Source organism: Zootoca vivipara, chromosome 6 (assembly GCF_965207765.1).
Source record: "Zootoca vivipara chromosome 6, rZooViv2.hap1.1, whole genome shotgun sequence".
Classification (NCBI taxonomy): domain Eukaryota; kingdom Metazoa; phylum Chordata; class Lepidosauria; order Squamata; family Lacertidae; genus Zootoca; species Zootoca vivipara.
The window spans coordinates 80,575,865-80,715,359 of NC_142589.1; the positions used below are offsets into that span (position 1 = coordinate 80,575,865).

Consider the following 139,495-nt stretch of genomic DNA (forward strand, 5'->3'; position numbering starts at 1 on the left):
AAACACACAAAAAATTCCAACTTTCTATATCTTAGTTCAAATCTAACACTGTTGACTTCCTCATTCCTCCTCCAACTGTGTTACATTGTAAATCATCTTTAGTAATTTCTACATCTTGACCTTAAACTTATTTTCCATTTTAACTAAGCCTTTTTTATATTATATTATTGTAACTTAACATATATTTCAAATCCTTTTCCAAACTTATATCTACATCCAAATATATTTACTCCTCTACAGCGGGGGGCGGGGTATTAATGCCACTTTTCATTCAAAGGATTCCCAAAGCAGCTTGCAAATGATCAATAATAAGAACATGACAGAACATAACAGAATACCACAAACACAGCACAAGTCATATAGAATAATTGACAAGTCATCGGTGAAACAAATGCAATCTATAAAACACTGTTAAAGCAACAGCGGGGAAAAATTAAGCTAAGTGTCACAATTAAAGCAAAAGTCCTATTATATGATTAACAAATCAATACAGCATTTATAATCTATAAATCAGTTTTAACAACATTAACAAAACAGCAACCAGAATCTAAACCAAGCGCTGAGATGTCCAGTGGAGCTCAAGTCTTTCAGAACCTTGGTTTTTGTTTTGTTTTGTTTTGTTTTGTGAGCACTGCCAGCATTTGCACATATATTATGTTTATTTATTATTACTTAGCCACCTTTCACCCTAGGGCAGCTTATAGCATTAAGGTAAAGGGACCCCTGACCATTAGGTCCAGTCACAGATGACTCTGGGGTTGCGGCACTCATCTTGCTTTACTGGCCGAGGGAGCCGGCTTACAGCTTCATGGGTCATGTGGCCAGCATGACTAAGCCGCTTCTGGTGAAACCAGAGCAGCACATGGAAACGCCGTTTACCTTCCCGCCGGAGCGGTACCTATTGATCTACTTGCACTTTGACGTGCTTTTGAACCGATAGGTTGGCAGGAGTATAGCATTAAGACAAAATGCTTAAAAAATCGCTTAAAACAGCTTCAGTCACATAAATAAAGGTAGGGCCTATATAGCCAATTCCCTGCAGAATGTGAACAACCAACAGTTGAACTGTATGCATTATTTAGACAATATTCTTGGGTGCAAACATATGCATCCTGAACCCTCTGCACAGCCCCCACCCCACCCCTTTTCGCCTGAGTATTTGAAGTGCCTAGCAGTGCCTTTGCCTACCATGAGGCCAGGACGGGTGGTTGAAGGCAGCAAGCGGCCATGGGCTTGTAATTTTTAGAGAAAAGGCAGGCAAGTGGAGATATTAGAGAAGTTCAATAAAATGATGCCTGGCATGGAGAAAGTGGAGAGAGGAAAGTTCCCCCCCCCAACACTTGACATCCTGTGAAGCTGAATGCTGGAAGATTCGGGGCACGTAAAAGGAAGTACTTCTTTATGCAGTGCATGGTTAAACTATGGAACTCCCTGCCACAGGAAGCAGCGATGGCCACCCACTTGGATGGCTTTAGAAGAGAATGGGGCAAATTCACGGAGGAGGAGAGGGTTCTTGATGGGTGTTAGCCAGGATGGCTGTGCTCTGCCTCCATCGATGGTTCTGAATCCCAGTTGCTGGAAGCCACAGGAGGGGAGTATGCTCTCGTGCTCGGATCCTGCGTGCGAGGTCCCCATAGCCAGTGCCGGATTTACATATAAGCTAAACAAGCTCTAGCTTAGGACCCCACTCTCTTGCCCCCCCCCCCAAAAAAAGAAAGGGAAAAATAACCAGGATGTTCATTTCCAAAATATAAGATAAAAAATAAAATAAAACCTACGTACAGCAACAGTGTTTTGTGTTGTGTAGGCTCCAATGATGTAAGTCATGGGCCCCGCCTGCTAGCCTGCTCCCTGAAATATCACTGATTTGCTCATTTCTATATATAGGGTACCTACATTCTGCATGGACTGGTTGCATGGCAACATGGGCAAATGGCTTGAGATAACTATTAGGTCCTTAAATTACCATATAGCATATATCCAACACACACAAAACAGCTGCCATTTGTTGTTGGCAAAGGACAGCTGGACATTTAAAGGGCCCCATTACCTTCAGTAGCTTATTAGGGCTTCATCAGACCTAAATCTGGTGCTGCCCATAGCTGTGGCTGTCCGCAGTCAGAAAACAGGATGCTCTAGATGAGCCATTGGCCTGATTCTGCACCTGCAGGCTCTTCTAATGTGATTGGGCTGAATCAGATCTTTGGCAGGATCTGCTGCCACCTTTTTTGCATCCACTGAGCCCCCCCCCCCAAATTAAGGCTCTTTCACACCTCTTGTTCATGCCAAGGAGGCCCAGGCAAGCGGGATAACTGCCCCCCTCACGGGAACCAGTGTGCTGGAATAGGTTTACCCTTTGGAATTTTCCATCCCAGCCTTGTTTGTGGGCAGGCGAACCTGCCCTTGGAACTTTGTGCTTCCATTGCTACTTCAGTTGCATCTACACGCAAGCTCATCTAAGCCAAGTCTAGCCCTCTCCTGCCACCCTGTGGACACTCCTTTTGGAAAGAAAGAACAAATGCAGAAAGTGGGTGCCATTTAAATAACATAATAGCAGCAGCAGCAGCAGCAGCAGCAGCAGCAGAACAAATAAACCAGTAAGGACACAGCCGGCCCATACATTTGAAGAGAGACAGTGTGGTGCAGTGGTTAGAGCAGAGCTTTCCAAACTGTGCATTGCGACACATTGGTGTGCCGGCTTGCAGTGTGAAGGTGCGTCGTGCAAATGCTCCCTGCCCTCCCCCCAGGGCTGGAAAGAGGTTAGTTGAAGCTCCGGTTTGCTAGTAAAATTGAATTACTGTGTCGTGAAATGAATGAGGCATGTCTAAAAGGGGTGTCACCAACAGGAAAAGTTTGGAAAGCTCTGGGTTAGTGTGATGGACTCGGACCTGGGAAGGAGCAGGGCTCGGATTCTCCCCCTCATTGGCCATGAAGCTCCCCGGGCGACCTTGGGGGCCAGTCACTGCCTCTCTAAGAGTGACCTACCTTGCAGGATCGTCATGGGGATTAAAGGAGTAAGAGGAGGACCATGTCGGCCACTTTGAGCTCCTTGGAGGAAAAATGGGATGCAAATAAAATAGACAAATAATGCAGCCCTGGACCTTTGGCACCAGGTTGGCACCCTGCCAGGATGGCTGTGCTCCGCCTCCACGGTCAGAGGCAGTCATGCTTCTGAATCCAAGTTGCTGGAAACCGCAGGAGGGGAGCGTTTTGCTCTTGCGTTTGAATCCTGCTTCTGGTTTTCCATTGGGACATCTGGTTGGCCACGGTGAGAACAGGAGGCTGGACTTGATGGGCCACTGGTCTGATTCAGCAGCCAGGTTTTTTTCTTTTGTTCTCATGGAACCTCCAGGCCCAGAAGTAGTCTATCTGGATTCCTGGGTTCTTAGGGGCATTGGTCCAGGAGGCTGTTTTAGATGGGCCTCCTCTGGCTCTTCTTATGCCACTGTAAGAGCCCCAAGATTCGGCTGCGCAGGCTGCTGCTGCGACTCAGAAAGGCTTCTCCCGCGGCCCTTTGTTTTGTTGCCAATGAAAACCAGCCAGAAAGAGACAATTGGCCTGTGTTGCCTCCCCAACCTCCCGTCCCAGGAACCCTTGGTCCTTCCCCAGCTGCATTATTGCCTCCAGGAGTCCAATTTCAAGACGGGAACCATCCGTGGGGACTTCATATATCGCTGGTCACGTGCGGAGAGAGGAGTCTGGCTGGCCGCTGGCCAAGCCCAGACAAAGGCCTAGTGAGAGAGGCACACATAGTCAGCCCTGAGGGACGCCTTGCTGCTCAGCAGCCTTCCACAACTGGGTGCCCTCCAGATGTTTTATTGTTATTATTTGCATTTGTGCCTCACCTTTTCCTCCAAGGAGTTCAATGGGGCATACAAGGTCTCCCCACAACAACCCTGTGAGGTAGATTGGGCTGAGAAGCAGGGACCAGCCCAAGGTGAGACCCAGTGAGTTTCACGGCCTATGGGTGGGGATTCGAACCCTGGTCTCCCAGGTCCTAGTCCCACACTCTAACCACTATGCCACACTGCCTCCAGTCCAGAGTCATATTCAAAAAATCCCTCCTGCAAGCTTCAGCTCTGGTTCATGTGTGTGTGTTTGTGTGTGTGGTTATGGTCAAGTTTAATGGTCAAGCACAGATTTCATCTTAACTCCCTCAAGACCAGGCATCCGCAAACTGTGGCCCTCCAGATGTTTTGGCCTACAACTCCCATCATCCCTAGCTAACAGGGACCAGTGGTCAGGGATGATGGGAATTGTATTCAAAAACATCTGGAGGGCCAAAGTTTGGGGATGCCTACTCAAGACTGAGAAAGACCGTGCTCTGCCTGAGAACCCACAGAACTCCTGGAGGTCACTGCAGGCCTGCCTTTTCCCGAACTGGATGTCTTCCAGATGTTTTGGAGTACAATCACCATCAGCCCCAGCACCATGCAGCTGTTCTCGCTGGGGCTGATGGGAATTGTAGTCCAAAACACCAGGCATACACAGCTCTTAGCTAGATAGTCTTAGCTGGCATAATGGCAACTTTTGATGTTCTTCCTGTGTGTACATCCAGAGAGTCGTGGAACTGTAGAGTTGGAGGGGCCTCCCAAGGGTCATCCAGTCCAACCCCCTACAATGCAGAAATCCCAGCTGAGGAATCCCTGAGGGGTGGCCATCCAATCTCTGCTTAAAAACCTCCAATGTGGGCGAGCCCACCATCTTTTGAGGTAGTCACCTCCACTGTCGAACAGCTTTTACCAACAGAATGTTTAGTTGGAAATTCCTTTCTTGCAATTTAAATCCATCCGTTAGAGTCCTCTCCTCTGAAGCATCAGAAAACAAGCTTGCTCCATCTTCCACTTGGCAACCCCTTTATGCATTTGAAAGTGGCTATTTCCATCTTCTTCAGTGGCCTTTGTTTTGTTTTGTTTTGTCTCCAGCTCCTTCAACCGCTCCTCATAAGGCTTGGTTCCCCCAGACTCTCCATCGTCTTGGTCGCCCTCCTTGGCACACCTTCCCACTCGTCAATGTCCTCCTTAAACTGTGGTGCCCAGAAGTGCCATCTTCCCACTTGAACCACCAACATGGATGGCTTTAAAAGAGGATTAAACAGATTCATGGAGGAGGAGAGGACTAACAATGGCTCCTAGCCCTCTGCTCTGAACACCAGTTGCTGGAAGCCACAGGAGTGGAGACGCCTCTTGTGCCCAGATCCTGCTTGCTGGTTTCCAGTTAGGGTACCTGATTGGCTCCTGCAAGAACTAGGTGGGCACTTGGCCTCATCCTGCAGGCTCTTCCGATATTCTGATGTTATGTTCTTATGAAGTTCCTTCAGTAGAGATGCCAAATCCTAATGTGGTTGATTTTTCTGGCTGAACACCAGATGGCACCTGAGTCCTGTCTCTTCCCTCCCTCCCTCGGCTCCCAATAAGACGTTTTCCTTTGGGGTCATCTCCGGGGAGCAAAAGGGTTGGCGGCACTTCTACAGTTCACCACCCACCCAGTCCACCTCCTCCTCCTCCTCCTCCTCCTCCTCCTCCTCCTCCTCCTCCTCCTCCTCCTCCTCCTCCTCCTCCTCCTCCTCCTCCTCCTCCCCATAACTATATCGGTGCCCCAGATATTACCAGTGGAATCGACCACGGGGGCCAGTGAGAAAACCCTCACCCTATGGGTTGATGCTAGTAGAGAAGAACCATTTGCAAGCTGCTTTGTCTGCCAGAACCGCTTTACAACCCCCGCCGAGCTTGCCAACTTGCGGTCTATCCATGCGCAAAGGCGCATCTGCCTGCAACACCACGGTGGCGCGCAAGGGTTAATGCCCAGCTGGTTGGGGGGACGGGGATTGGCTGCGGCCGGAAGCCAATGGGGAGTGAGCATGGAGGCTGAAAGTCACCCTCGGCAAGGATTTGGGTGGGGAGGGAGACGGGAGGGTGACAGGCAGGCAGGCCTTGTCTCCATGCCACCTCGCAGCCAATCGCAGCCCGGCGGGTCTGGCTCCCCACCACTGCGGTGGCTGAGTATTGGCTGCCGTGCTTGGCAGGGTGGGCACCGGCAGCCCTGTGCAGCCACCCCGAGGTCCAGGCTGGGTCATGCTGCCCCTTTGGTGCACTCTAGCCTGCAAGAGGCGGCGGCGGGGGGCGCGCACCATCGCAGAGAGAAGGCTTAGATAACCCCCTCGCCAGATCCCCTGCTTGCATTGCTCCAAAATGTCAACGGTCCGGCTGCAAACCCTTTGTTGCAATGGAACACAATTGATGCGTGTGCAAGAGGCTTAACTTCAGGCGGAACCTTTCATTTAGATTAAAACCTTTCAGGCTGGGAGGGAAACGCAAACAGGGAGCGGCCTGTTCCAAAGATGAACGCATGGCAGGCACCTGGCAAATGTCAGACCTGGGCCTGAGCGGTGGTAAGGCAGCAGCAGCTGAAACCGCCACCGTGGGCCGTTGTGAGCTGAGAGATGCAACCTCCGATCTCTCCTCGGGCTCAAATTTAGAGAATCATAGAATCATAGAGTTGGAAGAGACCACAAGGGCCATCCAGTCCAACCCCCTGCCAAGCAGGAAACACCATCAAAGCATTCTTGACATATGCCTGTCAAGCCTCTGCTTAAAGACCTCCAAAGAAGGAGACTCCACCACACTCCTTGGTAGCAAATTCCACTGCTGAACAGCTCTTACTGTCAGGAAGTTCTTCCTAATGTTTAGGTGGAATCTTCTTTCTTGTAGTTTGAATCCATTGCTCCATGTCCGCTTCTCTGGAGCAGCAGAAAACAACCTTTCTCCCTCCTCTATAGGCCATCCTTTCATAACATGGCTATCATATCACCCCTTAACCTTCTCTTCTCCAGGCTAAACATACCCAGCTCCCTAAGCCGTTCCTCATAAGGCATCGTTTCCAGGCCTTTGACCATTTTGGTTGCCCTCTTCTGGACACGTTCCAGCTTGTCAGTATCCTTCTTGAAGAACCTCAGCCTCGGCACACTGGCCCTGCCCTGTGTGCAATAGGATAGCAACGATCTACTTCGCAGGGTTGTTGTAAAGGTGACTGAGAGGATGCAGCGGGATGCTGAACATTTGAAATGAAGAACCCCAGGTTCTGGTTATGAGAAGAAAGGGAGGGGAACTTCTCTCTATCCACTTTCTCCACACTGTACATAACTGTATATGCCCCTGTCATGCTCCCTTATCCCTTTACTACCTTTCTTTCTAAGCTAATCCTAGAACTGCAGAGTTGTCATTCCAAAGGTCATCCAGCCCAACCCCCTGCAATGTGGAAAGCCCAGATGTTGCCTTCCTTCAGGGGGCCTCGCTTAAACCCCATTTCTTTGCTATCATGGAACCAGAGGTAGCCTCAGCGGGGGTTCCTAGTAATTTCCCTCCAACTAGCCCCCCATCCTGCTTAACTTCAGAAAGGCCCTCAGACCCCATTCCCTGGGACCCCCTGGTAGCACCTTTGGATTTCAAAGGAAGGCCCAACTCTTGAATCCCTAAATTAGGAGAGTGTTAAAAAAAAGAAAAAGAAAAGAGGCACCCAAACTCTCCCTTAGGACTTTTCTGTTTTGAAACCATTCCAGGGTTTGCCACTGCACACAGACAGACGCTGTGTCAGCAGAAATGCCCTTAACTGGGCCAGTTCTGCCATGCCCCTTTCAAAGAGGCATGAGAGCCCAGCTGGCAACGGCTTTTGCCAGGCCAGCACAGCTTTACGCGTCTAATTATTAGGGAAACGGGGGAAATGAGCCTGCCCAGGAAAATGGATTGCCCATCTGCGTCCTCTAAATGTCAGCAGAGGCTCAGCGATAAGGGCCCACTTCACCCAAGCCGGCGCATTGACGCAAACTGGAGTGCAGGTCGAGGGCCGAGATAAAGCCAGATTTATCTTGCAAGTTCTCCTGATTTTGCAGCAAAGAATTCTGCTTTCCCTAAGGTGGCTTTGTAAACATTTCCAGCTATGAGTGTTTTATTCTTTTACTACAACTCCCACTATTTGTGACCATTTGGCTATGCTGCCCAGGGGGGCTGATGGGAGTTGTAGTCCAAAACAGCTTTAGGGCACCAGGTTGGGAAAGACTGTTTAATTGATCTTTTATTCCATAGCTGGAGGCAGTAAACATCACTACTACTACTACTACTACTACTACAACTACTATTCATTTATTTCATTTATATCCCACCTTTTTTCAAGGTGACCTATATGGGCATCCTGAGCAAGTTTGCAGATGACACCAAATTGGGAGGGGTGGCTAATACCCCAGAAGACAGGGTCACACTTCAAAATGACCTTAACAGATTAGACAACTGGGCCAAAGCAAACAAGATGAATTTTAACAGAGAGAAATGTAAAGTACTACACTTGGGCAAAAAAATGAAAGGCACAAATACAGGATGGGCGACACCTGGCTTGAGAGCAGTACATGTGAAAAGGATCTAGGAGTCTTGGTAGACCACAAACTTGACATGAGTCAACAGTGTGATGCAGCAGCTAAAAAAGCCAATGCAATTCTGGGCTGCATCAATAGGAGTATAGCGTCTAGATCAAGGGAAGTAATAGTACCACTGTATTCTGCTCTGGTCAGACCTCACCTGGAGTACTGTGTCCAGTTCTGGGCACCACAGTTCAAGAAGGATACTGACAAGCTGGAACGTGTCCAGAGGAGACCAACCAAAATGGTCAAAGGGGTGGAAACAATGCCTTATGAGGAACGGCTTAGGGAGCTGGGCATGTTTAGCCTGGAGAAGAGAAGGTTAAGGGGTGATATGATAGCCATGTTCAAATATATAAAAGGATGTCACATAGAAGAGGGTGAAAGGTTGTTTTCTGCTGCTCCAGAGAAGCGGACATGGAGTAATGGATTCAAGCTACAAGAAAGATTCCACCTAAACATTAGGAAGAACTTCCTGACAGTAAGAGCTGTTCGACAGTGGAACTTGCTGCCAAGCAGTGTGGCGGAGTCTCCTTCTTTGGAGGTCTTTAAGCGGAGGCTTGACAGCCATCTGTCAGGAATGCTTTGATGATGTTTCTTGCTTGGCACAGGGGGTTGGACTGGGTGGCCCTTGTGGTCTCTTCCAACTCTATGATTCTATGGTTCTCCCCATCCTCATTTAATCCTCACGACATCCCTGTGAGGTAGGTTAGGCAACAACTAGCCCCCAAGTTCACACCCAGTGAGCATCACAGCCAAGTGGTGATTTGAACCCTGGTCTCCTGGGTCCTAGTCTGAAACTCTAACCACTACACCACACTGCCTCTCACACATGTTCCTCTCCCTTCCTTCCTTTGTATCCTCACAACAAACTTGTGTGTGTGTGTGTGTGTGTGTGTGTGTGTGTGAGAGAGAGAGAGAGAGAGAGAGAGAGAGAGAGAGAGAATGAGTGGCTTAAAGTCACCCTGTGAGTTTTCATGGCAACGTGAGAATTTGAAACAAGGATTAACTTATCAGTTGTTACCAGCCGAACACTAACCAACAAATTTAGCTTCCCATTGTCCAAAGCGTTTCTCAGAATTAAAATTCTGGAAAGTCTGCATTCAAATACCAATAAATTTAAATGTTGGTGCGATTTCACCGCAGTTCTATTTGCCAGTCAAGTCCTGTTTGATCATTCAACCTGCTTTTCATAAGCTTTGCCACAAGCAGAAAGGATCTCTTGATCTTCTGAGCTCTCAGCCAGCTGGCAAGATCACTTCTGGGGCAGTTGGGCGAGGCTGCTTTTTTTTTTGGATAAAAATATTTATATACTGCTGTATCATGGAAACATATCACAGCGGTTTACAACAATATAAAAAAAAGTAGAACAAGTTAGGTCTCAGAATTTCAGGTCCACCAATCTCTGGTCAGCTTCCCACATGCAGGGACAATGGGGGAAAGCCCAAGTCTTATTATGGGAATCTATTTTAAGAGCGTTAAGAATAGCCTGAGGCTGGATCAGGCCAAAAGGCTCATCTAGCCCAGAATACTCTTCTCTCAATGGCCAACCAGACCTCTCTGGGAAGACTGCAAAAAGGACTTGTGCGCAACAGCACACTAAGCACTTGCGATTCCCAGCAACTGGCTTTCAGAGGCTTGTTCGGTTTTAGGATTCGGCTGTGGCATGTCACAGAACACATGCAGGAGCGCTACTGACTGAGCAACCCCAGCCCACTACCTCAGGAATCTGGGTTCAAGGGGTGAGATTTCCAGCTCAGAAAAAAAAGGTTTGTTGCAAGGCAGGTTTAATTTCAGTGGGGCTTCTGCAGGAATTGGGGCGAGCAAGCTGGCACACGACTCCCGGGAACCACCTTTGTACACACTTCTTCAAGTGCTGAACCAAATATTCCTGTGCTAACAAGTTCCTTCCTGAGCTGTTTGCCTGCTACGCCACCCCTTTCAGAAACCAGGCAGCTAGGCTGCAGAGTTCTGCATGCTTCCCTGGGCGCAAGCGCCACTGAATTGAGCGGCCTGTTCTGCCGGGAACCTGCACAGGAAACAGATGTATGTCTTCCTGTTCATTGCTGATGGAGAAGCAGTGAGTAGAGTCACCCTAGCCAGGAATTTCTGTCCTGGAGGACTAAAGCTTTGACCCTCAAAATACAGATGATGATGATGATGATAATAATAATAATAATTTTTTATTTATATGCCCCCCCATCTAACTGGGTTGCCCCGCCCACTCTGGGTGGCTTCCAACAATTAAACACTCTCCCTCTCTCTCTCTCTCTCTCTCTCTCTCTCTCTCTCTATATATATATATATATATATATTTAGGGTACACTGTATTTTCTGGACTGTAATTTGTTTTAATGGATTTTAATACTATATTCAGGCATGTCCAACTCCCAAGAGACTGCGATCTACTCCCACTATAAAAAAAACTGGCAGTGATCACGCGATCGACCAGGGACGTCCCGCGATCAACCGGTATATCACGATGGACCAGTTGGATATGCCTGTTGTTGTTGTTTAGTCGTTTAGTCGTGTCCGACTCTTCGTGACCCCATGGACCATAGCACGCCAGGCACTCCTGTCTTGCACTGCCTCCCGCAGTTTGGTCAAACTCTCTTTTTAAAAAATATATATATATTTTTATTAATTTTCCAATTAAAACCAATTATATCACATTCATTATTTCAAATTATACACATATATATCAATCAAACCGAATGTTATGCCAAATCATCTAGAAATTTTTTTTGGGTTCCTATGCTTCAAGAAATTGGGGATTCCTCGCAACCGTCCACTGCCGTCTTTTTTCTAAAGTTCAAATCGTCTCTCCGAGTTCATAATAATCCAGATCTTTCCCCAGGGGTGTCAAACTCAAATTCATCGGGGGCCGCATCAGCAGTTTGGTCACCCTCAAAGGGCCGGTTGTATCTATAGGACTATGTGTCCACTCTTTATTATCATAAATTATTGTCACTGCATTCAATTATTACTGTTTTTTTGTAATAATGTAAGTAATAACTAGCTCTGAAAGCAGAAACATAGTCAGAATAATGGCAAGTAGATATTCAAATGTACAATTATTGTACAATTTATTGAAAAATGATTTTTGGTAACTGCACTGGGTGGTGGAGGCTCGCTAGGGTTTCATGCAGGACCTTTGCAGAGCTACTAGTACTTGGAGATGCTGGGGTCCTTCTGCATGCAGGACAGATGTTCTGCCAGTGAGCCACCACCCTTCACCAAAGGGACTGGCTGAGGTTGACTCAGTGGAGCTGCTCTCCTGGTTCCAGGGTTTAAGGGCCAGAAGTATAAAGCAGCATCCTATGTTTCTGAGGAGAGGGAGAGGGAGGGGAGGGGAGGGGAGGGGAGGAAGGAAGGAAGGAAGGAAGAAAAGAGGGAGTGGGAGGGAGAGAGGAAGGAAGGAAGGAAAGAGGGGAGAGAAAGAAGAGTAGGAAATAAGGAAGAGAATAAAGAAGGAAAGAAAAAGAAAGAGGGAGAGAAGACTGAAAGGGAGAAAGAAGGAAGGAAGTAGAGGGAAAGAAAGAATAAGAATGAGGGAGAGGAAGAAAGTTGAGAAGGGCGGAAGGAAGAAAGGAAGGAAGTAAGGAAGAAAGAAAGAAAGAAAAGAGGGAGCAGGAGGGAGAGAGGAAGGAAAGAGGTGAGAGAAAGAAGAGGAGGAAAGAAAGAATAAAGAAGGAAAGAAAAAGAAAGAGGGAGAGAAGACAGAGATAAAGAAGGAAGGAAGGAGAGGGAAAGAAAGAATAAGAACGAGAGAGAGGAAGAAAGAAAGAAAGAAAGAAAGAAAGGGAAGGGGGGGTCGCCGCCTTGATTCAGCGCCAGAAAAGAGCACGAAGGGACCCAGGGGCAAAAAGCATTTCCCCGGCCCCAGCTGTTTGTCGGCGCTTTGTTGGCAGGGCGCTTCAGCAGCAAGGTCCCACTGCTGGGTCCCGCTGGCTGGGGCGCTCGGCGGGCCACATGACGAGGTCTGGCGGGCCGGATTTGGCCCCCGGGCCTTGTGTTTGACACCCGTGCCTTACAGTCACATAGATGTTTTCCTCTTTCAACCGATTATTTCCCAGCTGCTGAGATAAATGTCAAACAAAGTTTCACAAATGTTCTTTCTCCTGTGTGAGTTAATCAGTCCAGCCTCCCCATAAATCTTCTTGGTCTGGAGCGTCCCTATTGCGTCGACTCTCAACACGAAGCAGCGCCATCTTAAAAAAACTCAAATCACTTTCGTTTTCTCTCATAGATTAACAATCTTTATAAAATTTACAGCTTTTCCAGGCAGAAGAACCAGACCTCACACCTGGTCAAACTTGGTCAAACTCATGTTCGTAGCTTCGAGAACACTGTCCAACCATCTTGTCCTTGTCGTCCCCTTCTCCTTGTGCCCTCAATCTTTCCCAACATCAGGGTCTTTTCCAAGGATTCTTCTCTTCTCATGAGGTGGCCAAAGTATTGGAGCCTCAGCTTCACAATCTGTCCTTCCAGGGAGCACTCAGGGCTGATTTCCTTAAGAATGGATAGGTTTGATCTTCTTGCAGTCCATGGGACTCTCAAGAGTCTCCTCCAGCACCATAATTCAAAAGCATCAATTCTGGTGCTGGAGGAGACTCTTGAGAGTCCCTACTATACTGTATATCAGGCATAGGCAAACTCCGGCCCTCCAGATTTTGGGACTACAATTCCCATCATCCCTAGCTGACAGGACCAGTGGTCAGGGGTGATGGGAATTGTAGTCCCAAACATCTGGAGGGCCGGAGTTTGCCTATGCCTGCTGTATATTAAAAATGTTGTGTTCCACCTTGCAACCCCATGGTGAAAGGTGGGCAATAGCCTAAATAGCAATAGAAGTAATGATGTAATAAGAATAATATCGCCTCCCCTGACTTAGTACTGGGGGGAAGTTGGTATTAAACTTGTGTTTCATCTTTTTTGCCAAAGCTGTTGTAAGCTGTTCCTGGAGTGTTTTTTTAAGGGGCGAAGAGCAGAGCAGCCTTCTCCAGCCTGGATACTGCCAGACTTTTGAACTACAGTACAACTCCCATCAGCCCCCCCTGACAGTGGGGCTGATGAGAGTTGTAGTCCCAAACATCTGGCGGCCCCCAGGCTGAGGAAGCCTGCTTTAAGCAAACCAGAAAACCTTGAGGAATAGCTGCATTCCCAGTTCTAATTACAAAATATGTTAATTTCCAAAAGGTGCTCGGGAGGCCGAGAAGGCCTGCTTAGACTTCCCCTCAGATTTCAGATACTGGTATGTGGTGGCTGGCGGAGGGGGGCTTCTTGCTCAAGAGTGCAAAGGCAAGGCACTCTGCAGATGCTCAGAGGCAGTCAGAGGTGGGTGGCCAGAGCTCCGGGACGGAGTCTCGCCGCAGCGCGTCCCCACCGGACTCCAAATGACCCAGAGGAAACGCTCCTAAAAACAATGTCGTGTTTAAAAAACCCCACGTCTAAACGATCAATTAACCCCCGTTCCTCCAGCCGTTGGAGGGTTAAAAAAGAGGCACCACCCCCCTGGCCACATGATCAGCGGGTGCCTGGATCCCAGTGACCAATTGCTGGCGAGCTCTTCCGCAACTCGGATGTCACACCTTTCTCGCAGTCCAGCGGCAGGGAGTTCCGCAGGTTTTCCCCCAAGGCAAGGAAAAAAAAATAATTACTGTAAAAAATCCCAGCCCGCTTTGCTTTTTCGGTCTGTTCTGGTACAGGCACCCGGTTTGCAGCCGCGTCACTTTAAGAAAATGCTGATGAGCGTTTTTGCCTTTGAGGATCTTCGCGTGCAGAGGCTGAACAAAGCAGGCCAGAGAAACTGATTGTTACCTGACGCTGAGCAGCTCAGGTGACGTGCAGAGCCTCGCACACTTTTAATTACGTGCAGAGCCTCGCACACTTTTAATTACGTTTCCAAAACAACAACAACAACAACAACAACAACAAAAAGGCCCGGGGAAGCTTCCTTTCCTTTCTCATTCCAGCAGCCGAGTGAAAGCTAAGTGCGGTTTCTCAAAGAAAAGCACTCTGCACACGCTCAGCAGCACGCTCTTCACTACGCCTTCTCGAGGTTCGGCATCCTTGCTTCCCGTTTTCCTCTTAGCCCGGTCTTGGATTAAGCGGGGCGCTCTGCCCATGCTCAGAGGCGCCCTCCCCATTGACTATGTGGTGTGGGGGGAGAGGAGAGAAAGCTTCTTTTTCTGCTGGTACTCCAGGGCTGCGTCCCTTTCCAATAATCATCATAATTTCCGTGCGCGTTTTTACGCAGGCTGCGGCGGCGCCTTTAAGCGGCACCCGCCTCCTTCGCTTGGCGTGTGTGAGTTGTCCGGCCCAGCCCAGCCTCCTCCTCCTCGGCGTCCTTTTTCCTTCCCCTTTCCCTCCCTCTGCTCCTCCTCCTCCCTCCTCGCGGTCTCCCGTTGGCGTTGGCAGGCTCCTGCGGGGGGCGCTCTCTTTCGGCTTCCTCCCGTCGAAGCCCCCCTCCCCGCCCCGACCGCCTCCAGCCTGCCTGCCGATGGCGGGGAGCTTCGATGGCTCCCTCTCCGCCCGCCCGGAGCCCCGGCAGCCTTAGGTGAACCCCGCCTCGGCCGGCGCAGGAGCAGCGGCGGCGGCAGAGCCACCGAGCTTTGTGCTGGCGGCGGCGGCGGCAACGACGGGAGGGGGCCTGCCGGTGGCTCGGATTGCGCCCGACCGCCTTGGACGCCCGCATCCCGGGCGGACCTCTCTCCCTCCGCAGCCCTCCTCCCCGCTTGGGAGCCTTATGGGGGGTGGCAGGAAGCGCCTCTGCCCTTTCCTGCCTGCGGGGAGAACGCGGCGGCCGGGCTGGGCGCGCAGGCTCTGAGAGGCAGCCCCGGCACGAGCAACTGACCAGTGGCCTTTGCAGCAGCAGCGGCAGTACCAGCGGCGGCAGTCTGCCCCCCACCCCACTCCAAACATGAGCCCCCTCTTGGGAAAATAAGCCCCCTTTCCTCGGGGGCGCACGGAACGCCTTTCGCCCGCTCCCCCACCCATCGCATCTCCCTTTCCAGCGCCCTCCGTCCGTCCCTCCCTCCGCCGGCCCTGTGCTTGGAGGCTTCTATGAGTGTCCGCTTGGGGGGAGGCCAGCAGGAAGGTAGCCCCCCTCGCCCCCGCGGCGTCCCGGCTCCGGGAGAAGGAAGAGGAGGAGAACGATGTCTTTGCGCACCGCGCTGGCGACGGGCAATGAGCGCAATGCCGAGACGGTGAGTCCCGTTTGTTTACCGGGCGCTGTGTGTGTTTGTGTTTGTGTGTGCGGGCGCGCGTGCAAGAGAAAGTGGGGGGTGGGTGGGTGGACGGGGTGGGGTCGGGGTGCGCCGGTGGCCCCTCGTTTGGCCGGTGCGCGCGCCCGCCGGCTAGTCAAATGGGGGGGTCGCTTTTGCGCCCCCAGCCACGGAGCTGGGCACTGCGGAATGACTGGCAAAGGCAGGAACCTTCCCCCCCCCGCCCCATCCCCCAATCACTAAGGCGGACAGGGAAAAATCACCACAGGCTTTTTTTCTCCCATCGATCCGTTCCGGGACGGCTGAGCCAAGCCCGGCGTTGTTTTCCGGAGGCGGCTCTCCAGGTGACCCACCGGGCCCGGCTTCTTGGATCTCTCTCCGGGGGATGGAGCGCGCGACCCCGAGACCTCCTTCACGCTATTCTGATGCGGCCTGAAAACACGGGTGGATAAGCCGCAGGGGGGGAGGGGGGACACCCCACGCTCCTAACCTTCTCCCTCCATTTGGCAAAGGATCCGCCCGCGAGGAAGGCCTGATGCCATCGGGATGGGCATTGTGCCCAGCCCTGAATGCCCGTTTTGCTTCCTCTGGCCTGCTGTTGTTAGGTAACATTTGGGTTTGGGAGCCAGGAGGTTTGGCGGCTGTGGGTTGTGGTGGTGCCTGCCGGTCAGTCTGGCAGGGTGAGCTCTCTCCCATGCACACACACCCCAGATGGGGAGTCAGTAGGGATATTCACGCTGCTGGTTGGCAGAGCCCCAGACAGATGCACCTGTGTGTGGAGGGGGGGTCTCTCTGAGAAGGCAAGGGGGTGCTGCTGATCTCCGCAGAGCTCCATGCGGTGGCTGCTCATTTTGATGTGATGCAAAGGGTCTTGGGCTGCTGTCGTGGGGGCCTGGAGGGCAATCCTTTGTCAGTCATGGAGGGTTTTAGTGGGGGCTGTGGAGGCAAAGTGCAAACACTCAGGCTGGGGCCTGTGTTCCGGATCCAGGTTTTCCTCCCTGTCATGCCAGAAGGCCCTTACACAGTGGCAGGCCTACACAGAGAGAAAGAGAGAGGGAGCAAGCTGTGAAGTCGAGGGGTTCTCAGCCTTCATTCATCTGCATGTTGTGAACCCCCAAAAACAGCACACCAAAGGCACCCCGGAGGTTACGAGATGATCGTTTTCCAAGCCAATTTGTTCAGAGTGCTTGGTCTCTCTGCTCTGGGGAAACGCTCTGTTCCAAAATATTATTCCTCAAGGCTGCAAGATGGATGGCTACTTGGTGGACATTGTGTGGAGCTCTGAATGGCCATATACTGACCCACAAGGCCCACGCCTCCTGCACATAGCTGGCGGTAGTCCCTCCCTCTGCCAAAGTATGCCCAGTGGCACTTATAGAATCCTTCATGGCCAGCTCTACATCTTACTCTGAATATTAGGCATTTGGCATTCTGGAAATTTTATACACACATGCACACACAAGTACCTAGCCCTTTTGATGGCTTAGATAAGCCAGGAAACGGAATACGTACCGTAGCTTGAGATCTCAGGCTCTGCAGTGTGTTTGGGTGAGGCAGAGCTCAGGGTGGCAGCGGCAGTTCAGGGGGTGTGAGTTTCTCCTTCCCCTCCACCTGTGTGGAGCAGAGGGTCCTGGGACGGGCGTCTAGAGGCACCTTCCTTTAGCGCAGGGGGCGAGAGAGGGCTGCCCCAGGTTATAAGAACATACGAAGAGCCGGCTGCTGGATTAGGCCAGTGACTCACCCCGTCCAGCTTCCTGTTCTCACTGTGGCCAGCCAGGCGCCTCCTCTGGAAAACTCAAGCACAACTACAACTTTGGAGGTGTTTTAAAGCAGAGGTTAGATGGCCACCTGTCGTGTGTGATCTAGCTGAGATCCCTGCATTTCAGGGGGTTGGACTAGATGACCCCTGGCGTCCCTTCCAATGCCACAGTTCTATGATTCCATGGCATAACTTTCACTGATCCTGGAATAAATTGCTTTGGGGTTAGGGGCTGGGAGGGGTCACATGGATAGAATTCTCATGGATAGAGGGATGAGAGAAGAAACCGCCGACAATTTCTGCTCTTTTAATACAATAACCCCAGTCTTAAAACATACACTTTTGTTTTTACCCAGAAGTAAGTCCACTGGGTCTTACGACCAAAAAAAGTATACAATAGGTTCTGGTTTTCGACTTTAAAAATCTCAGGTGAGCCACGGGCTTCCAAGGTTGGCAGAGCACGTCTCCTTCGGCCTCCAGCGTGCAAAAATTGTAACGAGAGCAGCCTACCTCGCAGGCTTGTTGCAGGAAGGGACTAGAAGGGCCATAGTTCAGCACTTGGCATACCCTGGCAGCATCTCTGGGTAGGGGTAGGAGAGAGAGCCCTTCTCTGAGACCCTGGAGAGCCCATCTAATCAATCCAGAGACGCAGAGATGAACCAGTGGTCCGATTCAGCCTGAGGCGGCTTCCTCTGTTCCTCGAGAAGGAAGTGTCTTTGGCCAGGCAAGCTGCAAATGTACATGGTGATGATAATGAAGATAGCAGTAATAGAAGAAATCTGTTATCCAGTCTGATAGGCGTGTGATTCCAGTTGCATCTGGCATGCATGTGGGGGGGGGGGGAGGCATGTCTTCCTTCTCCCTCAGACTGTTCATTGTGAAATCCAGGTCTTCAGCCGTCATGGCCCACGTGGCTTTGAACACGCAGGTGAGACCGGCTTCCAACCCAAACAACGCTAGTTCACACCTTTGCTGTTGTCATCGGAGGCATTTCAGGATCTCGGGCCCCACCCTGTGCTGCTGCTGCTGCTGCTGCGGCTGCTGTTAACTGTTCTCGCCAACAACAAGAGCTCCTCTCTGTTGCAACCACCACCACTGCTGTGTTTCCATGGAAGCGAAATCCTTGCCACGGCAGCCACGTGGGCCTCACCCCACAGCCTGTCCTCGGGTGGCAGCCACGCTCAAACTCGCAGGGCGGTGGCGAGGAGAAGGGTGCCTCTGAGCATGCGCCAAGCCGTGCCAAGCGCGTCTCCGCTCACCTGAGGTTATGAGTTGGGGGCTTGGGGCCCTCGTGAGCTGTCTCTGCAGAAACAATCCCTGTGGGTCAAGGGACACACCCAAAGGACAGCGATGGCCACCACCTTTGAAAGAGGATTGGGCAAGTTAACTGAGGAGAGGGCTATGGTTTTCACAGGTTTTGGGGTGGCACTGAAGAGAAGGTGCTGTCCTGGTCCTTGCGGTTGGCAGGTATTGGGAAGCCCAGACGAGGCCTTCTCCTCCGCCGGAATCAAGGGAGTGGGAACTTCCTCCTCCTCCATTTCAACAGCTCTGAGGCTCAAACCCTGAGATGTAGCCATTGACCTCAAGGACCCTCAGCTGGAGAATATTTCTCTCCCCGCTGACCCCTAGACCTCGGCATGGCTGCCCATGGCTAGCGCTGACCCGCTCCTGACGCATTTGGATTACCCTCCTGGCCTACTTCGCATGGTTGTTGTAAGCATTCCGGAGGTGGTTATGTGAAGTCTTTTACACACGCAGAAACTACGTGTGAGGAAGATTATGACAATGGATCAGCGTAGGGTGCATGTGTAAGGGCCTCCCCAGAATTTATTTTACTTCCCAGCCAACAGGGAGTTGTAGCCTGTGCACATCTAGAGGGTGCAGGGTTGGGGAAATCTGACGTCGGGCCACATTCACAACATACATCTAAAGTACTCTGATGCCACTTCAAAGAGTCATGGCTTCTTCCCCCCAAAAGAATTCTGGGAACTGTAGTTTAAGGATGCTGAGAATTGTTAGGAGACACACACACCCCATTCCCTTCCCAGAGCCACCATGCCCAGGGTTTGTTTGTTTATCGCACTGATAGTCCACCTTCTTCTCAAGTGACTTACGTGTTCCTCCTCCTCGTTGTTTAATGCCCACAACAACCCTGTGAGGTAGGTTAGGCTGAGAGAGGCGGCGACTGGCTCAAGGTCACCCAGTGAGCTTCATGGCTGAGTGGGGATTCGAACCCTAGTCTCCCAGGTCCTAGTCCGGCACACTAACCACAACACCACAGTGTTAGAAATTCCCCAGGCGCCAGGTGCGTGTTGCTATTGACACGGGTCCAGTTGCAAGTACGAGGAGATTTCTCGGTGCCAGGTTTGGTGTCGTGGTGCTTTAAAAGGCATGGTGTGAATGTGGCCATAGACTGAGGGCAACCCACAGCTGCTCAGAGCTGCTGCCTGCCAGTGCGCTGGGTCCTTAGCCTTGCTCCCCTGGTGGTGCATTTATATGCCGCTTCGTGCCGAAATCGACTTATTTGCCTCCCTTCTCCAACGAGGCGGTCGCTGTGTTGCGCTGAGTGTCGGCAGCCTCCCCGCAGCATGGAGTGACCCAAGTGCCATACCGGTTTCTCTTGAAATTGCAGCTGGTTTTGTGGCCTCTGCGCGCAGATTTCTTTCGGGGTGAGGTGTCAGGGCAGGGCCCTGCTTCCTGGCCGGCCTCCCTGCTCTGTTGCTCTTCCTGAATGAAGAAGCCGATAGCATTTCATCAGTTCGGCAGAAAGCGCAGCTCTCCTCCTCCTGCAACCTCGGCCAGACGCTTTGGCCGACTACCCCCCCAAATCCGCTGGGCTCCTGTTGCTGCTTGAGGGCTCCCTCTGCACGGAAGTATCCCTGGCTGTCTGGGTGGGAGCAAGCCAGATCCTGCCCCCAGGAAGCTGGAATCCTGCACTCAGCAGAAATCGCGTGAGTCAAGGGAACTTAATGGGGCCTGTTTGTTTGCTCCAGGCTTTCTCCTCTTAATAACTGCAATGGCTTCGTAAGGAAAGCAAACCTGTACTTTTAGTTATTTATTTATATTTTAAAAAGTGTCTAGAAGTGGGGGCCGTTTTGCTCCCTAAGGAAAGCCCCAGGGTACCATTTTACTGGGCCAGCTTAGATTGGCGTGAGAACATCTGAGCCCTTGAGTTGTGTGGAAGTTTTTGTTGGGAAGGATGCCAATGTTTATATCTCCAAAGCTATACAAATATATATATATATATATTTCAGTCTTGTCTTTGCGTCTCCGAAAAAGCCAGGAGCTTTTGAAACTTGAGTGTCGGCTGGAATGTCTCATCTAAGTCTTGGGATTTGCTAGGTGATCTTTGAGTATCACGCTGCCTCTTGAACCTCGGTCTGGAGCAGGCACCCCCAAACTTTGGCCTTCCAGATGTTTTGGACTACAATTCCCATCTTCCCCGACCACTGGCCCTGTTAGCTAGGGATCATGGGAGTTGTAGGCCAAAACATCTGGAGGGCCGCAGTTTGGGGGTGCCTGGTCTGGAGCGTTGGCAAGGCTCCTGGCCTACCCTGCAGGGCTCTACAGATACCATGGCGGTGTTTGTGAAGTATGTTGAATGCTGTGGAGTGCTCGATCAACGCTGAATGTGCTTGTATTTGGCCTGATCTGTGCTTCGTGCTCCAGTCCCAACCTGTTTATTGAGTTTGGGGTGGGTTTAAAAACTCAGCAGCAACTATGGCAGTGGAGCAGTGTTAGAAACTCAGATGTATAAGCTGGCGACTACTCTTGCTCAGGCCGCAAAGAAAAAGCAACTTGGTTCCAGAAATTCATTCCAGTTGTGCAGATAATATGTAAGTGATACAATTCTACAGGATGGGGTATTAGTGTGTGAAAACAGTCCAGATCCAATGATCCCCAGATGGTGGAGATGTTAGGCACTATCCTGGCGCTCAGGCACCTTCACTTGGTCCCAAGTGATCGAAAGCCAGGTGCAAAATGCGCCTGGCACCTGGCTAATTTCGAACACTGCAGTGAAGTAAGAATGGGGGGCTGAGTACGTCACTGGGCATGGCAGTTTGGGGAGGGGGCTTTGAGGACAAAGTTTGCGACAGGGGAATAATCAGGAAACTGTGCGGTGGTTTGGCTTGGCGAAGGGCAGGTGTGGCCTGTCAATTTCTGAGCATCCCCTCTTGTGTCCAGAGCAGAGACAGATTTTGTGGAGCTTAACCTATTTGCCCACACTGGGTGCTAAGCTGAAAGGGCACTGCGACAATGAGGTAGAATGGGAGGCGAGATTCCAGGAAGTGCCGAATTTTGGCGTCTCCCAGGGCGTTGCTGAAATTTGAAAGCCCAAAGTCCGGCACTGTCCAAAGCTGTGTTCTAGTTAAAGTATCACTGAGATTAGGGTAAGAAGCACCAGTCTGAAACTGAAGAGGGGTAGGTGTCACGCAGACTGTGTGTGTATTGCCAACACGTATTTAATCTGTGGAACTCCCTCCCACTGGAGGCAGGGATGGCCCCCAACTTGGATGGATTTAAAAGAGGAAGAGAGTGGAATTGGTGGCTACCAGCCATGATGGGCTCTGCTCTGTCTCCACGGTCAGAGGCAGCGATGCTTTTGAATCCCTGTTGCTGGAAAGCACAGGAGGGGAGTGTTCCTCCTGTGCTCAGATCCTGCTTGCTGGTTTCCCACAGGCATCCGGTTGGCCGCTGTGAGAGCTGAATGCTAGGCTAGATGGCCCACGGGCAGGATCTTGTTATGTTCTTAATGCTCAGTTCAAGTTCAGCTCCAGATCCCCCTGCCTGGAAGATGCCAGGACTGTGGAGAAGGAGAGACCCTTCTGCGTTGTGTGAGGACCAAAAAGCTTCCTGAGCCAGATGTCCCCTTTTCTGGGGTCCTTGCCCATCCCCTTGGCTGCCAGGGGAAGATCCATCAGAGTCCTGCAATCCCCGCCTGCTTTCTCCCTGCCTGGATTGCCCAACCTGTATATCTTTCAGTCAAGTGAGTTGTGATATGGCTTGGTCTAGATGAGCCTCAGCGAGCCCTTTCCCATTCTGCCGCTCCAAGATTCTATGTTAATGGAAGCGGTTTGGGTTTCAATTTTTTGTGCAACGTTTAATATGTATTTGGTTGTGTGTTTTTTTCTTGCAGCGCCTTTAATCCTTCTCCACCTCGCCTTGAGCAGATTCTAAATGAATAAATCCCCTCTCTCTTGCATGCAACATAAAAGCAGCCTCCTCTTTGCACACCTGTGTGTGTGTGTTTGTTCATTCGTCCATCCCCTGCTGGCATCCAGCACATCCCCTCGCCCTGCCCTCCATTCCTTGTGGCGCATGGCGTGTTGTGTTCTAGTGCATTATTGATGGGCTTTGAGGTGGAGGTTGCAGAGGAAAGGGGGGTGGGTGGGCTGTGTGTGGTGCTAGGCCCTCCCCACCCCCAGCTAGCCTGACAGGCGTCCTTCCTCGGCGTCCCACAATGCATTGAGGCATTCCTGAATAGCCTCCCATGGGAATGCAGAGCGAGCTTTTCAGAAAGGCCAGGCTGTGACAGCGAGCATGTTACCAACACCCACCAACACCCCCCCCAAAAAAATCTTTCCCAGGCGGCACAAAAATCCACAAATGCCAGGATGTTTTTTCCCCCCAGGGCTTGTGCGCAAGATACGGTAAGCTTGCAAGCAGGTTTTCCCACCCCCTCCCCGTCACCTGCCCCTGTCTCCGGAACCATCTTTGCCCTTTCCTTGCTGGGGAGCGAGCCAGATTCCTGGTCTCTGCACCCCCTGGAGACCCGCCTGTTGCATCCCAGAATGCATTGCTGCCGGCCAGCGCCGTCTCCTTTGGTTCACGTTGGGACCTGTTGCCCAGGGCGCTTAAGTTGGGGAGATCTCTAATCCTCCTTCCCAGTGAGTCTCTCTCCCCTTTATTTTGCAAAAGTAAAAACAAAAGACACACGATCCACCAAAATAAGTAATTGGGAGTCTGGAACCAGGAGCTTTGATTTGGGCTGAGTTTGGCCTCTTTAGGGACGCGGGTGGCGCTATGGGAGGGACGCGGGTGGCGCTGTGGTCGAAACCACTGAGCCTAGGGCTTGCCAATCAGAAGGTCGGCGGTTCGAATCCCTGTGACGGGGTGAGCTCCTGTTGCTCGGTCCCAGCTCCTGCCAACCTAGCAGTTCGAAAGCACGTCAAAGTGCAAGTAGATAAATAGGTACCGCTCCGGCAGGGAGGTAAACGGCATTTCCGTGCGCTGCTCTGGTTCGCCAGAAGTGGCTTAGTCATGGTGGCCACGTGACCCGGAAGCTGTATGCCGGCTCCCTCGGCCAGTAAAGCGGGATGAGCGGCTCAACCCCAGAGTCGTCCGCAACCGGACCTAACGGTCAGAGGTCCCTTTGAGTAAGCCAAGGCAATGGAGCACTCCCAGAAAGAAAGAAAGAATGCCTGCCTTGGGAAAGGGGGCTTTTGGCTGAATGTTAGCACTGAGTCTCCTTTCGGGAATCGCACCTGTTTTGCTGGGGAGGGATTCTGGTTCGAGATGGCAAGAGACATGGATGGTGTCAGTTGGTTTGTTTGCTTTGCTCTTGTTTCCCACTTTCTTCTCCAAGGAGCTCAAGATTGGCGTACCTGGTTCTTCCCCCCCTTCCTCATATAATCCCCACAAGAACCCTGGGAGGTGGGCTGGGCTGAGAGAGGCAGTGATTGGCCCAAGATCACCACCTAGCCAGCTTCATGGCCAGGCAAGTGGGGATTTGAACCCTGGTCTCTCCCAGGCCCATGTCCAACACTTATATATATATATATATATATATATATATATATATATATATATATTATTGAGATAAGTAAATAAAGAAAAATGGGAAAAGAGTAAAAGAAAGATCATAGAATCATAGAGTTGGAAGAGACCACAAGGGCCATCCAGTCCAACCCCCTGCCAAGCAGGAAACACCATCAAAGCATTCTTGACATATCACATATGCCTGTCAAGCCTCTGCTTAAAGACCTCCAAAGAAGGAGACTCTACCACACTTCTTGGCAGCAAATTCCACTGTTGAACAGCTCTTACTGTCAGGAAGTTCTTCCTAATGTTTAGGAGGAATCTTCTTTCTTGAAGTTTGAATCCATTGCTCCGTGTCCACTTCTCTGGAGCAGCAGAAAACAACCTTTCACCCTCCTCTATATGACATCCTTTTATATATTTGAACATGGCTATCATATCACCCCTTAACCTTCTCTTCTCCAGGCTAAACATACCCAGCTCCCTAAGCCGTTCCTCGTAAGGCATCGTTTCCAAGCCTTTGACCATTTTGGTTGCCCTCTTCTGGACACGTTCCAGCTTATCAGTATCCTTCTTGAACTGTGGTGCCCAGAACTGGACACAGTACTCCAGGTGAGGTCTGACCAGAGCAGAATACAGTGGTACTATTACTTCCCTTGATCTAGATGCTATACTCCTATTGATGCAGCCCATAATTGCATTGGCTTTTTTAGCTGCTGCATCACACTGTTGACTCATGTCAAGTTTGTGGTCTACCAAGACTCCTAGATCCTTTTCACATGTACTGCTCTCAAGCCAGGTATCTCCCATCCTGAATGATATATAAGAGTTTGGCACTATTAACTGCTACACCACCCTTTGGAAGAAGAGGATGTACAAGAAAACACATTAACTAGCTCTGTCGAAAGCAGATGAACCTAGGAACATAGGAATCTGCCTTGTACTGTAGGGTTACCCGACGTCCCCGGTTCCCGGGGACAGTCCCTGTATTTGCAAATCTGTCCCCGGACAACTTCCGTCCCTGGAATGTCCCCAGATTTGCAAATCTGTCCCCAGGAAACGTGGCAGCGGCAGCCTCAGCAGCCCGGAGCCAGCCTGGTAGCACAGTTGGCTCTGGCTGGTTTCAGGAGCTGCTCGCTACCTGCTTCCCCACTGCCAAAGGGGAACCAGGAACGTCCGGTGGTGCAGATCTCCTGCCCCCTTCCCTCTTTGTTTTGACAGATCGGGGGAGGCTCGGGAGTCATGGGGAGGCAGGCGTTGCCCAGGAGGGGTCCAAGGCTCATGGTTTCTCTGCCAGGCAAGGTGCAAATCCCTTCTTTTGCACCTTGTGAAACATAAATGCGCATAGATGCCAACGGGGATTGAACCTGGACCTTCTGCTTGCAAGGGAGGTTCTACGTCACTTGGCCGTGTACCTTCCCCTTGAAAACCAGGTGGATTTAAAATCTACGAGTCATCTGCACTGCCTATGGTTTCTGCTGAGATTTAGGTACCAGTATGTGTCCTGTTTGTTGTCGCTGGACAGATAGCCTGTAAATGTTGGCATAGCCCAAATACTATATATATACTACACACACACACACACACACACACACACACACACACACACACACACATATACATATTGCATTTATTCCTCTGAGACGATCAGTGTGGCACACATGGTTCTTCTTGGTCCTTCCTGTTTTATTCTCACAGCAACAATTTGAGGAAGTTTATGTTGAGAGAGAGAGACTGAAGCAGGGATTCGAACTCAGGCCTCTCCAGTCCTTGACCAGCACTCCAACCACTGCTACGGTGTTCTTAGCTAAGTCCTCCTATCAGCTTGTGTAGCCAGAGCTCTGTGATCCAGGGAATAACTGCTTGTTGCCCAATGGAGTATGCAGAGATACCAAAAGGCTTTGTTCATAAGGGCTTCGGCAGGGGTACAAAAACATTTGCAAACTTCAGGGCTTGAGCAGAGATTAAAGAGCAGCAGCAGGAGGCACTGCTAACTTTGGGGGCTTTTTTTACACACGCCCCACAAACCTTTATGCACTTCCTACTCTCTTTACACCCCCCCTTTTTTAGGTACCACGAGTCAGAGACATTTCCTGCCTGCCTCCCACCAGCACCCCTCGTGCCTGAACTTCTGTAATTCTAGTTCACAGCCTAATTCAGCGCCGAAATTATCAGCGCATAGTTAAACCGTGGAACTCCCTCCCACAGGAGTCAGCAACGGCTACCCACTTGGATGGCTTTTAAAGAGGACCGGACAAATTCGCAGAGGAGGAAAGAGCTATCCAGTGTCTACTAGCCAGGATGGCTCTGCTCTGACTCGGCGGTCGGAGGCAGCAGTTGCTGGAAACCGCAGGAGGGGAGACTTGTGTTCAAACCCTGCTTGAGGGTTCCCCATGATGGGCATCTGGTTGGCCACTGTGAGAACAGGATGCCCTTTGGCCTGATCCAGCAGGAGAGGAGATGGAGGTGTGGAGGGCAGGGTTATCAATAGCTCCTGGTCACGATGGCTGCCAGGATCAGAGCAGTGTTAGAAACTCCGATATCAAACCTAGGTTATGATCACCACAACAGAATATCTATTTGCCGGGGGTTGGACTAGATGACCCTCGGGTCCCTTCCAGCACTCTAACCACTGCACCAAACTGACTAGTTAGCCCTTTGGTCTAATCCACCTTCTGGATTTTTGTTGAAGTCCCATTGGGGTTTGGAGAGCATCTTAGGCACCTGCAGCCCTCGGCTCCCCTTCCGAGTTGCTTTCTCCCAATGTAGGTTTTTTTTTTTACTCGAAAGAACTGAAAAGTAATTGACAGGTGCTACTTGCAATGAGAAAGTAACGTGGGGTGTTGTGTGAGCCCTGGGTGCACGTCTCTGCAAGTTAAGGAGTTCACTGTGCAGGCTGGAGGCTGGAGCGGGCTTTTGGTGGTTCTAAGTTGCGCCACTTAATTTCTGGCTTTGGGGAGTCCTGCCATGAGCTCCGAAGGCCCCCAGACAAGTTGCCATCTTATCGGCCGCTTCCTCCCAAAGCTATCTCTGCTGCCCCAGAGGACAGCGCGTAATGGGTCACAAAAAGGCGCTTTGTTCTAATTGGAAACAAGGAAACCGAACAGTTGCGCATCGTTGGGGCTGCTTCTTCCCAGAAGGTTCAGGGCCCATCGACCGAGCAAAATGCAAAGCGTAGTGTGGCCTTCTGCATCATCTCTTACGCTCCCACCCCCCCCACCCCCGAAATCCCAGGCAGGCAGAAAAAAAGACAAGAGGTCATTTATTTATTTACTTATTTCTGTATCACATTTATATTCCACTCCCCCCCCCTCCGAGGAGCTCAAGGTGGGCGCACATAGCTCTCCTCCTCCTCATGTCATCCTCACAACAGCCCTGTGAGGTAGGTTAGGCTGAGAGATGCACTGACTGGCATCACCTAGGCCACCCAGTGAGTTTCATGGCCTAAAATGTGGCGTGGGGGATTTGAACTCTGCTCTCTCCCAAGGCTTAGTCTGACTCTAACCACTGCCCCACACTGGCTCTCAGTGGGTGGGAGGCTGTGCCCAGCTTGGTGGGCACCACCTTGGGCAGGCCTGGGTAAAGGGGCAGGTGTCTCAGGCCGTGCATAGAGGTAATAGAATCATCAAATTGGACAGTTGGAAGGGTCCCCAAGGGGCATCTAGTCCAGCCCTCTGCAGTGCAGGAATCTCACTACCTCTGCTTAAAAACTTTCCCAGGAATTCCATTCCCCGGTCCAACAGACTCCCTCGGAAGGGGGTCCTCTCCCTCCCAAGGGAGCCACCAAGGACAGTCTCCATAGCACCAGATAGATTAGATGTAGCTGAAGTTTCGGAAGGCCCCGGTACCTCTCTCTGGAAACTGAGTCCCCAAACTGGGGAGGGGACTCGGTGGCTGAGCAGCTGCTTGGCATGCAGAAAGCCGCAAATTCGATCTTTGGCATTCGTAGTGACGCAACCTCACTTTGCAAGTCTGGCAAAGACCCCCCCCCCATCTGCAAGAGACTCCGGGGAGCCTGTGGGAGCAAGCAGTTCTGGACTTGATGGACCAGTGGTCTGAGTCAGTATGACAACAGCAACACAGCTATCCCTGCTCTGTTTAACTGGTAGGATCATAGTCTTCTTCTTCTTCCTCCTCCTCTTCTTCCTCTTCTCCCTCTTCTTCCTCTTATTATAATAATGAGGACACTAATGGAACCTCCAGGTCCAGAAGAAGTCTATCTAGAGTTCTATGGTCTTAGGGGTATTTGGCCACTGTGAGAAAGGGATGCTGGACCAGCAGCCAGGCTCTTCGTGGGTTCTTAGGCCAAGGAGGTTTGAAAGGGCTGTTCTCTCTCAGGTGCATCAGCGCCTGCCGTCCCGGCTCCCGAGAGCCCCATGGCAAGAGGGGCGCACGCCCTGAGCTCAGGATGAGCCCTGTGAACCATCAGCGGAAGGAGATGCTGCTGTTCCTTCCTCAGGAAGGAGTTGCCAGCTGCAGAGTTTTACACTGGGTGTGTGTGTGTGTTCCCCAGGAGACTGCAGCGAGTTCGCGGGGAGCTCAGAGAGGTCGTGGCAGCAGCTGCCACAACCAATGGAGCCGACCTGGCAGTGGTCATAAGAACCACCTTGTGCAATTAAGATGCTGCCGGCCGGGTGCACAGCTAGGTGACCTGTGTGACGGGGAGGCTGCCTGCCTTAGTGCTTCCTTCCTTGTTCCTTTGTGTGACGTTACTGACCTCTGAATGCTCCCCAGTCCCCACCCTATTTCTCTGCCACCTGCAAAAGTGGCAACACCAGCCTGCTGCGGCTGTCACGGTGGCTTGATTCTGGCAAGCCCTACCTTAAGCTGCCCTTGCAAGAGCTGAGGTGCCGAACTGCTCAGGATTAGCAAAGTTGCTTTGCAAGCGAGCCAAGCAGGAGCTGCTTTGTACTGGCTGTTAGGTATATGCAGAGAGAGAGAGAGAGGGTGACTTAAAACACAAGGGAATAAAAAGCAGTCACTCCCCCAGTGGATCTGCCAGTTGGCGGTTTATCCAGCTCAATTTACTTCGAGGTCGGTACACAAATATGTCTCGTTTCCTCACTGTGACTTAATACACAACAATTACCTTTTTAGAAAGGGGGATTTTGGAATCTCTGGTTTTAAATGTTGCTTTATGTTTAAATGTTGCTTTGGTTTTAAATGTTGCTTTTTAATGATGATGTAACAGAAGCTGAATGTGGAAGATTCCAGACAGATAAAATAAAGCGCACACACCGTTAAACTGCGGAACTCCCTGCCACAGTGATGGCCATCAGTGTAGATGGCTTTAAAAAGGATGAGACAAATTCATGGAAGAGGAGAGGGCTATTGATGGCTACTAGCTAGGATGGTTCTGCTCTGCCCTCCACAGTCAGAGGCAGCAATGCTTCTGAATACCAGTTGCTGGAAAGCCCAGTTCTCAGATCCTGCTTGCCAGGTTCCCACTGGGGCCCAGAGTGGTGGGGGAAACCCAGCCAGATGGGTGGGGTATAAATAATAAATAATTAATAAAAATAATAATAATCTGGTTAGCCACTGTGAGTGCAGGGAGCTGGATTCGATGGGCCCTTCGTCTGATCCAGCAGACTGTTTTTATGTTCTCCTTTCCCTCCTTTTCCAAACACATTTAGGAACAGGATGGGAGCAAGTTGCCTTGGGACCCGGGCTCATCTGCCTCAGGCCATGAGCCTCGGAGCAGAGCCCCAATTGAGACGGCTTGCTTTGAGAATTGCAAGGATGGTTAACTCTCCCTTTGTCTGCCCAGCCCATAACTTCTTGCTACTACTGACGTCTTGCAGGCTGGAGGTGGCCTCGCGGAGGGCAGCAACAGGCTCGGGGCTCAAAGCCCAGGCCCTGGTCCTTCACACAAATGCTCTTGTGGGATTTACTGTCCTCCGCTGTGCTGTGAGCAGAGCGACTGGTGGCTGCAACAGAGCTTGCCTCCCTGCGCCGGGTCTGCCTTCTCCGCCACACTCAGAGAAAGCGCCTTCTGAGGCAGAAAAATGCGCCTCCCGGCTCTCTCGTTCGGTCCACTCAAGGAAGAAATGGGGCAGAAAAGGGTCCCTTTGTGTGTGCGGGGAAGGGAAGGCCCAGTGGGGGTGGGGTTGCCATGTGTGCGCAGGGGGATGTCAAGGCAGGCTGCCTTTGGTGTGTCCTTTTGAGACTAAAATTTGCTTGCACAGATTCCTCTGGTCTTCACGGGGACATTGACAACATTTCCAATTACGGTTCCTGCTGGAATAATAGCAGTTTTGGAAGGGGCGAGTCTTGTCCGATTCATGCTTGTCTGTTTTGAAACTTGGCAGCAAGTTTCATAGAGTTGTAGATTTGTAAGATACCCAAAGGACATCTAGTCCAACCCCTTGCAATGCAGGAAATGTTGCCAGCCTCTCATTCCCTTGGGACCATAAGGAGTATCGAAAGGGCGCCTGCTACCACTCAGCCTTTGAGGTCATTCCTTCAGGGGGGGCTCCCCACCTGCTGAGGGGTTCCAGCCGAGGGCTGACGCTTGTGAGATTTTGGGGCCAACCTGAAAAAAAATATTTCATGTTCCCCAGCCATTTAGCCCAACAATGATGTGGCTTTATCTGCCTCCTGTGTTTACAGCTTTTAATAGAGGGCTCTCTATCACTGGAGATTTGTAATCAGAGGTTGGGTGGCCACCTGTCATGGATTATTTGTGATTCTTGCATTGCAGGGGTTGGAGTAGATGATCCTTGGGGGTCCCTTCCAACGATCCTGTGAATATGATTTTTAATGCTGCGTTGACCACTGATATTCCTTTTGCTTTTCAATTGTCGTACCAGTGCCTTGTTAGCCGCTTGGAAACCCTGTTTTAGAAAACCAGGTATAAATACGTAAGTGGTTTTAAAATGGGATTAGACTGATTAATTCGGGATAAGGCTATCAATGGCTGCTCACCACAATGGCTATGTTCTGCCTACTTGGCCGGTCGGAGGGAGCAATGCTTCTGAAAACCGGTTGCTAGAAGCCACAGGAGGGGAGCAGTCATAGTTGTGCTTGTGTTCTGCTTTGAGGCTTCTCGGAGGCATCTGTTAGCCACTGGTGAGAACAGAATGCTGGACTAGATGGTTGGGCCATTGGCCAGATGTTTTGGACTACAATTCCCATCTTCCCTCACCACTGGTCTGGTTAGCTAGGGATCATGGGAGTTGTAGGCCAAAACATCTGGAGGGCTGAAGTTTGGGGATGCCTGGCTTGATCCATCCAGCAGGCTCCTCTTAGCTTCTCATGTCAATCAATCAAAGAAACATTTTATTATACGGGTCACAGACCTGCTAACAAATTCTTACGTCCCTAAAATCAGGTTTTAAGAATCCGAACTGGTACTTTGCCCCCTTAGTGCCATGGGGTGTTTGGGGGGATTTGTCTAGGCAAGGCACGCCCAAACGCAGCCCTCCAGCTGTTTTGGGACTACAATTCCCATCATCCCTGACCACTGGTTCTGTTAGCTAGGGATGATGGGAGTTGTAGTCCCAAAACAGCTGGAGAGCCGAGTTTGGGGATGCCCGGTCTAGGCCTTTGGAAGCATCAACATGAGCAGGTTCTGGGCTCAGCAAAGGGTGATGGGGATGGCTGCCGTTTAATTTGATTAGGTGGCAGGGACAGAGTGTGCATTTGGACATATCTAGCGGCCATAATGCAGTTTTGGGTGGGAATACTCCGCAGCGATTCAGCAGTGGCAGCGATGACATTTTGGGGGTCATTTATCTGCCCGGAGCCACAGAATGGAGAGCAACTGCTGGCAAGTACTGGGGGGTTCATCTGATCAGACTCCTGGGTCTGACCCCCCCCCTCAGATAGCAGCTGCTGGAGGGTGGGGGTGGACCTGTTGACAACCCCCCCCCCCCGGCCGTTCCTCCTAAGCTTCACTGTCAATTGTGCATGGTTAGGGGTCAGAGTAAAGCTACCTCACCACCAGGGCTGAAAGAAGATGCAACTGCTAGTCCAGTTGGCTTCTTGCTCCACATTTTCAGCAACTTGGGGTTGCTTTTAAAGCCACGCTTGTTTTAAGGATGTGTGCTCATATGGCAAGAGAGGCGCCTGCCCCAAGTTTATTGTGGAGTCAGAAGGGCCCTTGGAGGTCCCCTTGTCCAGCCAGCCAATGCAGGATTCAACTCCAGCATAGAATCAGAGTTAGGAGGGGCCCGGGGGGGCATCCAGTCCAGCCCCCTGCAATGCAGGAATTTTCGCTCAAACCACAACCCTGAGATTAAGAGTCTTGCACTCTATGAACTGAACTACATGTCTACCATCCCAGGCCAGGTGGGGCCACCCACAAGAACATCCAAAGAGGCTGCTGGATGAGGCCAGAGGGCCATTTAGTCCAGCATCCTGTTCCCTCAAGGTCCAGCCAGATGCCCTAGTAGGATCCAAGCCCAAGAGCTCTCTCCTTTCCTGTGATTTCCAGAAACTGGGATTCAGAAGCATTTCTGCCTCCAGCCATGGAGACAGCGAAGAGCCGTCCTGGCTAGGAGCCATCGACAGCCCTCTCCTTCTCCAAGAATTTGCCCTTTCCTCTCTTAAAGCTGTCTAGGTTGGTGGCCATCACCGTCTCTTGTGGCAGGGAGTTCCAGAGTTTAGCGTTTAGCCAAAATACTATTGTTTAGCTGAAATCTGGTTCCCTGCCGCATTCACCCTCTGTTGGTTCTCCTTCTGCCCCCGGAGAGCAACCCAGAGGGGCAAGTCTGCTCTGTCCTGTGCTATAGGGCGGAGGGGAAGGGGCTCCTTGTGTCGTGGCAGCATATTCAAGACTGACTAAAAGAAATCCAGATGCCACGAAACAAAGTCATCTCTCACAGGACGCCGTGGCGGCCGCTTCCTTTGGTGGCTCTCTCTCTCTCTCTCCCTCTTGAAAAAATGTAGACAAAGTCATAAGGGACAATGTCTGTCGATGCCTATTAGTCATGATAGCTAAGAATAGAACCTCTGTATCCAGAAGCAGTATACCTCCCACATCGAGTGGGCTTGCGTTTTGCTGCTTTTATTTCCTGCTGTTGTTTCAGCGTTAAATTCCAAGGGATGTTTTTAACTGTTAATTGATGGTTTCGTCTTCGTTAGCCACTTTGAGCTCTTGGAGGAAAGGCAGGGGATAAATGTGTTAAATATCCCCCCCCCCCCCCGATCTTAATCGTCTGTTTCCTAGCCCAAACATAGCCCAACGTTTTCAGCTATTCCTCTGAGGACTTCAAGGCTCCTCTATTCTGGTCTCCCTCCTTCTCCTCACAAGTGTTGACAGGCTCTGCCAGGGTTTCCCCTCCCCCCAAAATACATGTAGGGTTGCCAACATTTTTGCCCGCTGTGCTCCTGTTCTGAGATGCAGATAGCTTAGCAGGCGAAGCTTTTCTTGCCCCCTTTTCCCTGTGCATGGAAAAGTTTCACCTGCTGATATGTCAACATCTAAGGCTGCTTTTAAAGCCAGATGAGCAGGACCCACTAAATCGAATGAAATAAAATCAACTTCGCAACTATGTGGTCCTGCGGCAAACCAACCAGGAGAGGACTGCGTTGCAGGGGGGTGGTCTAGATGACTCTTGGGGGTGCCTTACAACTCTGTGGTTTTGTGACTGCCCTGGGTTATTATAGGCACAAAGACGAGCTCTCGGTTTATCTGCCAGGCGCCTCCTTTCGCTTGTTCAAACACATTTGAAAGTGGGATGAAACGTAGATGTGGATCTATGCCTTGGTTCTAGCCTAACCCTAACTTACCGTACCCTCACCAGATGTTTGGAACTACAACTCCCATCAGCCCTAATCGGCATGCCCAGAGGCATGATGGGAATTGTAGTCCAACATCAGCTGAAGGGATTGGGAACCAGGATGGAGAAGATTCCCCTGCTGCCAACGGGCGTAATAGAATAATAGAATTGTAGGGTTGGAAGGGACAAGGAGGGTCATCTAGTCCAACCCCTTGCAATGCAGGTTTTTGTTTTTTTTTTGCCCAACATGGGGCTCGAACCCACAACCCAGAGATTAAGAACTTCATGCTCTGCCAGCTGAGCTATAATCAAGAGGCAGCTGTGAAGTGGAGGCCTCAAGGCCTTTGGGGATGTTCGTGTGACTTGTGGTTTTGTATGCTAAAGGCCGTAGGTTCAAAAAAAGTCCTGAAACCCTGGGAAGCAGCTGCCAGTCTGGGTAAGCATCACTGGGTTCGAGAGGCAGTGTGGTGCAGTGGTGAGAGTGTCGACCCGGGAGACACTAGGGTTCAAATCTCTGCTTGGCCCAGAAGCTCCCTGGGTGACCTTGCCTCTCAGCCCAACCTACCTCGCAGGGCTGTTGTGGGGATTCAATGAAGAGAGGGGGAGAGCAACGTCGACCCACCATGATCTCCTTGGGAGAAGAGGATGGGATATAAATACAATTAATAAAGGAATAATAGCAGGTGGATGTGATAGATGGCAGCTTCCTTGCGCAGAAAAAAGAGAAAGCAGCGCAGAGTTGAACTGTGGAACTCACTTCCCCAGGAGTGGGCAGGGAAGGCCGCCAACCTAGATGGCTTTAAAAGAGGATTAGGCAGAGTCTTGGGGAGCGCGACCAATGGCTACCTGCCATGATGGCAGTGCTTTACACCTGCAGTTGGAGGCAGCCATGCTTCCGAATCCCAGTTGCTGGAATCCACAAGAGGGAGGAGAGTGATCCTGTGTTCGAGTCCTGGTTTCTGGTTTCCCCCAGGCATTTGGCTCGCCACTGTGAGAACAGGAGGCTGGACCAGTTGGGCTATTGGCCTGATCCTTCAGGATCTTCGCTTGCATCTCCTGGGGAAAACCTGAGTGCTGGGCCCCAGCGCCCTGCTCCATCCATCAGGGTAAGCGAGTGGGGCATTGCTGAACCTGGCCGGGATCCAGCTCCTAATAAGCACCTTTCCACCTCTCGACAAGCTTCCCTCGGATGGGACAAAAGGGGACCCGCCTTTTCTCTTTCCTGTGAACCGGCTGGGCTTTGTTGCTGCGCCCTGCCTTTCAGGTTGGTTTTCATACCAACCCACTCTTTCTGCTCGCCAATTTTAGGAAGAGCCAGGCTTGCCTTCCGCAGGCCTGGATTCATAACTGGTTTGTGGAGATTTTTCTTCCCCCCTTTCTGCAGACAAGCGGAGTTAAAAGGAACGAAGCAGTCTGTTGGCAAACCCACTGGGGATCGTGTGTGTGTGTGTGTGTGTGTGTGTGTGTGTGTGTGTGTCCCTGTCCCTGTCCCTTTCTCAGCTGCCACTCCAGAAAGAGCAAACCTCTCCAGCCCCAAAACTTCATTCAAGCAATTCAGCAGTCTGGCACTATGAAGCTGTCATTGTCTCTATCTGCCATGGGTAGGCAAACTAAGGCCCAGGGGCCGGATCCGGCCCAATTGCCTTCTCAATCCGGCCCCTGGATGGTCCGGGAATCAGCGTGTTTTTGCATGAGTAGAATGTGTGCTTTTATTTAAAAAGCATCTCTGGGTTATTTGTGGGGCATAGGAATTCGTTCATTCCCCCACCTCCAATATAGTCCAGCCCCACACAAGGTCTGAGGGACTGGCCCCCTGCTGAAAAAGTCTGCTGACCCCTGGTCTCTATGATAGATGGCTTTTGCCGTGGCTTAGAAAGCAAGCCCAGCCGCCATGCGCTGCTGCTAGTGTGGCCAAGGCAGTGCACTCCAGTTGTTGCTGAACTGCATGTCCCTTCACCCCTGACCATTGAGCATGTGCTGGCTGAGGCTTATGGGAGTCGGAGTCACATGGAAGAGGGAACGTGCTTGTTTTCTGCTGCCCCAGAGGGTAAGACTTGAACCCATGGCTTCAAGTTGCAAGAAAGGAGATTCCAGCTAAACAAGAGGAAAGAACTTTATGACAGTAAGTAAGAGCTGTTTGACCGTGGGATGGAAGGTGGTGGACTTTCCTTCCTGGGAGGTTTTTAAGCATTCGTTGGATGACCATCTGTCATGGATGCTTTAGCTGAGATTCCTGCATTGCAGGGGGTGGGACTAGATGACTCTTGGGGTCCCTCCCAACTACAGTTTGGTGGTTCAATGATTTTAGCTACCCATGAATGAATGGAGCTGCATGTCGGGAGATTTGGGACAGATAAAAGAAAACCCTTCTTCGCACAATGTGTAGTTAAACTGTGGAACTCCCTGCCACAGGAGGCAGTGATGGTCACCAGCCGGATGGCTTTAAAAGGGGACAAGACAAATTCATGGAGGAAAGGGCTGTCAGTGGCTACTAGCCACAATGACTATGCTGCGGTCAGAGGCAGCAATGCTTCTCAATATCTGTTGCTGGAAACCAAAGGAGGGGAGTGTTGGTCTTGTGTTCAGGTCCTGCCTGCGGGGTTCCTTTTGGGGCATCTGATCGGCCACTGTGAGAACAGGATGCTGAACTAGATGGGCCATTGGCCCAATCCAGCAGCCTCTTTTGTTGCTCCTAAGCTTATTTTCCCCATCTGAGGTTTAACCCAAAGTGCCCGCGAGAAAAAGTCCATTAAATTCGAGTCGGATTTCAGAACCACAGTTAAAACCATCTCATGGTTGTGGGTGTCCATTGAAATTTGTTTTTTGAAAATACACTGTCTGTTTCGTGTGTGTGTGTGATTTGCAGATTCAAATCCAGGTTTTCTTGATTCCTAAAAAGACATTATGTGCTGAGATTCCTCCAGCTTGCCAAGGAGAAGGTCTCTGGGATGGGGCACCCCTTGGCAGAAGCTGGGGGGCACCAGGCAGCCTCCTCTCCCAGCCTGTGCAGGGCTGCCCTTGAAGCTGACCCAGAAACTCCAGCAGGTGCAGAATGCCGCGGCAAGGTTCCTTACGGGGTCCTTGCCGCAGGATCACATTCATCCAGTGTCTTACCAGCTGCACTGGCTCCCAGTGGAGTACAGGGTCAGGTTTAAGGTGCTGGTTTTGATCTTTAAAGCCCTATGCAGCCTAGGACCGTCGTACCTACAGGACCACCTCTCCTGGCATGCCCCACGGAGGACCTTAAGGTCTGCAAATAATAACACTTTGGAGGTCCCGAGCCTCAAGGAGGTTAGATTGGTTTCCAACTAGGGCCAGGTCCTTTTCAGCACTGGCCCCGACATGGTGGAACGCTCTGTCACAAGAGACCCAGGGCCCTGCGAGGTTTGACATCTTTCTGCAGGGCCTGCAAGACGGAGCTGTTCCGCCTGGCCTTCGGCTTAGACTCACTCTGACCCCTTTTATGGGATTTGGTATATAAATTTCCCCTTGGCTTTTTTGCTGGCCCATATAGGATCAGCATGGATAGATGGCTCAGGTGAATATCTGATGTTTCCCTCCCTTTATGGTCTTGATTTATGGGCTACTACTAAAATGAGGCTGCATTTTAAGCTGTATTTTAAGCCGTAATTTAATTGTTTGTTTGTTTGTTTGTTTGTTTGTTGTTGTTGTTTTCCTATTATGTTTTATTGTAATTCATATCTGGTGTTAGCTGCCCTGGCCGGGGAGGGTGGGGCATAAATAAAAATGTATTTATTTATTTGGGCCTCGGACGCATCGCGGCGGCTCTTGATCTCCATAATCTCCTCGGACTTAAAGATCTTTTGCTGTCTAAGCTTGTTAAGGCGACCGGCCTCCCAGGGGGAGTTTTCTGGGACGTGGGCTTGCCAGGCCTCGAGGCTTCCGTGAACCCGGGCCGGGTGCAATCCAGGCCCCGCCAACGGTGCTCAGCGCTGAGGTCGCCTTCAGATCACAAGCGGGCACAAACAACACCTTTTAACCTTGCCTTGCAGTTTCTTATCAATTGGAGGTGTGGGGAGGGGGTCGGGCCCTTCCATGGATATCCATCATTCATCATGGGACCCAAGGCCTTGGACAGGTAGTTTTGAGGGCGTCACCTGCTAGTAGATTGACCGAAGCCATATCTGCTTCTTTCGGTGAGCAGGTCGCCACATGGACCTGCAAGCCAGTGGTTCAAAGGTGATGAGACCTGAGGACCAGGCAACATCTGGGCCGGGGTAATTTATTTATTTATAAAAGATATTGGTGCACCGCTGTGCCAAAGAATATGAAGATATCAAAGCAGTTTGCAGCAGCCAAACACGAAAACCATCTAATAAAATCCGTAAAGAAGTTTAAGAGTTCAGACTGGCCCTGCTCTCAATCCTCTGCCCCTTTGTTTTGTTTTGTAAAATTTTTTTTATTCAATTTTACATTATACATTTAAATTCAAACATTGATCATAATCATCAACATTTAGCATTCCCTGAATCCTTAGACTCCACCCCCCCGGGGTTTCCATTATCAAACATTTTCTACTGTGTCATATATTTTCTCTATTTTTCATAAAACAATCCATTATTGCCTTAGTTTTTAATACATTACAAGCATTACTCTAATCCTGCCAAAGTTTTTAGTTCTTTACAGTGTTCTCTTAAGTAAATTGTAATCCCCCCCATTCCTTCTTAAAGTTTCTATCTTCCTGGTTTCTCATTTTCCCGGTCATTTTCGCCATTTCAGCATAGTCCATCATCTTCCTCAGCCATTCTTCTCTGGTCGGGACTTTATCTTCTTTCCATCTCTGGGCCAGCAGTATCCACACTGCTTTCGTCGCATGCACGAATAATCATTTATGCTCCTTTGGTATCTCTGCATCAGAATTCCTAGTAAAAAAAGCTTCTGTTCCCCCCCCCCCCAATGTTATTTTAAGCCATTTTTTCAACTCGTTATATATCACTCATTATATATTCTATCACATGTGGTGGTGGACGTGCAAGATAACAAAAGCATTCTGGGAAATGATATATCCTTTGCCCCTTTGTATGTAACAGCGCCATCTTCTTTTTCTCCCCCCCCCCCCAGCACCAGCGCTGCCCGGTGGTCACCCTCGACCCGCCCGCTGCCCCGGCGACACCGCCGCTGTCCCCTCAGCCCTCCACCCTGGCCAGCAGCCGCTCGGAAAAGGGCTCGTCATGGTCCAGCCGCTCACTGGGCGCCCGCTGCCGCAACTCCATCGCCTCCTGCGCCGACGAGCAGCCCCACGTTGGCAACTACCGCCTCCTCAAGACCATCGGGAAGGGCAACTTCGCCAAGGTCAAGCTGGCCAGGCACATCCTGACAGGCAGGGAGGTAAGCGGGGGCCGGAAGGGGCGGGCATAAGGGTGGGCGAGAAGGGTTGGTGGCTGGGTGGATGAGTTAGGCTCGCTTGCATGCCGCTTCCCACCAGCTTACAGCAAGCATTCGGAACATCGAAATGCAAGCAGGTGAAGCACGGAGCACGTCAGCAAATTCAAAAATCAACAACTTTAACCGGCACAGGATATATTGAATTGCACGCGCACAAACATTTTCTAGGTTTAAATACAACATACAGTGGCACCTCCGGTTGTGGACGGGATCCATTCCGAAGCTCCGGACGGATCCCGAGGAATTTGCAGCATGCGCATGCGCGTGGCACGATTGAGTGCTTCTGCGCATGCGCACGGCATGATTTAGCGCTTCTGCGCATGTGGCGGAACCCGGAAAAACACTTCTGGGTTTGCCGCGGACGTATCCCGAAGGATATGTAACCGGAGGCGACCGTAAGTAGAGATACCACTGTAATTACAAAGCAAAACAAGAGGCAACTGTCAATACATTTTCTGGCACTGGTCTTCCTGTACTCCAAGAAGCCTGGCTCAGATGCAGTTCAGAGGGGAGGGGTCCTCACATCAGGGTAGAGGGCACACTGCTGTCTCCCATGTTGGTTTGGTATCTGGGGCACTTGTGGGGCAATGCATCCTGTTCAAGCTGCCTGGTAATTTGAGTTGTCGATGAAGTTTTCCTCCCTCTTCCAGAAGACCGTCTGATCCCTCAATTTGAATAAAGATTCAATAGATTCAAAACAGATGCAGGGAGGGGGGAGCCCTCCTTTGTACAAGGCAGAATGGACTTTCATCAAAGGAGGTTAGATAAATTACTGGGTGACTCTGTGGAACCTCCATGGCCAAAGGCAGTGTATCAGCTGCTGGGAGGGGCAACTGCTCTCTTTTTGTCCGCTCTGTTTTTCGGCTTCCTGTTGGGGCATCCGGTTGGCAGCTAGGCAAGAAAGACCAAGTTTGGGTCTGATTCAGCTGTGGGGCACTTTTGATGCTGTTGTTATATGGGTGAGGAAGAAGAGGTCTCTGGAGGAAAAAGAAGGGGGAAGGTTTTCTTTGGCAGGAGCCTAAAAACACTCATTGCAGCAGGAAATCTTGTTTGGTGGGCTGCCGCAAGGCTGGGTCATAGTGTCCCCCTCTCAGGGGACCCCAAAGCACCGGACTCTGGTTGCCGGTTTTTAAACCAGCTCATAGCCTACTGAAGCAGTGCAGAGCAAGCCATGATAAACTGCGAAAGGTTACTAACTCGGTGAACTAAGAGCAATAAAACCCTTTCTGCAATTGTAGCAGTTAATATTCCATAAAATGACTCCGGTCACACTCCAGGGGAAGCCTTCTTGTACAAAATGTCTTGGGCAGACACCTAAGATAGCAAGGCGCTTGTTGAATCTCGGTTCCCGGACTGATGCCGAAAGTCCAGCCGTTGCCGCAATTCTCACGCTGCCAAATTTGGGAGGGGGCGGCGATGCTTCTGAATCCCAGTGGCTGGAAACCGCAGGAGGGGAGAGTTGCTCTTGTGCTCAAATCCTGCTTGGCGGCTTCCCTGGTTGGCCACTGCGAGAACAGGATGCCAGGCTAGGCAGGCCTCTGGGATGTTGGGCTGCTTCTTTTTTGGTTCAGAACTCAACGCCCTGCCTTCTGTCGCAAGGGCCCCAATTACCACAAATCAGTGCATAGAACAAGTTATCGGAAATACCAAATACTTTCAAGGTCTTTCAATTTCCCACATAGACCAATATTGTCCGAGCCTTTCTGAAAGCCAGTCTTTGCCTGGTCCCTGCTGCAGTACAGGGTGGGTGCCAGTCTGACCTCTGTGTATGTGTGTGTGTTCCACATCTGGGGTGCCAATCCTGAGGAGAGTCTCAGACTTCACTTAAGGCCAGAAATCAGCTTCAATTTATTGTCCCGCACAAGAAGAGCTTACCGGACCAGGCCAAAGCATCTCGCAGTGGCCAAATGTCCCAAAGAACCTGGAAATCCAGGTAGACTGCGCCTGAATCTGGAGGCTCCATAACAGCATCAGAAGAGCTTCCCTGGATACGGCCAATCCTGTTCTCGCAGCCTGAATGCGAAGTCTGCAAGGCACAGATTCAAGCACCTAGCCCGCTTACGCTTCTGCCAGGGAGAGTTAGAGCAGTTAACGTTTTTAGTGCATGTGTGAATGGCATTCTGGGTGGGGAAGATGGAGGGTCCTCTGCTATCGAGGCACCCCAGAGCCACTTTCAGCCCTGTAATCTGAGGGGTTGTGCCCCAGGACCAATCGGACACCGTCCCGGCACCCTCCTTGGGGTGGAGCCAGCCTCAGTTGCATCCCCGTTTGCCTTGAGCAGGTGGGATGCAGGTGTGACTTATAGGTGGGGGGGGCAGGGTTATAGGGCTCCACTCTTGGCCACTGGCTATTTCTGGTGCCAAGGGCAGTCTAGATGGGGGTGGGGAGGGAGAATGAGGAAAGGCAGAAAGGAAGGGGCAGGTGGAAATCACAGGGGGGCTGGATTTGGAAAGGAGGATTTAGTGGATTATTGCTGGCAGGAACCAGCTTATTGCATGGCCTTTCTTTTCTTTTAAAAAAGTTTTTATTTATACTTTTCAAGTTTATACATTTCAGTAGTTTTACAATCAATTTAACATTTCAGAGTTTGACTTCCTTCCCCTCTTTCTGCAGTTCCTTAAATTTATTTTTTAATAGCTTCTGCATATCCAAGTTCATTTAATTTGCTCATTTAATTATCTGCTTTAAATATATACTCTTATGAAACTGCAGGTTATTACAATAATCCTGCCAGTGTTTTTATCTGTTTGTAATTTATCTGTAAATATCCAATAAACCCTTTCCATTCTTATATAAAAAGTTTGCTATCTTGATTTCTTATTCTTCCTGGTAAGTTTTGCCATTTCTGCATATTCCATAAGTTTTTTTTTAACCACTTCTTCCTTTGCTGGGACATCTGCTTCTTTTCACTTTTGGGCAAGTAGCATAAGTAAATTTCTATACAATTCAGGTAGTTCTGTCCCTATAATTCCCTAAATTACATGGCCTTTCTCTCCCCCCCCCGGGCCACCCCCACTTTTTCAATAGACTGATTTTCTGCATTTCTTTTCTTCCAGGTGGCTATAAAAATAATCGACAAGACGCAGCTGAATCCAACGAGCCTCCAGAAGGTGTGTGTGCTTGTTGTTGTTCAAATCCCCCACCCCTTTGAACAGAATCGTAGAACTGTAGAGTGGGAAGGGACCCCTAGAGTCATCTAGTCCAACCCCTTGCAGTGCACAAATACCCCAAAGGGTGGGGCGACATCAGAGGGGGGGTCATCAGGGGCTGCAGGGGTCAGCTGCTGGGGAACCCCATTCCCCAGAGGGGATTCCCCAGGAGGGCACTAGGAGGCAAAAGGTGAGTGGGGGACTGGAGGTGTAAGAAAACCTGCTGTCACAGGAGCAAGTTCCACCTGTTTTGTTGCATTAATTACACCAAATAGTTGTAATTGGGTTTGGCATAGATGTGCAATTAATTGTTCCCCGTTTGGAAATTTTATGGTGTCGCCATCTTGCTTAGTGGGTTGTGCAAACCACTATTCTGAGTGTGGCTTTATATAATATTATTAAGTTTTCCAAATAAACAACACCAAACAACGATAAAAGCAACAACTAACAACAGCAACAAAAAACTAAGATTTTTGCATTTTATCTTCTATTCACCTATTTTAGTTCATTTTGCTCTGCCGAGCTTTGACTTCCTTCCCTCCCATCCTTTGGTTTTCTTCCCCACTCTTATCTCGCAGTTCCTTTTAGTCCTATTTAAAACCAATTCGTAGGATTTATTTTGGTCCTGCAAGTGTCTTTAAACTTCTACAGTTCTTCTCCATATAGTCCACAAATTTACTCCATTCTTTTTGGAACTTTGTCTCTTCCTGGTTTCGGATCCCGCAGGTCAACTTTGGTAACTCTGCATAGTCAATCGTTTTCGTCTGCCAATCCTCAATCGTCGGTAACTCTTGTAATTTCCATTTTTGGGCTAATAAAGTCCTAGCCGCGGTTGTAGCATACATGAATAATTTTTGATCTCCTTTTGCAATCTCCTCTCCTATTAGTCTCAATAGAAAGGCCTCAGGTTTTTTGGGAAAGCTATACTTAAAAATCTTTTTCAGCTCATTATATATCATTTCCCAAAATCTTTTTACTTTTCCGCATGTCCACCACATATGATAAAATTCACCATCTTTATTCTTACATTTCCAGCATGACTTACTAGAGTGTTGCTTTATATAGGGTAGGAGGGCCTGGGGGTGAGTTTGTGGAACCGCGAGGGCGTGGGGGCCCGAAAAAGTTTGGGAACCACTGGCCTGAAGGGTGTGCCGGGGGGCGGGCAGGGTGTAGGCAAGGGGGCTTTTCAGGCGTGATGAGAGTTGAAGCACTCCTAGTTGGTGGGGGAAGGGGGTGTTTGCTTTCCCGGGTTGCTCTATATCCTGTGTCTCAGTGGCAGAATAGCCACTTTGCAGACCCAGTGTTTCCTCCAAGGGCTGAGGAAAAAAACCCCTTCCTGCCTGAAACCCTGGGAAGTTGCTGCCAGTCAGGGCAGGCACACCTGAGCTAAATAGACTATGAGGGTCTGGCCTTGTCTAAGGCAACTTCCTATTTTGGGGACTCTCCACTCGGTGCCCCTTGGCGCCAAATCATTGGAAGGGACCGTGAGGGTCATCAAGTCCAAGGCGGAAATCTGTCCCAAAAGTGGGACTCGAACCCACTGGAGATTCTTACGCTTGACCGACTGAGCTATCCCTCTTCCGGTCGCTCCAGAATGAAGCTGGGGACCAAGACTTAAGATGAAGGGTTGATGGTGTTGCGGGTGTCTACTCTGGAGAAGGAAAGATCGGGAGGTGGCATGAGAGTTGCCCCCAAATCTCTGGAGGGCTGTTGTGTGGCAGATGGAGGCCACGGTTGTTCCGGGGATCCAGTGGGGTCAAATGGCAAGAAAGGAGATTCCAACTGAATATCAAGAACTTTCTGAGGGTCAGAGCTGCCCGGCAGTGGAGCAGACTCTCTCAGAAAGCGGGGCGCTGTCCTTCCTTGGAGGTTTTAAGCAGAGGTTGGATGGCCGCCTGCCATGGGTGTTTCAGCTGAGATTCCTGCATTGCAGGGGTTTGGACTAGATGGCCCCTGGGTGTCCCTCCCAACTCTGCAGTTCCGCAATTCTATGCCACCACGAGGTGGAAAGGAATGGATTTGGGCCCCTCTTGCGTTCTGCCATTTTTCTTGCCTGGTTCAACGCAAGTGCTTCCCCCCCCCAAAAAAAATATGTTTAGGGGTACTCTCCATTTGACTCAAGACAATCACCATTTTATAGTTCAAATCGGGGAAAATAAATACAGTAAATGGACAAAAGTACGAAGATTCACAAAATGTTTAGGGGTATGTGTACCCCTGCGCCCCCCCCCCCCAGAAAAAAGCACTGGCTGACCCCCCCCACCTTTCCCTCCGCTGGTGTGCTCATTGCCAAAGACACCCATCGCTCTTCATCCCCCCCACTTTCTGCCCCTCCCTTCCCTAATTAGCGCCTGGAGTCCAAGTTGGTCGCTGTGGTAACGCCACCTCCTGCCAGCATCTCGCTGTGGGGGAGGTTGTGGGGGGTGGAGCTGTTAATTAGCGGATGGATTTTCCAGGCCAAATGAGCTAGGGGAAGATTGGGGGGGTGGGTTTGGAGATGGATATTGAAGGCTTTTCCTCGCCGCCGCCCCCCCCCCCGTTCAAATTAGTCATTTGCTCTGGCAAGGGGGTGGGGGAAGCTCCCTGTTCAACCCAATCTTCCGAGTTGCAGCCAGACCGACACTCCCAGCATCCTTTTGGCCGGGGGGGGGGGGAAGGCCCTTGAAAGCCTCTTTCCTTCTCTCCCCCCCCCCGAAAGTCATCTGCCATCCATCTCACAGCTCTTTTTAAGGGGGAACCCCCCCATGAAATGGGTGCTCCCCACCTCCCACTGACTGCCCCCATTGATGGGTTTCATAAACAGATCGTATTCCTAATCCTGACATTTAATTAATAGAATCATAGGACTGAGCTGTGCTAAAGAGGCAGTGTGGGGCAGTGGTTAGAGTGCATGACCTGAGAGATCAGGGTTCAGATTCCCCCACTCAGCCACCTTGAAGCTCACTGGGAACAAGCTTGTTTTCTGCTGCTCTAGAGGTATGAAGTGACTCAAACACTTAATATGATACCAAAGGCAAGAGGGCCTGTGAGCATGTGCAGATGTGAGCATGTGCAGAATGTGCCAAATTGTCCGGGTTTTGCCAGGATTATGGGGTGAGGCATCCATGTTCAAGGTCTCTCGCCTTGGCACCTCTCCTCTTTAGAAATTAACCCCTCCTGCCAGCCACCTTTGGAATACCTGAGAGCAAAGTATCTGTGGGGAGGAAACAACTGCCTCCAAAGCAATTTGGGGAACAGACTTTGCTCGGGGAGGAACCAACAGGAAGCTTTCCTCTTTCTGATGATTCATGCAGCCCACTTCCATTCCGAAAAAAATCGTTTTCCCAAATACGTTCCTGCAACGGGAGCCCATCCAAAATTGTGCTTGTGTGTGAAAACATGCTGCGACCAGCCCTTGGGGAGGATGGCTTGGCTGCTTAACCCACCTCCCTTCTCCCGTTTTTTTTTTTTTTTTTTTGCAGCTCTTCCGAGAAGTGAGGATCATGAAGGGTCTGAATCACCCCAACATCGGTAAGAGAGCCAGGAGCCTGGGAAGAGGTCCGCCTCCTTTCACATTGTCACCTGCCTTTCTCTTAAGGATGTGGGAGCACGAGGGCAGGACCAGGAGGGAGGGAGAGGGTCGTGTTTGAGAAATCCAGGAAGGTCTTGCTCTGTGGAATCCGGGGGCTGAAATCTCTCTCACTGTTGCAGTGAAACTCTTTGAGGTGATAGAGACGGAGAAGACGCTCTACCTCGTGATGGAGTATGCCAGTGCAGGTGAGTCCGTACCAGCCCTTACCCAGCACACTGCCTGCCAGATTCCCCCACAGCTCCTTAGGCATTTTATCCATTTTTTTAATTTGCTTCGACTCAGACCAACACGGCTACCTACCTGTAACTATCCATTTTATGACCTTGTTGCTCAATTCGACATTTTCCCATGTTTTTTAAAAAATGTTTTGCAGCACTGCTGTTGCTTTGATTTATTTTTTATATTTATAATTTTACTGAGATTATTATAGTATATTAAAATAAATAAGAAAACAGAAAAAAGAGGGCAGGGAAGAGAATACATTAAAAAACCACATTTTTGTCCTTCCAATGTGTCGACATCAATCTTTTTGCAGAAATGAGGGCACGGAGAATCCATTTACGCTGACCAATGATTACTTTTATTTATGATTATATTTATGATTTATACTATAGTAACTGTTGAGTGAACTTCTGTCCTCATTTGCTGATATTTTAAGAATTAATTTCATTGCATGCCATAATATTCTAATGGATTATAGAATATTACCTTATTCAGTTCTAGTTACAGGTAGGTAGCCGTGTTGGTCTGAGTCGAAGCAAAATAGAAAAAAAATCCTTCAGTAGCACCATAAAGACCAACTAAGTTTTTATTTTGGTATGAGCTTTCGTGTGCATGGTATCTGTGCATCTGATATTTCAGTGCATCTGAAGAAGTGTGCATGCACACGAAAGCTCATACCAAAATAAAAACTTAGTTGGTCTTTAAGGTGCTACTGAAGGATTTTTTTTTTACCTTATTCAGTGTAAGTTGTTTATTTTAAGTCATATTTTTAGACATTGTGACTTAGTTGCAGTGGATCGGATTGTTGGAGAGCATGGGGGTCTTTGTTCTATATTTTCTTTCTTTCTACGGCTCGCAAGACGCCTCGTGTGCAGCAAGGGATTATTAGGAGAGGAATGGAAAATAGGACTGCCGATATTATAATGCTGCTGTGCTAAAACTGTGAAGCAAGGTGTGCAGTACTGATCACCTTGCCTCAAAAAGCATATTGTAGAACTGGGAAAGGTTCAGAAAAGGCCACCCGAAGGATGGAGGGGATGCATCGAATCCCCTGCGAGGAAAGGTGGGGACTTTTTAGCTTAAAAGAAACGGTGAGTAAGAGGCGAAATGATGGAAGGTTATGAAAATAAGCATGGCCTGGGGAAAAGTGGAGAGGGGGAAGTTTTTCTTCTTTTCTCATAATACCCACATTTACAGGTAAAACTCGGAAAATTAGAATATCGTCGAAAAGTGCATTTATTTCAGTAATGCAACTTAATTGTTTTTTGTTTTTTACAAATGCTTTCTTTTGGAAATTCCACAGTAATAAAACAAACCGTTAACAATAATACAAAAATAAACATCGCTATTACGTTTCATTAATTACATCCCATTTATAATTGACCCGCCTAACCACAAATAATTACAATTACAACAAATTAAGGCTTGACATATCTTGCTTTGCAGGTCATGCATCTATTTCATATATTGGTTTCACCTTCTAAGTTGCATTACTGAAATAAATGCACTTTTCGATGATATTCTAATTTTCCGAGTTTCACCTGTAATTAAGCTGAATCTTGGAAGATGCAGGGCAGATAAAAGGATTCCCCCCCCCCCATGCAGCACATAGTTAACCTGTGGAACTCCCTCCCACAGGAGGCAGTGATGGGCACCCACTTGGATGGCTTTAAAAGAGGAATAGACAAATTCCTGGAGGAGGAGGAGAGGGCTCTTGGTGGCTACCACCCATGATGGCTCTGCTCTGCCTCCATAGTCGGTTCTGAGTCCCAGCTGCTGAAAGCCGCAGGAGAAGAGAGTTGCTCTTACACTCAGATCCTGCTTGTGGGTTTACCTAAGGCACCTGGTTGGCCGCTGTGAGAACAGGATGCTGGACTGGATGGGCCACTGGCCTGATCCTGCAGGCCCTTCTAATGTTAGCCTTATGTCCTTTTCTCTCTGCCTGTAGGAGAAGTCTTTGACTACCTGGTTTCCCATGGGCGCATGAAGGAGAAGGAAGCTCGGGCCAAGTTCAGACAGGTGAGGAGAGGCCAGTTGCTCTTTGGGTGCCAGAAAAGGGGTGAGGGATGATTGGCAGGAACATGGGTTGGCTGATGTTCTGGGGCAGAGAGGATATCAGACACTCTCTTCTCCGGATCCATCCCCCATGGCTTTCTCACGTGGCCAAGGATTGATTTTCTTTCTCATTCCAGCCTCGGGGGGTGGGGTAAGGATTGATCCTGGCAGCCTGGCCTGTTTTGCTTTAAAGGGGGTGGGGCACTCACGACTCTGGATGTGGGGGGGGGGGGGAGACCGAGGGAGTGTCATCTCCGCAGGAAGTGGGAAAGCCTTGCATGGACATTTTCACCCACCCCATTTCTTCTTCTTCCCGCTCCTAGATTGTCTCGGCCGTGCACTACTGTCACCAGAAGAACATTGTCCACAGGGACCTGAAGGTGAGGGGACCCTGGGCTTCTCCCCTCCACCCCCTCCCAGTAACACCGATGCTATGACCACCACGACACTCAGCAGAACAGCTGGGCTGGCAAAATTTGGGGTGCAAGCCTCTGCCCTGGGCTTCAGAGCATGGTCTTGGGCAAATCGCTCTATGCCTCCATTCCTCCATCCGTAAAATGGGATGTGTCAGATGAGCAGGGCTGGGGGGGGGGACAATGACAGAGGGGGCCTTCAGCAGTTTCTCTGCTTTGTGCTGGCTCTTAAGAACCCAAATCCTGGTGCCCTAAAGCTGATTCAGATTCCTGGAATTTTTCTGTGCCCCTCGCCTTGCCGGGGGTTGGTCTAGTTGACCCTTTGGGGCCCCTTCCAACTTTCCAGCTCTGTCGTTCTGTGACTTCAGCGTTCATTCTGTGACACTTCCCCCTTCGCCACCAAAAACAGGCCGAGAACCTTTTGCTGGACGCCGACGCCAACATAAAGATCGCCGACTTTGGGTTCAGCAACGAGTTCACGCTGGGCTCCAAGCTGGACACGTTTTGCGGGAGCCCCCCCTACGCCGCCCCAGAGCTCTTCCAGGGCAAGAAATACGACGGCCCCGAGGTGGACATCTGGAGCCTGGGGGTCATCCTTTATACGCTGGTCAGCGGCTCCCTGCCTTTCGACGGGCAGAACCTCAAGGTGGGGCAGAGTGGGGGTTGCGAGGGAGCCTTGGAGAGGGGGAAGTGGGGGGGTTAGGGGGCCGGAGCCAGGCAGAAGCAGGGGTAGGGTGGGGGCAAGGAGGGGCTCCATTTTTGCCCCTTGAACTTTTCTCTTTTTGCAGACAGCTTTGTTGGAATAGCATAAGGGGTTCCTCTCCCCAAAAGCTTAACCCGCCTCCCCAAACTACACTTCTCCCCTGAATTGTACAAAATTCTGCCTTTTGTGGTTTATGTAATGGAAATGCTTCCCAAATGGATCTTTTAGAGGGGCAGACTTCGGAACTCCTCGCCTGTTGACATCAGGCGGGTCACCTTCACTGTACTCCTTCCTGCTAAAAACATATTTTTTTAGGCAAAGTCTATCCAGACATAATAATAATAGTAACAGCAGCAGCAGCAGCAGCAGCAGCAGTATATTCCTATAATTTGTTGTTGTTGTTTAGTTGTTTAGTTGTGTCTGATTCTTCGTGACCCCATTGACCAGAGCACGCCAGGCACTCCTGTCTTCCACTGTCTCCTGCAGTTTGGTCAGACTCATGTTGGTAGCTTCGAGAACACTGTCCAACCATCTCGTCGTCTATCGTCCCCTTCTCCTTGTGCCCTCCATCTTTCCCAACATCAGGGTCTTTTCCAGGGAGTCTTTTCTTCTCATGAGGTGGCCAAAGTCTTGGAGCCTCAGCTTCAGGATCTGTCCTTCCAGTGAGCACTCAGGGCTGATTTCCTTCAGAATGGATTATAATAGATTATAAATAATATTACATTTATTATCACATCATCACTGGTCATTTCATTGTTTTATCCATTGTGTGAACCCCTTCGAAGTTCATTTCTTTATTAACGATCACGCACTATGTAACTTTTATGAAATAAACTGGTAAAAAAGACCTGAAACGAAAAGTTGAGGAACCAGAGAAAAGAATCACTCTACATGACAAAATGTGAAAGCCACAGACATTATGCATGTCCCACCCAGATAATGCCAATTCCTCTGCCCAGCAACTCTTTATTTTATTTTTATTTAATCAAATTTGCACACCACTTGATTATAACAACCCTCAGAGCAGCTTACAAAAGAGATATTGGAAAGAAAGCTATCACCAAGAAAGATGAACAGTAAAACTTTCAAAAACTCACACCACCATTCTAAACATCCGAGCAGATTTGTCTAAATAGAAATGCCTGATGTCAATAGGCAGGGAGTTCCACAGTGCAGATCCCTGAGCGCCGAGGTGTTACAGGCTGGCAAGGCCTTGCTCCTGTCAGCAATCATGCTGCAGCATTCCTTAACCACCGACGACCCCAGGCTGTGGCTTATGGGTCTGGAAACCAGTGGCGGTGACGCCCACAGGGACTGGAAGCAACATTAGCTCCTTGCGGGTGCCCTTCCCCACCCCAAACCTCCCATTCGTCTGCCGGTATAGGGCCAGGCTGACCCAAAAAAGGAGGGGAAAGGGTGAGGTTGAGGCAGGCCACTCTCGGGGGGGGGGGCGGGGGAACCTGGTTTGGATATTACTGACACTTCTACCTGCTCCCTTCAGGAGCTGCGGGAACGAGTCCTCCGTGGCAAATACCGCGTGCCCTTCTACATGTCCACGGACTGCGAGAACATCCTGCGGCGCTTCTTGGTCCTGAACCCTTCCAAACGCTGCACCCTGGAGGTAGGGGCACCTAAGGTAGCTGGGCGGCGGGGGGGGGGGGAGAGAGGGGCTTGGTGAATGGGCCTGGTGAAGATGGCCCGGGGGGGGGAGGGTGAGCCACGTCCCAAGGACCAGGGCTTTACTCTGTGTGTGGGGGGGGGGAGAGAGAGATTCCTGCACTGGAGGGGTTTGGACTAGATGGCCACTGGGGTGTCCCTTCCAATCCTACGATTCTTTGATTCCATAAGAGCCTGCTGGATCAGCCCAACGGCCCATCTAGTCCTGCAGCATCCTGTTCTCACAGTGGCCAAGCGCCCCCTAAGAACCTAGGGATCTGGAGAAGATTGGGAAAACATTTATTGCAAATATGGGAAATAACTGTGTACAGCTGAAAACGCTGGCAGCCTTGAGATAAATTCAACAGTGTAAATAAGTTACGATGGGCGTCATAACGGAATACCGAATGGGATAGTTTCTGTAAAAGACACAGGGATTTAGGATATGTAAAATGGACAATGAAAAGTCGTTGATGTTTTAAGCAGGTAAACATGAGTGTTTTAAATGGTAAAAGAGGAAATTTAATAAAAATTAGATACAATAAATTATTATTGTATGGATTATTAAAAAAATAAGAAAAGCATCCTCTTCCCACATTGGCCAACTGGATACCCATTATGAAAAACCCGCAATCAGGATCCGGGTGCAAGAGCAACTCTCCCCTCCTGCAATTTCCGGCAACTGGCATTCGGAAGCATTGACTGCCTCCGACCGTAGAGGCAAAGCACACAGGGCCATTTCTCCCCACCCTGGAACTGCTGCTTGCTTTTTCTTCCGCCGTTCTCCAAGCCATTCCTTGAGACATTGCTTGTTCCCTTTCTTAGTCCCGGGGGGGGGGGGAGAACGAGGGAGCGCAGCTGGTGCCCCCGCCTCCTCCGAACCGAGATGCCATCCCCCAGACCCATTCTCCAGCCCCAGCTCCTGCCCTCCAACCCGTTTCTCCTTACAGGAAGCTACTGCTGCTGCTGCAGGAGGAGGAGACCTTTAATTAGCTAATGTCTCCGTGGGATCTGGCCCTGCCCACCCGCCTCCCTCTCCCCCCTCCCCCCACGGATGGCTGTAATTAGCCTAATCGACTCAGGGATAATTATACTGTGTGCCAGGGAGGCAGAGAGCAGCTTCTGCAACCCCACACGGCTCCATCCCTGCCTGCCTTTCCCCCCAGCGTAGTTCGCAGGCTTCTTGGGGGCGGGGGTTTCTTTGCTTGGGGGGGGGGGGCGTCTCTTCTGGCTAAAGATGAGCTCAGAGCCTCTGCTCTCCTGAATCCAGTTGCTGTTGTTTTTTTAGGAAGCTGCCTTACGCAGTCAGGGCATTGATCCATTTAGTGCAATACTGTCTTCACTGACCGGCAGCAGCTCTTGAGGATTTTAGGCAGAGAGCCTCTCCCAGCCTTACCTGGGTGTGAACCCGAGACCTTCTGCTTGCAAATCAGATGCTCTGAATCAGAGCTGCAGCCCTGTTGTTATTGTTGTTGTTGTTGTTAAGGGAGCTTGTGCCTGGAGCTATTTTGTGACAACCAAGGGTGCCATTGAGCAGGTGCAGAGTGCCACTCCCTCACTACTGAGCTTGCAGGAATTTGAATCGCGGTTCGCAAAACACAAGCAATACATGGGGTGACCTAGCGGGATGCTAAAATGCATGTTGGGGGGGTGCGCTTGAGGTGCAAACGGTTTTGTAAAGCTGCTAGCGCTGGATCGAGTCCAACTGAGTTAATTACTTCAACTGAATAGTTTTAATTGGGCTTTGAATAAGTGCGCAATTAATTGTGACTGTTCTGGATTTTATGGTGCTGTTGTCTTCCTTGGTGTGTCATGCAAACGACTATTCCGAAAAATGCCTTCTTTTATAGGTTAGGGTAGAGCCCACTGGGAGTTGAGTCTCTGGAACCCCCCCAAAAAAGTTGGGGAGCCACTGGGGTTAGAAAGGAAGGAGCTTCCAGCCACGGACGGAGGGTGGAGGGTGTGCGTGTCCCCTTCTCCCCCCCTTCACGAACGCACTTCCTCTCCGCAGCAAATCATGAAGGACAAGTGGATCAATATTGGCTACGAGGGGGACGAGCTAAAGCCCTATAAAGAGCCAGAAGAGGACTTTGCAGACGCCAAGCGCATCGGTAAGGGAGTGTGGTGTGTTTTCGCTGGGTATGAAACAGCAGGGTGCTGCCACACTCAAAGACGGAGTTCTTGCAAATGTGGACCCTGCAACAGGGTCTCGGTTCCACACTTTGAAGCAGTCGGGGGACGGGGGCTGGGCAGGTGTGGAGGACTCCCTGGTCCTGGATGGGGCAACTGTGCCCCTGAAGGACCAGGTGCACAGCCTGGGAGTCATTTTCGACTCACAGCTGTCCATGGAGGCGCAGGTCAATTCTGTGTCCAGGGCAGCTGTCTACCAGCTCCATCTGGTACGCAGGTTGAGACCCTACCTGCCTGCAGACTGTCTTGCCAGAGTGGTGCATGCTTGGTGGTTTCCCCAGCCCCTCTGGGCGGCTTCCAACAGAATATTAAAATACAATAATCTATTAAACTCTAAAAGCTTCCCTAAACAGGGCTGCCTTCAGATGTCTTCTAAAAGTCTGGTAGTTTTTTTCTCTCTTTGACATCTGGTGGGAGGGCGTTCCACAGGGCGGGTGCCACTACCGAGAAGGCCCTCTGCCTGGTTCCCTGCAGCTTTGCTTTTCACAGTGCGGGAACCACCAACGACCCTCGGAACTGGACCTCAATGTCCGGGCAGAACAATGGGGGTGGAGATGCTCCTTCAGGTATACTAGGCCGAGGCCGTTTAGGGCTTTAAAGGCCAGCACCAACACTTTGAATTGTGCTCGGAAACATACTGGGAGCCAGTGTAGATCTCTTGGGACCGGTGTTATGTGGTCCCGGCGGCTGCTCCCAGTCACCAGTCTAGCTGCCGCATTCTGGATTAGTTGCAGTTTCTTGGTCACCTTCAAAGGTAGCCCCACATGGAGCGCATTGCAGTAGTCCAAGTGGGTGATAACTAGAGCATGCACCACTCTGGCGAGACAGACTGCGAGCAGGGAGGGTGGCTCTAACCCAGGCATCCCCAAACTGTGGCCCTCCAGATGTTTTGGCCTACAACTCCCATGATCCCTAGCTAACAGGACCAGTGGTCGGGGAAGATGGGAATTGTAGTCCAAAACATCTGGAGGGCCGAAGTTTGGGGATGCCTGCTCTAACCCTCAGAAAAAGCCTTCCTAACGTTCAGTCAGACTGTCCTTTCTGGCTGTTTGAATCCGTTGGTTCAGATCCTGCCCTCTGGAGCAGCAGAAGGCGCCTTCCAGCTTGCTCCATCTGAGCCACCTTCCCTTGTGTCCACAGTCGATGTAAATTGGTGACTAGAGCCTAACCTTCTTCGCCGTCTCTTTCCATTCCCTGCCCAGAAGTGATGGTCGGCATGGGCTACACCCGAGAAGAGATCAAGGAAGCCCTGACCAGCCAGAAGTACAACGAGGTGACGGCCACCTACCTCCTGCTGGGCAGGAAGAACGAGGTGAGGCCTGGAGTTACAGGCAGGGTGGGGCGGGAGCGCCCTTCTCTCCAGGGACACGCATGCAAGGGGGAATCCTGCACAGCTGCAGAATGAGACCCCCGAAGCCACAGCAGAGGAGCAGCCCCTTTGTCAGGACTGGGCCAGAAAGGAGCCCCACCCATATCCCTCTCCTCCTCCATGAACCTGCCTATGCCCCTTGAGAAGCCACCTCCGTCGATGGCCATTGCTGCTTCCTGCGGGAGGGAGTTCCGTAGTTCAACTCACAAAAAAGACTTCCTTTTCTCTGTCCTAAATCCTCCAGCATTCTGCTTTTTCCAAATGTCTGTGAGTTCCAGTGTCAGGAGAGAAAAGCTTTCCTCTCTCATTTCCCCCATGCCGTGTGTTGGTTTTTCTTTTTCGAAAATTAGCTTTTATTAAATATTTTCTTGCGTAACAAACAAAGAAAATTGCATGTAGCTCCTCCGCGTTATTTGATGGGGGGGGGGGGACAAGAGGAGAGAGAGCTAACAGGAATAATGATGTTTCATGCTATCGTGTGGCATTCATGCAGGGCTTTTTTGTCAGCGTGATGTGGGTAGGTCCTTGATACACACACACACACACACACACACACACACAGAGAGAGAGAGAGAGAGAGAGAGAGAGATTGGGGGGTCCAGAGTTTCGTTGGTTGTCATGCGCTTTGTTGGGTCAGATTAGCCTTACCGATTCATATGCTGTTTGGGGTGGGATTAGATCATTGTCTTTTATATATATACTAGTGTTGTTCAGCCCGTTAAATAACGGGCGCTAGAACATATGTGAGCGCTGCGCGGAGCACCGGATCGAGGAGCCGGTCTGCAGAGTCAGCGCCCAGCAACGCCGTGCTGGATTGAGGAGGCGATGCTCTGTGCGGTGTTGCTGGGCGCTGACTCTGCAGACTGGCTCCTCGATCTGGTGCTCCGCGCAGCGCTGCTGGGTGCCGACCCGGCAGGCCGCTTCCTTGATCCAGCGGCCTGCCGGGTCAGCGCTGATCAGCGCTGTGCGGAGCACCGGATTGAGGAGCCGGTCTGCACTCAGCGCCCAGCAGCGCCGCACAGAGCATTGCCTCCTCAATCCAGCACGGCGTTGCTGGGCGCTGACTTTGGAGCACCGGCTCCTCGACCCGGTGCTCCCGGGACCTCTCCTTCCTGTCGGCGGCAGGGGGACAGGAACGCAGGAGGAAAAAGCAGCCCTTTCTCCTCCTTCCTTCCTCTCCCCCAGCCGCCGACAGGAAGGAGACAACCCCAGGACCTGTCCTTGCTGGACGCACACACACGCGCGCTCTCCCCCCCCCCGCCGCCGCCAACGCTCAGTCCAGCCGGGAGCGGCGGTTGGCGGCCGCAGGGAAACGGTAGGTGGGGGGGTGGGGAGAGCGCGCGCATGTGTGCGTCCAGTCTCTGCATCCAATCCCTGTGTCCGTGGGGCACATGCGCAGTAGCACGGACACAGGGACTGGACGCAGAGACACTTGCACTTTATTATATATATATATATATTATTTATGATTTTCAGTTTTATACATTTAAATCATTTTTCAATCATTTCAGCATTTCAGAACTCGGCTTCCATCCCCCTCTTCCTGCGGTTCCTTAAATTTATTTTTAATATTTTCCACGTATTCCAAATTAACTTAATTTGCTCATTTATTCATCTGCTTTAAATATGTACTCTTATAAAACTTCAGGTTATTACAATAACCCTGCCAATGTTCTTATCTGTTTGCAGTTTGTTTGTAAATATTCCATCAACCATTTCCATTCTTTTATATAAAAAGTTTGTTATATGGTGGTACCTTGGTTTAAGAACACTTTAGTTTATGAACAACTTGGATGAAGAACGCTGCAAACCCGGAAGTAGGTGTTTTGGTTTGTGAACTTTGCCTTGTTCCATTTGTAAATTGAGTCCCCCGCTGCTATGGGAAAGCACACCTTGGTTTAAGAACACTTTGGTTTAAGAACAGACTTCCGGAATGGATTAAGTTCGTAAACCAAGGTACCACTGTATAGATTTCTTATTTTTCCAGTAAAGTTTTGCCATTCCTGCACATTCCATAAGTTTTTGTACCCATTCTTCTTTTGCTAGGACTTCTTCCCCTTTCCGTTTTTGGGGTAGGTTGTTGTTTCGTTGTGCTGTGCGTAATCTTATAAGCATTTGCTGTGTCGCCTCCCTGTCTCCCAGCAGGTGGAAGGGGGTGAGTCCCGCACGGGCAGCAGCCTCTCGCTGGCCCGGGTGCGAGCGCCCAGTGAGGTTTCCAACGGCACCAGTAAGTCCTCCTCGTCTCACTCCAAGAGCCAGCGGAGCTCCTCCACTTACCACCGGCAGCGGCGGCACAGTGATTTCTGTGAGTGACGTGGGCTCCCTTCCCTCCCTGCGCCCCCCCCAAACCGCTCCGTCCCAGTCTTGTACTACCACGCTAACTGATCAATGCAGGGCTGAAACGGCTCCTTGCTCCATTTCCCGTGGGAGTCCCTAGGAGATTATTCCAGTCCATGGGCGTTTCGTGGCACCTTGGTTGCCTACAAGGAAAAGGGAACCACCTTCTTCTTCATCATCTTCTGCGATCTCTCGTAGCCGAGTAAGATTGTCTTCCATAAACACGGTTTTAACAATGAGTCCATAAGTGACTGTGGAGGCCAATTCTGGATCCACACGTCCTTCCACAGTGGGAACATTGGTTTCCAGGCGGGAGTTGATCACAGTGTGAATTTGCCAAGCATGCCTTCCTCTTAGCACGTTTCTCCCTTGCGTCCTGAGTTCGAGTGACTTCAAAGCCCATGACACCTTTGGTAAAGGCTGTTCTCCAACTGGAGCGCTCACAGGCCAGTGTTTCCCAGTTGTCAGTGTTTATACTACATTTTTTTAGATTTGCCTTGAGAGAGTCTTTAAACCTCTTTTTGTTGACCACCAGCATTACGCTTTCCATTTTTAAAGTTCGGAATAGAGTAGTTGCTTTGGAAGACAAGAATCAGGCATCCTCACAACATGACCAGTCCAACGAAGTTGATGTTGAAGAATAATTGCTTCAACGCTGCTATTAGTTTGCCTGCCTTCCCAAGTGATGTGTGAAATTTTTTGGAAACATCGTTGACAAGTTGATGATCCAGTGAGTGAGAAAAAGGAACCTAAGAAAGGCCAGGCTGGTGGATCAGGCCAAGGGGCCCCCTAGTCCAGCATCCTCTTCTCACAGTGGCCAAATACCCCTGAGAATCTAGAATTCTCGATAGACTGCCTCTGGGCCTGGAGGTTCAGTAGGAAATTATGCAGAGCTCAGCGGCTGGATCTGGCCAAAGGGGACCCATCTGGTCCAGCCTCCTGTTCTCACAGTGGCCACCCAGATGCCCATTGTGCAAAAGCCACAACCAGGATCCGAGCACAAGAGCACTTTCTCATCCCCTGAAGTTTCTAGGAACTGGCATTAAAGAAGCATTGATGCCTCTGTCCGTGAAGGCAGAGCAAAATCATCTTGGCTAGAAACTATCAATAGCCCCTTCCATGAATATATGTTGCATCTTTTTTTGAAGCCATCCAGGTTGGTGGCCGTCGTTGCCTCCTGTGGGAGGGAGTTCCACAGTTTGTGAATAAGTCCTTATCTTTCCTAAGTTTCCCAAAATTCAGCTTCATTGGATAGCCACGAGTTCTAGTGTTACAAAAAGGGAGAAAAAACCTTCCCCTGTCCACTTTCCCTATGCCGCGCGTAATTTTATAAACTCCTCTATCATGTCACCTCTTTTTAAAAGAAAATTCCACTGAGATCCCACCTTTTTCTCTAAGGAGCTCAGGGTGGCGTATATACTGTACTTCACCATCTCCCCATCTTAGCCACACAACAACCCTGCAGGTTAGCTAACGTGAGAGGCAGTGACTGGCCCAAAGCCCACCCAGTGAGAGCTGCTTTAAAAAAGAAAGAAAGAAAGAAAGAAACCACATTTTTTTTATTGATTTTCCAATTATTTTTTAACATTCTCAATCAAATATAATTAACAAAAGAAAAAAGCAGATACAAGATTCTCTTGCACCCTTAGACTTCCCTCCATCCTTCCATGGGTTCCATAGTTAACATTTCTTGCTGCATATTTTATGTCCTCCATTCATACCATTTAACAGTTATATCTTAAGTCTCTGTCAGCTCCCTAGTGTTAAGTCCTGTTAGAAGAGCTCAGCTGTTTACAGTGATCTTCCAAATACAACATAAATTTCTTCCAATCTTTTATTAAAATCTTGGTCTTCCTGGTTTCTGATTTTCTCGGTCAGATTCATGGTTGAGTGGAGATTTGAACCCTGGTCTCCTGGGTCCTAGTCCATGGGTAGGCAAACTAAGGCCCGGGGGGCTGGATCTGGCCCAATCACCTTCTAAATCCGGCCCGCGGACGGTCCAGGAATCACCCTGTTTTTATATGAGTCGAATGTGTCCTTTTATTTAAAATGCATCTCTGGGTTATTTGTGGGGCATAGGAATTCGTTCATTATAAAATGTTTTCAAAATATATTCCGGTCCCCCCACAAGGTCTGAGGGGCAATGGACCAGCCTCCTGCTGAAAAAGTTTGCTGACCCCTGTGGACCTAGTGCAACCACAGTGGCTGTCGCCTTGCTTTTGTTTTCTGTGAGCTAAAACTTTCACAGAGACCTGCATTTGAATCCCTGCTCAGCCAAGGAGCACTCCTTTGGACCAGCCGCAGGTTCTCTCCTCTCCTCCCTGTCTCTGACGGGCTCTCTCTCCTGCTGCCCTCTCTCTGCTTCCAGGCGGCCCATCCCCAGTGCCCATGCACCCCAAACGCAGCCCCACCAGCACGGGGGACGGGGAGCTGAAAGAGGACCGCATGCCTTCTCGCAAGGCCAGCTGCAGCGTCGTCAGCAACAGCGGCAGGGGAATCCCGCCCTCCAGTCCCATGGTGAGCAGTGCCAATAACCCCAACAAATCTGAGATCCCCGACCGCCGCAAGGACAGTGCCGTGAACACGGTGAGCAGGAGGGGGCTCCGGGGTCCCCCCGGGCTTGGGCAGAAGGAGCGCCCCCACCCGTGGGGAGGTGGGGGTAGGGGCCTGCAGCTCTGGCGTGGCTGGACCCCCATCCGCTTCCGAGCTGAGTGGCAGAGAAAATGAAACTTTCCTCCCCTAAACGCACATTGCTTTTTGTGCCCCAGAAGCCCTTGCGGAAGCTGTGGGTCCTTCTGGCCGCTGGTCTGGCCTGGCCACCCTGGGTGCCCCCCTGTGAGTTATTTCCAGGCAGCGGCTCAAGGTGGGGGGAGGCATGGCTGGGTACGGGCAAGAGGCCAAAGCCTCAAACTACCCTGGGACCAGATTCGCAGCGCCCTGCAGAGTCTTGTCTCCAGCTGGCAGGTCTGGTTATCTACCCTGGGAAGAAAAATCTGTGTCTTGTAATGTGTGGCGACCCCACGTATAGCCGCACATGCACATTCAGGCATGCCCAAAGCCAGAATCTGTCTCAGCAACTGCAAAAATCCCTCTTGGACACGCAATCTTGGCTTGCATCCAAAATCCCCATTCTGAGACACCTGGGCGTTCGGCTGCCTGCTACCTGTTTGGAGAGTTCTGAGCTGAGCCGGCGACAAAGCCGGTTTGCCGAAACGAGTCTGGCTTCTCAAAAGCTCCGTCTTGGGATTTCCCCCCGCTGTTTCTCTCCTGCCTCCGCCTCTTCAGCTGGGCTCTTCCTCTCTTGTTGCAGAATAACATTCCTTCGAGTATGATGACCCGGAGGAATACCTACGTCTGTACGGATCGGCCTGGCGGAGAGCGACACTCCCTGCTCCAGAACGGGAAGGAGAACAGGTATTGCTCCCCTTAAATCCCCTAAGGTCCTAGCACAGGCTGCAGCAATCAAAACACGACACGTGGAAGAAGTTTTAAAACAACTTGCAAAGGCAAAGTAAGGGGGCTCCTACAAATGTACAAATGTACGCCTTAGCTACCGCGTTCGAAATTTGCCAGGCGCATTTTTGCACCAGGCTGTCGGCCATTTGCGACCGAGCGAAGATGCCCAGGTGCCAGGAATGACAGTGGACATCTCCATCATCTGGAGGTGCATGCTGGGAGCCCTTGGATCTTGACTATTTTCACATACTACGGTAGCAACACGTCCTGTAGAATTTTATCTACACAATCAGAAGGAATTTCAGAAACCAAAATGCTGTAATGAGAAATATGACTTTCCAGCCATCTGGCTCAAAAATGGCAACTAGGCATTCTGTTTCAGCGGCTGTAATCCTGCTTTCAGGAGCCATCTGGCTTATATATCTGAATTTCTAACACTGCTTAGCTGTGATTTCTGCATTGCAGGGGGTAGGACTAGATGCCTCCCAGTTCTGTAATTCCATTGCTATGCAAATATCATTTATAGGAAGGCTAGCCTCTCTTGGTTTCCCTGCTCTTCCCGGGTTCTTCTGGCCCGGGAGCAGAGCTCTGGCCTCATCCCCCTCACCTCTCCATCCCTGTCCCTTCCCACAGACTTCAGCTTGCCGCTGGACGCCTGCCCAGTTTCCACTGGTCTCTTTCTGGCTCAATGCTGCCCTGGCCCCAGGGAGTCTCCAGGCCCTGGTCGGTCACCCGTGTGACTGGCTGTGGGAGAATCCAGGACAGTCTCCAGAGACACGGGAGGAGGGGAGAGAGGCCCTGTCTGTCTCAACTTCTAGGAGGGTCCATCTGGGCCTCCTCCTCCTCAGCCCAGAGTATGGACCAGAAGAACTCTGAAAACAGATCTTTGGGAAGAGCAGAAGGACATTTCTATGTCTCTTTGGGGAGGGCAGGCTGGAGGGAGTCATTTTATCACTTTCCATTCCTAGTATATCTGAAGCAGCGTCTCCAACCCCATCGTTCTGCCCGGATACTGAGGTCCAGTACCAAGGGCCTTTTGGCGGTTCCCTCCATGCGAGAAGCCAAGTTAAAGGGAACCAGCCAGAGGACCTTCTCGGTAGTGGCACCTGCCCTATGGAACGCCCTCCTACCAGATGTAAAATAGAACAACAACTACCAGACTTTTAGAAGACTTCTGAAGGCAGCCCTGTTTAGGGAAGCTTTTAATGTTTGATGGATTACTGTATTTTAATATTTTGTTGGAAGCTGCCCAGAGTGGCTGGGGAAGCCCAGCCAGGTGGGCGGGGTATAAATAATAATAATAATAATAATAATAATAATAATATATTATTATTATTATTATTATTATTATTATTATTATTATTATTAGCTTCTAAAAACCCAGGATTGTAGCCAGCCTGGAAAGGCAGCCTTTTCACTCCAGAAATAGTCACTCCTAATTGCCAGCACGTAGCGATTAGATGTGGTTTCGAGGTGGCTGCAGAAGTGCTCTCTGTACATGGTCAGGATACTCTTCGTCTGGCTTCAGGGCCCCCCAGCTTCTTGTGCATGGGAGAGGATTTCATATTTAATTCATAACGTTATATAAAACAGAACGTTTCTAACAACAGATGACTATTAAAATACGAAAAGTGTAAATAGGAAATGAGTACAGTTGCCTATGAGTTAAAATCAGAAAGTCCAAGTAAAGAATCCCAATGTTATCGGACTATCAAACTTCTTTCCCAATTTGCCAGGCTCGAGAGGAGGGTTGCCTTGGAAAATATGGTTCCACTGTACATGCCGTAAAAGGATGCCAAATCATAGAAGAAGCACCTGGGGGTTCTAGTCCTTTTTCAAATCTCAAATTATATGTAATTTCCCCCATTATTGCCATATTCCAGTGTGAAGGTACCAAATGCCCAGTCTCAAGATTTGGGGCTGTTTTCCATTGAGTTGCAATTACTATTTGAGCTGCCAAGATCATATATAAGATCAGTGCTTTTTTTTCCTAAAGGAAAAGTTTAGGGTGCTCTCATTTTCCTGCTTATTGAAATAATGACCCTCAATGAGGCCAAACTTAGATTCACAAAATGTTTTGGGGGATGCATACCCCCAGAAAAAAGCACTGTACGAGATAATATTCCTACAGGTGAAACTCGGAAAATTAGAATATCATCGAAAAGTGCATTTATTTCAGTAACGCAACTTAAAAGGTGAAACCAATATATGAGATAGATGCATGACATGCAAAGCAAGATATGTCAAGCCTTTATTTGTTGTAATTGTAATTATTTGTCATTAGGTGGGCCAATTATAAATGGAATGTAATTAATGAAATGTAATAGCGATGTTTATTTTTGTATTATTGTAACTATTTGTTTTATTACAGTGGAATTTCCAAAAGAAACATTTGTGAAAATTAAAATTAAAATTAAAAAGAATAAGTTGCATTACTGAAATGAGTGCACTCTTCGACGATATTCTAATTTTCTGAGTTTCACCTGTACATTGGCACTGTCAAAAGTATTTGGTACCGTTAATTACGGACAGCAGGCAATTGTTTCTGTCCAAAGGAAACCCCCAAAATCTTGCCCGTGTTGCCTGCCTTGATGGGTGACTAATGCTGACTTCTGCCTCATCTCTCTCTCTCTCTCTCTCTCTCTCTCCCCCCCCTCCAATCCCCACCCTGCCCCATGCAGCTCTGCCACCAATCGGGTGCCTCCCGCCTCCCCCTCCAGCCACAGCATCGCCACCTCGTCCACCTCCTCGGACCGCACCCGGCTGTCTCGCGGCACCAACATCCGCAGCACCTTCCACGGGGGGCAGGTGCGGGACCGGCGTGGGACCGGTGTGCAGAACGGGCCTCCCACCTCCCCCACGCTCTCCCATGAAGCCACCCCTCTGCCTCAGAGCCGCAGCCGCGCCACCTCCAACCTCTTCAGCAAGCTCACGTCGAAACTCACGCGGAGGTGAGCGGCCGGGCGGGCGAAGAGGGTGAAGAAATCGAGAACGCTGGCTGGGTGGTTGCCACTCCCCGACTCCTTTTCCTCTTGCCCTTACCCCCCAGTTTGATTTACTGCATCGCTAAGGGTGGTTTTGATTTAAATCAAATCAAATCGATTTAAATCATGGTTTAAATCAGCAGTCAGTAAGACTTGGTTTAATTCACTAGTCAGTAAGACTTGATTTCAATCATTTTTTTACAGAAAGACTCATTCTTACTGGTATAATCTTAATATTTACAACCAGGTGAAGGTTTCATTTTTGGAATAATAAATTTTCAGAGTAGTTTTTACAGTTATATCAAAAATTACTGATTTGGTTATGCCGTTAGAAATACATAGACAGATAATTATGAAATTATTGTGAGGTTTAATAACTGTTTATATTTGGACAACTTTTCTGCTGTGCTTCATTGGAAGGAGAAAAATAATCATTTCCTTAATAACAATTTAAACAACCTATTTAACTAAAGCAATAACATTATAGCATATAGTGTTATAACAAATCCATGTTTGTTAACTGATGTGGTTACACTTTTTTTAAAAAAAACTTAGCCTGAGTTTCAGCACATGTGAAAAACTTAAAACAAATCCTTATTTCCTGATTAATAGCCTTTGGACTATAAAAGGTAAAGGGACCCCTGACCATTAGGCCCAGTCGTGACCGACTCTGGGGTTGCAGCGCTCATCTCATGTTATTGGCCGAGGGAGCTGGCATACAGCTTCCAGGTCATGTGGCCAGCATGACAAAGCCGCTTCTGGCAAACCAGAGCAGCACATGGAAACGCCGTTTACCTTCCTGCTGTAGCAGTACCTATTTATCTACTTGCATTTTGACGTACTTTCGAACTGCTAGGTTGGCAGGAGCTGGGACCGAGCAACGGGAGCTCACCCCGTCGCGGGGATTCGAACCGCCAACCTTCTGATCGGCAAAGCCCTAGGCTCTGTGGTTTAACCCACAGCGCCACCCGCGTCCCTTCCTTTGGACTATAATGTAACCTAAATAGAAAACTATCTTTAGAAAGATAGTTTCCTCCAAAAGCATTTTATTTTAAAAATCCAATTTAAAATTTTTAAAAATCCAATTTTTAAAAAAATATATATATTTTAAAATATCATTGATTTTTATCCACCCTGATTTCTAAGCAGAAGATGGCTTCCGCGGCAGAATCTGCACTCAGAGTTCATAAGACAGGGCAATCCTCCTGCAGCTGCACGGTGCAATTGCCTCTTCCGTGGGGGACCAGCACCATGGTTTCTGGCGGAAACTGTGTACACCCATAGCATTGGAGCTGCCCCATAGCTAGTGGGGGGGAGAGAGAGAGAATCCCTCGTTCCCCCAGAGTCCACATACCACGCAGACTTTGTCCAGTGAGCAAGGTGGAGAGCTTAAAAGCTCTTTCCACCCTGCCTTTAGATAGTGCCCTTAGCGGGGCCAGCACAAGCATTGGACATAGGGAGGCAACCGCCTCAGGTGGCAGAACCTCCGCCTTGGCTGTTGGGGGGGAGAAGAAGGAGTGCCCTGCACCTTCTGAACTGTGTGCTGGCAGGGGATGCTGCTGTGCTCTTGAAGTTTGAGTCAGCTCTGAGTCCAGACACCTTCTGAACATTGAAGGGGGCGGGCTGCTTCTTGCTCTTTGCCTCAGGCAGCAAAATGTCTTGGGCCAGCTCTGCAGCAGAGGAAGAGGAGGGCTTGGAAGCCCCAGGCAGTGGCTTTTATTGTTATTTACCCGCCTTTTCCCCTGATGGGGACACAAGGCGGCTTCCAGATACAAATAAGCACGGCTAAAATACATGAGGGAGGACTCATTTAAAACATTAACATTGAGAGAATTAAAACTGCATATATGCATATATCTCAAAGCAAACAGTTAATTGCAATGATAAAAGCAATAAAAATAGCACGGCACCAGCCATTTCATTAAAAGCAGTTGGAAAAGCCAGTTGGAAAAAGAAAGGCTTCACCTGAAGCACAGCAAGGAGGGAGCCAACCTGGCTTCTCTCGGCAGGGAGTTCCAAAGTTGCCTGGGAGCAGCCACCACCGAGAAGGCCCCTTTCAGCCGCTCAGGTTTGGCAGCAGGCCGAGGGACAACACCCCCCCCCCCGAGCCTCCTTTTTACTCCGCACTTGCAATTTGCTCCTGGGGCAGTCATCGTGACACTTCTGATACTGTTTGCTCTCTGCAAAGGTTTTGGGGGAAGGGGTTGTTTCCAATCAGTGCGGATTCTGAAAAACCTGGAATCCCACAACGTTTCATAGCACAGATGTTCTGGTGTGTGTTTTTGCTTCCTTGGACTCCCCTTCCTTGGAGGTTTATAAACAAAGGTTGGACGGCCATCTGTCAGGGATGCTTTAGCTGAGATTCCTGCATTTCAGGGGGTTAGACTAGATGACTCTTGGGGACCCCTTCCAACTCTACAATCCTATGATTCTATGATTCCTCATTTTGCTGCGCTGCAAGCCCTATTGTTGTCGGTTGAGTCGCAGAACGGCTAGTATAACAGGATGAATCTGCCACAAATGCCCCATATTCCTGTGGCCACGTTCATGGCATGCGCTTTGAAGCCTCATTAAACCACCGCCACTTACCGCAAAGAGTTCTGGGAGATGTAGTTTGTTACGCCTGACGAGGTTCGTTAAGGGTGTGTCCAAATTCCCTTCCCAGAGCTACAGTTCCCCAGCGTGGTTTAACAAATCGGATCAGACGAGGCACCCTGGGAATTGAAACTCTCAGGCTTGGTTTGTTCGGCCCATGAGGCACCTGTTCAGATTCTTGCACTGCAGCGGGGTTGGGCTAGATGACCCTTGGGGGCCCCCTCCCAGCTGTACGATCCCGTCCCCTCTCCCACCCCCCATTTGGAGGCATTTCTGCTGGAAGGAAGAGATTGCTCTCCCCACTAACCTCTCTTGCTCCCCACCCCTCCTCCTCCTGCTGCTGCCGCCTTTCCCTCTGCGCTGGTTTCACTCTGCTTTTCTCTGTTTCCAGGGTCACTCTTGACCCGTCTAAGCGGCAGAATTCTAACAGGTGTGTTTCGGGTGCTTCAATGCCTCAAGGATCTAAAATCAGTAAGTCTGGCTGCCTTTTCTTCTTCCCTGGGGGTGGCGGGGGAAGCCTTGCCCGCCTGCCTGCCTCCAGCCCCTTCCCCTCCTGCCTCCTCCCCACCTGATCCCCCCCCAATCCCATAAAAGCTTTTGCTTCCTTCTCGCTTGACTAGAAATCTAGAGGTTCTTTCCCACCCACCCCAAAAAGTGTGTTGTTCGGGGCTTAGCTTCTAACACGAGTGCTTGGCGGGGTAGAAGGGACACCCCCACCCCCACCCCCGCTTCCAATCCCGGAAGCCCCTCAGTCCCCTTAATCCCGGATGGCTGCGGAAAGGCGCTCTGCACGTTCTCAAAAGCACTCTCTTCCTTACATTCCAGGTCTGAGCTAAGCTCTATGGCTCCACCCCCTCCCCAGGAGCTCTTAAGCAAGGCTGGGTAAGAGCCAGGCCAGGAGGATAGCTGGGCTAGCCGAGAGATAGTGTGGCGTGGTGGTTAGAGTGCCGGACTACGGCCGGGGAGAGAGAGACCAGGGTGCCCCGCCCCGCTTGGCCATGAAGCTCAGGGTGTGACCCCGGGGCCCAATCACTGCCTCCCTCGGCCTAGCCTGCCCCTCAGGGTTGTGGTGGTGGTGGTGGGGTTAAATGAGGAGGCGGAGAACCATGGGGTTGCCGCCTTGAGAAAAAGGTGGCATAGCCATGCAAGAAATAAAAGAATAAATGAATAATAGTTTGCACCACACCTGACTATATCTAAGCAGCGCAGAGGGGCTTGTGAGACTGATCAAATGCCCCTTTACATTGTCGACACCAGTTCCAGGCTGGGGGGAAGGCACTGCTGAGAGCCTTTCTCCCTGACGCGCTGGCTTTCTCCCTGCGGTGCATTCCCCCTCCCCAGACCCCAACTGGTATCAGCCACGTAATCCCCCCCCCCACAAATGCAGTTTGAAGTGGTACAGCCCACATGCAGGTAGAAGAGCCCCCCTCCCCAGGGAAGGTCTCTGATGCAGCCTCACTTAGCTGTGATTCCCAGCCTTGCCAAGGGGGTTGAGCTAGATGACTTCTGGGGGTCCCTCCCAACTCCACAGTTCTGTGACTCAGCCAGGGAATCTTGGGCTCTCTGCGCACAGGGAAGGTTTGAGGGCGGGGCTCTCGGACGGAGCTAGCTGGTCCCTCCACCTCTCTCCCGGCCTGGGGTTCAAGGCTCCTCCGGTGGCTGGGAATGGGGAAAGAGCCTGCCCACCCTTTGGCCCACCCCCCCACCCCACCGTCGGCTGTACCTTCTTCATTGCTCTCCTCTTCTTCCTCTTTCCAGGGTCGCAGACGAACCTGAGAGAATCAGGGGACCTGCGCTCACAAGGTTGGTACCCAGCTGTCTCACTGTCAAGGTCATTCATTCGTCGCAAAAATATTTGAAGGCCTCTGTGTCAGGGAAAGATATATATCAACGCAGCTTGCAACATTGAGAATATAAAACCATACAATGAAAACCATATTTAAAAAGTTAGAATCTGGAATCCGTTACCCAAAGTAGAAGGATGTGTTCTTCATTGCCTTGCATGGGCCTGGCGGAATAGAGAAAAATTTCAGCGGGCATTAGAAAATTGGCACAGATGAACTATTTTCTTCTTCTCTTCTTCTTTTCCTTCTCTTCCTTTTCTATTTCTTTATTTTCTTCTCTTCCTTCTGGTTTCTTCTCTTCTGTTTATCTTCTTCAGTTTGGTTTTCATTGTATTTTATGTTAAAGACACTCAATGGAATTGATTTTAAAAGAAAGTTGGCCCGCAAAGCGCCTTCCGAATCTCTAGTGGCAGAGAGTTCCATAGAACACGGGCCAGCTCCAAAGTGCAGCCGCCAGCTCACTGGGGGGGGGGGCGGGAGTCAATTTCCTACAAGCGCAGAACATGTGTTAGGTGGCACCTGCCGATCATAGGGGCCAAACGGGCACATGTGGTGTGTGCGCCCTAAACTTCTCCCCCTCTGCCCTTCTCTCCCCTGCGCAGTTGCAATCTACCTTGGCATCAAAAGGAAGCAGAACCCCGGCTGCTCCGATTTACCTGGAATGTGAAGCTGACCAGCACCCGCTCCGCCGAGGCCATTCTGGTTGCCCTCCGCCAGGCCACGGACTCCGCCAGCTGCTGCTGCCGCCAGACGGAGCCCTTCGTCCTGTCCTGCACCCACGAGAAGAGCCCCAGCGAGCACTTCTGCTCCTTTGAGGTGGAGGTGTGTCGCCTACAGCGCTTGGGAGGGCTCCACGGCGTCCTCTTCCGGCGCCAGGCGGGCACCTCCCTGGCCTTCCGCACCCTGGTGGCGAAAATCTCGGACCAGCTGCAACTCTAGGCAGCGCTGGCTGGCGGGGCTTCTTCCTTCTGCGCCAACCCCACAGGCTGTTGCGGGGGGGCCAGAGAGAGGGTGTGACCCTCGGCCGCCCTCTCCGTTGCGTCCCCCTTGGGGGCTTTTTTCTGGGGCCTGATCCTGCTGCCTGATAGGACGAGGAGCTGCTCTGGGGGGCTCCCACTGGCCTGCCCGCTGTGCCTAGGGGCTGTGGGGTTGGGGAAAGAGAGGGGGGCGTTGAGGAAAGGGGGGTCACACCACCATCACCGCCACCACCGGGGCCGGCTTCACCCTCGCCACTGTACTTGGTCCAAGGATCGCCTCTAGGGGGGTCCCCAGCTGCTGCGGGAACCTTAAAGGGGAGCTCTCTCTCTCTCAGCCTGCTTCCCTTCCTAAGTGGTTTTTTTTGGGGGGGGGGCTTTACTCTGTTAACTAGCAGACGCATGGCATGGGGAGCCTCGAAAGCAAAAGGGGGGTCTTTGGCAAATTGTGGTGTTGCAGACCCCTCTCCTACCCACTTTGCCATTACAGGGGAGAGTGTAGGAGCTGGGATCCCTGCAAAGCAGGTCTCTCTCACCCCCTTCCTCTTCCCACCAGGTGCATTTTCAAGGAGACCCCCGAGACCCCCGGGTATAGGGCAGTATATAAATTCAATAACAACAACAATAATAATTTTGGTTCCCCGCCCCACCCCCCGCTTCCATCGGTTGGCAAATGCTGTACCCAGAAGTTGAAACAGATCCTTTCCCGCTCTCAAACCAGAGCCACTTTTTTGGGGGGGGGTGTCCTTAATTCCAGCTCCATTTTAGTATTTGGGACAAAATTATGTCTCTGGCTGATGTGAATCCCAGTTCCTTTTTTGGGGGGGGGGACTGAGAGCTGGGTGTGCAGCTCCCACCCGAAGCCCGGCAGCCAATGGCCAGAAAGCTAAATCTGCCAAAGTCTCTCTGGAGCGGGGAGGGGGGGGGAGCCAGGCCTTTAGCCAAACTTGGGGGGCAATGTTGCCAAAAGAGGATATCCTCTTGCCCAGGCAGTGGCAGTGGTGGTGAGAAGCAGGGGGAGAGTTGGAGGGTTCTGGGGATGGCGTGACCCTGTCTTGCGGAGGGGCTGGCGGGCAGTTTTGGGTCCCGGTTGGTGCTCAGCCCCCTGGCTGCAGGATTCGGCAGCAGCCATTCAACCGGTGCAGCAGCTGTGGTGGGAGGAGGCCGCTGAGCTTCTGGTTCTCCTCTCGGAGAGGGTGGGTTGGAGGTTGAGTTTTGGCTTCTTCTGCTGTTGAACTTCCCCTGCAGCGCACCAAGGCCTTGAGTGGCGGGCAGGCCCCCTCACCGCCATTCCCCACCAGCCCCACATCACTAGACCAAGAACAACAACAACACACTCGCAAACCAGAACCCCGGTGCTTAGACGGCCCTCTTGAGAGGAGGCTGGCCCTCCCGGCGGTCGGTTCAAGGGCTCAGATCCATCGTCCTGACAGCTGGGGCCCCCGCCAGAGCTGCTGCAACGTTGGGGGGGTGGCTCCCCTCAGGAGGATCGTGGGGGGGCAGCGTCCACCCCCCTCCCCCATAAGAAAAGGCTGCTTCTCGCACAGCACTTCACCGGACAGGCGGGCATTGCACACTGGTTCGGGCACGGCTGCCATGCTCCCTGCCATCTCTTGCTCGACAGGGAAATGGGCCCAGCGGTGTGGAGGGGACCTTGTGGCCAGCACCCCCCACATCCCAGGGCGGAGGAGAGGGGCAGCCTGGTCTCTGGTGGGGGGGGGGGGCGGCAGCTGCGGCTGAGCTTGGAGGAGGGGGGTCCAGGTGGAGCTCACGGGTAACAGTGGCGACGCTAAATTCGGCAGCTCTCGCGGGGAGAAATTTTAAGTGGGTTTCCTTCCTCCTGCCCCCTTTCCTCCCCTTGCTCCTTTCGCCTCACCCCACTTCTGTACACTGGGTCCCCCTGCTGTGACCTCCCCCCCCTTCCTCCCGGACCCTGCCTCTTTGGGCGCATCCCCCACCTCCCTCCCCATCTGTACAGACTCCCCTGTAAATAATTGTCCAGTTAGCCCCCCCCCCCCCGGTTATCATTGGGTTAGCGATATTAAATGAGCCCACCCTTTAGCCTTGGGACGATTGTAAGTTATTCCAGCCCCAGAGCGACAGTTCTGTACCAAACCCTTAATAAACGTAGAAAGCCTCCGCCCGCCGTCTTCTCTGCCTTGTCTGCTGCTGGGCCGCTTCTCTCATCTGTGGGGGTGGAATTGGGCTCGAAGAGGCCCTTCGTGGAAACTGAAGGGAACCCTAAGGGTCATCCAGCCCAACTCCCTTCATTGCACTTCTCAACGGACAGGTAGAGTCTGTGTGGGACTCGCGCCCTTTGTTTGCCTGAGGAGGTCTCTCTCTGTATGTGTGTTTAGATCACTCAGTTTTGAGAGCAGCCCTCGGCCCATGTTCAGAGGTGCTCTGCTTCCTTCTCTTATTCTGGGTGGGGGTGGGGGGTTGAAACAGGACTCTTGATTCGAAGGAGAAGTGCCTGAGAAGGACCTAGATAGGCTTCTCCTGCTCTTGCCCTTCTATAGGGGTACACTGCCCCTCCCACTGGAGGTTCCACTGAACCATTGCAGCTATAGTAACCACCAATAGGTGTCTCCTCCACGGATGTGTGTCTAAACCACTTCTAGAGCCATCGCAGCTGGTGACCACCATCGCCTCCCACGGGAGCAAACTCCACAAACAGGTGCTGTGTTGCGTGGAGAAAGCCCAGCTTCTGAATCTCTTGCAGGGTTTCAAATTACAAAACTTGCGGAGAGCTACTCCAGTACGATTGTGGGTGCTGGGTTGAGTGCAGGGTGTCATTGGGGTTCCTTTGACGCTCTGGGGACATCTGGTGTGTGACGGGGAAGAGCTGAACTGAAACAAGGGACGCACGATGCAAGCTCTCCGGCTCACAGCCTAGTAACCCTGCCTAAACGTAAGGACATAAAAAGCCCAGCCCTGTGAAACTCTCGACGCTGGTGATACCAGGTAAGGTTTGCAGGACCCCACCACTCACACCTGCATAATCTCTTCTCCCCAAGCTGGGCTACCCTGGGTCAGGCCAATGGCCCATCTGCCCAATGTCCTAGGAACCAAGATAGACTGCCTCTGGACCTGGAGGTTCCATAGGTACATAAGGTTAGCCCTGCTTTACCAGGCCAATGGCCCATGCAAAGGCCAGCATTCTCTTCTCATAGTGGCCAGCCAGATGCCCATTAGGGTAAACCTGCAAACAGGTTTGCAACTTGTATCCAGAAGCATTGCTTCCTCCTTTGGCAGCAGAGGCAGTTCGTAGCCATTGTAGCTAGTAGTAATCAGTGGCCGCCTCTATGAATTTGTCTAATTCCCAGATGTGCTTTGGGCCTGATTGATCAGGCCTCTTCTTATTTACTTAAGAGGAGCCTTCTGGGTCAGGCCAAGGGAGCCATCAAGCCCAGCCTCCTGCTCCTTCTGTTGTCAAATACTCCTACCACTAGGAACCCAGGAATGTTGATAGATTGCCTCTGGGCCTGGAGGTTCCATCAGATGAGCCTAGTTGCTGGGTCAGCCCATCGGCTCATCTAGTTAGCATCCTGTTCTCATAGTGGCCCAACAGATGCCTCAAAGTGAAGCCCAAAGGCAGGACCTGGGTGCAAGAGGCTAGAACCCCTTATGGGAAACATGCAATAGGGATTGGAGCACAAGGGCACCTCTCTCTCGCTTCTTGCACTTTCCAGTTTTCAGAAGCGTCGCTGCCTCCAACAGAAGAGGCAGAGCGCAACCATCACTGCACCCAGCTTTGCTTTCAGACCTCACTGGCTTTCCCCCCTCCTCTGCTACAAATGCAACTGTATGAAGAGTTAGCATCATAGAATCGTAGAGTTGGGTCCCAAGGGTCATCTAGCCGAACCCCCTGCAGTGCTTACTAAAAATACCTTTATAAAAAAAAACAGCACAAGAGACTCCTTTGGGGAGGAGGCAAGGCTCTGGGGGCCATAATTCGCTTTATTAACTCCTTCCACTAGGACGCAGGTGTCACGAGCTTCCCAGCTGCCCCGCCCCACCCCAGGCGGCCTTCCGCTCTCCTTCGCAAGAGAGAGGAGGGCGCCCAGGGACAGGGCGGTGGGTCGCCGGGAGTGGCAGGGTTGGGGTCACCCTCCCCCCGGAGTCCAAGCCCCAGTCCACGCGGGGTCAGCAGGACGGCGGCCGCGGGAAACCTCTCACTTCTGCGCAGGGACCATGTCGTCGATGGCCTGGCCCTTCTCCAGCTTCTTCTCCATCTCAACCATTAGCTTCACGCCGTCCACCACCAGCTGCACCTGCTCTACCTCGGAGGAGCCCAGGCGGTCGGCGTTGGAGATGTCGAAAACGGCACCCACGGCCTCTGTGTCCACACCACCTGCGGGGTTTTTTTTGGGGGGGGGGAAGAGTCACCGTTACTTGGATCGCCCCCTCCAGGCCCTCCAGAAACTGGAAGTGGGTTGCTGAGCCCATAGGGCGTGTTTCGTTTTGCAAATTTCAGTTTCCAAGAACAACGGGCAAGTGCTTGTAAGTCGCAACGAGTGACTCGGCCATTCGAAATATATTTTGGTAAACATTAATAGGATTTAGTTTTTGGTTGGTAAGCGGAATGTGCGTGCAATGACGTAGCGATCGCTGATTGCCGAGGGCTTCCCCCTATATAAAGGTAAAGGGACCCCTGACCCCTATATATTAAGACTTTTTATTAGTATTTAGCATTACCCGACATTCGGGGTATTGCTTTCCAAAATTCGGCTTTCCGAAAATGGTTTATGCGCTTTGTCATTAGACCATAGACTTGCCAAGCTAAATGATGCCTGCTCTGCTACAGAAATAATAGCTGGCTGGAATTCCTCATGCCCCAAAATGTGTTTTTTTAAGACTGCTCACTGGAGGGATTTGCAATAATTTAGGTTCGCTCCCTAAAATTGCACTCCCTACTGAGCCAGGAATCCGTTTCGTAGAATCGTAGGGTTGGAAGGTAACCCTAAAGGTCATCTAGTCTAACCCCTTGCCGTTCAGGAATCGCAGCTAACGAATCCCTGAGAGATAGCCACCCAATGAAGGAGAGTCCGTAACCTTCAGAGGAAGTCCATTCCATTTGCCTATGGACACCTTTTGTATACACGGTGCTAAGATTCCCCAAGGGCACAATGCACACAAATGTATGCCCACAGTTTTGGAAGGCTGGTGGTGGAAGATATTTAAAAATAAGTATCTGCCTGGGTTATTTTTTATTATTATTATTGTAGTGTGGATTTCATAAAATCGTAGGGACCCCCAAGGCTCGTCGAGCTCAACCCCCTGCAATGCAGTTCTAGCAAAGCATCCCTGAGAGATGGCCATCTAAACGCTGCTCAAAAATCTCCAAGGAAGGAGGGAGTCTACTTGAAGGAATCTCCTTCCTGGTCGTTGGACTCTATCGCTTCGGGCGCTGCCCTCCAACAGAAAACAAGCTGTCGCCCTCCTTCAGGCAACAGCCCTTCAGATATTTGAAGAGGGTTATTGTATTAGCTCTCGGTCATCTCTTCTCCAGGCTAAAAATACCCAGCTCCCTCGGGCATCCCTCATAAGGATTGGATTCCAGACCAAAGATATCTCTCTGCAAGGAAGCGCATTCCCCAGCCCCTTCCCCTCACCCCTCTGCCCAGCAAAGCCATGACTAATTCAACATGCAATCATTGAACTATAAAGCTGGAGGGGGTACCCCCAGGGGTCATCTACTCCAGCCCCCTGCAATGCAGTAACCGCCCCGTCAATTGCATGACACGAGATGGGCGAGGAGGGCACAAATAACAGCACGATCCTAACCCAGAAGTGCATGGACTGAATCCCCCCCGGGGCTCGCTCCCAGGAAAGTGGAACCAAGGGAGCTGTTTTAAAAAAATTCAAGTCCCTAGTCCTCTTGAGGTGCCTCCAGCTTGTCTTATTTCCACCATGGCGTCCAGGCCTCCCCTCCCGCCCTCTCACCTGTGCCACGTTTCTGCAGACGGAGACGCGTGAGGATTTCCTCGAACTTGGCATGCTTGCTGAGATGGGGCAGTTTGACGTGGACCCCCCCACGCAGCCCAGTGCCCAGGTTAGAGGGGCAGGTCAGGATGTAGCCCAAGTGCTCGCTCCAGCTGAAGGGGTGGCCAGCTTTCTTGAAGATCTCCTCGATCTTCCCCGAGAAAAAGGAAAAGATGAGCGGGGGAGGGGTTGTGGGGGGGAAGAGAGAAGCAGCTCCTTCAGTCTTTTATCTGCAGAACTAGGAATGTCCATTGTAGGACTCGGTAGGGAGCTGGCAGTGCCCAGGACTGGGAGTTTTCATTCATTTATTATTTCATGCATAGGCAAACTAAGGCCCGGGGGCCAGATCCGGCCCTATCGCCTTCTAAATCTGGCCCGCGGACTGTCAGGGAATCAGCGTGTTTTTACATAAATAGAATGTGTCCATTTATTTAAAATGCATCTCTGGGTTATTTGTGGGGCATAGGAATTCGTTCATTATTTTTTCCCCAAAATATAGTCCGGCCCCCCACAAGGTCTGAGGGACAGTGGACTGGTCCCCTGCTGAAAAAGTTTGCTGACCTCTGATTTATTTCATGAAATTTATGCAACCAATTGATTGGCAGGAGGGGAGAACACCTCAAAGCAGTTTGCAGGAAAGATGGTATCAAATAGGAAAAAACAACAAGGACACTTTGAAACTTTCAAAAAGTTAAAAATGGATCGAAACTTGTGGCAACCTTCTAAGCCTCTTGTGTACTTTAGGCAAGAATGTTTTTAGGAGGTGCTGGGGTGAGTAAATGGGTTTCAAGTGGCAGCCCATCAGCCAGCGCAGATCTTTGAGCGCAGATGCGATGGACTGCCAAGGCCTCACTCCTGCTAGCAATTGTGCTGCACCGTTTATTTAGACCAGGCACAAGCAACCTTGGCTCTCCAGATGTTTTAGAGCTACAACTCCCATGATTCCTGACCACTGGCCCTGTTAGCTAGGGATCATGGGAGTTGTAGTTCCAAAGCATCTGGAGAGCCAAGGTTGCCTATGCCAGGCATCCCCAAACTTTGGCCCTCCAGGTGTTTTGGACTACAATTCCCATCATCCCTGACCACTGGTCCTCTTAGCTATTGATCATGGGAGTTGTAGGCCAGAACATCTGGAGGGCCGAAGTTTGGGGATGCCTGACCTTGGCACTCTTTGCTCGTCTTTTTAGAAGCTCCAGGAAGATGAGTGTTTTCAATTGTCACGATCTCGCACCTGCATCTGGCAAGAATCCTGGACCTCAAACTCAGCTAGTCAACAGGCAAAACTGCAGGTGGTACCAGCTAGGACACTGTCAACTGACCGCAGCCTGCCTGAGTCACCTGTGAGCCTGTCAGGTGCCTGCCAATGAATTGTAGAGTTAGAAGGTACCCCCAGAGGTCCTCTAGTCTAACCCCCTGCGATGCGGGAATCATGCATCACATGATGCTCCCTGCTCTACTGCCTGCCAGGGACAGTCCCTCTGGGCTACCATAGGGCTGGCCTCTACTCCCTTGCCTCTCTGCCATAGCTCTTTCCATGTGGCCTCTGAGACAGCCAGGAGTCCTCTCTCCCCCTCTGCAAAGCTCACCTTCTGCAGCCCGACGCAGAAACGCCGGAAGACCTCCTTCATGTTGCCGCCCTTCTGCATGGAGATGACGCGGAGGTGGTCCTCCTCGTTCACCCACACCAGGAAGGTTTTGTTGTCATTGTGCCTGGGGGGGGGGTGGAGAGAGAGAGGGGAGAGTGTAAACGCTGCAGGCCTGAGTCCCTCAAACCTCTCGAGTGCATTGGAGGTATTGAGACAGCACAAAAGGGCATTGAAGTGCACCAGGAATGTAATTATTATCCTTTTTTTAATTATTAGTATCATTTTTATCACGGTCATTTCTATTCCACCTTTCTACCAGGGTATTCGAGGCAGCTTTCAACAGAAGCTAGAAACCATACAATATGAATGCATCTTGCACAGAGGGTACGTTGCAGGATAATAATATAATAATAAATACCCCGCCCTCCCCGGCCAAGACCGGGCTCAGGGCGGCTAACACTGAATATAAATACAGTAAAAACATTCAAAAAACAAAACAAAAACCAGTTGATTAAAATATAAGTTAGAATACAGTTTAAAATGCAGCTTAAAATGCATCCTTGTTTAAGTGGTAGCCCATAGATCAAAGCCATAAGGGGAGAAAACGTCAAATATTCACCGGGGCCAACTATCCATGGTATATATATGCAAAAACGCACATACTCGAACCACCCCCTGAATGACCATCCTTCTCAAGCAAGATGAATCTGGGATGCTCTCACGAGATCTCGTGGGCCCTCCAAATTCCCGCCAAAGCAAGTTGGAGAGCTTAGAAGCTCTTCCCATGCCAGGAAAAACTTTTAAGCTCTCTGCCTTGCATGCAATCAAACTGCAGGGTTTCAACCAGCCAGCTTTCAACCGCGCAAGGTTGAAACCGCACGAGATAATTGCACACATGACATGATCGGGCGGTACAATGCAGATACGCAGTGCAATGCTTTAAAAAGGGGGGAGGAAATGTAGAACAGGGAGCAAAATGTTTAAACGTGCATGTTATCGTTTGCAGAAAAAAAACGTATCTCTCTATGCTATATTTTTGCAAGCCGCACAATGCCGTTTGGGGCCCCCCTGCTCCATTAAACATTTTGCAAGCTGTGAGGGAAGGGTGTGAGAAGTTGGGTCGAGCTGGACATGCCCAGAGTGGCTGGGGCAACCCAGTCAGTTGGATAGGGTATAAACAATAAAATTGTTATTGTTGTTGTCACCGAATAAAAAAGGTAAAGGACCCCTGTTAGTTAAGTCCAGTCGCGAACGACTCTGGGGTTGCGGCACTCATCTCGCCTTACTGGCCGAGGGAGCCGACGTTTGTCTGCAGACAGTTTTTCCGGGTCATGTGGCCAGCATGACTAAGCCGCTTCTGGAGAACCAGAGCAGCACACGGAAATGCCGTTTACCTTCCCGCCGGAGTGGTACCTATTTATCTACTTGCACTTTGATGTGTTTTCGAACTGCTAGGTAGGCAGGAGCAGGGACCGAGCAACGGGAGCTCACCCCGTCGCGGGGATTCAAACCACCGACCTTCTGGTTGGCAAGCCCTAGGCTGAGTGGTTTAGACCCTCTGTCACTGAATAGGATGTCCCTATTTTCATCAGGAAAACATTGGGAGGTATAAATGTGTTGCTGCTTACCAGATGCCTCTGGCGTCAGGCCAGTCCCGGGCCATGCCTGAGGCGAGCAGGAGAGGAGAGACGGGCTTGTCAAAGAGGAAGTGGTCGTCAATGAGCTGCTGCTGTTCTGCATCGGACATGTTCTTCAGAGGGTAGTACTTGCCCTTGAACTCTCCGGTCAAGCTGTTCAAGGCTGTGGAATAGGGGGAAAGGCAGGGAGATGAGAGGGAAAGGCAGGGTAGAGACACCAGGTGGAGGAGGCCATGCCTAGGCACTAGCCATTTCATGGAACCATAGAGTTGCAGAGTTGGGATGGACCCCTAAAGGTCATCTAGCCCAACCCGCTGCGATGGAAGACCATTTGTACATATCCTGCATGGTCTGCTTTGGGGCATGGGAGTGTTGATGGAAGAGGCCTTGCAGCCACGACCGCCTAGCTCTAGCAGTTGCTGTCTGGATACGGGGCTCACTATTTCATCCAGTGACACCCACACAATTTGGCAGCGGCATTTGTTTACCATTTTGCATTTCCCCCAAGATTCTACACTTAGGAATATAAGATGGGGGACGCCTGGCTTGCCAGCAGTACATGTAGAAAGCATCTATGGGACTTTGTAGACCATGTGATGCAGCAGCAAAAAAGGCTAATGCTATTCTCGGCTGCATCAACAGAAATCTAGTGTCCAGATCAAAGGAAGTCATTGTTCCACTCTAGTCTGCCTTTGTCAGACCACACCTGGAGTCCTGTGTGCAGTTCTGGGTGCCACAATTTAACAAGGATGTTGACAAGCTGGAACATGGGCAGAAGAAGGTAACAAGGATGGTCAAGGGTCTGCAAACCAAGCCTGTTTAGAGCAGTTGGGGATTTTTAAACAGAGGTTGGCTGGTCACCTGCCAGGAATGCTTTAGCTGTTACTCATGTATTGCAGGGGGTTGGACTAGATGAGCTTTGGGCGTACCATCTAACTTTCCAATTCTGCTTCTTATCAAAACAACCCTGTGAAGTAGACTCATTCACTTAGGGGAGGCTTTGCAGGCCACCTGATCCACATACCTGATGTAGATCAGTTAAATGATCAGTTTCAAGAGAGTGACTGGCTCATGGTCACCCCAATATGAGTTTTTAGCCGGGTGGAGATTCGAACCAGCGTCTCCCTGCTCATCACCTGTGCAACACTGTTTTTGACTACAGCTCCCATCAGACCCAGCCAGCACAGCTGTATGATGTTGGAGCTGAAGGGAATTGCAGTCCCAAACATCTGGTTGCTGAAGGCTGGTTTAAAACAAGGTCTTCATATGCTCCCCTTATTGCCAAATAAAAGCATGTTTCGTCTATCTGTGTACATTCTGAAAGGGGGGGCAGGTCTCTCCCAACTTTGAATTTTGGGGGTGCTTTGTAGCTGAGGGCATTCTCCCTCATTCTTTTGATTTGGGGTATATGTCAAATTTGAAGCTTCATGAACTGGCATCTATTAAAGACCGGATGCCATTGCCTGTTATTTACTAAATAAATAACAGAAGATGCCCGTCATCAGACCTTTGCCAAATACCTCATCCCATTGCATGTCAGCTCTCAAACAATTCGGAGACTGAAATCAAATGCTGCCCAGAGTCAGCAGATATTTGGCGAACGTCTGATGGATATTCATCCCAAAAGAGAATCTGAGCGGACTGTTCCCTCTTCTAGAGGTTGCAAAAAGCCCTCTTTAAGTGCACTTCAAACTTATTATTCCACCAAAGAAGGAATTGTAATCTAGTCTGGCTCTGCAAAGGCTTTTAAAAAAAGACACCCTAAAACTACAGTCCCCAGGCCTCCATAGGAAGAAGGAATGACTGTAAAGGTAAAGGTACCCCTGACCATTAGGTCCAGTCGCAGACAACTCTGGGGTTGCGGCGCTCATCTCGCTCTATAGGCCAAGGGAGCCGGCGTTTGTCTGCAGACAGCTTCCAGGTCATGTGGCCAGCAGGACTAAGCTGCCGTCATGGCTAACAGCCATCAACAGCCCTCTCCTTCTTCCTGAATTTGTCTAATTGTATTTCGAAGCAGGTGGGACGCAGGTGGCGCTGTGGGTTAAACCACAGAGTCTAGGGCTTGCTGATCAGAAGGTCGGCGGTTCGAATCCCTGCAATGGGGTGAGCTCCCGTTGCTCGGTCCCAGCTCCTGCCGACCTAGCAGTTCAAAAGCATGTCAAAGTGCAAGTAGATAAATAGGTACCGCTCCAAGCGGGAAGGTAAATGGTGTTTCCGTGCGCTGCTCTGGTTTGCCAGAAGCAGCTTTGTCATGCTGGCCACATGACCCAGAAGCTGTCTGCAGACAAACACTGGCTCCCTCGGCCTATAGAGCGAGATGAGCGCCGCAACCCCAGAGTCGGTCACGACTGGACCTAAAGGTCAGGGGTCCCTTTTACCTATTTCGAAGCCATCCAAGTTGGTGGCCATCACTGCCTCCTGCGGCAGGGAGTTCTGCAGTTCAACTCTTGCACTACCGAAAGAAGGAATTTGTTTTTCCTGACCCGATTCTTCCAGCCTTACCGGTGATGGAGAGGTTCTCAACAGCCCGGCGCTCTCCGCGGCTGCAGTGGGGGGGCAGGGTGTACCCCTTGATGCTGCGCCCTGTCCTCACGCGGCTGCTGAGCACATAGTTGGGGTCCAGGTCATCTCCACCCTGCAAGGAACAGAGAGGCAGAGGCCTGCCGTGAGTTTGCCAGGCAAGCCCCGGACACACTTGCCTTTCTCACAAGCACAGTGGCCCTTCCCCGTTCCAGGCAAGCGTCTGAACCCTCCCAAGTCAAACCATGAATCTGTCAAGCATAGTGCCGTCTCTTCCAGCCTTTTCCAACCTGGCGCCCTCCAGATGTTTGGGACAGGTTGGCAAAGGCGGGTCTACTCTGACTGGCAAGTTCCCACCCAGAGATAATAACAACAATAATAATTCATTATTTATACCCCGCCTATCAGGCTGAGTCTCCCCAGCCACTCTGGGCGGCTCCCAATTGAATATTAAAACAATACAGCATTAAATATTAAAAGATTCCCTAAACAGGGCTGCCTTCAGATGTCTTTTAAAATTAGGATAGCTGCTTATTTCCTTGACATCTGATGGAAGGGCGTTCCACAGGGCAGGTGCTGCTACCGAGAAGGCCCTCTGCCTGGTTCCCTGTAACCTCACTTCTCGCAATGAGGGAACCGCCACAAGGCCCTCGGCGCTGGATGTCAGTGTCCGGGCTGAACGGAGAGAACATCAGAAGAGCCTGGCTGCTGGATCGGGGCAAACGGGACCCATCTAGTCCAAAACTCTTCTTACAATGGTCACCCAATGGTCACAAGGGAAGACCACAAGCTAGATCTGATCACTCTCCCCTCCTCCTGTAGTTTCCAGCAACTGGGATTCGGAAGCAGAGCACAGCCATGGTGGCTAGGAGCCTTCGATAGCCCTCTCCTCCTCCATGAATTTGTCCCATCCTTGTTTAAGGACACCCAAGTTGGTGGCCATCCCTGCCTCCTGTGGGAGGGAGTTCCACAGTTTAACTCTGCCTCTGTCCTTTATTTTATCTGTCCTGAATCCAGGCTGAAAGCTGTGGCTGCCTCCTGTGCAGGTGAGTTCCCTTGTTCAGGGAAACAAGCACTGGGGGTTATAATTTGCGTGTCCAAAGCACGGGCACACCTATGGAACTACGGCCCACCCCTACAGCCCCCCCCCAGCCCCTCAGCCCCAGACAGTCCTGGTTCCTACCTTCAGGTTCTCATGGTTCAGGTCGGTCTTATGCTTGTCAGTGGGCTTGTAGCCACCATGACGGTCCCGGATGATGGGGTCAAAGAGATCCTTGAAGACGTCGTAGGACTCTTCGTCACCAGCCACACAGCCCACAGTCATGATGAAGGGGTGGCCTGTGTGTGAACGAGGGGGGAGGCATTAGATTAGGAGAAGGGTGCATGGGGTTTTTAAAGCTGTGATTCCCTCATTGCAGGAGGTTGGACTAGAATGACCCTTGGGGGCTGGCGAGTCCCCTAAAAAACCTGATGACTCCCAGAGGCCTGTGGGAATGGGATTAGGTGTTCAAGGTGGGAGACTAGCAGCTATGACCAGTGGGGTGCTGTCTTTGGCAAGCCTCGTTGAAAAGGAACAGGGGCTGCACATGAGATCTCACTCTGCAGGATCATAGAATTGTAGGCTCCTGTGTTAAGAGCTCGAGCTCATTTTGCTCATTTCCCGTGCTCTGTGCATTAGTATAGAGACAACCAAAACCACAAGTATATCCCTCCAGTGCCTTAGTGTCTTTTTCCTGCTCATTAGCAGGTTCCCCAATTTCCCCCACATCAATGAAGTTATTGTCGCCAGTACTTGGTGTCCCCCAGTCTGCTGAAATCATGCCTCCCCCCCACTCAGGATTTAGCAGGGGGCTCCTTCAAAGCACAGCAAACCAACCCACATAAAGGAGGAGAAGGGTCCTGAGCAACATCATGGGAGGGGGCTTTATAGGACTAACGTGAGACTGTGAAGCTCCCTTGCTATTTTTGTTACTGGGTGCTGCATGTTGTTTCAGCAAACTTGTTGTATTTTTGGCATTGAGATGTGGTTTTTTTGTACGCTATTGTATTTGCTATTGTTTTGCTATGCTATGATGCAATTGTTTTCATAGTGTTGAAAGCGTTTTCCTGTTTTCTTTGTTGTAAGCCGCTTTGAGCCTGATTTTTGGTTTGTGTGCAGAAAAATGGCATACAAATGAATGAATGAATGAATGAATGAATGAAGCCTGTGTCTCTCCTGGAGACATGCAGAATTATACACAGGGTTTTATGTGCAAACCCCCCCCCCCCCAAACTGAACCCAGCAAGGGGACTTGGCTGTTTAATCCAGGAGTGGTCAGCTGGCAGCCTCCAAAGAAACCGCTTCCTGTGGTTGACTGGAAGTGAGTCCTCCCAGTAATATTTGCAACTTGCAATAGGTTTGTTTGGGCTTTTGTATGTAATAAGAGGGTCCCTCGTATTTATACTACAATTGGGGACCTGATTTGATAAGTCTTTATGGTCTAATCTTTTCTCAGTTAGGAACATAGGAAGCAGTCGTATGCCAAGTCAGACCCACTGGTCCATTGAGCCAAGTGTTCCCAACACTGACTGGCAGCTCAGCTCTCCAGGGTTTCAGGAGGGTGACATTCCCAGCCCTCCCAGGCAGATGCTCTGCCACAGGGACCTTCCAATTAAATATCCACGGGAAAGGGGGTTGTTCTGAGTTGTAGGTGCTATTCCTGCATTGCAGGGGGTTGGACCAGATGACCTTTGGGTTCCCTTCCAGCTCTCCCCTCCAATGCTTCTCATGTCTTGCTACTCTTTCTAGATGCGTGGACTCAAAGCAGGCGGGCCTCTGGCCTCTTTTGTTTCCTCCCCCCCCCCCCGTTCCTCCCCTCCCGTCGTCCAACCCCACCCCCACCCCCGCTCTGTGTGGCAAATGCATGTAAAATCATGCAAATTGGCCACCAGAGGGAGGTGGCAAGCTGGATTGGGGAGAAATTGCATGCCTGGGTTTTGGTGACATCTTTGCCCGCAAAGTGGAGAGAGAGGAAGGGATGCTCAGCGTGGCTTCAGCGTTTGGTTCGTGGAAGCGCCAAAGAGGTAGGACCCACCTGGGTTGTCCACACCGGTCTGGATGCAGTCGTCCAGGGTGAAGCCGCTGGGAGTCTCCTTGTCACGCAGCTTTCCATAAATCTCCTTGGTGAGGACCTTGGCCATGTGGTTGTTGTGTTTGGAGAGGTCAGGGAACTCCTCCTCACACTTGTAGTTCAGCTTGAACTTGTTGTGGGTGTTTCCGAAAGGCATGGTGGCGGTTGGCGGGACGAGTCCTGTGGCAAGAAAGCAGGCCGCAGCGTTGGGGGCTTTTAAAGTTTGGAGGGAGGCGCAATAGGGCTTTATTAAAATTATGCGTGGCATGGAGATAGTGGAGAGAGAGAAGTTTTTCCACCACCACCTCTCTCCATAACACAACGAGGCTGAGCATTGGAAGATTCGGCATGGAGGAAAGAAAGTCGTCCGATATACAGCACACAGTTAAACTATGGAACTCGCTGCTGCAGGAAACAGAGACAGCCATGAACCTGAGTGGCTTTAAAAGAGGATGGGGCAAATTCATGGAGGAGGAGGTGCCTATGGATGTCTATTAGCCATAACGGTTATTGCTCTGCTCCTGAATCCCAGTTGCTGGAAACCACAGGAGGAGAGGAGAGGGCTCTCATGTTTGAATCCTGTTTGCAGGTTTCCCAGACGAAGCATCTGGGATGCGGGACTTGAACCAGCAGCCAGGCTCTTCCGAGGTTCTTAATGAGGGGCCTATCCACTTTCTCCACCTCCTTCGTAATTTGCCCAGCCTTTCTTCTTGAGATCTGGGAACTTGAAGCGTGCAAAGCACATCTGCAGTCCCTATGGCAAGGGCCTTTCCATGGGCCAGAGCTTATTCTAGGTATGCATTATTATCATCATCATCATCATCATCCTGGCACAAGTCACCCAGTCTCTGCTGGAGAATGAAGAGTTCCCAAGGTGGTGAGGAATCCCATTCCCACTTCTGGGCCTGGCCGTATGGAACCCACATGGAAAGGTCAAGAGGGCCCCTCTGGGTGCCAAGTGGGTGGGGAAGGGGGGGCGTACAGGTTCCAGCACCCCTATCTAGTTGCCGCCAATGGAGAGCCAGGGATAATTTTAGCCCCCGGCCCCTCGGAAACCAGTTTATTTATAGCCAACTTTCTTATCCACAAAAGGGCCCCGATGGCGTGGAGGAACATTTTGGCTGCCAGCTCAGCCTGCATTCCAGCGGCTACTTTTGCAAAGTGTCAGCGGTCCCCGGATCCAAGTGTCCAGCAAGGAATTCAATCTCCAGGCAGGGTGGGGGGTGGGGAGGGAAGTGGGGAAAGCACTGTGTGCAGCAAGGAAGGAGAAAGGGGAAGAGTTTGGCAGGTGCCTGCAGGAGGGCTGGCCAGTGGGCGCATGCCAGGGTCTTCCTAGACCTCCTCTCCCTCCTGCAAACAGCAAGGACGCCCGTCTAGGGCACTCAGCAAGGTCACTGCAAGGTTTGGGGTCACTGGCGCCATTTGGGGCCATCCGAAAAGAAGGGCAGTTCTAAGAGCCTGGCAATCCTATACTTGGCCATTCTAGGGGGTGAAGCATCAAAGCAGATCCCTGGAGTAGGGGGCCCCTGCTGGAGCCCCAAATTCTCTGGACTGCCCATCCACTCTAGCTCTAGAGAGTTGATAGATCAAATTCCAGATTTTTAAAAAATCTGGCCTGCTTTGTAGGCAATGGACCTGCAGCGGTTGCTGCCTTTTTTCTCTTTCCTCCCTGCTCCCACCCCATGCGCCCAAATCTGGGAACCAGAGACGGCTATTACCTGACAGGGAGAATCAAATCCTGCAAAATCCCCAGGGGCTTGGCGCTGCCTTGTCTCACTCCAGCACAACAGGTGACCCGAAAGCCTGACTCAAGGACCTAGACATATATACCCTGTGCCCTGCTGCCATTGGCCGAACACCGACAAGCAGCCAGCCTCTGATTGGGCGCTGCTTCCCCATCCCTGCTTGAAATTTGGGTCGGGAGCTTTCATCGCCTCTGTCCCCTGATGGAACAGAAGCGACTCCTGCAGGGCTCCTCTTTCCCCCTGGAGGCAAAGCTCAGCCCCGGGTCCTCCTTCCACAATGCAGGGCCCCAAAATACGTGAAGCGACGACGACAAAGCGAGTGGTTTGGAGCATGTGCAGAGTGCTCCTTCACAATGTGTCAGGACCAGGACCTGGCTCATCTTATGTAACTAAAGCGCAAAAGAAGAGGCTGCTGAATCAGGCCAAAGGGGTCCCACCTAGTCCTCCAGTATCCTGTTCTCACAGCGGCCTAATACCCCTAAGAACCTGGGAATCTGGATAGACTGCCTCTGGAGCTGGAGGTTCCATAAGAACATAAGAAGAGCCTGGCTGCTGGATCAGGCCAATGGCCCATCTAGTCCAGCATCCTGTTCTCTCAGGGGCCACCCAGGTGCCTGAATCCCCGCGAGCAGGATTCAAGCACAAGGGCCCTCTCCCTTGGCCAAACCCTGCTGAATCAGACAAATGGATTCATCCAACCTTTCACCCTGCTTCTGCTATCCAGATGCTTCTATGAAGTTCAGAACACGATGGTGCCAAGAGCCCACCCCTTTAGCCCACCCATCCCTAAGTTCTGGTATTCAGAGCTAGACTGCCTCTGAGTATGGAAAGAGGCCCGTGTCTGAACCTGCACCCTGTTCTCACAGTGGCTGGCCAGATATTGCAACAGGGCCTGAGTGGATCTGCAGGCCCTCTCCCCACTTCTGAGACCCCTCAATGGGTATTCAGAGGCGTGCCTTCTCTGAACACAGCCATCCTGCCTAGTAGCCTTCGATAGCCCTTTCCTCCACCGTAAATTGGTCCAATCATCTTTTAAAGCCATACAAGCTCCTGCAGCAGGGAGTTCCACCGTTTAACTCTGCACTGTGCGATTTCTAACAGTTATGAACAAGTTGAGTTGAGGATAATTTCTTGTAAAGCGGGTTTTTTTATATCAAAAGTTTGCTAATCTTTTATTTTTTTATGTAAACGATGTCGAGGACATCCAAAGTGTTCTGGCGAGAGATGACATCTTGACTCCTGCCAATGAGCGCTGGCAGTTGAGGACGAACCTTTGGATCCAGGAAATGGAAGTTGCGAATGCACAGAACTGGGCAAGTTTTAATTTAAGGCCACAGCAGAGTTTCCATGGCAGATTGTTGATCTCACCTCTTTTCCTTCTCCTTTCACTTGGATTTCTTCACTGCCTTCTTTAAGTTACAAACATTTCTGTGTACCTTATTGAAATGAAAATGCATATATTTAAAGACAAAACTCTGCTGTGTCTTTTCTCTGTTCTGAACCTCCCAACATTCACCTTCTTTGGGTGTCCACGGGTTCTAGTGTTGGGCGAGACAGAGAAAGGCCTTTCTCTCTCCAATTTCTCCACGACATGCCTTATTTTATAAACTTCTATCACGCTGCCTCTTCCTCAGCTTTCCTCTAAACTGCAAGCTCCATCCTTTGGTGCTTTTCGTGGCCCTTTTCCAACCCTTTCCTAACTGTACAACATCCTTTTTGAGGTGAGGCGACCAGAACGCTACGCATTGCATTGCAGAGGGTTGGACTAGATGGCTCTTTGGTTCCCTTCCAGCTCTACAATGCTATGATTCAATGATTCCCTATTTGTACAGCGGCCTTATGTTAATTGGCGGTTTTGTTTTCAATTTCTTCCCTAATGACTCCTGGCAGGGCGTCTGCCTTTTCCCACAGCTGCTGCACCCGGGTAGCCCTTTGAGCTGCCCTAGCAAAGAGGTCCAGACTAGACCCCTTCTGCCTCCATCCAATTGCTCTCGCCCTCCCCTGAGGACCCTCCGAGCCAGGGACCATTATCACCCTCTGCACCAACAGGTGCCAAGTATTTGTCGTGGGCAGAAAGACCTTCTGTTATTGGCAAGCATTTGCAAAACCGTCTTATCATTTGCATGGTTGAGCCATCTCTGGGTGTCGGGGACAGCCTGCTAATTGCTCTCTCCCCCCCCCCATCCAATGGGTCTCATCCAGCGGGCAGAGAGAGGGGGGTGAGAGGGAGGGTTGGCTCTGGAAGATGCCCACCCTGCTCAGCAGCAAAGGCTGGAGGAAGCTGTAGAAATTCTCACCCTTCCCGGATTCGCAGGCCTGGGAGTGCCACATGCCATTTCTTCTCCAGGGTCCTTCCTTTTGGCCATGCCAAAGCCCCCTCCCCGAACATCCCGATTCCCCCCCCCAACTAGACAACCTCCAACCTGCCCCCAAGTGGCATGTTGCACCTGCTGTGGGCTGCAAGATGCTCAACACACAAACACCATTCCAGGACTGGTATGCGTTGCAGACAGACCTCTGCTTAATCCAAAGGGAGGAGACCCCCCCCCCTCTGCGCTGCTGACAGCTGCAGGGAAAGTGGGGCCCCATCCACAGAGGACACTGGTGGTAACTGGAACCCTGACAGATGCATGGGGGGGGGGTTGATCTCCTGCCACCCCTTCCCTTCTTGGACATGAGGGAATTCCCCTCAGGGTGCATCCGTTGGATTAGAACAGTGGACTGGACGAATTCATGGAGGGTAAAGCTATTTGACGCCTAACGCCTGCCATTTTTAATTCCCAGCTGCCACCCTCATCGTAGCATCGACAGGCTAGAGGAGGCAGTGGGACATAGTGGTTAGAGCAGTGGTTCTCAAACTTTTCTCCCTGGGCCACACTTTCAGAAGGGAAATTTGCTGCCGCCACGCCAATTTATTTTACTGATAAGAAATGCGTTGGAGCCACCTCCCTAATCAGAGAACTCAACGCATTTGGAACGGTGTCAGGCCTACAAGTAAATTTTTGCAAAGTCAGAAGCTATGTGCTTCAACACCCCTCCTCACACCCAAAAGGAACTCACTAATGGCACCAAGATAAAACTTTGCCACACCAAGTCAGCGGCGTAGCGAGCCGCTGCGACACCCGGGGTGGCAAATTGCCATGCACCCCAGGGGGGGGGCCTGGTGTCACTACGTAACGATGCATGCGTGTTGCATCACGACACATGTGTCATGACGTGGCGGGGTATCGCTGCCCCCCCGAACCTCCAAAGCCGCGCGCCTCCAACTCCAAACTCCAGGTAAAAAGCCCGCTCGGTGCGGCAGCGGCGGGTGCTGTGCATACTTATTATCGGGAGGCTGGAGGCTCGGCTTGGGAGTTGCGGGGGGGGGGCAAGTGGCACCCCCTCCTCCAGAGTGGAACCCGGGGCGCACCGCCCCCATCGCCCCCCCATTGCTACACCCCTGCACCAAGTTCAGATACCTAGGGGTAAAAATAACCAGAAACCTCAATAAATTATACCTCCACAACTGCAAGTCCCTGTGGCGACAAATAAACAAAGACCTAAAGAGATGGAACAACATGAATATCACCCTCTCAGACAAAATTGTTGTTCTTGTTGTTGTTGTTGCTGTTTAGTCGTTTAGTCATGTCCGACTGTTCGTGACCCCATGGACCAGAGCACGCCAGGCACTCCTGTCTTCCACTGCCTCCCGCAGTTTGGTCAGACTCACGGTGGTAGCTTCAAGAACACTGTCCAACCATCTCGTCCTCTGTCGTCCCCTTCTCCTAGTGCCCTCCATCTAATAGTCATGATCAAAATGATCACCCTCCCAAAACTAACCTACCTATTCCAAACCCCCCCAATCTGGATTCCCCAAACCCAACTCCGCAGATGGCAGAGAAAGCTACAATCCTTTATCTTCTCACACAAAAAACCAAGAATAAGCCCCAAATACCTGCACCTGCCCACCACAGAAGGAGGATGGGGAATCCCCAACATAGAAACATATTACACTGCCAACCAAATACGCCATATAATCCCATATATACTAGAAGATGAGACAAAACAATGGATACACCTAGAGAGGGACACATCGAAAACACCTGCACCACAGCATACCCTCTTCTCCCAAGCAAACTAAGGGAAATTCCCACACACATACCATGCTCAAAGCATGGAAAACAGTAATAGGCAAACTATTCCCAACCCCTTCCCCACTAACTCCCCTGGCTTACCACCCATTATTCCACCACGCAGCACAAAACCTCCAGACTAAAACCTGGCAAAACAAAGGCTTATATCACCTAACAGACTTCTACAAAAATAACAAACCCCTGTCAACACAAGAAATACAAGACAAATTAGAAGACACCCAAATGCCCTGGTCAACACATCGCCAATTACACGCCTTCTTAAACAACCCAGTAGTAAAATCAGCAGTAACTAGGCCCCTGACAACCTTCGAAAAATATGAGAGGGAGAAATTGCACACACTTCCGTAAATCAAGAAATCTTTAATTTAAAAAAATGGTAATGCGTTGGGAAACGCAATAAGGATTGTCCTCCGTATAACGTAGAATCATAGAATTGTGGAGTCAGAAGGGACTGCGGGGATCATCTAGTCCAACCCCCAGCAATGCAGGTAGCTTGAATCCACAATTAAGAGTCTCATGCTCTACCAATGCCTTTGCTCTCATTTTGAGAAGATATCTATGCATATTCTGCAAATAACAAAAAATGATAAGATACTATACTGAAATGCTTAAATGTTTCTTTGCTCATTCCGGAACCTTCCTGCCACATTTTACCCTCCTCTCCTGCCCCACCCTTTGAGAACCTCTGAGTTAGAGTGTTGGACTAGGACCTGGGAGAGACCAGGGTTCAAATCCCCCCTTCAGACATGAAATTCACATTGGGGACCAGTCTCTCTCTCTCTCTCTCTCTCTCTCTCTCTCTCTCTCTCTCTCTCTCTCTCTCTCTCTCTCTCTCTCTCTCTGCCTGTCTGCCTGCCTGCCTAACCTTATCTCACAGGGTTTTGCTGTGGGGATTAAACGAGGAAGGGGAGAATAATGCAAGCCACCTAGGATGCCTTGGAGAAATTACTGAAATTATAATTTCAGTACATAAATAACATGGCAGCAAATTAAGACCCTAACTTGAGCTTGGTGGCCTTTCTAGTCCAGAATCCTGTTCTCCTAGTGGCCTCCATGGAGAACCCGCAAGCAGGATTTGAGCACAATAACCACCTCCCCTCCTGCCGTTTCCGGCAACTGGCATTCAGAAGCATTGCCGCCTCCGACTGTGATGGCAGAGCATAGCCATTGCGGCTAGTAGCAGCCACTGATAGCCCTCTCCTCCTCCGTGAATTTCTCCAGTCCTCTTCTGAAGCCTTCTGAATTGGTGGCTATTGCTGCCTCCTGTGGCAAGGAGTTCCACAGTCTTAACTGTAGGATTTTTTGAATAGTCAAGTTACTTTAGAGCCCGTCTAATGTAAATACTGTCTGTTTAAGAGAAACAGGTGCAGGTGATTTCTGTTAATTGCCCACAGGCGTGGGCTCTGCTTCTTGTATATAAGGTTCTGCCAGCCGCCCAGAGTGGCTGGGGGAACCCGGCCAGATGGGCGGGGTATAAATAATAAATTATTATTATTATTATATATTATTCTGCATCTCTTAGTTAGATCTTTCAGTTTGATTCATCTCTAAGTAGATCACTCTCAGTTTAAGAGATTCCTCAGTTGAATCTTAGTATGAGAGTTGCTTAGTTATAAAGCTAGTTTGCTGTTAATTCTTGGGTAGTTTAATGGGAGTTTTGTGGGAGGTTTGGAATGGTTTGAAGGATGGAATGTGAGTAAAGTTGCTAAGAGAGAAAGCATTTATCTTTAGTTTAAAGTCTCTTTAGATTCAGTTTGTTCTTCAGTTAAAGAAACCCAACCGTTTGTATTTTCATCTGCATACTTTTACAAGTGTGCAGCTAGTAAGGGGTTTCATATAAGGGAGATAATTCCCTACGCTCTTGGTGGTGTTTTCTTAGCCAGGTCAACTTCTGACTGCGTATACTCTGCGTGAAGCGTACTTTAAAGGGCCGCTGTAAACTGGGATATATGATTTAGATTAAGCAAGTTTCAATACCCAGTTTTCTCCTATATTATTATTATCATATATATATTATTCTCCAATATTAACTCTGCGCCACATGAAGAAAAGGGGGTCCTTGCAGGGCAGTAGAGCGCCACCAGCTGCCCCAAGATGCTTGGTGCTGATGGCAGAGGAAGGAGGGTGGGATGTGGTGGCAATCAGGAGCAGGTGGAGGATATCATCCTTCAATCTGAACACAGTTGGGGAATTGCGGGGGGTGGGACGGGACTGAGGGCTTGTGCTACAGGTGCCCCTCTGTCTTATTTGACAACTGCCCCTCCTAAAGACTGGGTGCCTCCTGGGCTGCCTCCTTAGATTATTGGGGGGCGGAGGGAAGACACCTTCTGCATGTAATTTGACATGCACAAAACCTTCCAGGGCACGGGGTCATCTTCCTTGCCGCCCCCCCCCTCCAGGCACACATTTGCAAGCTCAGGGCTTTATATAGGCTGCAATTTCTCAGCTGGCCTCCTTCCCAACCTCTGCACCAGGGCCCCAAAAACAGCCGGGCGATTGGGTTTCGCCCTCCCCAGCCCCCTTTATAAAGGGGCAGGGAAAGCAGGACGGAGGAGATGGGGGCCTGACAGCAGCTGCCTCTCAACAGTGATTTGTGGGAACTTGATCTCATCATCTCGCGTGCCCCCCCTCTATGCCTCCCCACCCCCCCAGGTTGGCACGCCCGCCGCCTCCCAGCCAAGGACTGCCCACTCGATTGACCTTGAGGCCTGTGAAGGAATGGGAAGGCCTCAGGGGAGTGGAACGGAGAGATTAGAGATGTGGGCTTTGGAGGGTGAAAGCATTTTGCAGAGCTGATATGCGGGCTGGGCCTGAGCTGTGGGGGATCATAGAATCACAGAACTGTAGCTTGATCGGAAGGGGTCCCAGGGGCCATCTAGCCCAACCCCTTGCAATGCAGGATCAAGGGTCATCTAGGGAGAGGTCATTGCATCTGCTTTGCATGCAGAATGTCACAGTGTTCAATCCCTGATGGCTTCTCCAGGTAAGGCTGGGAATCTTCCCCTCCACTGCCGGGAAACCCAGAGAGCAGCTGCCAGTCAGTGTAGACAGTACTGAGCTAGATGGGCCAATGGGTCTGGCTCAGGATAAGGCAAGGTTCTTGCATTCCCCTTGTCCCTGACCCATTTGCTACTAGCTAAGAGCACAGTCCCCAATCCTTTCATAACACTACCGTAGGAACTCAAGGATGCCCAATGATCCTGACTGCTGCTGGAAGATTGAGGACAGAGAAAAGAAAGTCCTTCTTTTTTATTATCTCAGGGTAGTTTGCAACAAAAAAATACAAGAAGAAGAAAAAACACAAAATACGGCGCAGAGTTGAAACTATGGAACTCCCTGCCACAGGAGGCAGTGGCGGCCACCAATTCAGATGGCTTTAAAAGAGAATTAGACAAATTCATGGAGGAGAGGGCTGTTGGTGGCTATGCTCCATGGTCAGAGGCCGAAATGTCCAAGAGATCAAATGTTCTTTGATGTGTCCTGCCTCTTCCAATGAACCCCAGTGTTTTTGAGAGAGGGTGCAAACTTTCCCCTAGCCACATGCTCCATGCCTTGTGTCATTTCACAGTATAAATTCCTATCATGTCAGCTCTTCCTCTGCTTTTCTCTAAACTGAAAGTCCCCTCCATCCCCTCGACCATCTTGTCTGCCCTTCTCTGAACTGTACAATATCCTTCCTGAGCTGACGCAACTCTGTCCTGCGGCTGGTTGCTTACCTGCAGGTAGAGAAGCAAAGCGGGGGTGAGATTGGTGCAAAGCCAACAGGGCGCTCCCTAGACGCCGGGTTTGCACCTTGCTGCCCTCGCCTCACCCCTCTCCCTGCTGGCAAGAGTTCAGGTGAGCAGACTCAGCTGCCCGGAGTCCAGACCCTCCAAGTGTCCCTATTATCCTCTCTCTTTCCCTTTGACTCTGGCCCAGCAAGATGCCTTCCAGACTGAGGAAGACCAGGAAACTGAGGGGTCATGTTAGCCATGGCCATTTCGGCAAACACACAAAGCATCCTGGAGGCCCTGGAAATGCTGAGGGTTTGCACCACCACAAAATTAACTTTGACAAATATCATCCTGGTTATTTTGGGAAAAGTTGGTATGAGACATTACCACTTGAAGAAAAACCAGCACTTCTGTCCTACAGTGAATCTGGATAAATTCTGGACACTTGTTTGTGAGCAGACAGGACTCAAATATGGCAAAAATCAGGCAGTATTAGCTCCAGTTATTGATGTCGTACGCTCGGGTTACTACAAAGTCCTGGGCAAGGGGAAACTACCCAAACAGCCTGTAGTCGTGAAAGCAAAATTCTTCCGCAGAAAGGCAGAAGAGAAAATCAAAGAAGTTGGTGGTGCCTGTGTGTTAGTGGCATAAAGGATTTTTCTATGTATCCAGACTTCAATAAACACAATTTCAGCTGTGTATTAATAAGCTTAAAATTAAGAAGAAGAAGAAGAAGAAGAAGAAGAAGAAGAAGAAGAAGAAGAAGAAGAAGAAGAAGAAGAAGAAGAAGAAGAAGAAGAAGAAGAAGAAGAAGTACCAGCTTCTGTTTTGGTCCCAGAATGTCCCGCTTTTCCTTAGGACAATGTCCCTAATTTCATCGGAGAAATGTTGGATCATTTGGGAGTCTCGCTGGCTGCTGCCTGTGGTCCAGGCATAGACGGTGCTTCATCTTGTCTTTCTCCTCTTGGCCAAGCTTGGTGAGCCAGTGGCCAGCTCCCAGCAGCCTTTACGACCCAAGCAGATGGAAGAGAACACCAGCCCTGGGACTGGTTCTTTGGCTCTGGTTTGCTTGGAGAGGAAGGAAAGGGAGTCCCTGAGCACACGCAGAGAGAAACAAATGCCCTACATGAGAACGTGGAGAGGCACTTTCCAAGCCGCTGGGCCCCGCACTGCTGCAAGCTTCCCTGAAGCTTTGGGGAAGGAAGTGCCTCCGCACATATGAATAATTTGGGCCTGAGCTCTGCACTGCAGGGGGTTGGACTGGATGACCTTTGGGTACCCTTCCAAGTCCAGTGATTCTTTCCCTCCAGAAGGAGCATATCTGGCCTCAAGCCTTTTTGCTGAGTTGGGGGGGGGTGGATGCTTTAGAGCAGGCCGGAATATGGATCAGGACCAAGAGAAAGGTGAAACCGTTTGGCTGAAGCGCGTAACAGGACCTCGCACTCCTTTTTAAGAACACACGCAAACCGCTGATTAGCATCTTCATCGGTGCAGCAGCTCACCAACCCTGAAGTGCGGCTCCCTTGCTTCTGGGCTTCACACGCATCACAGAGAGAGCAAAATCTGCAAGATCCACTGTATTCTCCCCTGCATTCAGATTTGGATTTTTAAAAGTATTGCAGCATGGGGAGAGGGAGAGATGGGAATCCAGAATCCCATAGGGACGTGGGCAGTCGGCATATGCTCAGAGGCACCCTCTGCCAAGCATACCTTCTTTGCATTTTCCAGGATTTGATTCTTTTGGGGAAATCCGTGTTTGGCGTTTCCACACACGCACACACCCCAGCTGCCTCTAGGCCTGACGTATGACTTGGTTGGAACAAACTGTCCCAGGGACATCGGATCAGTTTCGGTTCCCTGTATTTGATAGCTGAGATGGCAGAAATCTAGACCTTGAGCTGCGTCTCCTTGCGGGGCAGGGGGCGAGCGATAAGCATGTTAAATCAGACATTTTGGAAACTGAGGCCCAGGTGAATCGGGGAGGGGAGGGGGAGTTGGATACACTTATCTGCAACATCGGCCGGGGGGGGGGGGTACCTCTACGCAGTCTCTCTGGCAGAAAAATAAAAAACCCAAATCCAGATTCCAGGCCACCGTTAATTTCCCCATTTAGCCCATCGCCCTTTATGGTTCCCCTGAAGCCATTTACAGGTCTGCGTGTCAATAGGGTCCTCTGGTCCTGAAGTTGGGAAGGGGGGGGCACACAGGATCCCTGGTTTTAGAGGGTGGGGAGTTGTCTCTACATATTTTGCAAGGAGAGTGAAGGACTGGGTGCCTTGTCGGGCTGCTATTCAGCCCCCCCCCCCAATAGATCAGCTCACTCATGGGAATTCAATCCTGGCGGACAGTCAGAACTGGGCAGTCTGGGCTGGGCAGCGTATTTTTAGAGAGCTCTCCAGCTGCAAGTCCCGTCTCCAGTTTCACGCCAAAAAGAGGTGGGTTTTGGAAAGAAGGGTGCAGAAACCTGTTTTCCTGTCCCCAGCTCCCCAGAGAGGCAGCCAGCATTCTCAGGTTGGCGGTGCGAATCCTGACCCACCCATCCCCCGGAAAGCAGAGGGCTGGAGGTTTTTAAGATTTCAAATGTTTTTTAAGGTCTTATGGTTTTTAAGTGGAGGTCGGATGCCCTCCTGGCAGGGATCCTTTAGTTGCGATTCCCACAGTGCACAGGGTGGGATTAGATGATCCCTTGAGATCCCTCCCAGCCTTACAATACTATGATTCTGGAAACCAGAGGAGGGGAGAGTTGCTGCTTTTGCGGCCTGGAACACACCCTGCTTTTCTGGGGTTAGCGCATGGGACAAAACACCTTGGCACTGGACCATTTGACCATGGCCTGTGAGCACCTCCCTGCTTGGGTGCAAGTGCATTCCTGTACTGCACGCGGGTTGAGCTGGATGACCCTTGGGGGACCCTTCAGATTCTGAACTATGCAAATCGGGTCTCTTGCAGGGAGCCACCACCTGCCTCTCCTCCACATCTGTGAGAAGCCAACACCGGCAACCGTTTTTGGGAGGCTTCTGTTGCGTTTCAGCACCGAGGCTTCCAGAGGAGAAGTGCGCTCCATGTGTGAACCAGGGGCAGGGTGTGCAGGGTCCGCTTGCCATTTTCCTCCTCGGGAACCAAAGAAGGAAAGCTGCTTGCTGCAAAAGATCTCCCTCCACGCCCTGGAGGTGGTGTCGGCTCCTGCAAGCCCTCTGTTTCAGAATCGCCTGCCAGTAGCAGCTGTCTCGGGCCCAGCATTCATTTATCAGCTGACCCGCACATGCACACTCGCACACTGACACCCCCCCAGGCCTCCCTCCTGTGGCATTCCAAGGCTCACAGGTTCACTGGTCCTCCCCATGCCGCCTGTTGCACCTGTCGCAAGGCTCTTCCTTGCACCTGTGGGGAGAGATTATGGGCTGCAGAGCTCATTAATGGGTCACAGCATGAGGCCATACCAACGGACAAAAAAACGGGCAGGGGTTGTGGTTGGCATGCCCTACCCCACACACACCCAGGGAAATTCCCTCCCAAGGAGGTTGACGCATTCCCCAGCTCCTTAAGAGCATAAGAAGAGCCTGCAGGATCAGGCCCAAGGGGGGCGCATCTAGTCCAGCATCCTGTTCTCACAGGGGCTGACCAGATGCCTTTGGGAAACCCACAATTAGGAACCCTCTCCTCTCCTGCGGTTTCCAGCAACTGGGATTCAGAAGCATTGCGGCTTCTGACTGCAGAGGAAGAGCAGAGCCATTCTGGCTAGTAGCAGTAGCCATCGAAAGCCCCCTTCTCCTCTGTGAATTTGCCCAGTCCTCTTGAAAAGCTGTCCAGGTTGGTGGTCATCGCTCCTGTGGGAGGGAGTTCCGCAGTTTAACCCTGCAGTGCACAAAGAAGGGCTTCCTTAATTTCAGCTGCATGTGGGAAGCGGAAATGCACTCTGCACTGGCTCAGAGGTCTTATTATTTCATAGGTTTGGGGGCTGAGCCCCAGCACTGAAAAGAGCATGGCATTTAGAGAGGCTGGCTGGGACTTAAGGGGGCCTTGGTGTGTCATGATGACCCCACTCTTCTCCAGAGCCTCTGCCTCCTCCCCCCCACCTACCATGCTGGGTCTGCTGGGGCTTCCTTGGTAACAAAGGGAAAGGCACTCTGCACATGCTTACAAGCATCTGTGCCAGCAGTGCCCATCCACTTGTGGATGGGTGGATTTTATCTCTATCCCACCTTTCCTCCAAGGAGCTCAAGGCATCGTTCCCTCGCATCCCTGTTTTACCCTCAAAACAACTTACGAGGAGCAGCAACTCTCTCCTCCTGTGGTTTCCAGAATCATAGCATTGTCGGGTTGGGAGGGACCCCAAAAGGTAATCTATTCTCACCCGCTAGACTGCAGGAATCACAGCTGAAGAATCCCTGCCAAGGGGTCATCCGACATCAGCTTTAAAAACCTCTACATTATCCTCACAACAACCTAGAATCATAGTGTTGGAAAGGACCCTGAGGATCATCTAGCTGACTCTCTGAAATGCAGGAATAGGCAGCTGTCCCAGAGGGGGATCGAACCTATGACCTTGTGACAAGGCCCAAGGTCACAGCCAGCGAGCTTTGCAGCCAAGTGAGGTTCTGCGCAAGGAACCTGCATCTTGCTCATCATTCCGTGTGCCAGCAATATGGGAGCTTGGATGTGACCCATATTTTTGGGGAGGGGGGGAGGAGAAAAAAGCGCAACTCATTAGCTCAGGCCACCCCCAGAGGCTAGCCGGTGATTAACACTCTTCCTGTGGCTTAAGCACAGTTTGGTCCCTGTGGGGGGAACCTGTCTACCAGAACCGCTCCTGCCCCACTTCTTTGCTCGGGGAGACGCAGGAGACCCAGTTGGCAGCAGTTTTCTGGAAAGTGCGGGGGGGGGCTGCCAGGAGCCCTCCAATGAGAAAACCCAGCCCCTGATAACTGGGGGGTTGGGACTGGCTCTGGTTCCTTAGTGGTGTGTTTTCTGCACATGCACAGAGGCACACACCCCTCTTTCAGGTGCATTCAAGCGCTCCAGACTGCCACCGTTGTATCTGGAATCTTTTCTAGGGCTCTGGGAGGGAGGGATGGGCCCTGCCCCTGGCATGCGCTTTCTCCTCCGTAGGGTCACACAGCAGGCTGGCTACAGCTGCTGGATCCAGTCAATGGCCTATCTCATGCTGTCCCCACAGGGACCAACGACATGCCCCAAATGGGAAGCCCACAAGCAGGGACCCAGGTGCTCTCAAGATCTGGATGCCGGATTAGATTGGGTCCTGGCCAGATTCCTGCAGCCTCTTCTGACATTCTTGGTGCATGTCAGATAACTACCTGGGCAGTTATCTTTCCACAAGGGCCAACATTGATGCCGAAATCCAGCATTACCTGAGCTCTGCGAGTGCGGCTTTTTCCCGATTGAAGTGCAGTGTGTTTGAGGATTCGCAGGGAAACCAAAATGCTTGTTTACAAAGCTATTGTGCTACCAACCTTACTGTACGCTTGTGAAACATGGACCACTTATAAACGCCATCTCCAACTCCTCAAAAGATTCCATCAACGGTGTCTCTGAAAATGTTTACACTTCACTTAGGAAGACAGGTGAACTAATGCCAGTGTACTGGAAGAAGCAAAGATCACCCATGTCGAAGCAATGATTCTTCAACATCAACTTCGTTGGACTGGTCATGTTGTGCGGATGCCTGATGATCGTCTTCCAAAGCAACTACTCTATTCCAAATTTAAAAATGGAAAGCGTAATGCTGGTGGTCAACAAAAGAGGTTTAAAGATGCTCTCAAGGCAAATCTTTGAAAATGTAGTATAAACACCAACAATTGGGAAACAATGGCCTGTGAGCGCTCCAATTGGACAACAGCCTTGACCAAAGGTGTCATGGGCTTTGAAGACACTCGAACTCAGGACGCAAGGGAGAAATGTGCTCAGAGGAAGGCACGCTTGGCAAATCCACACCGTGATCAACTCCCGCCCAGAAACCAATGTCCCCACTATGGAAGGACATGTGTATCCAGAATTGGCCTCCACAGTCACTTATGGACTCAGTGTTAAAACCGTGTTTATGGAAGACAATCTTACTCGACTACGAGGGATCGCTAAAGAAGAAGAAGCATGAGAAGAGTTGCTCTGCTGAAGGCGGCTGCCTTCAAACCAGCCCTGACAGTTCATGAAGCGACTGGGGAAACAGCAGACGATTCTGCCATGCAGAGGCAGGTCCATATCTTTGTCAGGGAACTGCAAGGATTTGCAAATGGGATCGAGGGGCCCAGGCTGGTTCCTCCAGCAACCGCTTGCAAACATTCACCGCCCAGTTGGCATTGCTGCCAGGGGTTTCTCAGGCCCTTTGAGGAACAGGCTGGAGTAGTCTTGGCAAGCGAGTAAAATGGTGAGATGCTGTCCTCTCGTGGCCAGTTGCAAACGCCGCTCTTTCGGACTGCAGAAGAAGGGAATCCTAACTGCAGGGTGAAGAGGGCTTTCCAGCCAAAGATAAGAGCAGAATAACACCCACCTGCTCATCAATTAAGCAAGGATTCCTGTGCATGGCATTCTTCTGCTTTGTTGTTCATTGATATTTAACTGAACCTTTTATTGGCAGCGTTTCATGAAAAACTTACCTGCTTCACCTTTTCTTTTTTTTAAGGAAAAACAAAGTTAACCTCTTTCATCCGAGTTTGGTGGGATGTTATTAAAAGCATAAAGAGATTATATTTGTCTCTTCCACAAGTCTCTCAAGAAATTTGGGATAAGTTACATCTAATTGGCTGAATATTTTCTGATATAACATGGAGCCTTTTATTCTGGGTACTCCTTCCTTGTGCCTCTGAGGGGTTCGGCCCTAGGCTTACGTATACCTTGCAAATCAGGTGTGCTCTTGCTCTCTCGATTTCTACGACGGCTCTCTCCACTTGCACCTGCCTGTTATCTCATCTCAAATATCCGGATAACCTGCTTTATCATTTCTTCCGGCAAATGCAGCCCCCCCATGCCCGGCTTGGTTTGGATCGGCTTGCTTTTTTATGTGTTCGTCTCATGAAGTTCTGTTTCGTTATGTGGGTTATAGGGATCAAAATCAATAAAAACAGTTCAGAAAAACAAGCAAGCCATTTGGAGCGGCTTCAGGCATCAACATGGAGCTGAATCAAGGGGCGGAAACTCGGGAAAGGGTTCCTTCTTATTGCACCAACACCGTTTGTAGAACATAACAGTTCTGGTCCAATAAAACAGATCAGCTTTCTGATTCCCATTGGCCGGGAACAACGCAGAAAGTGCAGCGCAGGCTCTGGTTTCTGCCAAGGGGGTGCCCGGCTTGGCCTACCCCCAGCCCCATGCACTCAGCCAGCCTTTTACTGCTTGTGCCCCCCCCACCTCCCTCATCGATCCGAGATGGCTTCTGCTCGCTCAGCATCCGCACTGGGCGTCCATCATATTTATTTCCCCTCTGTGCTCCCCCTCCACTCCACCTTCCGCTGGAGAACAAGTCTGGGAGCTTGGCTGGCCTCATGCCAGCATGGCTCTTTATGGGCTGAGCAGAGAGATGAAGGCACTTTTCATGCAATATTCAGCGGGGATGTCTGCAGGCAAGGCAAAAAGGCTGCCAAGCCCCCTCCTCGCCTCCTGCACAACAGCAGGGAATCTCTTCCCTGCAGCAGAGTCTGCATCAGGGTTCGGGGGGTGTTCAGGTCTGGGGGGGGGCAAATTTGACCCTTTGCACCCCACAATCTGGCCCACGGGACTCTCCCCACCAGGCCATACAGCACCCTGAGCTGCACCCTTCCCTCGCCAGCCTTGATTTGCAGCGCCCTTGAGGGCTTTTGCCTGGGTGCAGAGCATCCTGCAACACTTCTCATGCTGCTCCTTTGTCTGGATCTAGGGCAGAATGTGTGAGCGTGAAGAACCTGGTTCAGACACCTTTCCCCAACACCTCTTAAGTCCCCATCACCAGAAGAACAATAAATCTCTTTGCATATCCTTGCCCTCAGGACTTGACTGAAGATGGGCTTTCAGAACACCTGACTTGCTCAACTGCCTCTGTGGATGTCTAGTGTTGCCCCCTAGTCACTCCCTGGGTGGGGGGCCATGTCTCTGCTCTCACGCTTGGGGAATTATGGCGGGATGCCCTGTTCCTGCTGCCTGCGTGACTTCCTGCTTCTTGGTCCATGGAGGGAGGTGGAACCCAAATTCACCTTTCTTTAAGGGTTAAAATGGCATTGGAATGAGGAGAGTCGGTTAAAGTATGGATTTTCTACGAATTTATAAAGCTAGGTATCTTCCCTAAGCTGTCAAGCCAAAAGGATACATTCAGGCATAATATCTGTAACATTGTAACAACTTTAAAGATGTGGGCCACCCCTTGTCATTTTAGTAACAAGCACAGGAGAACTCCCCCCTCCTAATTATTTTTCTGAACACGTTGGCAGAGCAGAGCCATCCTGGCTAGTAGCGTCTACTCCATTAATCCTCTCTTAAAGGCATCTAGGTTTGGGGGGGCCATCTCTGCCTCCTGCAGAAGGGAGTTCCACAGTTTAATTCTGCTCTGAGTGAAGGAGATGCATCTGAAAATCCAGATTGCAAAGCAGAAGGGAGAGACGCAGCCCTTGAGGGCCCCCCAGGCCCCTCGCCAGCTGCCCCTTCTGCCAGGGACTCCACCCTGTGGAGCCTCTTCAGATCTCCCGCTGTGCCAGCGCTGTGATGTCAGCCGCTCGCCTTCGCTTCTGGCCTCTGGGGGCAGGGAGTGGCTCCCCAGCCTGGCACCAGGGCAGCCTTTGTTCCTCCCCAGTGACGTCTGCGTGGGGGAGAGATGGAGCAGAAGGAGCCCGGAAGGCAGAGGTTGACACGTGGTGGGGCAAACTCAACACCAGTCACAGAAATGGTCTTTGACTCATCTTTTCCCCCAGGGATTCCCACGATGCCTTGCTCTGTGACTGGGGCAGAAGGGGCGGGGAGCAGTGCCGGATTTATGTATACAGTCATACCTCGGGTTACAGCCACTTCAGGTTGCGTCTTTTCAGGTTGCACTCCGCGCTGAACCCGGAAGTACCGGAACGGGTTACTTCCGAGTTTCGGCACGCGTGCATGCACAGAAACGGTAAATCGTGCTTTGCGCATGTGCAGAAGTGCCGAATTGCAACCCGAGAATGTGCAGACGCGGGTTGCAAACGCTGTGGGTTGCAAACTTGCCTCCAGCATGGATCATGTTCGCAACCCGAGCGTCCACTGTATAGGCTAAGTAGGCAGAAGCCCAGGGCCTCTAAATCTGGGGGGGGGGAACAGCCCACCCCACCCCCAGCGGGCAGTCTCCCCTCTCCCAAAATCGCAAACCCAAGACTTCATGCGAGAGCAGGGCAACTCGGGCCCAGCAACTATGAGACTCAGGGCCAGCCAGTGGGGCCCAATTTGAAACTCTGGGGCCCAACGAATCTTTTTGTGGGGTCTCAGTTCACAGCCAAAACATGGAGAATCTAAGAGATACAAATAAAACCCATCCAGATTGCCCTGGTGCGGGGGGGGGGCGCCCTTAGGAGCAGCCTGCAGGGACCAATTTGGCCCCATTGCTCCAATTGCCTTAAGGCCAGCCCTGATGAGACTGTGCAGGGGTTGGACTGACAAGCCCTGCCCCTTCAAGGTCCCTGGTGCCACTGTTCAGAGTACAGACGCCAGGACTCCAGAGCCAGCACGCCCAGAGTCAGCAACCAGCTGCACAGCCTTCCCCAGCTCAAGGGTCAGGTCAGTAGTGGTCAGTGGGAGAGTGTGAGTGGGGAGGGGGGCGCAGCTGAGGCAGATAGACCAGGCAAGCAAGCTCTCCCCCAAGTCCCTTCCATTCCTCCCCTCCTCCTTGGCTTGAACAGAGCAAGGCAAGCACATGTGCCTGGCACTGGCCTCACTGCTCCCAGGCAGGGAAGTCTATCTTCCACACTTCACAGAGCTCTGTCGGTGCCTGCAGATTGCCCACAGGCAGAGAGAGGCCTTGGGGGTCAGGGAAGGCAGCAGTGGGAAGGGATCCTCGGAGGGATCCAGAACTACCTGTAGAAGGCAGGAGGCCAGGCTGCAGGTTGGAAACTGGACCTCATCCCGAGGGAAAATCAGTTTTCTTCTAGTCATGAGGGGTGGGTGGGTTGGGAGGGGCCTCACAAGTGGAGTGTCTTCATCTAAATCCGGCCCTGGGGGGCAGGGCAAGGTTAAACCCCCATGTAAAAAAGAACACAAGGAGAGCCAAGAGCTCATCTAGCCCAGCCTCCTGTTCTCACAAGACAGTGGTGTCCAAACTTTTTTTTTTCAAAGAGGGCCAGATTTGATGAAGTGAAATGGTTAGAGTCCGTGATCTGGGAGAGAGACCAGGGTGCAAATCCTCCACTTGGCCACGAAGCTCACTGGGTTGACCTTGAGTCCAGCCACTCACATTCTGCCTGACCTACCCCACGCAGGTTTGTGGGAATTAAATGACGGCAGGGGAGACTCCTGTCCGCCAACTCGAGCTCCTTGGAGGAAAAGTGGGATATACAGGCAATAAATAAAGCAATAAATAAATAAACAAAGACCCTGGAAATCTGATTGCCACCCCAGCATAGTAAATCCAGCCCCAGGAAAGAAGTCTCCTTAAGTCAAGGCTAGGAGGACTTTTTCCTTAATTATTGCTCTGGGAGCCCATTGCTCTGGCATAGCTGCCAAGTTCTCCCTTTTTTAAAGGGAAATTCCCTTATGCTGAATAGGCTTCCTCGCGAGAAAAGGGAAAGCTTTGCAGCTATGTGCCCTGGTTTGATGAGCAATGGGAAGATGCGCGTGATTTAAACAAAAAGAGTCATTTGCATGGGCTTAGTTCTGCCTGCAACTCATCTTGCCCTCTGCTCCTTCCTCGGACACCTGCTCCGCATGCAGAACGTCCCTGGGTTCGCTCCTCCCGGGATCTGCTGCCGCCGGAGGCGCTTCTCCCTACGACTCCCATCGGCCTGCCAGATGTGCTGCACTACAACTCCCATCGGCCCTAGGACCTCGCCATCTCCGACCCACCCAGCCACCGCTCGCCGAGAGCTGGGCGCCAGCTGCAGCCCAGGACCGGCTGGCCCCGTCCGCCTGTACCGCAGCCCAGCAATGCTCTGCCTGTCTCGCACCGGGCGCCCCGAAGAAGAAGCAGAGGCGCTCGGGGGCTGGATGGGAGAGCCCCGGGGGCCGGGCGGAGGCGCTGCGCGAGGCGGAGCAGGCAGGTGAGCCTGCCCAGCGGGGCGGGGAGGAGCCGCCGGGGAGGCAGGGCGGGCCGGTTGGCGGGCGGCCGGGAGGGGCGAGGCCGAGCTGCTCCGGCGGGCAGGTGCGCGGATCGGGGCGCGCAGCTCGCGACGCGCCTCCCTTGCAAGCTCCTTGCCATCTCGTTTACCATCCTCGGCTCTTGCAACCGGCGCCTCGACATCCTGCAACTCTCCTTCCTCGCAGTCTCCGGCTCGGACGCCCCCCTCCCCACGAGAGCATGACCCGGGGTGCTCTTCTCTCGAGTGGGGCGCAGGTCTAGGCTCCCCGCCCCCCAAAAGCCAGCTTGCATTGGAGGCAGATCCAGGGAACAGGCAGCGTCGCCTTCCAGCTGCTCCACCCGCCTTGGGCTCCAACTGCGTGCGCTTTTCTTGCAGGAGGGGCAGAATAAAAGGGGGCTGGATTCTACCCCCCCCCCCAGTGCGTCCTTCTCCCTCCTTCTGAGCCAGGTAAGGAGAAAATAAAAGACCCTCTTTCTCCCCGCCTGACTTTTCTTCTGAATCTTGCTCCTCCTCCTCCCACTGTCGACGGTTTGTGGGTTTTAAAAAAACTAAAAACCTTTTTTGTTTGTTTGTTTTGTTTACGATGAAGTACCCGAGGCGCTGCAAGGAGATTTCATAAATAACAGGGGGAAAGTAGGCTGGGAAGCGCCTCCTGATCTGGCTGACTTGAGCGCCTCTCGTCAGAAGTCAGCGCCGTTTGTTCCTTGGAGCTAATTCCCAGGGAATTAGTTCCTTGGAGCTAATTCCCACCTTTATTTCTGCCATTTTAGCTTGTTTTAAACTGTTTCCTCTTTTTTAATGTTAGGGTTGTGGTTGTTGTAACCCAGCCCAGGGACCTTGTTGTAAAGGGGGGGGAAAATAAATTGGAATAAATAATAATAATAATTTTAAAAAATGTTGTTTTTGAAAGTATGCTGAGGTGGGCCTCGAACCTCTGGCTCAGAGCCAGCAATTTCTAGGAGGTCCTCGGATGTTTTGGACTACAGTTCCTGTCAGGTGCTGGCTGGAGCTGGTGGGAGTTGTAGTCTCAAATGTCAGAGGTGGAGGGTGCCAGGTTGGGGAAGGCTGTTGTAAGACTTGAGGTAATCATCCCTGTATTTCCATGCTATCCTCACTCCCTGGCTGGGGCAGACATATTGCTTGCAAACTGAGCCCATCCCATTGCACAAGCAATCCAGGAGGATGCTGGGTGTGTGTGTGGTGTTTCAAAGCGGGTTGATGAAAGCAGGTAGGAGTGGCTCACCCAGTCTTGGACCATGCACAGGCAAGGCTGTGCTGCACACAATCCATGCGCCAGATTCCGGCCTTCTCTTTGCGCATTGCAAGCCACCCTGCGTGCCTCCTTCTCGGGACTTGGAGCTGAGGGACCCCTGGCTCCCTGGGTGCAATGTGTGTATATCTCTGCAAAACTTCATGAAATTGACAGGCCCGGATGGGCTGCCATTCGTCGTTTGGCTTATTCAGGACTGAGGGTTAGGAGAGTCACTTTTTGTCCTGCTACAGGAAAGGTCCCCTGTTGGGTTGCCTAGAAAAGGTTCCGAGTCGCCCCAGGCGAGTGCGCATTCTAAACCGGAGAGGGCCTGGCTGCTTTTGGGCTTCCCAGGAACGCGAGGTTGGGTGCTCTCCAGAAACAGGACTCCAGCCTAGCGAGCCTTTGGTCCTACCCAACAGGCCTCTGCTTCTCCTTCTCAGAACAACACCTAGCAAATTGTTGGGGTTGAATCGACGTCACAGCTGCAAGCAGATTGCCTTTCCCAACCCTGAGTCCCCCAGGTGCTGTTGGACTACAACTCCCATCATCCTTGACTATTGCCATGCTAGATGGGAATGATGGGAGTTGTAGTCTAGCAACCTCTAGGTTGGGAAGGGAAAAGCTAGTGTAGCAGTTGGGGCAGAGTCGCAGAGCCTAGATCTGATGGAGTGGGGGGAGGGGTGTCTGCGGACTGGAGCTCTCCAAGTCTTCCAGTTAGTGTCTGGGCCCAATTTAAAGTCCTGGTGCTGACCTATGAAGCCTTACACAGCTCAGGACCTCAATACCTTAAGAACAGCCTCTCCTCATACAAACTGACCAGGGCCATGCAATAATCATCTGAGGCCCTTCCTGAGAGGTTCGGAGGGCGGCAACAGTAGAACGGGCCTTTTTGGTGGTGGCTCCCTGTCTGTGGAAGGCTCTCCCCAGAAAGGCTCGCCTGGAGCCTTCATTTCGTGTCTTCACACAGCAGGTGAAAACAGTCCTCTTTACCCAGGTCTTTTTAGCCATTAAATAATCTATGGCCTGTTAAAACTGGGGTGAGGGGCTATTATTACAATTATTTTATTACTGTGCTGCGTAAATTATGTTCTTAATGTTGTACACATTATGTCAGCCTTCCCCAACCAGGTTCGCTCCAATTGTTTTGGACTAAAACGCCCATCAGCCCAGGCGGCACAGTCTACGGTGCAATGAAATTTGGAGCGCTGTCTCTAGTTCTGGTTGCCTCATTTCAAAAAGGACATTAGACGGTCGGAAAAGGGCAGCCCAATTAGGGGACACTCCCCTATGAAGAACGGTTGCAACATTATGGACTGTTTAGTTTAGAGCAAAGGCGAGTAGGGAAGCAATATGATGGAAGCTTATAAAATAAGGCACAGCATAGAGAAATTACCTAGAGAAAAGTTATCCTCGCCCTCATGATGCTAGAACTCGTGGACAGCCAGTGAAGCTGACTGAAGATTCAGGATGGAGAAAAGAAAGTCCTCCTTCTTGCACAGCCTAGTTAAAGCTATGGAACTCCCTCCCACTGGAGGCAGGGATGGCCGCCAACTTGGATGGCTTTGAAGAAGGATTTGTCAAATTAACGGAGGAAGAGAGGGCTATCAATACCGTAGCTATTAGCCAGGATGACTCTGCTCTTCCCCCTACAGTTGGAGGCAGCAAAACTTCTGAAAACCAGAAGGAGAGTGCTCTTGTGTTCGAATCCTGCTTGCAGGTTTCCCATAATGGGCATCTGGTCGGCTACTTTGAGAAGAGGATGCTGGACCAGATGGTTCCCCCTTTGGCCTGATCCAGCAATCTCCTCTTATGTTCTGTTGCAGTCCAAAACATCTGGAAGATCTCTGGCTGGGAAAGGCTGCCCTGGGTCGATGATCTGGCGTGTTTTCTCGCCTTCTTACGCACTCACTTCGTGTTTTTTGCACGGAGGCAGAGAACTCTCTGCCAGCAAACGCGTCCCAGCTTGTTCTCGCGGGCGCGTCCGCTGGTGGGACCTGTTTTAGCGAGAGCCGAGGTGACGAAGGGAAGCTGCCGAGGCAAAACCTTCCCAAGTGGTGAGAAGGGAGCAGGCCACACCGTCTCCTGTGGGGGTCCTCCATACCTCGGATTAAGTTCAGCTTGCCAAATGCAGTTTATCTTCTGGCTGGCTGGTGAGATCACCAACCTGTTTGGGGTGTGGGGTTTACTTTGTGTTGCTGAATCTCAAACTTAGAGCAAACTTGCATCCAGCGCCACAAAATATTGCAGGTGTTAATTTTCCTCCCCTCGACATTTCTGAATTTAGGTTCTTTTAATAAAAAGCATGGCAAAAAATCTGACACCCACCCCCACACACCTGGGTTATAGCTTTAGAATTTAGAAGACTATTCTAGATTTTAGCACGTTTTATTTTGTAGCGCATGTTTTTTAACCAAAATCATATATTGATAATTTTTAGGTTGGTTTGCTTTTAGCATTCAATCTTCTAATAACGACAAACGTTTTATATTCTGTGCAAACTGTTTAAGGGATGATTTATGCACTATATAAATCCTGTCAAATAAAAATAATATAAGCGATGGATTCTGGCTTAGTGGATCCAGAGAAAAAAGAGAGCAGGCCCTGAAATAATAAAAATTTTATTACGCTGCCCACCTGGCTGGGTTTCTGAGTCTGCGCCGAGTGCTGAGCAGCCCTGACTGCTGGCATCGGAGGAGAAGCTACGTTCTCGAAAGCCACAACTCAGGCCTTGACCCCAGCACCTATTTTTCTTTTTCCAGAAGCTGAGCATCGCCCAGAGGGCAGAGACACCACCTTTGGGCCCCTCTTCCCCTCTCAACAAGCCCCCTCTCCTTCCCGGCTGACTTGACCCAGCCATGTCGGTCATGGTGGAGATTGGCGACAACCAATCAGAGAAGATGACCGCCGAGGACATCATTGTCCACACATGGCAGGTGATGAAAGGGCTGGAGGCTCTGCGCAGCGAAAACAAAAGCATCCATCACCGGCTGCAGGAGGCTTTGCTCAGAGACAGGCAGCTCCTGGACGAGAGAGAGGAGGCCGTGGAGGCAGATGCGGAGGCTGTGGACATGCAGGCGCTGGAGCTTCTGGAGGAGAAGCACGACCTCGTCTACAAGAGTCTGGAAGGGATTGAGCTGGGCATTGCGGAGGCTCAGGTACGCTCATTGGCTGGGCTGCTGTGATGTCACGGAATGTTCGTGAGAGTTCCAGCTTCGGAGGGTGGCAGCAGCGGCCGGATGCTCACAATTTCTGGGAAGGAATCAAAAACTGGGTTCAGCTGGGAGTTGGGAGAATCTGACACTAGAGGGGTTTTGTGTTTTAGGAATCTGTGGGGGCAAGGTACCCCCCCCAAAAAAAGTTGGGAAAGAGGTGCTGGAGAGGCAGCCTGGGGGTGGGGGGGGGTGATGCAGGGGGTGCTGGTCACCTCACCTGCAAAAGGATATCATAGAGTTGGGAAAGCTTCAGAAAAGGGCAACCAAAACAATCGAGGGGATGGAGAGACTGCAAAGGCTGCAGCTTTTGAGGGTTTTCAGTTTGGAGAAAAAGTGAGGAGGGGGCCATAGGATAGAAGATTATAAAGTTATGTGTGGCATGAGGAACACGGCTAGAGAAAAGTTTTTCTCTGTGTTGTAACAGGAGAGCTCATGGACATTGGATGTAGTTGAACGTTGGGAGGTTCAGGGCTGATAAAAGCAAGGACTTCTGCAAGCTGCTCATAGTTACCTACGGAACTCCCTCCCACAAGAGGCAGGGATGGCCACCAACTTGGATGGCTTTAGAAGATTATTAGGCAAATCCCAGCCATGAGGTCTGTCTCCTCTTTCCACTGCCAGAGGCAGCAATTATTCTGAATACCAGCTGCTTGTAACCGGAGGAGGGGATAACTGCTCTTGCGCCGGGTCCTCATTCTGTTTTTTCCACGGGGATCTGGTTGGCCGCTGTGAGAACAGGATGCTGGACTAGATGGGCCATTGACCTGATCCAGCAGCCAGGCTCTTCTGATATATTTATGGAACCTCCAGGTTCAGAGGCAGTCTATCTCGGTTCTATGGAGCATTTGACCACTGTGAGAAAAGGATACTGGGCTATTTGGCTTGATCCAGGCTCCTCTTAAGTTCTTAAACCAGGCAGGGGGAGTCGTTGTCGTGGTGGCAGCAGAAGTTTAGAGTTTGCAAAGAGTTCACCTACAAACCCAGTTTCCTTCCCCCCCACCCCGCCTTGCCTTGCCCCACAGATGATGGTAGCTCTATCCTCTCACATCGGGTCGCTGGAAGCAGAGAAGCAGAAGCTGCGGGCTCAGGTCAAGCGTCTCTGCCAGGAGAACCTCTGGCTGCGGGACGAGCTGGCACTCACCCAACTGCGCCTTCAGCATAGCGAGGAGTCAGTGGCGCAGTTGGAGGAGGAGAAGAAGCACCTCGAATTCCTCAACCAGCTCAGGCAATATGACCCGAGGGATGATCAGGTACGGACAGGGGGATGTGGTGGGCGTTCGATCCCCAAAACGAGTGGCGCGGGGACATCCGAAGCTGCCTTATACTGAATCTGTAATGCTGAACAGAGCTCTCTAAGCATGCACAAAGTGCCTTGTTTCTTACTCCCAGCAAATCTGAAACCTACCCAGGATTAGAGGGCGAGCCACGGAGGCAAGCGGCCTCTCGGCAGCCGTGAGCCCCAGCACCTTAGAAAACTAATCAGATCCCCTCGCTTATTCATTCCACCAGGCCTTGGAGCAGATCCTCAGACCCCACCCAAAAGAAGATGTTCAAAATGCTCGTCTTGGAAAGCTCCCCGAATCACATTTCCAATCTCCCTTGGTTTTCAGAAATGCAGTATTTTGAATATGCAGCTGCTGTATGCCTGAACTAGACCCCCTGGCCCATGGAGATGTAGTATTTATTTATTTATTTATGCATACTGTACATACATACATACCACTCTGGGCAGCTCCCAACACAATTAATAATAATAGTAATAAAAAAAGATAAAACACCAGACATTAAAAACTTCCCTAAACAAGGCTGTCTTCAGATGTCTTCTTAAAGTCAGATAGTTGTTTATTTCCTTGACATCTGGTGGGAGGGCGTTCCACAGGGCGGGCGCTACTACCAAGAAGGCCCTCTGCCTGGTTCCCTGCAACCTCACTTCTCGCAGCGAGGGAACCGCCAGAAGGCCCTCAGAGCTGGACCTCAGTGTCTGAGCTGAATGATGGGGGTGGAGACACACCTTCAGGTATGCTGGGCCGAGGCCGTTTAGAGCTTTAAAGGTTAGCACCAACACTTTGAATTTTGCTCGGAAACGTACTGGGAGCCAATGTAGGTCTTTCAGGACCGGTGTTATGGGGTCTCGGCGGCCACTCCCAGTCAGCTGCCCAGCTGCCACATTCTGGATTGGTTGTAGTTTCCGGATCACCTTCAAAGGTAGCCCGACATAGAGCACATTGCAGTAGTCCAAGCAGGAGATAACCAGAGCATGCACCACCCTGGAGAGACAGTCTGCGGGCAGGGAGAGTCTCAGCCTGCGTACCAGATGGTAGGCAGCTGCCCTGGACACAGAATGGACTCCCAGGCTGCACACCTGGTCCTTCAGGGACACAGTTATCCCATTCAGGACCAGGGAGTCCTCCACACCTGCCCACATCTGTCACTCAATGTTGGCCACACTGATGGGCAGCAATGGCTCTGCAGAACCTCAGGAAGGAGTCTTTCCCAGCCCTACCTGGAGATGCCTTCAGGGATTGAACCCGGGACCTTCTGCGTGTGAGGCACTAAGCTATGCCCCTTCCCCAAAGCTTCCCTTGGTACCCTCTCTCTAAAGCTTCATTTATGGGCAAGGGTCTGTCTGGGGTTTCTCTTTCCTGAAGAAGAGCCTGTGTGCTCATGCTGCAAGTTTGCAGCACAGATGCATTTTTGCAAGGTCGGGAAACATTCTGCCCGTGTGAGTCAAAGTCTTGCTCCATAAGGCCTAGAAACATGATTCTTTTGAATGCAATGTGTGCTTGGAACTTAGCATGTGATGGATTTGTGCAGCCAGTTGTAATTGTCGTCTGGATACTTTCATCGCTCTCATTTCTTAATAACCGCCCGCCAGTAGAACAGTACTTTGCATGACATGAGTGTTTCTGCACAATCTGTCTATCTAGTAAAATGCCATTATGGTACTATAAATCTTCCCTGCATTTCTTGGTGAACACAGCAAACTCTCCCACCTGCTTTGACTTTCCAACTTGTACTTTCTAAGCCAGGATATGTGGGCCTTGCCTTTACTCTTTTTGCAGGCAGAGAAGGACGATTCGGAGCAGAGGAAGGACAGCCTGTCTTCGCTCTTCCCCAACGATGACGATGAGCAGAGGCAGGGTGCGTACATGGGCCAATGATGTGTGTTAACCTGTGCATCTCTTTTGAGGCTTAACCCCAACTTGCAATGAAACCGAGGCCCGTCCAGAGGTTCAGGGGGACCTCAGTTCTGGCTGCAGGTTAACTTTCTGTTTCCAGTTGCAGCTCTCCTTTGGGGGGGGGGCGGGACTACAGTGGTACCTTGGTTCTCAAACGCCTTGGTATTCCAACAACTTGGACCCAAACACTGCAAACCAGGAAGTAGGTGTTCTGGTTTGCGAACGTTTTTCAGAAGCCGAATGTTCTCCGATTTGAGGTTACGCTTCCAATTTGAGTGCCACACTTGTTTTAAATGTTACGCTGAGGTCTGTCTGTTTTTGCTATTTATTTTGCGTTTTTGTTTTTGCGGCTCTTTTTGTTTTGTTTTTGTGACTGCGAGGAACCCAGTTCAGCTACTGATTGATTGATTGTGTGATTGCAGTACATTGTTTATTGCTTTTATTTTATGGATCAATGGTCTCGTTAGATCAGGCTTCCTCAACCTCGGCCCTCCAGATGTTTTGAGACTACAGTTCCCATCATCCCTGACCACTGGTCCTGCTAGCTACAGTAGGGATCATGGGAGTTGTAGGCCAAAAACATCGGGAGGGCCGAGTTTGAGGAAGCCTGTGTTGTTGTTGTTTAGTCGTTTAGTCGTGTCCGACTCTTCGTGACCCCATGGACCATAGCACGCCAGGCACTCCTGTCTTCCACTGCCTCCCGCAGTTTGGTCAAACTCATGTTCGTAGCTTCGAGAACACTGTCCAACCATCTCGTCCTCTGTCATCCCCTTCTCCTAGTGCCCTCAATCTTTCCCAACATCAGGGTCTTTTCCAAGGATTCTTCTCTTCTCATGAGGTGGCCAAAGTATTGGAGCCTCAGCTTCACGATCTGTCCTTCCAGTGAGCCCTCAGGGCTGATTTCCTTAAGAATGGATAGGTTTGATCTTCTTGCAGTCCATGGGACTCTCAAGAGTCTCCTCCAGCACCATAATTCAAAAGCATCAATTCTTCGGCGATCAGCCTTCTTTATGGTCCAGCTCTCACTTCCATAAGCCTGTGTTAGATAGTAAAATTCATGTTAAATTGCTCTTTTAGGGGTTGTTTTTAAAAGTCTGGAACAGATTAATCCATTTTGCATTGCTTTCTATGGGAAAGCACGCCTTGGATCTGGAACGGACGTCCGGATCAGATTACGTTTCAGTGTACAGTCATGCTGGTTGGAGCGGATGGGAGTCATAGTCCAAGGGAGTTGTAGTTGAGGGGAGGCCGCCTTGGAGAGACTTACTGTGGCCTGAGTTTCAGAGGAAGGGCTTCATTGAATGCAGGCAGCGTGCATGGAAGGTGATGGGTGTTTCACCTTATGCACCTGTTGGGGCAATGCTGAGGTTAACAAGGGAACAATGAGAGAAAGAGGATGGAGGCATTTTGATCCCACTATGCTGAGTGAGAAACAGTGAATGGAAATGAATAAATATTTGACTAAAGTATCTAAGCATGCCTACTTCTCCAACTGCTCAAAAACCCAGCGGGAAAAGGGTTCCTTTTTATGATCTGGGGAAGTCTTTCTTCATGCAGTGCAGAGTTAAACTGTGGAACTCCCTGCCACAGGAGGCAGTGGTGGCCACCAACTTAGATGGTTTTAAGAGAAAGTGAGACAAATTCATGGAGGAGGAGAGGGCTGCCGATGGCTACTAGCTACGCTTTGTCTCCAAAGTTGGTTGCAGCAATGATTCTGAATCCCAGTCGATGGAAACTACAGGAGGGGAGAATTGCTCTTGTGCTTGGATCCTGCTTGCTGGTTTCCCGCAGGCACCTAGTTGGCCACTGTGAAGACAGGATGCTGGACTAGATGGGCCCTTGGCCTGATCCAGCAGCCTCTTCTTGGGTTCTTTCTTATTTTCCTTCCCTGGTGTGGTGACCCTGAAGTCAGATATAGAATGTCTTGGGAAAGTGGAATTAAGTGATTGGTTAGTAACCTAAAACCCCCACTGGTCTTCTTTCTGGTAGCTAGACAGGCAGGTCAGTTTTCAGCTGGGTTACATGGGGCTGTGATTAACCTTCACCCCACCCCAGTGAAGGCCGCATTCTAACCCAGTGGTTCCCAAAGTGGGTGGTAGCTCCCGGTTGTGGGGAGCAGTGGGGTGACTTGGGGGGCAGCACTAATAGGCAAAGGGAGGGCGGGAGGGCGCTTGGAGGTGCAAACAAGTATCCAGACTTTGAAAAGCTGGCATCCCAGGATCAAATCAATCAGTTTTGTTGAACTAATTAAACTCAATAGTTTCAATTGGGTTTTGAACAAACGTGCCATTAATTATTTCCGTTTATAATTTTATTGTGTTATTATCTTCCTTAGTGGGTTGTGCAATCTGCTAGTCTGAATAATGCCGAGTTTCTGGAACTGAGGGGACAATGGCTCTCAAAAGTTTGGGAAGCACTGTTCTAATCCTCTGACATTTCGGATGGGTTCTGGGTTCAGGAAGCTTCTCCTGCAATGGGCCCGACTTACCTGTCTCTCGTCTGCAGCAGGAGGGAGCCCAAGCGCAGCCGCTTCAGCCGCTCAGCAAGGGGGCTACGAGATCCCGGCGCGGCTGCGGACCCTCCACAACCTGGTGATCCAGTACGCCTCCCAGGGGCGCTACGAAGTGGCCGTCCCCCTCTGCAAACAGGCGCTGGAAGACCTAGAGAAGAGCTCTGGTCACAGCCACCCGGACGTGGCCACCATGCTGAACATCTTAGCCTTGGTCTATAGGTAGGATGGCTGGCAGGGTGGGGTGGGGTGGCAGGGGGTGTTGTTGTGTGGGAAAGGGTCCTGGGCTGCTGAGAAGAGCCGTGGAAAGAGAAGACTTAGGGCTGTGATTCCTGCATTGCAGGGGGTTGGGCTAGATGGCCCTTGGGTGTTCCTGCCAACACCCCAAGTCTATAAGCATCCTCTGTAGGAGCCTGAGGTTGCACCCTTTAAAGATGTCCTGCATTCAGAGGCCATGTTTGGCCGAGCCCTGCTGGCCGGCTCCTTCTCGGGACTTCTGCAGGTGTGGCTAAGGCAGTGATGCTTTTCGCATTACATATATCTATATCTATATATCTATATCTATATCTATATCTATATCTATATCATCATCTATATCATCATCTATATCTATATCATCATCTATATCATCATCTATATCATTAAATTTTCTATTTTACAATTTAAAGTACTCATTTATACATCCTTAAGGTGTCAATGACTTCCCTTCCTCTCTTTCCACCTGGGATGAACAAAGACATTGGATTCTTATCTCATTATGCATGATCAAGCTTTCTTTAGTGCCTCAGCCCTTGCTTTTCCCCCGCAGGACCAATTGCAGTCATCATTTCTGTATTTTAGAATTTCTGTTTTGTTGGAAGCCGCCCAGAGTGGCTGGGGGAACCCGGCCAGATGGGCGGGGTATAAATAATATATTATTATTATTATTATTATTATTATTATTATTATTATTATTATTATTATTATCAGCAGTCGTTAACAGCCATCTACAGGTTTACCACTCCCATCAGCCCATCACCCATTCCCACCCACACCCACCCTCTGTATATACATAAGGCTCTGACTTCTGTTTCAAGTGTATCTGAAGAAGTGTGCATGCACACGAAAGCTCATACCAAAATAAAAACTTAGTTGGTCTTTAAGGTTGGTCTTTTATTCTCTTTCCACAGTTCATGTTACATATCATAAATCCCTGCATATTTTACAAAAGCTATACCATTCAGTACTTCCCATTATTTTCATGAATCAAAGCTTATTTACACTGTTGAATTTATCTCAATGCTGCCAGCGTTTTCAGCTATACGCTGTTATTTCCCATATACTCAATAAACATTTTCTAATTCTCTATTACTTTTTCCATGCCGACTTCTTCCTCTTCCACCGCAGGGACCAGAACAAGTACAAGGAGGCCACAGAGCTGCTGAACGATGCCCTCGATATCCGGGAGCAGACTCTGGGTGTGGAGCACCCCGCCGTGAGTGTCCGTCCAGGGCTGGGGGGAGGGTGACGCTGCCTGGATCCTGTTAAGGCTTCTCTCCCTTGTGTCTTTTCCACTGGGAGTATTTGGATTGTGGGAGGATGTGGGGGTGGGTGGGGGGAGATATCATTTTCCATGGGATGGGCAGGTCTCTCTCTTAGTAAAAACACAGCTCTTCTGGACACCCTTGGAAGTTTTGAAGAGTCCCAAAGATGCGGTGTTTAAAAGGTGCTAGGCCTTTGAGGGGCAGGGTGAGGAGAGCTTGGCCGAGTCCCCTCCCCAAATGGTGCAGTTAGTGCCAGATGCTGCAGCACAATTGCTGACAGCATTGAGGACTTGTCTGCATGGAAGTTCTGCGCTCAGAGGTCTGCTCAGAGGCTGCCGATTTGCTACCTGCCCAAGTTCAGGGTGTTGCTATTAGTATATCTGAAGGCAGCCCTGTTTAGGGAAGCTTTTAATGTTTGATGGATTACTGTATTTTGGTGTTTTGTTGGAAGCTGCCCAGAGTGGCTTGGAAAGCCCAGCCAGATGGGCGGGGTATAAATATATTATTATTATTACTATTACTATTACTACCTGTTGCTTTTATTTTGTGGTTTTATATTTTGATTTTATTCTCTGAACCATGCTGATGCCTCCGGTATATATAGGGCAGTATATAAATTCAGGTAGGCACGCGGGTGGCGCTGTGGGTTAAACCACAGAGCCTAGGGCTTGCCAATCAGAAGGTCTGCGGTTCGAATCCCCACAATGGGGTGAGCTCCTGTTGCTCGGTCTCTGCTCCTGCCAACCTAGCAGTTCAAAAGCACGTCAAAGTGCAAGTAGATAAATAGGTACTGCTCCGGCGGGAAGGTAAATGGTGTTTCCATGTGCTGTTCTGGTTCGCCAGAAGCAGCTTAGTCATGCTGGCCACATGACTTGGATGCTGTTTGCGGACAAACTCCAGCTCCCTTGTCCTATAGAGCGAGATGAGTGTGCAACCCCAGAGTCGTCCGCGACTGGACCTAATGGTCAGTGGTCCCTTTATCCTTTACCTATATAAATTCAATAAATAATAATAAAATAATAAAGCCTTGAGCGACTTGGGATCAGTTATCCTGTGAAATCACCTTACCCCAACTCGATCGGCAAAACAGGTAGTGCTACAGTTGCCACATAATCCCCGTTCCGCGTTTGTAAGACCTTTGTGTGGCAGCATCTAAACGCTGGAACTCCCTGCCTATTGACACCTGGCAGTTTGCCTTTGCTGAACTCTTTTTGCCACCTGCTGAAAACATTCTTGCTTAGACAAGAGTTTTAGAAAACTGATGTGAGTTTTAATCTGTTGTTACTGTTTCTAAAGTTTTAAATCATTGTTAACTTATCTTATTGAAAATGTTGTTTAATTATTTCTATTGTGAACTGCTTGGAGGCTCTTTCCTTTTCGCAATAAACATAAAATTACTGAATAACCCTCTATCTGGAACCTGAAGCATGGTCACTGCCAGAGGGGGAAACTATGAAATAAACAAACCTTTTCACTTTTTACCCACAAAAACTGAAAGGCAGGTAAAAATGTTAGAATACATCCAATTGGCCAAAGAATGGAATTGAACAAAGAATGGAAAGCATTTAAAGAATATTTGAAAAATTATTATGATAGCAAAAATCTCCCGGCAGACCTTGAATGCTTCTTGTAACATATAGATGATAAATAACAGATTTCTTTGGGGGGGGGGCGAGGAACCAGAAAAACAAATAATAAGATACTGTGTATGTATAAAATAACAAAATGAGATACAGTACAATGAGAATAATCAGAAGTTTATTTTTTTTTTAATTTAATCCATCCTTTATCTTTTATTTTCTTCTTTTCTCTCTCTTTTTCTTTTCTTCTTTTCTACGTAAAGTGTGTGCATGTAATTTGTAGAAAATGTAACATGGTGTATTGTTGTATAAAATTGTGTTGAATGTTTAATAGTTTTTTTAAAAAAGAAACAAAAAAAGAAATAAACAAACCTTTCCTCCTGTTTCTGACAGGTGGCCGCAACTCTTAATAACTTGGCCGTGCTCTATGGCAAGAGGGGGAAATACACGGAAGCCGAGCCGCTCTGCAAGAGAGCCTTAGAGATCCGAGAGAAGGTACAGGCTTTACCGGAGGCCCCAAGAAAAACTGTATTCAACCTGTCTTAAGGACTAGAAACTTAACTTCGCTTAAAAAAAAAACCAGACAGACAGACAAGGTTCCAGTTATGCTGATCTCAGCACTGAGCGCCAGACTCTGACCCAGAATTGTTGAATACACAAAGCCGTCTTTCAAAGTCTCATTTTAACAGTAGGATGGTCTGACAATATAGATGGTGAAATCAACCTTTTTCTGGTCTCTGCAATTAAAGGGGGAGGGGATGCACTGCACCAATCTGCATTTTTTAAAAGAAAAGCACACAAACTCGCATTTCTTTTCTCCCCAAACTTGCTTTTTTAAAAAGCTGAGAATGAATGCATTTATATCTCACCATTCCCCCCCCCCGAGGAGCTCTCGATGGCATATGCCTGCTTCCCCTCCTCCTTAATTTAATCCCCACCGCAACAGCCCTGCAAGGTAGGCCAGGCAGAGAGAGGCAGTGACTGTCCCCTGAGGTCACACCCAGTGGGAGGATCTGAACCCTGGTCTCTCCCAGGTCCTAATGCTAGAATCTCTTACCCACCACGCCACCCCCACCCCCACCCCTCTTGTTTTTAGGTGTTGGGCACTGATCACCCAGATGTGGCCAAGCAGCTGAACAACCTGGCCCTCCTGTGCCAGAACCAAGGGAAGTTTGAGGAGGTGGAGCAGTACTACCAGAGGGCTCTCTGCATCTACCAGACCCGGCTGGGGCCGGACGACCCAAACGTGGCCAAGACTAAGAACAACCTGGTAAATGATGGGGAGATGTTTTGTGCGTGTGTGTGTCAACCAGAGGAAGTTTAGTTTTCAGGACATAAGAAGAGCATGGCCACTTGAGGTCCATCTAGTCCAGCATCCTGTTCTCGCAGTGGCCAAATAACCCTAAGAACCTAGGAAACGAGATAGACTGCCTCTGGACCTGGAGGCTCCATAACAGGGGTCAGCATAATTTTTCAGCAGGGGGCCGGTCCACTGTCCCTCAGACCTTGTGGGGGAGCTGGACTATGCCCCACAAATAACCCAGAGATGTATTTTAAATAAAAGGGCACATTCTAGTCATGTAAAAACACCAGGCAGGCCCCACAAATAACCCAGAGATGCATTTTAAGTAAAAGGACACATTCTACTCATGTAAAAACACGCTGATTCCCGGGCCAGATTTAGAAGGCGATTGGGCTGGATCCGGCCCCCGGGCCTTAGTTTGCCTACCCATGCTCTATAAGAATCAAAGAATTGGCATTCAGAAGTATTGCTGCCTCCAAATGCAGAGCCACAGCATGGTCATTGTGGCTAGTAGCCATCAATAGACCTTTCCTCCATGAGTTTATTGTTGACTTTCTCAATAATCAAAAGGTCCCAAAATGATTTACAAGAATAAAATACAGTAGAAAAGAAGTACACAGAAATCCAAGTAAAAGCACCCTATGATTGGTGCAGCCCAAACGATGACAAGGTTGTTGCCAGGCAGGCTTCCCAGATGGGCAGGCATTTCACAGGTAGGATTTACTATAGAAGATGACTTTGGAGCTATTCAGCAACTTGTGGATTCCTTTTGACTCCCTCGGTGCTGGTGTTTAATTTAGAAATGGGTAATAATGATTCATTATGTGAGCTGTTTTTAATGTATAACAATCACGATGAGATGTTCTTGTGCACAAACAACACACATTTCAATATTTGCAGCATTTGCACAACAGCCATTTAAAAGCTTTATCTTTTATTTATTTTTGCAATGGCTTTCCTGCCTCGGCGCAGCTCGGGAACAAGCCATCGATTGCAAAGATCAGCCGTAATATATATGCATGCAATATGACTGCAGAAGAATAGAAAAATAAGGAATCTGATTCCTCCGGGGAAAACCCGCAAGCAGGATTTCCTAGGTTATAAAGGTTAGGCTGCTCTTGGAGATGAAAAAACGCTTGGCTGGAGGTTCCAGCTGTCAGTGAAAAATTAAAACCAGCTAAAATTCAACCTAGGTTATCAAAGTGCAAAGTGCAACTTAGACCTACAGGAGAATAGCCCCTGTAGAAAGGGTTTCGTTGCCAGTACATAAAATTAAAATGATGTAAAAGCTAGTTAATTGTTTTTTCATTTTTCTTTTTCTAATTTTGTGTGTGTACCTTTTAGGTTTACACATTTCACTGATTTTACAATCATTTTGACATTTCAAAACTCTACTTCCTTCCCCCTCTTTCTGCGGTTCCTTAAATTTATTTTTAATACCTTCTGCGTATCCAAACTAACTTAATTTGCTCATTTATTCATCTTCTTGAAGTATAAACTCTTATGAAACGGCAGGTTATTACAATAATCCTGCCAATTTTTCTTATCTGTTTACAATTTATCTGTAAATATTCAATAAACCATTTCCGTTATTTTATAAAAAAGTTTGTTATTTTGATTTCTTATTCTTCCGGTGAATTCTGCCATTTCTGCATATTTCATAAGTTTTTGTATCCATTCTTCCTTTGCTGGAACTTCTGCTTCTTTCCATTTTGGGGGAAGTAACTTTCTTGCCGCTGTAGTCGCATACATGAATCAATCTCTATACGTATAATTTGGGTAGTTCTGTCCCTATACTGTAATGCCCAAAGGGTTTTTACAAACCTTATTTTAAACATCCTTTTCATTTCATTATATATCATTTCCCAGTAAGCCTTAACCTTACTAGAAGACCACTACATATGATAAAAAGAACCTTCTTTCTAGTTAATTGTTTTTTCAGTAGGGAAACAGGTGACGCCATCGGGCACAGTGCCACCCAGCTAAAGCTGCCTTCCTCTCTTCTCGCCCAGGCATCGTCTTACCTGAAGCAGGGCAAGTACCAGCAGGCGGAGGAGCTCTACAAGGAAATTCTGTCCACACATGACCAGGATTTGGGCGTCAGCAGAGGCGGTGAGCAGCCGGCTTGCAGTCGCGTTTCTCTGCAGCAGAGTCTGGAAAGGGAGGTTTGGGGAAGGGTGACGTAGTGGCAGGCTGTGCATCTTATTTTAAGGTTACCAGATTTTTGTCAATCAACTTCCTTCTAAATAGATGGATTTTGTCAGGGGACTGATTTGCAAATCCGGGGACTGTCCCTGGGAAATGGGGATGTCTGGCAACCTAATCTTAGTCTCTCCATCCTTTTCCCCTGCATCTTTCAGATGAGAGCAGAACGGGACCCGGAAGAGGCGCTCTGTATAGCCAGGTTTGTGTTGGGGCTGCTTTGGGGAGCTTTCCACCCCCCTCGCTTCTCTGTTTTTAGGTCTTGACCCCACCTCCCCATCCCAGTCTGCAGAAAGGTTGTGTTACCTTTTGCACTTGCAGCAGGATTTAACTGTGGCTCCTGCATTTCAGGGGGTTGGACTAGAGTGACGATCCTTTGGGTCCCTTCCAACTCTACAATTCTGTAGAGGGATGCAGGTAGCACTGTGGTCTAAACCACAAAGCCTCTTGGGCTTGCCGATCAGGACCCCTGTGACGGAGTGAGCTCCCGTTGCTCGGTCCCAGCTCCTGCCAGCCTAGCAGTTTGAAAGCACACCAGTGTGAGTAGATAAATAGGTACCGCTGCGGTGGGAAGGTAAACGGCGTTTTCGTGCGCTCTGGTTTCCATCGCAGTGTCCCGTTGCGCCAGAAGCGGTTTAGTCCTGCTGGCCACATGACCCGGAAAGCTGTCTGTGGACGAACGCCGGCTCCCTCGGCCTCAAAGAAAGATGAGCGCTGCAACCCCAGAGTAACTGTCAGGGGTCCTTTACCTTTTTACAATTTTGTGATTCCTCCCTTTTTGCCAGGACTCCCTTGGGAATCTGAGACGCAGCAGCTCCTTTTCCCGCTTCCGCGAGTCCCTCAAGCGAGGCAGCGAGAAACTCGTCTCCAAACTCAAAGGGGAAGGCGGACGGCGACCCATTGCAGCCTCGGCCCCAGGGTGAGTCTGGGTCACCCTGGAACCTGGAGGCAGGAATGTTTGCCTCCAAGCTAGCAATTTGCACACAAACACTGTTCTCGCGAGGAACGACTGAGGGAGTTGGGGGTGTTTAGCCTGGAGAAGAGAAGGCGGAGAGGGCGAGATGATAGCCATCTTCAAATATCTGAAGGGCTGATGGAGCAAGCTTGTTTTCTCCTGCTCTGGAGGGCAGGAACCGAAACAATGGCCTCAAGTTACAAGAAAGGATATTCTGACTAAATATTAGGAAGAACTTTCTGAGGGTAAGAACTCTTGACAGTAGAAGAGACTTACTGGGAAGGTGGTTCCCTCTTCCCGACTTTGGAGGTTTTTAAACAGAGGTTGGGTGGCCATCTGTTTCAGATGCTTTCGTTGAGATTCCTGCATTGTTGCAGAGGGCTGGAATAGATGACCCTTGGGGGTCCCTTCCAACTCCATGATTCCATGATTCGCTGGGGGTTGGACAGCCATCAGTCAGGGATTCTTGAGCTGTGAGGTAGCATTAGATTACGGGGCGGGGGGGGGGGAGAGCACTGCTTCCAACTTTCCGATTCTATGATTCTTTAAAAAGCCAATAATAATAATAATAATAATAATAATAATAATAATAATAATAATAATAATAATAATAATAAACTCCCCAGCCACTCTGGGCAGTTCCCAACAGAATATTAAAAACGCGATAAAACATCAAACATTAAAAGCAGGGCTGTCTTGAGTCAGATAATTGTTTATTTCCTTGACATCTGACTGGAAGGCATTCCACAGGGCGGGCACCACTACTGAAAAGGCCCACTTCTCGCAGGGAGGGAACCGTCAGAAGGCCCTCGGTGCTGGACCTCAGTGTCCAGGCTGAACGATGGGGGTGTGGAGACGCTCCTTCAGTGATACTGGGCCTTTGAGGCTGTTTAGGGCTTTCAAGGTCAGCACCGACACTTTGAATTGTGCTCAGAAACCAAGGTACATCAAAACTTGACAGGTGCTTTGTCTTTTTGGACAGGATGAAAAGGGCCACTTCCCTGAACGTCTTGCACGTGGGCGAGAGAGCAGTTGCCGCATCCCCGACGGTGAGTCTGTGGCAGGCGGGAGGAGGGGCAAGGTGCCAGAGCTGCATGGCAAGGCTGGGGGGACAGAGCCCAGGAAGTCCTGGGGGTCAGTCTCCTTTGTGGCTGACGGACAGGGCCCCAGGCAGCCCAGCTAGCAAAGGCTGCGCAGAGCCACTCCCCTCCCTGGCATGCGCCTTCCTGGTGTTGCTGGCATGCCAGCTCCCATCATCAGCCAGTGCTGCTCCTCAGTCAGTTTGGAGGATGCTGGCTTAGAGCCCCTTAGAAGTGCAACTGTGTAACTCATTGCCGCAGGAGGCCCAACTTTGGTGTGAGATAAATACATGGCTACTAGCCACGGTGGCTGGGCTCTATGGTCAAAGGCCTCAAGCTTCTGAATGCCAGTTACTGGATACCACAGCAGGGGTGAGCTGCTCTCGCACTCGGGTCCTGCTTGCGGGTTTTCCGAGATGGGCACCTGGTTGGCCACTGTGAGGACAGGAATCTGGGCTCTTATGTTTATGCTCTTTTAGGCAGAGCCTCAAAGGAAGGGGTTGCAGCCAAAGCAATGAGGACTAGAAACTTGGCTTTTGCTGCAGCGCTGTAGCCTTGTCTGTTTGTTTTGCAGCAGCCCAGCAGGACCCTGACCGGTGCCCGGACGCTGAGCTCCAGCTCCCAGGACCTCATGCAAAGCAGTTCCACTTAGGCCTGGCCTGGCCCCTCCTTCCTCTATCTATGCTTCCCTCGCTGCCTTTAGGCTGGGCCGAAGCTTGAGCCTCTCTCTCCTCCCCTCAGCCAGCCTTCAGCTGAGCTTGTGGGGCTGCCGGAACCAGGGAGGGGGGGTGCCACTTTCCTGCACCAAGAGGAGACCCCCACCACCACCCCACAGCTGGAACGTCTCTGGAGCCGGCTGTTCCCTGGGGCCTCTGAGGCGTCTTCCCTGGACAAACAGGCTATTTCTCAGGACCTTTGAGGGGGGTAGAGGGTTGCCCTTCCCAAAGCAGCTGGACAGGAGGGTCTCTGCCCCTCCCCTGCTGCTGCCTTAACTCTTTGCATACGACCAGGTAAAGTTGCACTCCTCTCACCCCCACCCCAGTGGGGAAAAAATCGCTGCTATTTCCCTCCAGCCAAAGTCACAATATTTATTGTATTTATGCAACAGGAAGCATACCCCCCTGCCCCAAATAAATGGTTGTAAATGGATACTGGGCCAGTGACTGCTGAATGTTGCCTGCTTCGTTATTTTAGTGGGGTGGGGGTGGGGAAACTCCCCATTAGGGGCTGCGTACTGGTGTAGTGGTTAAGAACGGCAGACTCGTAATCTGGGGAACCGGGTTCGATTCCCCGCTCCTCCACATGCAGCTGCTGAGTGACCTTGGGCTAGTCACACTTCTCTGAAGTCTCTCAGCCTCACTCACCTCACAGAGTGTTTGTTGTGGGGGAGGAAGGGAAAGGAGATTGTTAGCCGCTTTGAGACTCCTTTGGGTAGTGACAAAGCGGGATATCAAATCCAAACTCCTCCTCTTCTTCTGTGTACTGGTGGGGCTCAGCAAGGTAGCCGTTGTGCAATCCTAGCATCAACAGACCTCTAGTGTCCAGGCCAAGGGAAATGATGTGTGACCTGGAGAAAGTGGAGAGGAGTTTCCCGCCTTCTCTAACGCTGGAACCCGTGAGCGTCAGATGAAGGCGAACGTTGCAAGGTTCAGGATAAAGAACTTCATGCAGTGCATGGTTAAACTGGGGAACTCCTTGCCACAGGACATAGGTATGGCTATCACCTTGCATGGCTTTAAAAGAGGGCTGGGCAAATTCATGGAGGAGGAGATGGCTTTTGAGGCCATGGCTGGAAACTGCAGGAGGGGAGAAGGTGGTTATTGTGCTTGAATCCTGCTTGCGGGTTTCATGGGTTGGCTGGAGTAGATGGGCCATTGGCGTGATCCAGCAGGCCTCTCATGTTCTGACGACGTTATTGCGCTGGCTTGCCGAGACCTTCCCAAAGGATGACGGCTGAAAAGCCGGAACGGTCTCTGACAGGGCCAACTTCTACGCAGGAAAGATGTAGTGCTTTTCAGATCCAGCCAACACACATCGCTTCTCGATTTCATGGTAGGAAAGCAAAGCAGAATGAACAACACTCAGCACTTTAAAAAAACCAAAATAAACAAACCTATTTTATTGCAAACTGAGTCCAAAATCTGGAACTGGCAAGCAGAGTCTTTTTGGGTGTGTGTGTGGGGGGGGTATGAAATCCGTGTGAGTTTAGCCCCTCTGATTTCATCTCCGCCGGTGGGTCAGGCTGAGGCAGGAGCTTCGGGGAGACCCCCATTTGTGCTTTCTGCTTCCCCTTCCTGCTTGCCTCACACCTGGTGGGCAATTTCCTGCACCTTGCGTAGCGTCTCCTCCGACTGCAGCTGCTCGAAGGTGAGGAGAGACAGACCCAGCTGGTCCTCCTGGCGAAAGAGAGAACGGGATCTGTGGTCAGGAGTAGAAAGGGCTTGTCCTCATACCCGCCACCCCCTCCTCCAATCCTAAGGTCTGGTGGGCTATTGGTTATGGGCAGTGGGCAACCGAGGAACTCCCTGCTACTGGGGCCTTTGACTCAGGGTGGGGAAAGCCTAGGTGCCTCCGGAAGCTGCTCCCGTCACCCCTGGGCATTGCCCATCCTGGCAGATGGAGTCCATCAACAACACTAGGAAGGGCCACGGGTTCTCGGCCCACGGTGCAACCACGATTTGTGGAGGCTGCTGGGCAGGAACCACGATGGTGGGGGTGGGGAAGTCCCTTAGTAATGGGTGAGCCTGCAGATGCATGTCAGTTTACAGGCGCCACTTAATACCCCTTCTGCGTTTGTGAGAACTTGGGTCTTTTATAGTGTGACAGGCATTTACACTTTGGAACTCCCTGCCAATGGACATCAGGCAAGCACCTTCACTGCTCTGTTTTCGGTGCCTTCTAAAAAATTTTTTTCTTTAAGCAACCGGACAGCCTTGTCTAGAAATTGGGTGCCAGTTCTAATCTGGTTTTAGTCCATCGTGGCTTTAATTTTTTTGACTGTCTTAATTGTTAATTTTTCTTACTAATAATTTGTCTTTTTGTAAACCTCTTTGACCTCCTCCTTTTTTTTTTTTTTACAACCAAGCGGTATATAAATTTTATGAAAGAAATTTAATAGTTCCACATCCCTTGGACCCTCCGACCCTGACAGAACCAGAAGTGAACTGCAAACTAGCTACCATCATTTATTAAATGTATTGGTAAATGACGAGATGAGTGCCGCACCCCAAAGTCAAATTTGACTGGACCAGGCGTCCTTTATCTTTGCACTTTAAATGTATTAGTTGCTCTTTTTTCATCACGGCTACTCAAAGGAACTTAAACTATTTTAAGCAAAAAAACGAATACATACAGTGGAACATTAAAAATAAAAATCTAATAGAGTGGTACCTCGCAAGACACATGCCTCGCACAACGAAAAACTCGCAAGACGAAAGGGGTTCGTGATTTTTTGGGTGACTCGCAAGACAAATGTTTCTATGGCTGTGCTTTGCAAGACAATTTTTTCGCAATCCCCCCCCAATGCATTCCTATGGGAAACCTCGCTTCGCAAGACGAAATTTTCGCAATACGAAACGACTCGCGGAATGAATTAATTTAGTCTTGCGAGGCACCACTGTACCAATTTTTAAGAGTCAGATTCAAACATCCCACCTATGGGAAAAAAAGGTCACAGGTAATTAAAAAGTGAAGAGAAAGCCTAATGAAAAAGGGATGTTTTTGCCAGGCTTCTGAAGATGAGGCCATAGGCCTGATCCAGGCTCTTTTCATGTCCTTATGGAACCTCCAGATCCAGAGGCAGTCTATCTACATTTCTAGATAGGGGCATTCAGTCGCTGTGAGAAGAGGATGCTGAAATAGATGGGCCATTAGCCAATGTTCTTAGAAGCGGCTGCATACATCCTGGGGCTCCCAACAGGCCAGCCCTATGATCCACTATTAAGGGATCCCAGCTGAAAACCAGGAACCCTGAACTGAGCCACTTTTGGGGGGGGGGGCTGTGGATAGCTCTGATAAGATGCACCCAGCAGTGGCATAGCGTGGGTTGCCTGTACCTGGGGCAAGGCAAGTATTGCTCTCCCTAACCTGTGGACCATTGGCACTCCCCACGTCCCTTCCTCCAGTCCAGTTAAAAGACGGGCAACCCGGACCCTCCTCTCCCGCCACTCACCTTGCGGAACGGCTGGGCCATTTGCCGCAAGAAGAACTTGGACACCTGCACGGCCTCGTCCACCGTCAAGTTGAGGTTGGCGTCAGTGATGTGCTCCTGGATCCAGCGGGGCAGCTTGCCCCGCTTGTCCGCCCGGGCAAAGCGCTGCCGAGAGTCGTGGGGCGTGTTATCTGGGGAGAATGGGTGCCTGCCATTGCCCACCAGCCCCCCTCCCCCTCCTACTCTGCGGAACAAAGCGCCCCCTCCCCCAGCGGTGCCACTGCTCAGGATTTCCCCCCGCCACCCAACAAACCTTGTCAGCGAAGACCATCAGCCCATAGTCAGTCTTGCCGCGAATGGCTCTCCCCACGCACTGGGCCGCGTGGCGCATGGCGTCGAAGGTCAGGAAGTCGTTTTCGCGGATCTGAAACTGGTCCCGCAGGTAGTCTAGACGGGCCTGGAAAAAGGGGGCTGCCATGGAGGTCTCTCTGTGGGTCCTTTTTGGCTCTCCTCCCCACTCCCAGTGAGAAACACACACACACACACACACACACACACACACACACACACACACAACAACGCAGTTCCCTGCATGCGAAAATCCGCTGATCCGAATGTGAAAATTAGCAGCCTAGAACGCTAATGCTATTCTAGGCTGCATCCGTGTCCAGATCAAGGGAAGCGATAGGCTCTATTGCGCCTTGGTCAGACCACACCTGGAACACAGTGTCCAATTCTGGGCGCCACAATTTGAGAAGGATATCGATAAGACAAGGGGGGAGGCGCTGGAACTGCAATTGAGTTTTAGACTTTGAGAAGTTGGCATCGTGGCATGTCTTGTTGAATAGATTCCGCCACACAGTAGACCCTCAGGTTATGTTACTCTCGAGTAATGTAAACTTCGGGTTGCGAAAGCGGCAAACCCGGAAGTATTTTTTCTGGTTTCGCCGCATGCGCAGAAGTGGTGCCTCTGGATATGGATTTTCGGGGTGCACGCAGACCCCTGGAACGCATTAAATTCGTATCCAGAGGGCCCACTGTATGGTGTTCGTAGAATAGAAGCGCAACTCATTGCAACGATTTTGAATTTTGCTTTGCTGTTGTCTTCCTTGGTGGGTCATACAGACTGTAAGATGCTGGATCAGGCCAATGGCCCATCTAGTCCAGCATCCTGTGCTCACGGGGGGGGGGGGGGCGACCAGAAGATGCCTAACATGGAAAACCAGTGAGCAGGATCCACGCCCAAGAGCTAGTCTCCCCTCCTGCATTTACTGGTATCCCCAGTGCATTTTCACAGGGTTGGGGGCACAGGGATGAGTGTATGGAACCAAGGGGGCAGTGACCCCCCCCCAAAAAAATGTTTAGGAACCAGTAGCCTAACCCTTTTCCAAGGAGCTGTTCAAAGACAACAAAGGAAATACAGCAAAATCCTGGGGTGGGATTTTGACAGCGCTAGGTCTGTCCTGGAAGCTTATTTCTTTCCTGGATGCAGGCTGGCGGCTCCTTAATCTGACTTAATTGGGATCAAGTAAGCCAAATCAGATCGCAGGCCTCTTGCCAGGGGTTTTAGCGCTGGGCACGGGGCTGGCAACATCCCAACATGTACACAACTTCCTGGTGAAGGCTGCCTTCAAAGCGCTTCTTTATGGAGCACATAGTTCATCTACGGAACTCCCTCCCACAGGAGGCAGCGATGAGCACCACCCCGGACTTGATGGGCCCCCTTTGGGCCCGATCCTTCACCCAGGTTTTTCTTAGGTTCTCATGGAACCTCCAGTTCCAGAGGCACTCTACCCAGATTACTGGGTTCTTAAGACGTATTTGGCCCCTGTGAGAACAGGAGACTTGGCTAGATGGGCCACTGGCCTGATCCAGCAGTGGTCTTCAGAGAGCAGCAGAGAGGCTGGCGCCTGTGCCCTCCGTCAAAACGTGTGTGATAACAGTTTCCCCTCCTTGCTTGCTGTACAGAAATTCCCACCCCCAGCTCGGCAGAAGAGGAGCTTCGAACAGGCATCCTCTTCGCCCTCCCTGTATCCAGGAGACGCCAAGGTTTGTTTTGCGCTGGTGGAGCCCCAAGAGAGTGGCGCAGCCTGGAGAGGAGGCTCCCGGGAAACAGCTGCTCTGGAGGCAAGACTGCTGCCGGAGGAAGGAGGTTGGAGAGCCCGGCCTGGACGCACAGACAGAGAGGAGAAGCCACAGCCGCACTCACCTTCAGGATTCGGCTCTGGGTGTAGACATAGGGCACGCCAAACATGATCACAGCTCTCCCGTAGTGGTGGACTGCAGAGAAGGACGCAAATCTAAATTGGGTTGAAGGACACGGCGCAGGAATAGCAGCAAAGGGATGCTTTATAAGTGGTCCATGTTTTACTATATGCTTGTGAAACATGGACCACTTATAAACGCCATTTCCAACTCCTCGAAAGATTCCATCAACGGTGTCTCCAAAAATTTTGACACATCAGTTGGGAAGACAGGCGAACTAATATCAGTGTAACTGGAAGAAGCAAAGATCACCAGTGTTGAAGCAATGATTCTTCAACATCAACTTCGTTGGACTGATCATGTTGTGCGGATGCCTGATGATCGTCTTCCAAAGCAACTGCTCTATTCCAAACTTAAAAATGGAAAGCGTAATGCTGGTGGTCAACAAAAGAGGCTTAAAGACTGTCTCAAGGCAAATCTTTAAAAATGTAGTATAAACACCGACAAATGGGAAACACTGGCCTGCGAGTGCTCCAAATGGAGAACAGTCATTACCAAAGGTGTCATGAGAAAAATAGGAGAGGGCAGGCAGAGGCACTCACCAAAGTCGATCCCTTCAGAGACCTTCCCCCTGGCCACAGACAGTAAAATGGCGCCCCGTCCATTTTCGCAGGCCTGGCAAGCAAGAGACAAGACACACATTGCAAAATCCAGCCAGTTCCTCCACATAGCGGCCACCACTCGAAGGAGGAATAATTTTGCCCTGACTTTCCCCCTGGATTTATGTCAACATTCTACATACAGTGGTACTGTTCTTAACCTGAGGTACCACTTTAGTTAATGGGGCCTCCCACTGCCGCTGCTGCGCGTTTTCTGTTCTCATCCTGAAGCAAAGTTCTTAACCCGAGGTACTATTTCTGGGTAGGCATGCTAGAACGAAAAGAGAGTTTATAGCAGGTGCCAAAAACAGTTCAGTCAAGGTGCCAGCCCGACGTCAACAGGCAGGGAGTTCCAAAGTTTGGTTTCTGCCACACTGAAAGATCAATTTCTTATAAAGGCAGAATTAATATATTGCGGCACCTGAATCTTCTTGCCCAGACTTTCCCTTAATCGTAATATTGGATTTTGTCAATCCCCATTTTTATACGATTTTATACTATTTTACTGGTTTTTTATTTTTGTTTGGAGGATATTGTTTAGCTATACCAAACTCTGCTCCAAAGGTTTCACTCATTAGTTTTAATGTTAATTACTAAACACACCCTGGTCATGAACAGTATTTCAGGATTCGGATTAACTTCCTTAAAGCACAATAAATTGTAACATTTAACTCTTTTTTCTCCCTTAAAGCATTCATTGTTCTCTATAAGCTTCAATCAAAACAGATGACTCCATCATCAATTACATCTGCATTTCCATTCTTCTTAATTCACTTAATCCTCAATGAATCCTATTTTAATGGTACTGTTAACTGTTCTAATGTTTTACCCTACTCAGAGATTTCTTCAAAAATAAAGTAAGTTTTCAAACATTTGAAATAAATAAGCTGGGCTGGTAAAACGAACAGGGGGATTTCATTCAGTAGTGGTGAGCAGAGAGCTTTGTTCAAAGTCCAGCGTGGCCACAGGCAGCCTGGCCACAAGGTCTGGGGCACAATTTTGGCCCCACACCCAGGAAGACAGGCCTGCTGGCTACATAGGAGCCCAGTGCTGGGGTTCAGCTGCGGGCCAAGTACCTCAAGGTCACTGTTCATTTGCCCCGCTTGCCCCGCCCCACCGTTCACCAGGGGAACTGCCTGCCACCGCGTCCCGGCTGGCGGCTCACCTCCTGGTACTTCTCAAGGGCCATGCTCGTCTCCGCTCCATCCTGCGTCTCGATGAATATGAGTTTGTTGCGCTGGATGTTCTCCAGGATCCCCTGCAGCAGCCGGAAAGAAAAACCGAGGTGGGTGTGCGTGAAATTCAAAAAGTCACAAGGCTTCTTCACGCAGCAGTTGATTAAACTGTGGAACTTCTTCCCACAGGGAGCCATAATGGCCACCAGCCGTAGAGCCGGCTTGAAGAGAGGATTCGGTCAGAGTCCATCCCTGCCTCTTGTAGCAGGGAGTTCCACAGTTTAACTTGGCGCTGCGTGAAGAAGTTCCTTCCTTTTCTCTGCCCCAAATTTTCCAATGCTCCGCTTCATTGGATGTCTAGTGTTGTTACGAGAGAGGGGGGGGGGACCTTTCCTCATAATTTTATAAGCTTCTGTCAAGTCACTTTTACTTGCCTTTTCTCTAAACTAAAAAGTCTAAAACACTGCAGTCTTTCTTCATAGGGGTGTCTCTCCATCCCCTTGACCATTTTGGATGCCCTGTCCTGAACCTCTCCACACTCGAGGAAGGCAAGAAGCAGAGCTGGTGGCCATATCTAAATCCTAAGACCAAGCCTGGAAGCCTTCCCAATTGTCCCAGCTTAAGAAACCCACCACCCTCTAAGGGTCACTCTCAGGTGCCTCCCAGCCGGCAGCAAAGACCCGGACCCGATCCCCAAACATGCGTGTGCTCACACTCACACGTACCTGCTCATACCACGAGGCCACAATGTTCTCCATGTACTGGTAGCTGGTGAAAAAGGCCACGATGCCGTCCGGGACGATGGCTGACATCTCCAGCAGCAGATTCCCGTAGTTGCGGATCACGGCTGCGGGAAGATCAAGGACCGTTTTTGGGAGAGGGCCACACAGAAGCCTTCCCTCCGTCAAACCCTGCCGCGAAGGAAAGGAGGGCAGAGGAGACCCATGACCCAACCACGTTCTCCTGGCCTCCGCCCGCACCAGGCATTTAAAGCCCTTTAACCACAGCCACAGCTTTCTCCTAAAGAATCCTGGGAATTGTAGTTTGCGAAAGGCGCAGAGATTCGTTAGGAGACCCTCCAGGAGCTACAATTCCCAAAGCTCCCTGTGTGGAATAGGGACGGATTGTTAAAACCACCCTGAGAACTGTAGCTCTGGGAGAGGAGCCTTAGAACTCACAGCGCCCTTAACAAACTACAACTCCCATAATGCTTTGGGGGAGGGGGAACCACGACTTGCAAAGTCCATGCAAGGCAAATATTCTACTCTCCCTCCCTCGCCAAGGGCAGCACGGGGTCGGTCCTTACCAATGTCTTCGCGAGTCTCGAACTTGGAACTGATGGTCACCTGGTCGTTCCCTCTCCCCACAATCTGAAACACGAAAGAGGGTATGGAGAAACGGCCTGGTTTTGGGGGGGGGGGTAGGGGCAAGGAAATGGGGAAAGTTGGGAGGTTTATTAATCGAACACCCCTCTTTTTGCATAAGGAAAGCGAACCTCAAAAAAATCCTTTAGGGGTGGAACACCCGGTGAAAAGGCATTTATTTTATTGTCTGTGTACCCCCGCCTTTTCCTCCAGGGAGCTCAAAGGGGCATACAGGTCTCTCTCTCTCTCTCTCTCTTCACAACAATAACCCTGCAAGGTTGGGCCGAGAGGCAGTGACCGGCCCCGAAGGCTTGGAGGTTGGGGGGCCGCGTCCCGAGATTCGCCACCCTTAAAGAAAGCAGCCAGCCTCTCAACCCTTTGCTCCTCTGGGCTGACGGCGGCCCTGGCGGGGTGGGGAGAGCCCTCTGCCGACCGCCCCGTTTCCTCGCACTCACCATCGGGCAAAGGCAGGTCCTGGCGAGGGTCATGGTGAACGTTGCCATGGTGACAGGCCTGAAGTCCAGGATTTTGGGGTAGATGTCCAGCGGCGAAAGGGTCTATGTCCAAATAAGGAGGAAATTGAAAATGTGGCCACACACAACCCTTCTCTCTCTCTCTCTCTCTCTCTCTCATACAAACTCACACCAGTTTGGCCCTGCAGGAAAAGGACCCTCATGGAAAAAAAGGCCACACTTACTCCTGAGGTGATAATGACCGACTGGAACCTCTCAAAGACCGGCTTGATAGCGATGGAGGCGTCCATGCAGCTGGGGAGAATCACAGAATCGTTGGACGGGACCCCCAATGGACATCTAGTCCAGCCCCTCAGAACACACCCAGGCTCCCCCCCCCCGCCAAAAAACGTAGCTTTGGCCTCGAAAGGACGTTATGATTTCCAGCCAACTACGGCCTTCCCCAACCCGGTATCGTCCGGGTGTTGTCAAACTATAACTCCCGTCAGCCCCAGCGTCACACGGGGAGTTCTGGTTCAAAACATCTCAGGAAGGTGCAGGATTGGGAAAGACTCCCAAGAGAAACTGAGACAGGGAAACGGGGTAGATTCTGCACACACACACACACACACACACACACACACACACACACACCCGCACAGAAAAAGAAAAATAATATTGGGAGGTGCCCACAAAAGCCATTGTCTATCTCAGCCTTTCTCAAGTCTGAGTCCCTAGATTTTGTGGGGCTACAACTCCTGTCATTCCTTGCCAGTGGTCAGGGATTATGGGAGTCGTAGTTCAAGAACACCCAAGGGCCCAAAGTTGAGAAAGGCTGGTCTCACTAACGCCTCTTGCAAGCTGGTCATTGTAAGAGCAACTGTCTAATGATTGGTGTTTGATTCTTTCCTCTACCCTCCTCATCCCTTTCTCGTGTGTGTGTGTGTGTGTGTGTGTGTGTGTTAGATTGTAAGTCTGTCCCTTTTGGCTTATGAGCTGGCTTCAAAGACTCTAAGCCAGGCATCCCCAAACTTCGGCCCTCCAGATGTTTTGGACTACAATTCCCATCATCCTTGACCACTGGTCCTGTTAGCTAGGGATCATGGGAGTTGTAGGCGAAAACATCTGAGAGGGCCGCTGGTTGGGGATGCCTGCTCTAAACGTTCAGAAAGCTGGTGAGAGTTCTAATCTGTTCTTAGCCTATTGTTATTTTAACTTTGGGAAAGACTTAATGATTGTCTTAGATTTTTCTCAAGGGTCATTTTACCGTTTTGCCTTTAAAAACTGCTTTGAAATAAAATAAATATTCAAGCAGTGTATAAATTTTATGAAATAAATAAATAGATATGACCTTCCAGCTGACAGGCGGTTGACTCCTGGGGTTACCTGTCACCGGTCAAGACTGACCACTTCCCCTCCTCCAGATGTGCATCTTTTTAGAGAAGAAAGGTACCCAAGGATTCCCCCCCAAAAAAGTGGGTGCTCTCTAGATTTCCCGGGGTGCCCTTATGATGCTCACCTGAAGTGCAAGATGGGGTTGGCGATAGTGGGAGTTCGGTCATCAAACGGTTCGATGATTATAGTAAAACCTGCGGTGGAATAATTAAACAAAGATGTTTGGGTATCTGGCACGAGCACAGAGAGACACACCCCATCACAAAAAATGATGCACAAAATCAGGATGCTAATCTCAACAAGGCCATTCCAGACAGAGCTCAGCTTTCCTTTGAATAAGGGAGGGATGCAAGCTTCTAGCCCCCATTGTCACTACAGTCGTACCTCGGGTTACGAACACCTCGGGTTACGAACTCTGCAAACCCGGAAGTATTTCCACCCCGCGCACATTCTGCGCATGCGCAAAGCGTGCAAAATGGCGCTTCGAGTTACGACCATTTCGGGTTACGAACTGCGTCCTGGAACGGATCGTGTTCGTAACCCGAGGTACCACTGTACGGAAAAAAAAGTTTGAGAGCCAGGCAGTACTTTGCTAACATATTGCAACCTCATTTTTGTTGTTGTTGTTTAGTCGTTTAGTCGTGGTCTGACTCTTTGTGACCCCACAGACCAGAGCACGCCAGGCACTCCTGTCTTCCACTGCCTCCCGCAGCTTGGTCAAACTCATGTTCGTAGCTTTGAGAACACTGTCCGACCATCTCGTCCTCTGTCTTCCCCTTCTCCTTGTGCCCTCCATCTTTCCCAACATCAGGGTCTTTTCCAGGGAGTCTTCTCTTCTCATGAGGTGGCCAAAGTATTGGAGCCTCAGCTTCAGGTTCTGCCTTGTCGTGGTGAAGGGGCTTGAATAACTCAGAGAAGCTATGAGCTACCATGCTGTGCAGGGCCACCCAAGATGGACGGGTCATAATGGAGAATTTTGAATAAACATGATCCACCTGGAACAGGAACTGGCAATCCACTCCAGTATCCCTGCCAAGAAAACTCCATGGACAAAGACAACAGTGTTCATTTTACCTACTTTAAATGAACTCTTTTTTTATCTCCCATGTTCTTACAAACTGTATGTTACTCAGTTTTTTGTTTTAAGCTTTTCACTGCAGAAGAAGCAGCTTGAAAATCTAACCCAGGGGTGGCTAACACTCCAGGGTTAGCTGCGATTCCTGAGGTGCAGGGGGAGGGGTTGGGCTGGATGACCCTTGGGGTCCCTTCCAGATCTATGATTCTATGATTAGGTTTATGCAGAAAGCGTTGCAGGCTGGAATATTTCTTGCCCTGGGCCTGCAAGCCGGTCGAAGCCCAAGCTTCTAGGACATCAGAAACCTTTCCTTCTGAGAGCCGAGGAGGAAGAATTAAGCTTCTTAAATGCAGTTGGACTGACTCATCCTCGGGGCTAAGCACTTAAGAGACTTAGGAGGTATTTATATGCTGTGGCAACGTCAAACAAACACATGGAGCCCTCTTGGCTTGAGGAGATGGTGCAGCAGTCCTCAGCGCATGAGAGCACCATCCTGCTTGGCTCCAGTGCACCTCCGGGCTGTGGCACAGAGGAGAGCCCCCTGGTGGCTTCAAAGCCTGGCCACAGTAGTTCAGTCACTGATGACTTCAAGACTGGGTTACTGCAATGCGCTCTCTGTGGGACTTCCCTTGCCCTTGCTCCCAAAAGCTGTGGCTGGTGCAGAACATATCTGTTTAGACAAGCCTGTCCAGATGTTTAGAAAGTCGATGAGAGTTTTAATATTAGTCTACAGGCAATGGCCAATTTGTGCGCAACTGCGGAAATGCGCCAAACCCGGAAGTGACCCAAAAAGGTCACAAAAAGGGGCTTTCAAAAGCCCCGCCGACATCCACAGTTGTTGCCTGTGCTGCTATTTTAACTTTTCAGACGCAGCCACTGCCATAGAGCTAAGGGTTTTAGTTTTTTAAGGTGTGAACTACCCTATCAGATGCAGAAAGTCTCCCTTACCTTTGGAGTAAGTGCTGACCAGGGTGGCGAAATTGGAAATCAGCGTGATGGGGGAGAAATCGGAGATGTCGGCGATTTCCAGCGTTCGAAGAAGGGAGCGGAGTCGCTCTGCACAGAATCTGCAAAAGGAAGCAACCCTCAAGTTTGCAGGAAGGCAGACGTTGCCTTTGGGGAGAAGGTTTTTGTGAAGGAGCAATGGCAGCAAAGAGTTTCTACTTGGCAATCAGAATGACAGCGGCTGGCTCAACCAGTCACAAATCCTCACAGACACCTTGCGTTGGGGGGCGGAGGGGGGAAGTGATCTGACCAGTTAAATACCGCCATTTGCATGTCCAAAGTGGTTGCCCCATTGCTATAGAGACAAATAGGGTGGCATTTTCCTACCTCAGCAGTCTGAATGCCAAACCATCCTAGCATGGAGAACAATTGGCCAAAGCTTTTTATTATTATTACTTTATTTTCACCCTAGGATCCCAGGGTGAGTCAAAGCATTAAAACACAATTTTTTTTAAAAAAAATCTTTAACGCAACTTACAGTCATAAAAATGAAATGAGTTGTAAAAACACACAGGTCTCTATTTTAACTTTTTGTGCATTTTAAAGTATTGTGATTTTTTTCTCGGTTTTATTGTTTTATCTTTTTGTAAACTGAGTCACACCTGAGCCTCTGAAAGCCTCTGAGAGCCTTTTGTGCCAATCACAGCACCTGAGAAGTCTCTGCAGAGAAGGAAGTGGTCTTTCAGATATTTGGGGCCTGGGTCATTCAGGGCTTTAAACACCAACATGACTACCTTTAAATGGAAACCCGGAACCAACATGCGACCAATACAGCTGTTTCTTAAACAGGGGTTGTCCAGTATCCATATGGAACCCCAGCTAGCAATCGGGCCACTGCGTTTTAGACCAGCTGAAGTTTCTGCATTGTCTTCAAGGTGCAACCTCATGTGGAGTGCGTTGCAATGGCCCAATCTGGAAGTTACCAGAGCATAGTGTGCAGTAGCCAAATCAATGTGAGTGCGTGTGAGTTATTGGGTGAGGTGAGAATCTAGAGACACAGGCGCCTGTCTTGCTCTGCACTAGACCCACAGCTGTGCCTTTGCGGGGTTCCCTGAAAATCTAAAGGGGAGGCTAAATCAAGCCCGCCAACCTCTCCATCTTACGCTCACGTTGCATTCGTACATTTTAATTCAATTTACTTCTATGATAGGACATAACATATAGATGGAAGACTGGGAGAAATTATTGAAAGTGAATTTAAAACTTACTGATTGTATACTGTTAAAAGCGGATTATATGAAAATGATGTATAGATGGTATATTACAACTGTAAAAATGGCGAAAAAATGTTCAGAACAGGCTCCAACAAGTGTTGGAAGTGTAAAGGAAAAGAAGGCATGTTTTTTCATATGTGGTGGAATTGCGAAATAACTAAAAGATATTGGGAAATGAATGATAACAAAATGAAAAGCATGTTTAAGATAACTTTTGTTAAAAGACAAGGAGCCTTTTTTTACTAGGTGTTTCAGGTCAAGACTTGCCAAAAGAGAAGAAAAAACTTTTCATGTACACAGTTATATTTCTATGAACCTTTTCACCCTAGTTGTCAAGTTTTCCCTTTTCTCGCGAGGAAGCCTATTCAGCACAATGGAATTTCCGTTTTAAAAAAGGGAGAACTTGACAGCTATGCTTTTCACTCATGGGACACAAAGTGGCTTACACACAATGAACAGTAGCACAGCAGAATTTCACCATTGCAAGATAAATCGTATAAAAGAATTAATAAATCGCCAGTAAAACAACTGGAAACAGCCTGGGGTGCGTGCAAGGGTACGGAGGGTGGGGTTGGCTTTTGGGGGGTGGGAGATTCTCCCCCCTGACCCCCCCCCCACTTACCGAAGGGGCTTGCGCTCAATGCAGACCTTCTCGAAGATGTCCTTCAGGAACGACGGGGGGCTTTCCTGGACGACGTGATGCACCCGCAAGCGGGACTTCAAGTACTCCAGGAAGCGTTTCAGGAAGCCCACAAAGTGCTCTGCAGTCCGGATGTTGCCCGGGACGGCCTCTGCCAAGAGGGGATAGAAAGCCAGGTTGGACCTTTGCCACTACCCTTGTGGAGCAGCTCAGCCCAGCAGGCAGGAGGCCCCAGGGCAGAAGGCAGCCAGAACAAATCACTCCCCACCCTCTTCAAGAATGAGAAATGGGTCAATCCTGGATCAAACCAAGGGTGCACCTCGCTTGGTGTCTTAAACGGGGGGCAACGACAGGCTCCCCACCTCCCACTGCACAAAGAGGCACAAGCACCTTGCAGGACCTCGTCGGGCAGCACCGGGTTGGCCAAATAGACGTCCGTTTCGCGGGCGACATTCGCCTCCCGCAAACCTTCCACCAGGCGTCGGTATTCCTCCTTCAGCTTCTGAGCATCCGTCTCCTTGATCCTTGGGGAAGCAGGGAGAAGGGTGTTGTCACCTGTGGGTCATGAGCAGCCAGGGCTGTGCGCAATCCCAGGAGGGCGCAGGGGACCCACAGGATGTGGCCCTCAAACAAACAAACAAAAGGGGAAGTGCTGTAGCTCAGCAACCCCTCCAAGTACGGAGCGTCTCCAACCCCCACGGCTATCAGTATAGAAATGGACCAAGTTTTTAGCTCTTGTGGAGGCCAAGGTGGTTGAAAAAGGTCTCCCCCTGTCCTAAGGAGGGTCTCCAGGGCTTTGCAGTGACTCCTTGCCGCACCCGCTTCGTGATCCAACAAGCTGTGATTCCTGAGTTGTGGGGGGGTTGGGCTAGATGACCCTTAGGGTCCCCTTCCGCCTCTACAA

General features: G+C 50.4%; 4 protein-coding genes and 1 pseudogene across 18 annotated transcripts in view; 3 read left to right on the plus strand and 2 right to left on the minus strand.

Moving 5' to 3' along the window:
- The first annotated feature begins 14,796 nt into the window (after window positions 1-14,796).
- On the plus strand, window positions 14,797-70,936 carry MARK4 (microtubule affinity regulating kinase 4). Of its 9 annotated transcripts, XR_015950723.1 has the most exons (19): window positions 14,797-15,615; window positions 38,956-39,222; window positions 42,336-42,389; window positions 45,890-45,938; window positions 46,119-46,184; window positions 48,170-48,240; window positions 48,600-48,656; window positions 49,099-49,335; window positions 50,894-51,013; window positions 53,060-53,159; window positions 54,441-54,550; window positions 56,750-56,912; window positions 59,313-59,530; window positions 60,255-60,358; window positions 63,082-63,351; window positions 66,371-66,450; window positions 66,805-66,861; window positions 67,738-67,782; window positions 68,426-70,936. XR_015950723.1 is itself a non-coding variant. In XM_035117679.3 (18 exons), exons 1-18 carry the CDS (start codon window positions 15,565-15,567, stop codon window positions 68,488-68,490), a joined length of 2,127 nt encoding a protein of 708 aa, XP_034973570.1. In that variant the 5' UTR covers window positions 14,797-15,564; the 3' UTR covers window positions 68,491-70,936. The 9 variants fall into 9 exon arrangements, 8 of the variants coding, with proteins under 8 accessions (XP_034973570.1, XP_034973565.1, XP_034973569.1 ...); XM_035117679.3 differs by lacking the exon at window positions 66,805-66,861; XM_035117674.3 differs by lacking the exon at window positions 66,371-66,450.
- Window positions 70,937-72,718: 1,782 nt separating this feature from the next.
- On the minus strand, window positions 72,719-85,432 carry CKM (creatine kinase, M-type). Its single transcript, XM_035117706.3, has 8 exons — window positions 85,354-85,432; window positions 83,600-83,815; window positions 81,709-81,863; window positions 80,508-80,640; window positions 77,997-78,168; window positions 76,369-76,492; window positions 74,744-74,933; window positions 72,719-73,151 (listed from the first exon to the last, which is right to left on the minus strand). The coding sequence occupies exons 2-8, from the start codon at window positions 83,790-83,792 to the stop codon at window positions 72,973-72,975; spliced, it is 1,146 nt and encodes a 381-aa protein (XP_034973597.1). The 5' UTR covers window positions 83,793-83,815; window positions 85,354-85,432; the 3' UTR covers window positions 72,719-72,972.
- Window positions 85,433-93,410: 7,978 nt separating this feature from the next.
- On the plus strand, window positions 93,411-93,930 carry LOC118086286 (large ribosomal subunit protein uL15 pseudogene; annotated as a pseudogene).
- A 10,300-nt stretch (window positions 93,931-104,230) lies between these two features.
- KLC3 (kinesin light chain 3) lies at window positions 104,231-131,147 on the plus strand. 7 transcript variants are annotated; one of them, XM_088672825.1, is made up of 14 exons: window positions 104,231-104,424; window positions 104,839-104,910; window positions 108,475-108,870; window positions 109,950-110,177; window positions 111,990-112,068; window positions 114,615-114,837; window positions 116,002-116,089; window positions 118,112-118,213; window positions 118,815-118,988; window positions 121,034-121,133; window positions 121,382-121,425; window positions 122,009-122,142; window positions 123,161-123,227; window positions 123,832-124,406. In XM_088672825.1, exons 3-14 carry the CDS (start codon window positions 108,571-108,573, stop codon window positions 123,907-123,909), a joined length of 1,617 nt encoding a protein of 538 aa, XP_088528951.1. In that variant the 5' UTR covers window positions 104,231-104,424; window positions 104,839-104,910; window positions 108,475-108,570; the 3' UTR covers window positions 123,910-124,406. The 7 variants fall into 7 exon arrangements, with proteins under 7 accessions (XP_088528951.1, XP_034973576.1, XP_088528949.1 ...); XM_035117685.3 differs by having other exon boundaries at window positions 104,244-104,424; window positions 114,612-114,837; XM_088672823.1 differs by lacking the exon at window positions 123,832-124,406 and adding an exon at window positions 129,376-129,678 and having other exon boundaries at window positions 104,267-104,424; window positions 114,612-114,837.
- Window positions 125,346-139,495, minus strand: part of ERCC2 (ERCC excision repair 2, TFIIH core complex helicase subunit) — a 23,760-nt gene continuing 9,610 nt past the window's right edge. The window contains exons 10-23 of the mRNA XM_035117681.3: window positions 138,982-139,115; window positions 138,574-138,742; window positions 136,681-136,799; window positions 134,782-134,851; window positions 133,508-133,577; window positions 133,266-133,367; window positions 132,753-132,816; window positions 132,172-132,293; window positions 131,437-131,529; window positions 130,215-130,287; window positions 129,617-129,687; window positions 127,721-127,864; window positions 127,429-127,572; window positions 125,346-125,653 (exon numbers count right to left, since the gene is read on the minus strand). Coding sequence (XP_034973572.1) covers window positions 125,561-125,653; window positions 127,429-127,572; window positions 127,721-127,864; window positions 129,617-129,687; window positions 130,215-130,287; window positions 131,437-131,529; window positions 132,172-132,293; window positions 132,753-132,816; window positions 133,266-133,367; window positions 133,508-133,577; window positions 134,782-134,851; window positions 136,681-136,799; window positions 138,574-138,742; window positions 138,982-139,115 — 1,468 coding nt within the window. The 3' untranslated portion in view covers window positions 125,346-125,560. The remainder of the gene's footprint in view (window positions 125,654-127,428; window positions 127,573-127,720; window positions 127,865-129,616; window positions 129,688-130,214; window positions 130,288-131,436; window positions 131,530-132,171; window positions 132,294-132,752; window positions 132,817-133,265; window positions 133,368-133,507; window positions 133,578-134,781; window positions 134,852-136,680; window positions 136,800-138,573; window positions 138,743-138,981; window positions 139,116-139,495) is intronic.

Excerpts from the sequence above, each read along its gene's own strand:
- MARK4 (XM_035117674.3), top strand. The coding sequence starts at position 15,565 with ATGTCTTTGCGCACCGCGCTGGCGACGGGCAATGAGCGCAATGCCGAG. Across the intron at positions 39,223-42,335 it reads ACATCCTGACAGGCAGGGAG|GTGGCTATAAAAATAATCGA; the intron begins GTAAGCGGGGGC and ends CTTTTCTTCCAG. Across the intron at positions 54,551-56,749 it reads TGCTGGGCAGGAAGAACGAG|CAGGTGGAAGGGGGTGAGTC; the intron begins GTGAGGCCTGGA and ends CCTGTCTCCCAG.
- CKM (XM_035117706.3), bottom strand. The coding sequence starts at position 83,792 with ATGCCTTTCGGAAACACCCACAACAAGTTCAAGCTGAACTACAAGTGT. Across the intron at positions 80,641-81,708 it reads TGAACCATGAGAACCTGAAG|GGTGGAGATGACCTGGACCC; the intron begins GTAGGAACCAGG and ends TGTTCCTTGCAG. Across the intron at positions 76,493-77,996 it reads CCTGACGCCAGAGGCATCTG|GCACAATGACAACAAAACCT; the intron begins GTAAGCAGCAAC and ends CCCCCCCCCCAG.
- KLC3 (XM_088672823.1), top strand. The coding sequence starts at position 108,571 with ATGTCGGTCATGGTGGAGATTGGCGACAACCAATCAGAGAAGATGACC. Across the intron at positions 122,143-123,160 it reads ATTGCAGCCTCGGCCCCAGG|GATGAAAAGGGCCACTTCCC; the intron begins GTGAGTCTGGGT and ends CTTTTTGGACAG. Across the intron at positions 123,228-129,375 it reads CAGTTGCCGCATCCCCGACG|AAATTCCCACCCCCAGCTCG; the intron begins GTGAGTCTGTGG and ends CTTGCTGTACAG.